This window comes from Camelus bactrianus, chromosome 25, assembly GCF_048773025.1.
Source record: "Camelus bactrianus isolate YW-2024 breed Bactrian camel chromosome 25, ASM4877302v1, whole genome shotgun sequence".
NCBI classification, from domain to species: Eukaryota; Metazoa; Chordata; class Mammalia; order Artiodactyla; family Camelidae; genus Camelus; species Camelus bactrianus.
This window is the reverse complement of record NC_133563.1, coordinates 27,620,592-27,764,770: the sequence shown is the minus strand read 5'-3', so window position 1 is coordinate 27,764,770 and position 144,179 is coordinate 27,620,592. Positions and strand designations below refer to the sequence as shown.

Below are 144,179 nucleotides of genomic sequence, written 5' to 3'. Positions count from 1 at the left end.
AGTTTATGTCTTGCCCCAGTCCCTGCTTGCTCCAATCTCCTCCCAACTGCTCTGCAATGATGAGTAAGTGTTCATACTATCCCCCTTTTCCAGATGGAAAAACTGCAGGCTCAGGAAGCTTAAATAATTTGTCCAAGATCACCCAGCTACAAAGTGGCTAATGTAGGCTTAGAAATCACATCAGTTTGAATTCAGAATTTGAAAACATCACTGTCATGCAAACCAGGCAGAAGTAGCATCTCCCTTTATTGTAGCAAAAAAAAAAAGTTCTAAAATTACTCAGCTATGTCTTCACCTGATGGTAAATGGAGAAACCATTGGCCATCTGTGGAGACCTTGTGTGGCAGCTTCCTCAATGATTCCTCAGGTCCACATGCCCATCCAGACATTTTTGTCTGAATCTCTGTGGGCTGGCTGTCTTTCCAGTTCCTCTGAGAATTGCAACTTCAAGCCAGCTGGTTCACTGGGAAAATTGTGTTCCTGTCCCCATTTTCCACAAGGCTTCTCAGCCTTTGCTCTCCCTCCCTGCAAACATCTCTCTTCAAGTCTGGGGAATAATGCTTACATTTCTCTTGTGACCCAGGCTAAATGTATGCTCTCTTATAAAGCTTTTCTGGCAGACGCCCTTCCTTGGCACAATTAATTATAGAAAACAGAAGAAGAACTTTAGAACCATTATAGAACCATGATCCAACTATCTAACAGAATACTACTCAGCAAGGGAAAGAAATGGACTATTGGTTCATGGAACAAAATGGGTGGATTTCAAAACCATTAGGTTAAGTGAAAGAAACCAGGCCAAAAAAAGTGTATGATTCAATTTACATAAAATTCTAGAAATGCATGTTAATCGATAATGAAAGAAAGCACAGTATCTGTTGCCTGGAGATGGAGTGCAGAGGGCCTTGTGAGGGAGGTATTACCAAGGGTCACGAGGAGACATTGAAGATGACAGGTATGTTTATGCCCTGATTTTTGTGACAGGTGTATACTTCTGTTAAAACTTGTGAAATTGTAAATTTAATCATGTACAGTTAAATGTATGTCTAAAATAATACCATTAAGAGGGAAAGTCAAGATTTTAATCAAGTTTGACTCCAGAGTCCATGCTTTTGGACTACACACACACACACACACACACACACACACACGGCCTCATTTGAACCAGAACTTGAGGTCTAAAAACAGCATGCAGGAAGGAGAATAAAAGAGGAGCAGAAAAAGTGGACGGGGAATTAATAAAACTAAGGTAGGCTGGCAAAGACGTGTGCAGCAAAAGTGTGGAAGGGGGAATGAGTGCCCTGAGGTTTACTGACTGTTGAGCTTCAGACACCTCTCAAAACTTCATTAAGTGGCTGAGGTCTCAGCTCCCATCTTCCTTTCTCAGGGGCACCCTCCCTAAACACCCAATCCCACGTGGCCACACCGCTTATAACTTTCTTGGCACAAGCCCTACTGAAAACCCTGTTTCACTTCTTTTGCAGCCTTTAACCCAATCTGAAAGTATCCCGTGGATTCCCACATTTGCAAAGTCATTTTCTGTCTAGCCCTGCCTAGCTCACTACAGCTTTCCAGCGTGTAGAATACTGCCAGCCCAACAGCAGATGCCTGCTGAAAAAATGTGTGTTGAATGAACAAGTAAGTGAATTCATCCTTTTCTATTTTAGGTTTTGCATTTAGTATGGGGCTTGACAATCTCCCCAAATGCCATTTGCCAAAACCTTTTCCCCTTAATTTCTAATCCCATGTCTGTTAACAAGGAAATTAAATCCAGATGTTCCTGAATCATCTGCCTGGACTCACCAGAATTTGGTGTTGCAAGAGCTGAGTTATGGAGCTATCCCTTTAGTAAACCAATGCCCAGAGAGGAGAACAAACAACCTCCAGAGATAAAGGATTTAAGACAGGAAAAAATGAGCCTGAACTTCTCAAAGCTGTATCTCCAGCTGGAATTTTGACAGGAGTTGGTGGGGAATGGAGGTATTATCTGGTAACCTCTACCCTTAGTTCTCCTTGCCAAGATAGGGCAAACTTTCCTGGACCACTCTAGCAAGAAGTCATATGTTCTCCGATGGGTAGTGAAACCTACTTGAATCTTGTATCTTCAGATGATGCCAAGGCAGGCTGTCACTTCCTACTCTCATGATTATTAACTTTGATACAATACTTTGGGAGCAGAAGTCTGGTGGCGATGTTAAGACACATTTGTCATCTGGTAATAGATCTTTCAAGGCAAGGACTAAAAACACAGTAAGTCAGTTTGGGAAATGCCAACCCAGTTTTTATTGGTGTGTTTGTTTTTTCGTCTTTGTTTTGGGGTGTGCATGTCTGTGTGTGTTTTAGTACAGGTTTCAAGAATGAATATGAGCTTTTCAACAAAACAAATTTGTGTTTCAATTCCTCTTCTGTTCACTGGTAGTGTCCCCGGGGCATTACATAAGTTTTCTGAGCCTCTGTTTCTTTATTTTAAAAAACTGAATTAAAATAGTATAGAGTTGTTATAATGATGAGATGAGATTTTTTTTTTGGTAAAGAGTCTGTCAGAACAGCTAGTACATATTAGTAATATTAGAAGTTAGAAAAAAATTTGCAAAAAAATGAGCAAGGGAAGGAGAGAGAGGAGAGAAGGAAGAAAGGAAGGGAAGAGGGGAGGGATGGAGGAAGGAAGGAAGACAGGTGGTAGTGTGTTGGTAAATGTTTAACAGTTTAGAAACTGATTCTGTGATAGTAAGTAAGTAAATGAATAAATAAATAAATAAAACCTGGAAGTACAGTGTTTGGCAATTTCCATGGTGTAAATATTCCTTCATGGCCAATAACAAGCTTTCAATGTGAGGTCAACTGGCTCTCAACATTTCTGAAAATGTAATAATCAATTCTTGCAAGCAGGTATAGGGGGCAGGACCTGCACACCACTGAAGAACAGCTACAAAAAGCCACAGCTATTGAGAAAATAAACACTGCTCGTACACCTCTACATCCCAACAGAAATTCATAGGTACTGCAGAAGAATGCTTTTAAAATCCAATTTTACTAACTTTTCACTAGACTGGTTTTAGCTTCTCATTAATTTTGACTCTGGGTTGGAAAGAGTGTATTTGTGCCTGTGATATGTGTGCATATCCACATACCACAGACAGCACAACGTGGCTTACAAAGGTATTACAACCCTTTACAGAAAATGAAATGGCAAGCAAAGGGTCTGGGTATAGTTTAAAAATAAATTTTAATAAGATGCCTTAGGGCTTCTCACTTGGAGGGAACTTTAAGTAGACATATCACATCTTCCTTCATTTATTTCTTTTTCTTTAACAGCTATGGAATATATTGATGGCTATGGCCCAGTTTCCACACCTAAGAGTGATATTCAGTGAAAGCTCATTTATTTTATAAATACAACATATAGGTGTCTGGTATTCATACTTTACCTTCTCAGCCTACATCTAAAAGAGTTACCTTGAATATGGTCAGAAGAAAAAGATTTAAAAAAAAAAAAAGGGGGGGAAAGATTCCTGATAAGGAAAGATTGCTATGTCCCAAAGTCTTATTGGCTGGAGATCTCAGCCCCTGTTGGTCACACCTCTCCAGTGTGATAAACGGGAAAAAGCACCAAGACCCACAGTTGTCCTGACTTTTCTTGTACTCATCATACTGCGTCATAACACTGATCTCTGAGTCTTCAATCACGCTGATCTCCTCCGTTCATCTTAATACCCCGATCAAAATGCTGACTGCGTAGCAGGACTTAATAAATCTCTTCCAAATCAATGAATCTTCAAATGCATTAATGAATGAATGAAAGTGCCTTGTCACCACTGTTATTATTGTTTATTTGGCACAACACCTTCTGGATTTGATGGACTTTGATCTCATTCCCTTTCTCACTTTCGTGTATTCATACTAGGTAGGGTTGCCAGATAGAGCCGATACAGAGGGCACCCAGTTAAAATGGAATTTCATATAAACAATTTTTAAAATGCAGTGAATTTGTTGTTTATCTGCATATTTAACTGAGAGTCCTGTGTGTTAATGGGCAACCCTGATATGTGTCAACAGCTCCCATCACTTAAGTCTGTTTTCAGGCATGGTTCTTCCCATCCCCGCCGCATCTCTGACCACCGTGTCTCGTGTACCCCCGGCCCTCACATCGTGGATCGCACTGGGCAGAGCTGGAAAGTCAGCTGGAATGGCTTTTGCTTTAACGAAAGGCGAAGCAGACCTTCTGCCCTGCCTCAAAGTGAACAAGGTCTCCGAGAGCTTCCTAAAGAAAACAGCACTGCCAAGGAGAAGTGAGGCATCCTGACGAACACTCGCCTCTTTTGTCTAAAACAAAGAAAAGAGCTATTCAGAAACCAAATTGATTAAAATTGAGGGAAATTGCCAGACCACTGATAATTGCAGCAAAAGGGCAGTGGTCACTACAACTGATAGTCACTTCAGAGGGAGCTGTGCACCCACAGCCAATCAGGCGCATTAGTGAGAAGCAACCTTTTAGTGACCCACGGTTCCCCCCTCGGGAAGCATTTCACACAAGCCTTTAAAGCCAGGCCAAAGCGTTTTCCGCACCATATTTACCTTGAATTCCCAAACCTAGGGGGACTGAAAATCATTCAGTCTCTAAATGTCTTTCACATGCTTAAGAGATGAATGAGACTGGCCTCCCCGACATGGCTTTCTCCATTCTCCAGCCTTTGAAATACGACAAGTGGACGAGACCTCGTGCCCCCCACGCACCAGTGGGGCTCAGGTTACCCACCGTCCTGCTCCCCCATCAGACAGTTCAGAAATGCTACCTCTGTTCAACACCATGAAAACCGGAGCACTTGTCTGGTGGGTATTTTTCCCTCTTACATCCTCTCAGAGTTGCCCTTTGACAAAGATAAATCTCTCCTTGGTTTTAAAAGGAATCTGTATTTATAAATTGGGTGAAAGAATTTTGACCTGGGACCTGGGAGACTGGGACCTGGCTCAGCCATAGACATGCTGAATTGTTTCTGGCAAGTTGTAGACCTCAACCTTCTCATTGAGAAAATAACCAAGTTGGACGTGGTCCACAGGTCAAAACTGTGCTAATGATTGCAATACCTGGGAACAGCAAAGAAAAAGTTTTATACATATACTTATACATACATAAAATACATATTATAAAATATTAAATTGTAAGTTATAAATATATATATAGTACTTTATATATAATTTTCAAAGAATAGGCTTAAAATAATATATATTAAATATTTTCTTCTTTGAAATGGCCATATATATATACATATATGGCCATCCCAAAGGGGGATAATTATATATATATATATGCATATGTTTGTGTATTTGGGATCAGTAATCCGTATTGTAAATAAGCCCCCTGTGGTATTCTGAAGATCAGACAGGTCTAGAAATCACTAGAGAAAAAGGTCACCGGTCTTGTCCTTGTTAGCATTTCATGGTAGGAATGTTGAGTGTTTTTAATTCCTTCCTTTTCCCAGGAGCCTGGAGGCTGTGCCTGTAGGAGAGTGAGTGAACCAGGGCCTCCAAGGATGTTGAAGAGGTCAAAGGGGTCCACTCTAGGAAGGGAAGAGGAAGTGCCCTCTGTCCCCCAACCAGGAAATCCACCACACTTGCTAGAAGGGCACTTCCTTAATGTTGAAGGAAGGGTGAATATCTCAGTTGCCTCCAGGGACAGGCTAGGTGAGTTCAGTGCTGTCACCAACCCCCCACCCCCCAACCCCGTGCCCTGGCCTGTGGCCCAGGAGGCTTTGTGAGAAGAAGGGCTGCATTATGATTTAATCAGGCCATGAAGATCAGTCCTGCATGTGGATGTGGTATTCAGATTACAAATCTCCCACCACTGAGGAATCCATATCTCCATTCTCTACAAGCACCTACCCTATGAAGAGGGGGCTAGGTTGCTCCGGGCTCGGGATTCTGGCTCCAGAGGAACCGCTAAACTACCTATGTAACGGTCACCCCGCCCCTGCTCCTTTCAGTGCTTCCAATGCCTCGCCTGTAAATTAGGTTGGCTGATACGTGTAAGGTCCTTTCCAGATGTGAAAGGATGCAAAATGAATATTTTTAAAACTTCTGTGACCACTGTTTAGATAATCTAATTTAAAGGTATATAAATATCATTACTTAATAGTTTCCAGTGACTAAAGAAAGACACACACTGAATGCACATAAATAAGGAAATGGCTGCATATTGTGACGTGTCCATGCAAGGAATATTATTCGGCCATTTTCAAAGGTGAATTTGATCTCTATCTATTGCCCATAAGGGATGTCCATGATGAGTTGTAAAAGTAAGAAATTTATAGAGAATTTAAGCAACTCAAAGAAATACGCGCTTGTATGAATTTGATGCTTTTAACAAAAGGCACCAAAAGCGTATGTCTGTATATTTTACATGAATATTGAAAATGGATGCAAAGACACACATCATGCTGTTAATACTGGCTTCCTAGAGGGGCAAGGGATGGGCTGAAGACATCTTGTTAGCTGTTCTTTTCATGTCTTCAAACTGATCCACTGGTTGTAGTGAAGACAATTTTCTTTTGTAAAATTTTTTTTAAGATTAAATAAACAAACAAACCCAAACATCCTTCTCCTGAGGAAGGCACAGGAGGTATGGGTGGGAATTAAAAATCTGGTCCCCTACAAGCTACTGGAAAACATCCCCACAAAATTAAGCTTCTCTTTCTTTTTGGGCACAGTCTCCGTCCTCATTGCCACTGCCCTGGGGGTTCACCATCTCCTGCCAGCACTGCTGCATCCACCTCTGAACTCAGCTCTCTGCTCTCAGTCCCATCCACACATTGTTCACATTGCTGCCAATGAAGTCTTTCTCACATATGGTCCTGTCACTCCCCGTCTTGAAAGCATGCCGCGATCTCCCACTGTGTACAGGATGCAGTCTCCACTCTTTAGGAGAGCCAACAAGGCTCTTCACAATCAAGTTCCAAATGTTTTTTGTTCAATTTTATCTACAGATATTTCTTTTTCATATTCTATGCTCTAGAGACTTTGAACTGTTTACCATTTGCTGCTATTTTAAAAACATCTTTGGCCTTTTAACAGTTTGATGTCGTTTCATATGCTATTTCTCCTCAACCTGATTCAGTTCCCTCTGTGCGTTTCTGGTGAACCCCTACACCTCCTTCAAGACCCAACCTAGATATCCTCACCTGTGAAAAAGTTAATTTGTACTTTGGAACCCACAAAGTGGAAGCCAACCCAGTGACCCAGCCCACATTCCAAATCTAAACCTAAGTCAGTTCGCACTTACAGCAAACCTAACATACGCCAATCACAGTCCTCCAGCTCAGTGTTAGCTAGCTTGCCTTACTCTAGAAAATAAGGCCTGCTACCCTTATAAGGAAATCCCAGCTTCCAGTCAATCATGCCCTGTTTGGGGGTTGCCTCTTCTAACGCTTTGTCAAACTTGCTTTTGCCCCAAATCCCTTGGGAACATTGTTTCACTGCCAGAGAGGAAACTGTACTCCCCCAACCATGGATTGTTTAGAGCAAAGGACATCAAACACGTTACTAAATTTTTTTAGTTTTGTCATTTGACACCTGTATAGGGTCTATCTTTAATGCCACCCTCAAGAGTAAGTCACCCATACCTTTACAACATCCATAGTAAATCTCTATCCAAAAGCTTATTACTATTCTTTGTACTAACTTATATAGTTACCTTTCTCCTCCTAGAATGAAAACTCCATGGTATACGCTCAATGAATTCTGCATACATTTTATTTACCTCTAATCTTTCGGAAATATTTTTTAAATATTGCAGCAAAAAAAACATTGTAGACTGTAAGGGGTGTATGGCTAGTGGTTTAAATTTTGCTTCCAAGTGACCAAACTGCGTACCTGATTACATATTGATAACATCAAAGGAACACTCACCTTGCTAACTGCCACTTGAATGGCTGCTGCAGCTGGCTGTGGCCGCCTCCCAAACTCCAGGAGCCCCTCTCTTCCACCCACACCACAAAACTGCATGAAGTAGATGAAATAACATTCTCTTGGGCACCAAAAGCTTTAAAGTTTTAAGTCCTGATTCTACTCCTTCATACTGTTTGAGATCTGGCACCCTCCTGACGTCTCTGTACCTTACTTTGCTCATCTATTCAATGGGGACAGTGATCGAGTGACTACTTCACAGGGTAACTATGAATTTGAACCAGTAAGAATGTTAAAGAGCCACATGAACCTAGGTTGTTGCGACTTTTTTAAACAGCTGCCCCTCCTCCTACAAGGTTTATTTGTCCCTTCTCTGATCAGTCCCGACGGGAAATCAGAGGAGCACTCGTGGTTGCCCTGCGAAAAAGCGTAATAGTTATTCCTAGCTCATTTAAGTAAACCTGTTGCATCAAAATGAAGATGTCCCACGCCAATTACTATCAGGCAGTTACTTCTCTAACAAAAATATTTTTCACTTTGCAAAATGTATCATTTGGCTCATTTAAGTAGCAAGGTTTTCAGAATATCTTAAATCACAAAAAAATCACACACACACACACACACACACACAGTTTCAATCCATTATATCAAGGCTTTCCCTTCCAATTTCTTCCGTGAACACAATTTTCTTCCACTCCACAGATGCACAGTGGAAGTGAAATTTGCTGATGCTTGGAGATGGGCTAATGGTGGTAGCAAACTGGGCTCCAACACTTACTGTGGGCAAGGTATTTAAGTTCTCTGAGCCTCCACTTCAAAGTTAGTCAAAAGGATTTAACATCTAGCTCACAAGGTTATTATGAAGACAGAATATATAAAGTACCTGGCATATAATATGGGCTAAGAAAAAAACTCAGCTACTATTATTAGTATGTTTCATCATCATTCACTTCAAATACCCCATTCCTCTAAATCAAAAAGCACGTTAGCTTTGCTGGTTAGCTTTGACACAAGCAAGAAGTCAGAGACCTCTGTCACACGCAAACTAGTGAATCTGTAAAATACAAAAACTAAACAAATTATCCTTCTCAATGATATCTCCCAAATATACTCTGAGATGTTATTGTTTAATTATAACTACAACTTAACTGGGTTACAACTCTGTTCCTAGGACAAAGCAGAAAGAACTGTATTAACAATAACTATCGGTATTCACTGGGTAAATGGAATAGCAAACAGGCAGGTATGAACAGCCTTCCAGGAGGGAGAGTTTCATAGGCTGATGGTGTCTATGAACCGTAATGTCTAAAAGTCGTTGACTCTCACTAATCAGAAAGACAGGATAGCAACTGGACTACAGTCTCTGACACCTGGCTGGGTTCAAATCCCAGCTTTGCTACTTCCCACCTATTTGAGTAGAAACTAGTCCTGTCAAAAAGGAACCCAAAAGGGACACCACTGTCAGATGGGGAATCCATACCAGTAGAAACTACGGTCATTGAGAATTTATCACATACCAGACACTCAGTTTTGCTACATACCTTACTGAAGTTCAACAGTCCAATGAGGTAGGTACAGTTATCAGCCCTATTTTTAGGACAAATCTACGATGCAGAGAGGTTATATAAATCCTCCAATGTCACATGGTCCCAAATGGCAACCTCATGCACATAGCTTGTGAACACTGCCACAATCATTCTCTCATTGGTTACTCAAAATAACTCCAGGATATGATGTGTTGCAAACTTTTGTCTTTTAAAATGTTGGATGTTCATGTATGTAAAATAACCAAAATTTTGCAATTGTTGTACCATAAATTTGAACAGAATCTCAGTGATGTGGCACTTACAGGCACTACAACTGGGTCTGTGTCCAAAGAGTACGTTACCTTTGAAATGCATTTCAGCATAATTGTACTATACAGCCAGAGCCTTCTTTTGTCATGAGTGATGTCACAAGTGACTTTCAGCGGTCAGTAAACAGCATTATATATTGACTGTCAAAGAAGGAAAAACAGACCTACAGTTCGGCTGACGTAACTTTTTCATGTCACATCAAAGAAAACTGAGACGCAATATAATTGAATAAAATCCTACCAATATGGAGACATATCTACTTTCATGGTGGAGCTGAAACTTGAATTTTGAACTCCCGACTCACAGCCCAGAAAGTGTTCAACTGCACAAAATCTCAGCAAGAAATCACAATGCCTTTTCAGTTCGTTAGTTAACGTATTTTGCCTAGCAAAACTAGCACAACTCATTTACTTGAGGTCTATATATTTAAGAAAAATAAGCCATTTGCCCTCTCATTTATCGACCTCCTCTCTCCAGCTCGAGAAAGAAGGATCAAGAACTGGGCAATCCTCCCGCCTGTATTGGCTCATGTCTTCCCACAGTCATTCCAGGACAGTTACATATAGGTCTGTCTGAAGCAGGGGAACACAATAACATTTTTTTAACATGTTTTTATTGAGTTATAGTCATCTACAAATTTTGAACTCCCAGTCTGTCCCTTCCCAATAACATTTAAGAATACTCATAAGACTGCAATTTCCTGTTCAATTCCCAGCCATTTTTGCTAGACTTTGGGCCTATGAAGACACCATGATTATTGTATTCAGCATCCCCAGATGCCCAGCAAAGAGTTTTAGTAAACAGAAGATGGTCAGTAGATTTTTGAAGAATGAGTGAAAGGAAAAGATCATATTTAATAATGGTTATGTGTTGGCCAGACTAACAACATGAATTAGATTTCTCCTCCTGAACTGCTCTGAGAGTACTTTATTTACGCCGACCTGGTGGTACTAGCCTCAGTCCGTGTGTATTAAGTAGCTCTCCCACTAGCATATAAACTCCTTGAAGGCTCACACTTTATTTCTTTCTTGTTTGTTTCCCTAAAAAGCACACGTGCCCCCACCAATAATGCCTGTTACATTCTAGGTGCTCATGACATGTTTATTGAATGGAACTGAGTCTATAATCAAAAGGTTAACCACAATGATCTGTCAAGGACACTTCCAATCCTAGTAACCCCTGATTTTGGAGTGCTACAAAGACATCTTCTAAAATGTCCTCATTTGCTTCTGTATCTTTTTAATAAATCACAGACGTATGATTCAGATAGTCCTTGGTGAGGGAAGGGAAGATTCATGTATTTTCATCTACATCATTCTTTGGGATATCAAGCTTGGAAATAAATGCTTCCTTGGCTAATGTGTTCTAAGATGACATGGACTATACACAGATGCCAGCAAAGGTATTTTAAACAATGCTACAACACTGTTTATTTTATATTTATTTTACTTTATTTGTTTTCCTTTATTCCTAGAGGCTTTATTGTAAGACTGGTAAGCACAGTAATTCTTGAATCTAACCAAATCTATCTCAAGTTTTACTAAGTAGGTCCAGGCTATATTCTTACATCAGAGGCCTAAATAAAGGATCCTTACATTCTGCAGAGAGTACCTAACATGAACTGTACTTCCTACAGATTAAGCCAGGATAACAAGAGAACAGAGCTCATGCTCTAAAATCTGCCGCTGTACGGGAAAGCCAGAAAGCACTGGGTCTCTACAGAAAACTGCCAGAAGGAGTCAGGATGCCCAGAAAACGGAATTACCGCCAGAGTCAAACATTCTGTGTTATTTACAAGTGGGAGTTGTCAGGTCAGCTAAATCAGTTATTTACCATTTGTTTCATTTGGCTTTGTATAAATCTTCATTTTCTCACACAGCAAATTCCCAATTTATCGTGAAGCCATACACAGTCAGTAATGAGAATACAACGTCAAACATGAAACTGAGGACAGTTGCAAAATTTACAAGTTCTGCCCCCTTAGCTGGCTGCATTTCTCTGCATCCTTCCCTTGCCCAGCAGCCATCATCTTGTCTGACTTTCAAATGTAAGCCATAAACAGAAGCACTATCCCATCGCCCAATGAGCAAGAGTTGTACACCATCTTAGCTTGTGATACTGAAACCCAGAACCCCAGCACCCCAGCTGATCCCTCTCACTTGGGAAGCTGGTGGGGGCTGTCAAAACCACAAATAACAGCAGTAATAATAGCTCCAACAACAACCATGTCTCTTTCGCCTATTTTGTGGCAGAATCTGGGCAAAGCACCTTCCATACATTATTTTATTTAATCCTGACAACACCCTGTGAAGATGCTATTCATGTCACTTTATGGTCAAAGAAGCTGAGATCTGAGATGTTAAGGAGCAAGTCCAAGGACACAAGGTTAGTATTAGCAGAGCCCGGATTCTCACACCCCAGCGGTATTGTGATAAATGGTGATTTTGATCCTATCCCTTCCCCCTCGTAATTTCTCTTCTTGATCATGGGTTGTCAGGCCATTTTCTTTCTCTGGCCACCTCTGCTGAAAGCTTTAATTTCAGCAACACCTCTACCCCAAACCCCCTTTTGGGGTGACCTTTTTATTAACAACATGATTCTTTTTATAAGAAAATTTCTAAACTCTGCTCTTGGAATCAATACCTTCTTGTCAATCAACTGTAGCAAGTTCTCTGCAGGGAGCTCTGAGGAAGAAAATAAGACCCAAGAGGAAGCACCTGCATAATTTAAAAGGACAAGGCCCCTTGCAGGGCAAAAAGAAGGAGCAAAAGAGACTTGAACGCTGATGGAAAATTCAATCCCAGAGACCCAATCCTGGACCACATGAATTGTTTTGTAGCTCTGAACCTTTAACTGAGTCACTTTAATTGCTGAAATTTGCTGAGAGCTCTGCAGATATACATGTGAGCACAGGGCTGGTCCAAGGAACCTGGGTATCTGACGTCAGGTTGGTGGCTTTGGCCAGGGACAGGCACGGCTCACGGTGCATTGGGACAACAGTGGAGGTCAGTCAGTCCAAAGGATACAGCACTCGTCTCTCATGTTTGCTGTACACAGATGCTTCTCTTCAAAGGAGGCTGCCATGTAGCACTTTTTTTTATAAGTACAGCCTCTAAGAGCCAAATTTCCCAGGTTTGCACTGTGGCCCGTCTGCCGACTAACTTGCGCAGCATCACACAAGTCACACAGCCTCTGTAAGCCTCCGTTTTCTCATCTCTAAAATACTGACAAACTCTCCTAAGTACAAATAAAGCAGTGACTCGGAGTAAAACTCCACCAGTCTGCTCACGGCCAACAGATGGCCAGAATCACCACAGATGTGTTGCTGTATCTTCAGACTTCTGACGAACAACTGTACTTATGAAATGTATTTAGGAATCCAGTCCATCATTAGAGGAGCTTCCACAATGAGGTCTTGGAGAGCCTTGTTCATTGCGTATTGCAGCTGCATATCAAAATCAAATTATCTACTTCAGTGGTTTCCAAACTGGGTCTCACTGGGCACTAGGGTGCCAGGGTGGAGCTTTAAAAATCTCTAGGAGGACTAGGGGAGGTGAGTGACAGTGAGTAGACGAGTTTCTCACCCACCTCCATCCCTTTTTCAGGCAAAGCATTTGTGACATAAGAAATAAATATTTGATCTCTGCCCCATTTTCTGACACAGAGCTCCCCAAATTCTTCTAATGCCCTGAGTGATAGGGGTGATAGGAAAGTCTTACACAGAACACCTCAATCCCTTGAAATTTCCTGGGTTACAGGAGGTTCCTTTGTTCTAATGAGGAGACGCCGGGTGGGCTCCTGGGTAGCTTCAGGATGGGGGCTGGCCACCAGAAAGATCAAGCCATGATTGGAACTTTGGAACTTTCAGCCCCACCTCATCCCAACCTCCGAGGAGGGAAGAGGGGCTGAAGGTTGAGTTAACAATCAGTCACGTTTACATGATGAGGCTTTCAGGAAAATCCCTGAGCTCAGAGTTCAGACAGCTTCTGGGTTGCTGAACGTGTCCACACGTCAGGAGGGTGGTATGACCTAACTCCACTGGGAGAGAGACCCCTGTGCTGGAAACGACTCACCCTATGCTCCTCTTCCTCTAGCTGTGCCCCTGTGTCCTTTGCAATATCCTTTACAATAAACCAGGACATGCAAGGAAAGCGTTTTCCTGAGTTCTCTGAGCTATGTTAGCAAATTACCAAACCTGAAGAGGGGTTGTGGGAACTCTCGGTTTACAGCCAGCTGGTGGAAGTGTGGGTGCCAGCCTAGGCGTGTGACGGACAGCTCAAGTGAGGGCATGCTGGTGGGGCCGTGCTCACTCCGGCAGACAGTGTCGGAGTTGCACGAAACTGTAAGACACCCGGCCGGTGCCCAGAGCCAGGGAACTGGCTGCTGGTGTGAGGGAGACCCCACGCACTTGGCGTCAGCGGTGCTGCGAGGAGAGGAACGGCTTTCCTCCTTCACCTTCACTATTACCTGTGCCACGTGTGGGGGCTCCAAGTAATACTTCATCTGCCTTTGGAGCCCCTTGGCAGAAGAGAGAACAGGAGTGGGAGAGGACGGATTCACTCCCGGACCGAGGCACGCAGCCGGCCACGGTCCTGTGACACGGGCTGCGAGCACAGAGGAGGACCCAGCGCCGCTTCTAACTCGTTTCTAGAGCAGCTTTCAGGACCCGGAAGGGCAGGCGTTCACACAGTTAATGCTCCAATACTCAACGCTGAGATAACGTTACTGCGTGACCCCGGCTCTTCACCTCGGTCTCAGGGTCTGGGACAGCCCACTCCGGGTTCAAGGTCACAGAGGGGTAGTGAGGAAGCATCCTGACTGCTCAGCTCACCGGCTCAGTGGGATGATTGTGAGTTGATGGACTTAGGGGAACAGGGAAGGAAGAAATACAAAAAGCTTTGCATGGCTCCCTCAGCCCCTAGCTTCCTCTGCTGACTCATGTGGAGAACAAAAACACAGGAAAAAAACACAGAATACCTGCGCCTCATTATAATGATAAAGCGGGCTTCCGGGCAGCCTGGGAAGTAGTGCCTGAGCTGTGGGACTTGAGACCAAGTGGAAGACCAGTACTTTCCGTAACACTTCTCCAAACCAGTATTTTAACCCAGACTTTAAAATGTTACGTAAGAAAATTTTAATGAAAGATTGATTGGCAAACAGGAAGGCAGTTCCTCAAAAACTTAAATATAGGATTACCATACGATCCAGAAATTCCACCTCTGGGCATATATTCAAAAAAACTGAACACAGGGTCCTCAAACAGATATTCACACACCCATATTCATAACATCATTAGTCACAATAGCCAAAAGGGGGAAGCAACCTGAGTATCCATCAGTGGATTAATGGATAAATAAAACATGATATGTACCTGCACTAGAATGTTATTCAGCCTTAAAAAAGAATGAAACTCTGACACACGTTGCAGCATGGATAAACCTTGAAGAAGTTATGCAGAGTGAAATAAACCAGACACAAAAGTGTAAATGCGCTCTGACTCCACCTGTGTGAGGTACCCAGAGCAGTCAGATTTGGAGACAGAAAGCAGGATGGTGGTTGCCAGCGGCGAGGAAGAAGGAAAAATAAGTTGTTCTGTTTAATGGGTACAGAGTTTCAGTTTGGGAAGACAAGAAGTTTCCAGAAATGGATGGTGGTGATGATCACACGACATTGTGAATGAACTTGATGTCACTGAACTGTACACTTCAAAAAGGCTCAAATGATAAATTTTATGTTACATATAATTTACCACAATGAAAAAAAAACCAAGTTTAATACTGGACAGTGTTTTGAGAAGTGTATACAGTATACGGAATTTAACAAAGGAGAAAAGTTCAAGGCACCACACACACACTTCGCCCGTTAGCTCCATTCTGACGCCTCCCCATCAGGACACTGTTATCCGGAGCACAGTAAACAGGACGCCCATTGTGGCGGGAACTGGATTTCTGGGGAAGGATCCTGGATTGAGTCTTTTTAGGAAAAAATCACATAACTCTGATTTATTATTAGTATCTTAATGATGTGAGTTCTTTTAAAGAGACAGCGCTTTTCTCGGCGGCCACCTGGAGGGAGGAAGTGGCTCAGGCCTGAGGAATGGCCACTGGTGAGCACACCGGAGACACGGCCCCTTCCTGCCACTCCGCGCACAGCAGCTCTCCCGGCACATTGTTTCGGGGATAGCTTTATCTTTTTATCGAAGGCCTAGAAGAGAATCAGGGGCCCCTTCCGACTGAGGTTGTGGCAAGGGTCAACATGAAGTCAGCGCATGCGAACTTGCTCAGAAAGTACCTCGCACACAGCAGGCACCCAGGGAATATTCCAGAACCCTGGCTGTAATCGTCTACCATATCCCAGATATGTTTCATTCACTCAAAAATAAGAATTGAGCATCCGCCATCTGCCTGGCTCTTTACAAATCACAGATGGTAAAACAATGAATCAACTAAAGTCTCTGCTTTAATTCCAGGAGCGGGACAGAGAATACACAACTAACTACATGCTGCTTCTTACGGGGTAAGAAGAAAGATAAAGAAGCAAAGTAAGAGGAAAAGAAAGTGATGGGACGGTGTCCTTTTATCTGGGGCAACCTGGGAGAACTTTTAAAATCAGATGACACTGGAACAGGGACCCGAAAGGCAGGTCTTTGCACATGGACAGAGGCATGAAGGGCAGTCTGGGCAGGGAGAACAGCAAGAAAAATTCCCTGTGCTGGGGACACGCTGAGAAAGTCCCTGAAATTGCCTGGAGGCGAGCATGGCTAGAACAGAGTAGGAGAGGGTGCGTGTTGGAATATGAGGTCAGAGACGTGTATGTGTGTGGATGGGCTTGCGTCTTGGGTGCATGTGCGGATTATGCGGAGCACGGCTCAGAAAACGCCTTCTGTAAAGGGCCAGCAGCAGGTGTTTCACATTGCAGGCCATGCAGCCTCTGTCACAGGCATTCAGCCCTGCTGTTGTAGTTTGGAAGCCCATAGACAAAAGGCAAACAAATGCGTGATAAAAACAAAACAAAACAGGGAGAGTCTTTGTCTTTCTCTGTTCGATTTATTTCACTTAGCATAATGCCCTCCAAGTCCGTCCGTGTTGCTACAGATGGAAAAAGTTCATTCTTTTTATGGCTGTGTAGTATTCTATTATAATATATATATATATATATAACTCAGAGGTAAAGTACTCAAGTACACACGCTCTCGTCTGCAGCTCAGGGGAGTTGTTTTGATCTCAGACAGGGTATAATCTCCGTAATCCTCAGCTAACTCATTTATAAAATGACTTGACTTGCATTTTATCTATCCCCTCATATGCCCGGGTTCCAAGGAGGACAACAATTGCTTCAGATTTTCTATTACATTGGTAATTTATAATTTGGGGAAAGTACTTACTTTAATCAAAGTCCTATAGCAGGCATTTATAATTTTCCTCATCATCCAAATGGGTTAAAAGTGTTTGTGATGCTATTTAGCCATTTTATCTATCTGTATTTATAATCTGTCTTTGTTCAACTATAATGGAATGATAGCCTCCTGGAGGCTGGCTGGTTTCTTCCAGTGCTATGCCTGTAATTCAGGTAAACACCACTAGGTGGAGAAGTCTCAGATCATGTAAAGTACCTCGGAAAGCGTCTCACTAGTTCTTTATGTTGGAATCTACTTTAACATGAACAGTAAATCTTTTAAAAACTAACAATGTGTATTTATTAGGGTAGGTTGGTCCTAGTCTCTACCAACAAGTTCTATATTCTGGGCTCCCAGAAGGATAAGTCAGTTTTATTCACTTTATTCTGACTCACCAGAACAGTGTCAGTACTTGGAAAACAGCACCTTTAGGGAAGAGGCATCTCCACGCCCCTAAATTATGAAAATCAACTGATTTAGTCACCCTACATATTCCCATGGACTGTGTCTCAAAAGTCAGCCCAGGATAACCAGAAGTACTTGAAGAGAGCGGACCTGATGATACTACTAACGTCAAGTGTCAGAAAGTACTTAGGAGAAAGCATACACTCAATAAATCCAGCACATACTCAGTCAGCTGTTCCCACTTACCTAATTCCTGTATCTTACAGCTTAATTCTGTAAGCGCTACTATTGAGTTTCCACCATGTATCAGGCAATGTGCACACTGGAGTTAAAAACAACACCAACCACGGCCTCAAGCTGTCGTTCGATGCAGGGATGCATACAGGCACAGCGCAGAGGCATTGTGGGTTCAGCCCCCGACCGCCACAATAAAACAAATCATCACAGTCAAGCAGGTCAACACAAATTTTTTGATTTCCTAGTGCAAATGAAAGTTACGCTTACACTATACTGCAGTCTCTTGAGTGTGCAACAGCATTATGTCTAAAAAAGTACATATTAATTTACAAATATTTTATCACTAAAAAATGCTACCTATCATCTGAGCCTTCAGTGAGTCTTAATCTTTTTGCAACAATAACATCAAAGACCACTGATCACAGATCACCATAACAAATATAATCACAATGAAACGTTTGAAATATTGTGAGAATTACCTAAATGTGACACAGAGACATGAAGTGAGCAAATGCTGTTGGAAAAATGGTGCCAATAGACTTGCTCGATGCAGGGTTGCCACAAACCGTCCATTTATAAAAATGCGATATTGCAAAGCGCAACAAAGTGAAGAACAATGAGGACCATCTGTACAGAAAATGGTTAAATAATAAATTATTATTAGTGAAATCATTGCTAGGAAAGAGAAAAAATGGCAAGACATAAAATAACACGGAAGGAAGTATTTCAGGATGAGTGACAGAAAAGGTGCTTCTGAGGAGGGGACAACTAAGCTATTTCAATAATAGGAGGCGGCAAACACACATGTTCTCCAGGAGGAGAACCTTCCAGGAAGAAACAAGAACATATACAAGATCCATGAGGCCAGAAAAAGCATGGAGTGGTTTAGAGACATTAATAGTATCTGTATGGCTGAAGTTCAAGACACAAGCCATAGAAGAGTGCAACACATGCTTGCAGAAGTAAACAGGGGCCAGATCACAAAGGGACTTAATGTGATAATAAGGAGGTTATTGCTAACACAATAGGAAGCTTCTGTATGCTTTTCAGCAGAAGACGGAAATGACACATATTTTAAAATAATTGCTCAATGCTGCTGCCGAAAGACTGTATAAGGTTGGTTTCAGTAGGTGTAGGGGATTTCATTTTTCTTGTTTGTTTTGGGCTGACATCATTCAGGCTCCAGTAGGAAACAGCACTTTCAAACAGGGATAATTTGGGAGTTTAATACAGGGTCGAGGTGGAGGTTGGGTACAGGGAAGCCAGAAGAGGGAAGTGCAGTTTCTTGGGGACAAGGACGATCAGAGAGCCATCACTATACCAGACATAAAGGCACAAATGGAGTGAGGGGTAACCAGAACAGAAGAACAGAAGGCTGCTTCCGGACAGGAAAGGAGACTTTCCATTGACAATCCCCGCAAGTCTGTGGCACTCCTAAAAAGGAGGGAGCCCATGCAATACATACCCCGACCAACCTCCTCCCTCCCCCCAATTTCCTGCTCTTATTCTCCATTAACTGAATCCAACCAGAAGCCCAAGAAGGGCCAGGGAGGTAGCTTACACACATCAGCCCACCGAGGAACAGAGCAAAATGAACGTATCTGGAAGGGAAAACAGAAAATATGCCATCCACAAGGTGACAGTGAAGATAAAGGCAAATGTAAGAATTCAGAATATCCTTGGATGTAGAACTCCCATGAGGCACAGATACATTTTTATGAAGAGTGGAGGAGACGGAGGCATTAACTATAAACCTCAGGCTTCCACGTGGAGTCATGAGGTTGATTATGGTGCTGTTTATGAAGATGTGGTAGACTTGGGGTCGAATGGATTCTTAAGGAGAAACTCAAGATTCACTGGCATGTTAAGTGTAAGGCATTTGAGAGGTGTGCAGGTGGAGATGTGAAAGGGGTGGGTGGAGGGACAAGAATGTACCTCAAAAGACACACCTAGACTGGACAGAGAAACTTGAAAGTCATCAGCACACACACGGTATTTAATGAGATGATAATGGCTATTATCTAGAGAGAGCCTGTAAAAAGAAGAGAGGACCTATTTTCAAGTTCTGAAATCAGACAGAAGAGGAGAAGCCAGCACAGAAGACTGAGCAGTTGTAACCAGAGTGGTGGAAAGAAAACCAGGAATGCATGAGGTCACAGAAATTATGAATACATTTCAGGGAGGAGGATGGGACAACGGTGATACATACACCATTGAAATGACAGCACTTTGAGACTAGCTTCAGTTAGTGGAGCAGGCAGAAGCCAGATTAGAGTAGATTGTTCATGATAAGCCTGTGATATAGGTTTCATTATGCTTCAAAAAAAAATTTAACATGTGAAAAAATAATGCTGAGATGAGTTAAGCAGCTCTTTTATTTAGTTACTAAAGTTTGAATGCAGGTCTTTGGACTCAAAACCTGTGCTCATTCCATTCTGCTGAGTAATGAATGCTCCAACTCTGTGATTCATGCTATGCTGGGAGAAGTTTGGAAGGAATTGTCAAGTTAGCATCTCATCCTAGGGTTCTGCCAGATCTGACCTTCTCTCAGCTCTGGCTCTTGAAGGCAGAAGATGAGGAAAGGCTTCCCCTCCAAAGGGGAAAAAAATAACATAAAATAAATGGCAAGATATTAATCTCGAGACCATTTACAGAGAGCTGTTAAGTGCCCCCATTGGCATTAACAGCGATGAGCTTCGAATATCACTTGTACAGCAAGCAGCTTAGCTCTGCAGATAACAAGTCACAGCAGGCCTTCTTCGGCTGCAAATGTCGTCACTTTGTTTGCCAATTAACTCTTTCCCACACTGCTTTTTATATAACCAGCTGGGAGGCTCTGCTGAGACAGCATGATCTGCCAGAAAACAGCACTGGCCTGGGAGCTGGGAGAGAGGATGGGAAGAGGCGGCAGAGGTCGCAGAGACAGACAGCAGTGGTAACAGTAGCAGAACAGTCATTACTAAGCCAGAGCCCTCGGAGACTACTTTCTGAAATAAATTTCCATGTTTTCTGAGCTTAATATCAGTCAGTGTCTTAGGCAAGACACTGTTCTCTCATCTCAAGAAATTTCACTTTGTCTACATCGTCCTGAACATGCTAGCTAAACCACTCTGTGGTCTTTCCAAGTACACTGCCAACAGTCCTTACATCCGTATTTGTGATGCCACAGACTAGATTCCTCCAGGAGCAGGTGGTTTTGTGTCCTAGAGAGCGTTGCTTTCTCATGCATTGGAACCATGACTTCCAGCAGGTGAAATACAGGGAAATCATGGATGTTCTTTGCTTGCTTGGCCCTCCAGCAACATTTGACATGCTTGACAATCTCATCTTCACAAAGCATGTTTTCTTTTGTTTTCCTGATACCACAATTTCCAGGTGTTCCTCCTTCCTCATGGACTATTCTTCCTCAGTCTCTTTTCCTCAACTTACAAATGTTGAAACATCCTGGGGTCTTTCCTAAGCTCCCTTTATTTCTCCATCTATTTTCTCTCCATGGAAGGCACTGATATAATTCATCATCCAGAATAAGGCCACCTTGAGAGACTAAGGTGCTAGACCAGGCAATGAGTATTACAGGACCACAGGTGTGTTTCTAGGTGACCACGTCTCTACACAGCAAAGGTTCTTAAATCTGTGTCTGTAGACTCTGGACTCACATACTCAGTGACCAACTTGACATTTCTACCTAGATTGAAAGAGGCATCTCAACCACAACATAGGAAAAACATAATTCTTGAGTTTGTTCTTGCCATACTGTTCTTTCTTAGTCATTTCCACCCTAGTGAATGGCCTCACCATTCATCCACCATTCACAAAGCCAGCCATTATCTTTGATGTTTCTTCCCTTTGTCCACCATATTCAATTCATCAACAAGTCCTGTTGACCCTACTACCTTCTTGGATGAAGCTACCACCATTTCTTGGCTAGATACTACAATAGCATCTTAACTGGGCTTTCTTCTTTGATTATTGGCTTTCTAGAAACTCTTCCCACACTTTGAATAAAATATATGCTCCAAACTTTGATGCTCAAGATTCTCCATGTCTTGGCCTTTTCCCACCTCCTCAGTACCACTTCCTTTCCCCTCCCCTCTCACCTACTCTCCTCCATCCCACTGGCCTTCTCAGGGCCTTCCAGTAGCCCTTCTCCTTATCTTAGAGGCTCTGATCCTCAATAGTTAGCTGCTTCTTAAAATACAGAACTTTGCTTAAATGATGCCTCCTCAGAGAGACTTTCTCAACTGTGGTTCCTCATCTGAGCCGCAAAACATAGCAAATGATTTCAGTAACACCCTCTTCCCCAATTTTCTCAAGGACTGTATAATACCACTACCATACTAGATGCATAGACAAGAAGCTAGTCAGTTATACCGAATGTATGCCTTAGGGCGGCTGGACTTTATCTTCGAGGGGAACCCTTGTTGAAAAAGGCAAAATATGCTTTCTTATGTAATTCTTCTTCTAAACGTAGTTATTACCATCTGGTATTTTTCCTCACTTGGTTACTTTTTTATATTCCCTATCTCTTCTGCTGAGATTGCGAACTCCATCAGAGACTATGTCCATGCTCTTTGCTGGTACATAGCATGCATTCAGTAAGTATTTGTGGGAGGTAAATGACGGAGGCACAATGAACCAAGATGGGGAACCTAGGAGGATGAGGGCTTCTCGCAAACCCTTTCTAAGGTTGGCCTTTACTGCTGACCCCTCCAATTATTTTTTTTTTGTAGTATACCATGCTGTGTATTTCTTTAATAGTCCTCACCACAGCTTTGATTATTTCTTTCCTCTGTGTTCATTGTCTCTCTCCTCTCCCTAGAACATGAGCTCCATGTAATGAGTGACCTTATATGACTTGCTGTCCTGTTATCCTCAATATCTCACCCAATGTCTGGTACATAGCAGTTTTATTATCTAAATAAATGAAAACAAGGGCAAGTCTCTGCTGCAAGAGACTCTGATCCAGGCTGAACTTAGATCACCTTGCCATACCCCTTTGTGCTTGTTACTAAGCCTGTCTCTGTGTCAGATTTTCCCATCAGTAAAATGAAGACTCATTAAGACCCACCTGATACAACATAAGGAATAAATCATCCTATATATAACTGTTGTGTGCTACCTTCGTTTGAGTTCCCCAGAAGCAATCTCTAAAACAAGGGTTCCAGTCCAGCTAATTTATTGGACAATGAAGGAAACACTGGCAAAGGAGTGGGCGGAAAGAAGAGAGCCACCAGTGTGGGCAGCTGAGCTTATTAATCCCACTGAACAAACTGGGAGACAATGTGGTGCATGTGCTACAGACTGATCCCACCAAAGGCGAAGGGAGCTGGGGTATAAATACACCTATCAGACTTTGATGGAGTGTTGTTCCCAGCAGGCATTCATTCCTGGGCCTGTCAGGGTGATCTGTCCAGCTCTAAGAAAAAGCCCTTATGCTGAGAAATGCAGAGCTGCAGCTGGCCACTGGGCTGGCATACACTGTAGTGGTGGGACCAATGGGATGGGGGGAGGGGGTTGCAGAGGGGATTTCCAGAAGCATCTGCTACAAGTGTCTGCTGTATCCCAGTAACAGCCCAGTGTCTGGCATAGTAACCTACATTTAAAATACTTTTGTTCATGAGCCCTCTGAAATGTTATACAAACTAGATAATTGTACATTTTTCAGGGAAAAGATGCCAAGCCATCATCAGATATTCAAAAGGGTCTGCGACCCCAAAAACTTAAGAGTCACTGGTATAGAAATCCATATGACGTGAGACTTGCCCCTTTTCTAGCCACTCATTCAAAAATATTGTTAGTGCACCACCGAGAAAGCACGAAGGCTGTACGCACTGACGACTTCACAGCAACCCCAGGGGAAGGTAAGGATGCTCCCGACCAGTGAGAGTGAAGACTGAAGCCGAGGTTACTGGCTCTCTGAGAGGAAGTGGCACCACCCCAGCATACATTCTCAGTACACGCACAGTGGAGGTAATAAACTCTCTCTTATAATCCCTATCTTACAAGGCTGTTGGAGGAGTTAAATGGTATAATGTATATAATATACTTAATTACCTAACCCAGGCCTTGGCAACACAGTCCCTAGAGAGCAAATGCAGAGACCACACTCGTGTTCTCCACTGCGGTGCCCAGGGTCCTTGGACACAAATACATGCTGGACTGAAATGTACGTAGAGGGCAGAGGAGTGACAGGGAGGGAGGGCATCTGGGCCGCAGTGTTTTTTGGCCTACTGGATATTTCCAGAGAGGCCCATTTAAAGCCAGTGACACACAGAGAGGGCATTTATTTCATTTTAGCAGGCTGGTGTCATTGGCATTGGACTCTGAGTGCCTACACCACCCTGTGATAATGGAGACAGCTGGAAGGTCAGAAACACAGAGATGCTTCAGATGCATTTCCAAATATTTCTCTGATGCAGGAGGGAGAGTCTGAGAGAAACTGGTCCCCTGACATTTGTCTACCGGATGCCAAGTCAACATGCTGAACTGAACACATTTCAATCTTAGGTACATTATTTAAAAAAAAAAAAAGTGGTTGGCGGGTACATTTTTGCACTGCCTGCATGCTGGGCAGAGAGCCACCTAGAGAAGGTAAATAAAATCCTAGTCACAGAGAGCTCTGGGCCGGAAGTGTTTTCAAACACTCGCTTAGAAGCATTGCTGTAGCCTGGAAAAGCAGCTGAGCCTTAGTTACCAGAGGCCTGGGAGCAAGTTCTGGCCTTCTACTTACTACACGTAAAGAATTAAATCAAATTGCCCTAAACCTCACTGTTCTTACCTAGAGACTAAATCCAGGTGGTGAGGATTAGCAACGTGCACACACGCACATGTACGTTCACATGTGTGTTGACAGAGCCACTGTTCTGAGCACCTAGCCCCACCCTTGCTTGGAGATTTCAGAGAGAATCGAGTGAGGATAGGAGGATTTCAGCTGATTGTCTCAGTCACGCTTGTAAGTAAGCAAAATAGAGCAGAGGTCAGCAAACTGCTCCCCACGGGCCAGATCCGCGGGGCCTGCCGTCTTTGTAAAGCACGTTTCACTGGCTGACAGCCACGCCCATTTGTGTCTGTAGCGTCAGCGGCTGCCTGTTTGCCACAGCAACGGAGCTGAGTAGTTGTGACAAAGACCAGATGGGCCACAGGCCTAAAATATTTACTATCTGACCCTTTATGGAAAGTATCTGTCATCCTCTGAAACAGAAGATGAGAGAAACTCGCGTTAAGACCGTGTCCTTGCACTCATGTTTATCGCCTGCATCTTCCAAGGCTGAGAACTTTCTTTTCCAATGTGGTGGGAAACATTAACAGAACTGACCTTGAAGGAAACTCTTCCTCCCCACATTCTTCCCTCTCCTCCATCCACACTCATCCCCTCCTGGTGACCCCTAATTCTCTCTTGTCCGTTCAGCAGGGTGCGACACAGATTAGGACTGAGATGCTCAAACCACAGGGTTGTGAGCGTCCTGCAACCACAGTGTGATGTGAACAACCCCAGCCTGTACTCCTGGGACGCCAATTTTATAGAAAAATAGGTAAAATCTCATCTTTCAGAAAAACAAACTAGGAGATTTTAGATGAAGCACAGGACTGCAAAAAAAAAAAAAAGAAAATTCCCAGTCTGCTCTGGTCCGTGTAATATCCTCTCCCGGAGGAAAAAGCTTGCCCTCTTCTGTGTGGGATTATAGACGAGAAACGTGACAAGGACTCTCCGTGTGGGAGCCCAACATCTCAGGGTCGGACAGAGCTGTGTTTGACTCTTTGCTCAATTGCTAACTGGTCATGTGTCTGAACTGTTGCAAGACGCTCACTGCTTCTCATTCTGCAAAGCAAGGAATGAGTATCTTCCTAGGAAGGCTGGAGTGAGAGTGAACAATGACAATCTGTACTGACGGTTCTCCAACCTGCCTGCACATGGAAACCACCTGGACACCTCCTGGATGCCCACGCCTCACCATCACCCCAGCGAAAACAGAAGAGGGGATCAGCACTGCTTAAAAATCGCTCCAGATCATTCCATTGTGAACCCTGGGTTAAGAAAAGCCTGATGCGCGGGGAAGAATTAGCATGACTCAGCATGTGGTACTCACCTCGGGCTGCCCGTCATGCAAGCTCCGACTTACCCCACGGTGGCAAATAGCCCGAAGTCAACGTGTCACCCCACCCTTATCATGTATTTGCATTGCAGAGACTAATGGTTCCCCTAAATCACATTGTGGAGACAGCTCCAGCCTCCACCTGATGCGAGCCCCAGGTCATCTGGGGCGGAACACCAATCCCCATCAATGCACAGGAATCCACATCCTTAAAGGACAGGACAAAGCACAGTCTCTGTCCTTTGGGGGCCACCAACAACTCGGGAGTGTCTCCAGAGCTCATCGAAGTCACCTGTGCTCTACCTGCTTGCTACAGATGGCGAGCAAAGAGTGTGTGTGTGTGTGTGTGTCTGTGTGTGTCTGTGTGTGTTTGACTGACTGAAGGACTCCTGACCCTGGAGTCAGAGACCCGGCTTCTCTCCCACCATGTCCGGCCTGGGTTCGCACTTGAAAAGCCTGAGTTAAGAGTTCCTAAGGAGGTACTTTATTCTGGAAGTGATCCCAAGGACCACAAGTGAAGCACCAGTGGGTAAAACAGGAAGGAAGAAACACAAATGTAAAAATACGGCATCAATTCAGCCATGACTGGGAGTGACTGTGGCTCAGTCTCTCCCCCACGTGAAATACGTCTCAGAACCATTCACCTGGGAGAATGAAAAGGGGATGCATTTATTCAACAGTTCCAGCTCCCCTCGGGTCAGGAGTGGCCCCTCCAACATTAATCTCTCAGACGGTCTATCCTTAGAACCCTTCCAAAGTTTCACAGTGAGCTGGAGAATCCCTGAGCAGAAAGATTCCCCTGCCTCCTCCCCCCCGGCCCCCAAAAGCTGTTGAAACTGCATGGAACTGTTTGCACAGAATGTGGGGCTGGGAGGGTGGGAAAGAGTGTAGAAGTTGTTGGGTACCCAGTCTTCCCACTTACCCCTGCCACAGCAGAGGCTCCAGGCATGATCTCATCTGGTCCTCCCCCAACCCCAAGGGGGCTAGCACCTTCCACTTCATTTTACAGTTGGGGAACCTGGACCTCTGAGATGCCAGGAAACCTACAGTGGCTGAATGGGGACTCAAACCCAGACTACCCACCTCAGACCCTTCCGCTTCTCACTCCTGAGCTGGTAAGTGGAGATTCCAGACACATCATTGCATCTTTCTGATTTTTGATGCCCTTGTTTGTAAGACCATGTCGGTAACCTCTGCCTCCTTTCTGGGCTATAATGAAGACAAAATGAGAAATGTGCGCAAACTATGAAGGCAAGTACACATACAAGGACTTAATTTTTTTTTTTTTAAGAAGGCAAAAAACAAAACAGCACATTTCTGGTAGCAGGGGAAGGGGTGAACAGCTTTGAAAGGCACATCCATGACTTGGGTGGTTCTGCCTGAAAAGACAGGCTGCCACAGGGAGCCCGGAGCTGGGGCAGATTCTTCCTGGTTAGAGGACAGCCTTTCTCTGGGGTTCAAAGATACATCTAAGTAACCCGGCGCAGAAGGACAGTTGCTGGGTGTGCCTCTGGGTGCCCTACTAGAGAAACAAAAGCTAAGAACTACAGTTTCTCTCATAGATGTGAAGCAGCTTTGCAATTGAAAGACAGAGAGCAAGCCGCCCGGAGCAATTATGTTTTCATTATGATTCCCAAGCTGCTGTGTCACAAATCACATTTTCCCTCCCGGGGCGTGTTGGTGCAGAGCTGCTGACTGCGGTTCCCATCACTCCTCCAGCTGACTGCTCCAGCCGGGCCTGGGAGCGGCCAGCCGGCGGCTCTTTAACTGCGGCACCTGCACACGCACTGCGGAGCCCACGGAGCAGATGCTCTGTAGTGAGGGCAACCTCCCCACTTGCAAACGACTACAGAGTCCTTTTTACTATCAAATTCCTGTTGAGATTTTTTTCAAGAAAGACAGACCAGAAAACCCTTGAAGATTTTCGCGTCGACCTGCATTGCAGCTCAGCTGAGGGTGCTGAGGTTGGGCGTAACCTTGACTCGAAGGCACAAACACAAACACACCCAGGCGCCCTGGCTCTATTTAAAGCGGCAGAGATGAGCGCGCTGGAGCGCTGCCGTGATCATGCCGCCATCATGTGGCTGAAGGAGGAACTACACCATTGGAGAGGAATCTGCCAAATTCGATATGGTCTGGGGTGTCTTTCCCTCCTTCCTCCCTCCCTCGCTCCCTCCCTTCCTTTTTCCTCTCCTCCTTTCTCCCTCTTCTTACTTCCTTCTTCTCTTCTTTCCTTCCTCCTTTCTTACACTGCGACAAATGCTCAGATACAAAAATGCATCTGACACACCTGCTTTTCAGGAGCCCAGTGAAAGGGAGGAGGAAAAGTGGAAGCAAAATAATTTAGTTCCACTGTTACCAGCCCCTTCTCCTGGGTTCCTGAGAATCAGCACAGTTAACTCTCACAAAACCCTCTGTGGGAGGGCATGTTATCGACAACTAGTTGTCAAATGAATCTGAGTGATCATGCAAACACATCCTTGATTACACTGTTGTTAAAACAGATTAGGTGATTTCAATGTCAAAATTGTGAGCTTCTATTTAAGAAGAGATGATTCTCACAAAACTTCATTAACTTTACACCTAGAGGGGGCCCAGAACAAGTGATGCTTTTGCTTACCTATTGCTTTGAATAAAAATCAGTATTTCACCCAAAAAAAGGCATTGAGACTATGCCCTTATCTATTTTTCTATTAGGTTATTTGTCTTCTAATTCTCAATTTGTAGAAGCTTGTGTTATATCCTGAAGAGATTATCCTTTTTTGTGTTATATGAGTTGTAAATGCTTTCTCATCATCAGTCATTTGCTTTCTTTCTTTATGGAGTTTCTTAACAGAATATTTAGAATTATTGTTTTTAATATAACCAAAGCTGCTAATTTTGTTTTCTCTTCACAGTTTCTGAGTTTCCTGTCTTGCTCAGGAAGGCCTCCTTCACCTCAAAAGTATGATAGTCCTTAATACTATTTTTAAACAGAGTTTATAATTTTATTTTTATGTTTATATTTAGTCCATGTGAATTTATTTTTATACACTGTTTAAGGTAAGCTAACTTCACTTTCATCCAAATATGAAATCAGTTGTCTCTACAGCACTTGAAAAATCTTTCTCCATTGAACTGAAGTGGCACATTTATTGTAGACTATGTGCCCATTTATAGCTGGATCTTACCTGTTTCACCAACTTATCTATACTTCTCCACTACTATGCTATTTTCATTTGGTAGGACAGACCCCTCCCTTACTAATTTTCTTTTACAAAATATGTTAACCTCTACATCATATATGTATACATTGTCTGAATTTTTAGAGTAAACCGGCATTACTTTTATTAATAGAAACAATCTTTGCTTCTCTATCTTCTGCAGGGCTTACGTTGTATTTCTGGATGCCAGGGAATGCCTGGGCCTGTCTCTGAACCTGCTGGAGGGAACGTGATTGGCCCAGATTGAGTCAGTCTATTTCTCTGTTGCCAGAGGAGGGGTCTCATGGCCGTCAGGAGCCACCCCTAATAGCGAGCAGTGGTTGTTCTCCATAAATGGGGTGGTTGTGAGATGGGCAGAGACCCCAGTGGTGTTTCCAAAGACCCCTAATCCCAATTCATTCAAAAATCATGTATTGATTGCTGTTTCTCTGCCAGGGCTTGGGACTGGGGAATCACAATTAAATCAGATACAGTCTTTGCATTCAAGAAGCTCAGGGTCTAGAAGAGATAGACATATGTGAAGACAAAATTAGGCCCTACCAGGCAAAGAAGTGTAATGAACACATATGCGTCGTGCTGGGGTGGCTTTACGGGGGCCGGGGGAGTGACATCCTTCCAGGTGAGTTAAGAATGTGATCCAGAAGTAGTGGATGCTGGGTGAGGGCCGCGTAGCACAGGGTTCCTCCCTCCATGGGGGACCCGTCCCCCCACAGCTCAGGGGTAGGAAGGTGTGTGATGATCCTTGTGTGTGCATGTGTGCAGGTGGGCGCGGTCCCCCCGCACAGGCACCTGGCCAGAAGCCACGGGGTTTGAAGAGAGAGATGGAAGGATTTAGGATGGAAGCATTGGGTTCTTCCCTGTCCCCAAGAGACAGCACAGCCAAGCACTGCAGGCAGGGTATTCGGAAAGACACAGTTCTCACTGTCCCAGGAAACGGGAGCTTATACCCCGAATAAAGACTCTGCCTCATCCTGTACCACCTTCTGCGTCTTTCTCCTGACACACAAGTGCTGTTTGTTTGAAAGTTTATCTCAACTGGGGGTTTTAAGGAAGGGCCCCTGGACACCGCCATGGATCCTGTGTTATGCTTCAGCTGCTTTTTGATGTTTGTCTGTTCACACAGATGAAGTCATGAAGATCACAGTCTAGGGCAAGATCATATTTTCTGTGGTAATTATTGTTCTTGGAAATAGGAGAGCAGGGGGAAGGACAGGATCCAGGCAGCCATCCAGCGCACCGCTAGGTTAACCCCTGAGGGAACAGAGACCTGGAGAGGTGACGTGACTTGGCCAAGTTCACACAGCTAGCTCATTCCACGCAGATGTATCTAAAGCCAGCTCATCACTATGCAATAAAATGGAGGCCTCCTTTTGATAGAATGTATCACTTCCTTTCTTCCAAACATCAAGGTCAGCATTATCTTTATTTTTTGTATGTGACAGTTTGCAATATAAAAATAGAAAATATAAAAGTTAATTTTTAAATAATTTAAATATAAATTAAACAAATTTAAATATAAAATTTGGAGAGCGAAATGCATCCAAAGGACAAACCAAAAGGAGAATACAGGCTCTCCCACCCCCACCACCAAAAGCAGGCTTCCAGCAAGAAAAGGCTGATTAGGTGGGGAATGCCTACCCTCCACAAAGCCTCCCTGAAGAAGCCTTCCCTGCACACTCCTGTCGCTCTGCGCATTCCTCCCCACGGAGAGCCCCAAACCTCCTCACTGGAGAGTTTGGGACAGAGCATGCGGCATCCATGGCTCATCTTTCTGCTTCCCTTTGTTGGTCCAAAAGTGCTGGCCGGGAGCAGCTGGGTCCTCTGACATGAAGAACAAAGTCCTGACCCCAAGGAGAAAGCTATCTTTTTTCCAGCACTGTCAGGAGCTGCGTGGAAAAGCCAGTCCAGCTCTCGAGAACAGTCCTAGAAATCCATTGTCTCCTCGATCTCCAGCTTTCTCTTTGTCTGTAGTCAAGGTGTCATTCTCTTCTCCTCGGTCCACCTCCTTGTGTCTCGGTTGATTCAGAGCTCTGACAAGGGGAGGGGGTGTGCTGGGTTCACCCCTTCCATCAAAGAATGTCAGGATGCATCCGTGGTAGCTAATTTAAAGACTGGGAGTAGCTTCCTCATGATTTCTACAAAGGGTGCCAAGTCGGTCCGCAATTTCATGTGCAATATAAATGCCTTTCATAGTTGAAAGATGTTTCAAAACTCAACACTTTTTTTTTCTATACTTCGCTTTTTGGACAAAAGCAGAACAGAATATATGACCAATGAGAACCCGACCTGCGAAACCAGCCACTCAGAAGACAATGGTCCAGGAGCCAGCACAACCTGGAGGTCAAGGGAATCTCACTGGCTTCTCTCAAATACCCCTAGATTATCTCCTCTGCTTGCTTGAGTCTCAGAATCTCAGCGGCCAGAGGGTTCTCAAAGGTCACCTAATATAGCAATTTGGAGGAACTGGAAGTCCTGCCACATTTCCCCAGCAGCTTCTGTCCAGTCAGCTTCCTCACCGCCAGAGAACTGGAGTTTAACGAAACCCAAGGTAGCAGAGGTCATCTTTGAACACATTGATTTTTGAGGAATTTTTGTTGTTGTCTGGTTTTTCAAAGCATGCTCAAAGTAGCCACCCCGAACTGCATCTAAAACCTACTCTTCGTGGGGCAATACTGCAGTTCATCAATTCCAAGACACATGTTTGTTTATGACGTTTTCTCTCTGAGCATGGAGCTCCTCTGAATGTCTGATGACTTAACATCTTACGGCGGTGCTTGACCGGGCAGCTGATGGGACACAGTTGTTGTCTGCGAGTGTGTGAGCTTAGCTCTTCCTGGTGGTGGAGTGAAAATGGCAACTTCTCAACATTTCAGTCAGCAAACCACTTAGATACCTTGGGAATAAGGAGCCTAAGTTCCCTTGGTGACCTATAAAAACTTAACAGTTGAAATTTTCTGGAAACTGAGAAAGCACCAGCATCAAAATGTTCAAAGGCATCTGGGATAAAAACCAACAACACTCCTGGAGATACTAGTGGAGCACCCTCAAACAGTGCTGTATCATAAAGCTGTTACAAAGAGAATAAAACTGATGACAGAATACAGCAAAACTGTTCAACGCATGTGCCTAATACACGGGGCGCAGTAACCATTTTGGAAATGAAACACTTGTTGGTTTATGACGTGCCAGGAACTCCGCTAAACCTTTGCCATGTTTTATTCCACGCAAAAACCTAATGAGGTAGTTAGTACAAGACCACTACCCCTTACACAAAACTTCTGGGGCAAGGTGAATTTTGAAAATCCGTAACTCTTTTCATTATTTTAGAAAAGCAATGTAGTGCACGTATTGTGTTTTACCTGACACTATCAGCCTGGGATAATGTGCTTTAATCAAACACATTAATATTTGGCAGCAAAATCCATGCATATTATCAAAGAGTTGTGTAAAGAAAGACCTCAACAAGCCTCATGCCAGTTCAGGTCGGGTTTAGCTGCCAAAGAAGTTTGCCATGGGCTTATGAAAATATTTCCTGTCTTCAGATATTTGGGGATATTAGAAAGGCAAATGAGGCATTTTGAACTTGTATTACTATCTCCATTTTGCAAATAAAGTGAAGCTTTGTAAGGAGCTTCACTGATGCAGCTTCCTAAAGTGTGGAGTTGGGCGTGAGACCTGTATCATTCTCACTCCACAGCACACCATGCACCAAGGTCTTAACCATGATGCTCTGCGGCCTCAGGGAGACATCTGTCAGGGGGTTGAGGGCCACTCGCATGGGCCCTGAGTCTTCTACTCTGCAGACTAACCACCAGCAGACAATCACTGTCTCAAATCTCGCTGCCATGATGGCTGCTCACCTTTCAACACACAGCCATTACCCTCAATCCCCTCTTAACCATTAGAGCACAGTCTCATACCACCCAGAGGGAGACACCTGCTCATACAAGACCAGAGAGGTGCGGTGAGGAATTTACTCTCTAGCAGCACCAAACACTTGCTCAATGAATTTTTAAAAAATCAAAAAAAATTCACAAGCAGATGATGTGGTCTCTGCTTTTATGATGCTCATAATTTTAGAAGGAAAAGATCTAAGAAAAAGCCAGCATTGGATCCAAACTCAGGTTTGAGAAACTTCCATCCCAGTTCTATTGAAATCACAATTCCTCGTATAAATTCCCATGGAGAAGTCACAAATATCATAAGAATTTCAATAATAACAGCGTATAAGTGCTGTAGCCAGCTCATCTGATTTGAAACCTATTCCTATCTGGGTGACCTTATGCAAATTACTTAACCTCTCTTTGCCTCAGTTTTTCCATCTAACAGATGGGAAAATAATTTCTCTCATGTGAGCTCTCAAACTAGTATCTGGCCATAGTAAGGACTCACTATGAACATGAGCTTCTCATCATTATCATCATGGATCTATCTGACACGTGAACCACGGTCTCCCAGAAAGGAGAGGTGGCAGAAGCAAATTTAGGAGCCAGATCTGTCTGCCTCTGAAGCTCAGGATCTTAAGCATTAGGCTGTCTTGTTTCACATGCCTAGGACCTGTGACACCTAGAAACCAATCTACCTCTGAAATCCTAGGACCCTTCCACAACCACATCAAGGAGTAACACCATGACTTTCCCTGTCTCAGAATTAGTGACTTGACGCAAAGCAAAACAAATATGGCCATCTCCATGGAACCTCCCTGGTGGAAAGTGGATTAATCTGCTCTGACACCATCATTATTAAAGGCTTTACTATGGGTGAGAATTCATGTGGTGCTCTCTAAAGAAACAAAGGGGGTGTAAACAGTCTTAGTCTTCAAAGAGCTCTCACCCTAGCAGCAGTTACAATATATATATAAATGCATTAGAATATAGCGAGATATACACACATGTACACGCATATAATAGACACTTGACACTTTGCACGTAATACTTACTTGCTGCATCTGAGTCTAAATTTACTCATTCAGAGATAATGATTCTTATTCTCTCCTATAAATTCTTAGATCTTTAAAAGAAGCCACGTTTTGCTCATTTCTTTATCCATACTGCCTATAAAATGAATACTCGAGAAAGAAGGAAGGAATGAATGAATGGAGGAATGACTGGTGTGGCCTGCAGTCTCTAACCGGATTCTCCCACAATGACTGGTGCTCCCTCCAGCAGTCTCTGGAGCACAGGGGAGCACACCCCCCATCAGTACTTCCGTCAGTCCTCCCCACACCCAAGCACAAACTCATCTGGCCACAGCAGCAAATGTTCCCTCAGGGGTGGAAGGGAAGGGGACAATACAGACCTAAAGAAAGCGAGGCTGACTTCTCTTAGTCACCTTGCCAAAATGGGAAAGGGAAGTCAGACTAAAAGGAGAATGGTTCATAAATGCAAGTTCTCCTAATAGCACTGGTGAACCCTGGGGGTAAACGTTCCGGTAGCTGACGTGTAAAGAAGTTCCGATCTCCCCTACAGTCTTGGGGGGTTTTAAGGGGATTCCCACTGAGCAACCGCTCCCACGTGTGTTCACCTTCACCTTCAGGAAGCACTTCGTGGCTACTGCACACCTTACTGTGACTGCACCTCCTCTGAACACCTAAACTGGCACTGAAGCCTAGCGGTTGTGTTTGGGAAAAGGAATCCAACCTAGATTCAAATCCTTCCACTTCGTATACCAGCTGTGTGGCCTTCTGCAATATAATCGTCCTCTTTAAGCCTATACTTCCTTATTTCAACTTGCACATATGGATAGCACCTGCCTCCCAAGCTGTTTTACAAATCAAAAGAGATAATCTGCATGGGAAGTACTCAGTGCATTGTTTGACAAAGTTATCTTAAAAAATGTCTAAAACTATTATTATTCATTCCTGCATTGATAACTTACGTTACATTTAATAATAGATGTTCCTTGGGTTGTACTAAGTATTTGATGCATGCTTATTTTGTCTTTTTGATGGCAAGAGCTTACGTACTGAGTCTCTGTTGTAGTCTCATTCATGTTTTTCAGCAAGATACGATGGTTCTTAGCAAAACTGTGATGTAGGTGAGAGCAAGCTGTGTAGTCGAGGGGCAAGAATGCATCGGAGGCCTCTTTTATCTTCCCTGACCAACTGTCTCCACAAGCCACCGCCTGCCCCTCTTTGAGTAGAATCTTCTCCCAAGACCAGGAAACAAATTGCAAGTTGGGTCCTGTGAGTAGGTTATACTACATGGCAAGGGGAATAAAGTTTCTGATAAACTGTATTTATGACAGGGAGATTATCCTGGAATATCCAGGTGGCCCGATATAATCACAGGGTCGTTTCATGGGGAAAAGGGAGGCAGAAGGCTCAGAACCAGAGAGATGACATCATGAGAAAATCTCACCGGGCTGTTGCCAGTTTTGGAAGTGGAGGAAGGGAGCCACGGGCCAAGAAAGGCGAGGAGTCTCTAGCAGTTGGAAAAGGCAAGGAAGCAGAATCTCCCCTAGAAGTTAAAAAGTCATGCGGACAACTTGAGTTTGGCCCAGTGAAGTTCATTTTGGATTTCTGATCTCCAGACTGTAGGATAATCAATTTGCGGCTTAAGGCACTGAGTCTGTGCTAACTTGTTCCAGCAGCAAGAAAAAATGAATGCACTGGCCCATGAGGTGATACAATGGGGGAGCCCCCAGGGGCAGTGATGACTTACAGAGCTTATTCAGGTGACCTGGAACAGCGGAGCCAGAAGGACAATGCGACCTGACAAGTCAAGGGGAAAAAGCTGAGCAGAACCCAGACCGCCATTCTGAGCACTAAGATGGAGTGACAGGGCTACGCAGCACGGAGAGCAAAGGGCAAGGTAAGGCGTTAGGGAGACCCAGGGCAGGGGGCTGGTTCCAGACTGGCACTGGGAGCAGCAGGAGGGATGGGAGGAGAAATGCTTGACTGCATCGTGACAAGGCAAATATATGCCTGATACTTTATAGTCTGGCGGCTCTCCCACTGGAGACATCACGACAATTCACTGCGCTAGGAGCCTGGGCTCCACATACAACGTCTGTCTGTACCTCTTGGGACACCTTCCACGGCCCCGACACCAACTCAGCTCTGACTGTAAGCTGACCAACGGTCTGTCCAAAGAAGTCCATGATGGTGGTCAGTGGGATGATCTCCCCCGTGAGACATGGACTCTACTTGTGGAAGCCCGTCTTTCTTTTCATAATAGTCCTAGTATCTCACTTCATGGGAAGAAAGCCACGCCAATAACACCCTATGATAAAGCATGTGGTCATAAAGTTTTTATTCCCCACATTCGATAGGAGAAGGAAGGCAGCTTTCAAGTTCAGTGTCTTCAATTACTTCCAACAATACTTAATAGGTATTAGGAATTTTATTTTTAAATTAGGAATGCAAAATAAACAAATAAAATAAGAACACCAAGAGCAACTGGAAAACACAGCCAGTGTTCCTCAGGCTAGAGTGCTATTGTATTTTACGACAGTTGCCTAAGGATATCCAGGGCATATAGTCAAAACCTGCCCCTTGCACTGGTTTACACCGCGGGGAAGTGTGGGGCTGGCAGTGAGCCGACAGGAGCTCCGGGCCCAGACTTCTCTCCAGCTGACTGTGTGTCCTTGGCTTAGTCTCCTCCGCTGGGATAAGGCCTTTCTTTGGCTCTGCATCATTCGAGCTTCACTCCGGCTCTGAAGGCCCATGACTGTATTGCTCCACCCAAAGGTCACTGTCATTTTTCCAAGGTTGCCTTCACGGTCAGGGAGTTTTGGGACCGATACCGGTGTATCATGGTGACGAAGTGTCCTTGGCTACCCTGCGAGCGGTCACTGCCCACAGAGGAGCAGAGGGAGGTGAGGAAGTCGTACTGCCGACAGGGGTCTCCGGGGGCACTGAATACCGCTTAGGAGTCTCTCACAAGACCCCAAGTCCCTCCGCACTTCCTTTAGGAAAAAAAAAGAATTTTAACTTCAGTCCTGGCATAAGAATGAGCCAGGCAGTCATACAATCTGAACTGAAAGGGGCCTTACAGGTAAGTGGCTGCAAACCACTGCTCCCTCCCAATACTCAGCACGCCCACTTATAGGTGGGGACGCCCACATCTCAAGAGAGCAAAGCTGGCCCACAGGTCCACTCCCACTAAGCAGCAGAGTGAGACCTGAACGCCAGTGGCTCCCCCAGCAGACCCCTGCCCTTTCTGTGACTGCAAAGGCCATCCTTTATGAGATTCTCTGTGTTTGTCTAAAATACAGTCCTAGGAAGTTCTACAAACCCTTGCTTTGCAAAGGGTGACCCATGACCCAGCAGCACTGGCATCAGCTGGAAACCTGTTAGAAATGCAGAATCTCAGGCCCCTCCTCAGACCTACTCAATCTGAACCTGCTATTGTGATAAGGCCTCCCAGGGAACACAAGTGCACCTTAAAGTTTGAGAAGCACCAACATCTCAAATACAAACAGTCAGAGTCCGCAGAAGTCTCCTAGCTTAGTCGTCCAACACTGGGAATTACTGCAGCTCCGAGTGGCCCCAGAGGACCACGATGGTTACTTATTGATCCGCATTAGCAGGTGGCTCTTTAGTTCTCCAGGCAGAAACCTGTGACCTTCATGGGAGAAGCCTGAATGATTCTCAGTCGCTACTTAGGAATCTACATCCATTTTTGGTATCTAGGAAACAAGGAAGAGGTTTTTTTGGTTTGTTTTTTGTTTTCTTTAAATATCAGATGACTGTGACTCTTTTGTTAACTTCTGCTTACTTTGCTTTGGCTTTGGTTTCATGAAACCAGAACCTCCTATTTACACAGGGTTTACATAAGGTTCATTGTTCTTTCTGTGGCACAAAGAGGCAGCCTAGGGAAGAGAAAAAAGCAAGAGCAGTGGGCCCAGAGTCCCCCAGAGCTGAGTTCCAATACTGCCTCAAATATTTAACAGCTGTGTGTCCTGAAGCAGGGCAGTTTACCTCTCTGAACTTCACTCTCCTCATCAGTAAAATCGTTATGCCGATAAGAACTAACTTAAGGCGAGTCACAAGAGATTATATACATGAAAGTTCCCAGGCAAGTGTTTAGTAGGATGCAGAGCTGTGTAATTTAGAAAGGTAGTAAATAGAGCATGCAATAAATACTTCCTGAGCAGCTACACTGTGAGCAGACACAGGGCATATGCTACTAAGTGAGACATACAGTGACGCCTCCATTAGAACTACTGCCCATTGAGAAAGTAAGGGAAAAAATGACTGAGTGCTTGCTATGTATGTGCAAGGCACTGTTCTAAGGACTTTACTTGGATGGACTGATTTAATCATCACTGCTATCCAGTGGTTCTAGGTACTATCCTTAACTCACTTTACAGATGAGGAAACTGAGGTGCATAGGAGTTAAGTAACCTGGTTAAAGGCTGTACAGCTAGTAAGTAGACACACCTAGGTCATTATCCCAACAGGTCGGTTCTGGAGCCCAGTTTCTTAAGCTCTCTGCTACCGTGCCTCACTATACGCAGCAACTAAATATATATAAATATATGCTCCAAGAGGAGATGGCCAGGGAGCTGGAAGAGTGTATCACAGAGCCCCAACCCCATCTGAGGGGCTAGATCAGGCTCTCTGTGAAGGTGACGAGAAGGAGGATGAGAAGGAGGTGATGAGAACTCAGGCAAAGAAGGGGAAGAATCACCCCAGCCAGGAAAGAACAGGGGTGAAGACCTGGGATTAACTGAGAGCTCAGGTAATTTAATATTAAGTGACAGAAGAGCTCTTGATTCCTGAGGACTGCAGCTCAAAACTCAACCAACCAACCCAAACGTTCATGAAGACAATCTCTTGAATGTTACTTCTGTCATGTATACATTCCCAACTTTTACCCGGGGCCACTATCAATACCTGTCCTGGTCAGAGAGAGACAGGTGAGCTGGCAATGAGAAGGACAGAGACCAAGGGCTTTGGCATCGAGTCTGGCCATGGATCCACGGATTCCTCCTTTCTGTATGACCTTGAGAAGATGATTTTAAATTGTCTCCTATAACTTAGTTTCCTTATCTGGAAAACAGGAATAATAATACTACTTTTTGTAACTGTGGTAAAGATGAAGTAAGCCATGCGTGTATGGCGCTGGCCTATAGCAGGGGCTCAGGGAATGTCTTCCCCCTCCCCTTCTCAGTGGTCAAAGCTGGAAGATGGCAGTTGTTCAGGGAAACCAGACACTATCTCCAAACATCCAGGTCCCCTCACCCACCCTCCATCTTTGAAGGTATCTGGTTTACCTGATGTCTTAAGCAATGATTGGTTGTCAAGTTCTATCATAGTGTACCCATGAGACTTGTCAAAAAAGTCTTTGTTTGTTTAAGATCCTTCAGAGGAAGCAAAACTCCAAATTGGACGAAGATACCCAAGTGCCCTATTGAGAGTCTCTCTTATAAACAAGTAAACAAAATGTGAAACTAGACAATCAAATTACAATATAAGAAAACGGCTAATAAAACGAATGGGGTTTTTCTGTTCCTAGCAGTGCACACTAAAGGAATATGTATGCCTTCAATCTCCACCAATGCCAGAGAGACAATTTTGGAGTCAACAAAGACAGTCTTTTTCAGGGATACCTGAACTTCAGAATTGAAATCATCTTAAAGAACACTGGGCTAAGCCCCCTGTTTGCCAACATTTATGAGTGATTTTTAAAGCTGAAGCAAAAATCACATGGGGTTATTGGCAGAGTTAGGACTTGAACTTGGGACTCCTGGGGCCATCAAGGGGCAGTATGTGCCCTGATCAGCTAAGGAGATTTGCTGCTCAACACAAAGAATTCAAGTCTCAATGTTTAAGCAGAAAGCTGTGGATAAGTGGCTAAATTCCCTTCTTTGAAGAGCGAAAATAGAGTTAAAACTGCTATAAAGCAACAAAGCCTCAATTCAACATATCTAAGGACATATTCTCTTTTCCTAATAGATGTAATAATCCTCATGCTTGTCATTTCTCATTGACCCCTTTGTGGGAAGTTAGTAAAGTTTGCTTAGATTTGCATGTGATTTCCATACTGGTCACCCAATCCCAAACTCACGTCAGTGGGTAATCACAGGCCAGTTCCTGTTCTGGTTCTTGGTCATTAAGCAAGAATGCTGAGTGCTTTAGCCTCTGCCAGGCAAAGCCATCACCCAAGGAAAGGAAGGCTATTCTCCATCATGGCATCCTTCCAGCTGGGGATCAAGGCAGCCTTCCTAATCCTGATGCCCTTCAAATGCCTTTCAAAAAGGCCACAAAGGACTCCCCAGTGCAGTGATGCAGTGTGTGGTCCGAACAAGTCAGCTATGAAAGAAACGTCTGGGGCAACTGAGGACATTTGAATTTGGAATGGGCATGACATGGCACTAGGAAATGACTGTTAATTTTGAGCGGTATGATAATTGTATGATCATTATGTAAGATAATAGCCTCATTTTTAGAGACGCATTATGGAATATTTGGAGTGAAATGTCAAGATGTCTGTAATTTGCTTTAAAACATAAACTACTCTAAAATACTAAGCAAATTTTCAAGGATAAATCAAATGCAGCAAAATGTTAGTAAGTATAAAATCAAGGTTTAAGTATCTATTACAATATGCTGTCTACTTTTCTGTGTGTAAAAATTTTAAAAGGAAATAAAGTTATTCTTTTAGAATTTAAAAAGAGCTATGAAACATCACCTCTTGTTATTCTGTTTGTCCAGCCAAAAGTCCATTTCCAAAGATAGATGCTATGATAAAGAAAATAAGAATTTTCTTTTTTATGTAAAAAGAACACACAGTTAACTAATACATGAATATTTACTCATTGCAAAAACTCCCAAACATCAAGAAGTATAAAAAGTAACAAATGAAAGTCCTTCTCTGTGGACTGTCCTCTCCCCGTCAAATTCCTCCAATAGCTCCTGCCCACCCCCTGCCCACCCTTCTCCGCACCATTAACAGTTTAGTGGAAGTGACTAGGAAAATGGATTTGTGTTCCTGGGCCAACTTAATGCTGAAATCATCCATGAAAAAAAGTGATAAAAGCAGAGTAGAGGGGTGGAGGGGGGACAGGGGCAGGAGAGGAAACAAGCTTTCTGAAGCGCTGAAGAGCTGGACGCAGGTATATTATTTTTGGAGAGACGCCTAGGTGCTCATTCTGTTTTCTCCCCAAGAGGAGAATATGGCCCTCCTAATACTGAGTTCAGTTCATCATCCAGGAAAGCCAGAACTTTGCAGATATTCCTTCCCTTAAACCGAAATGCCAAGGTCAGTAAAGGAAAATCCTTCTCCCAAGGTTGTATGGTCATAAAGTGAACATTCTCAATGCTGCTTTCTGAACATGGCAGGGTCCAGTCTGGGAAGAGAGTGTCACCTCCAGTGTTTGGCCCTGACAAGGACCCAAGGCTCCAGAGTGGAAACCATGACAAGATGGTTCCCTTACACAGTGAACCCTTGGTTAAGAAATGGGAGCTCATGTTAAATGTGTAAGTGTCATCTGTTTTCATCAAGTAGCCAAATAGGCACTGTGTAGCACCAAACACATTGGTGTTTTCATGAAAACAAACAGTTTGGTATGATTTATATTCTTACGGTCCCTGAAACTTGATAGAAGCAAATTTTGTACTAACAGCCGCACACATGTACAACAGCTTATACCTGAAATGACAAAGGAATCATCAACCTTTAGAAAACATGACTCCGGTCCTCTCAGAGTACTCTGATGCGCTAGGTTTGACTCTGGCGGTCTGGTGGAAGACACTGAGCAAACTGTTGGGAATGCCTCACATTGTGTTGAAACAATGGACTGGCTCTCTTGTTTTGGGTGGTATGGTTGTGTTTTCCAGAAACTGGATGAATCATTTGTCTCAAGCAGGCAGTGGCCATGCCAGCTTGGCTGTGCTCCAGGTAGCCTTTCCTAAAATCTGCAGAAGAAATGTGTGCTATTAGAAATGTTTGAGACATATTTCCTGGAAGAAAAGTCCTAGGTGATCAAGATCTCCTTCTCATCTATCTCTACGAAAAAAAGGGCTCCTTCTGGGTCTTTCTTCTCTTAGATCTGTGAGTATAATTATCTGAAAAGGATCAACCAGGCCATGATTTTACAGAGGGAAAGGAAGTAGTATTCCTCAGTGCTTTAGCAATGTATATCAGTTAAGAATGCTTTGGTTGCAAATAAGAGAAACAGGGTCTAACAGAGGCTTAAGCAAATATGAGATTTTTCTCCATCATATATCAAGAAATTTATAGAGAAATTAATCCTAAAGTAATATGGCAGCTCAAGGATACCTATCAAGAATACCCATTCCTTTTGTCTTTCAACTTCACTATCCTTAATAAATCGGTCTTTCATTCTCATTGCTATTGTCTAATTGTTACAAAATGGATTCCATAGCTCCAAGGAACACAACTTTAATAAAGGCTGAAAGAAGAAGAAAGAAGTTATCTATCTGTCCCTTTTATTTGGAAAGAAAACATCTCAGCCTTCCAGCCAAGTTCCCCTCAACTCTCATTGGCCTGAACTGGATTTCATCATCTCCCTTAGCTGAAGGGAAGCAAGAAAATTGCCTTTTACAAAAGGAAAAGGTGTTCATGACTGAATTCAAGCAATTATGATTTGCCACCTGGGACTCTACACATTGCAGAGGTTGCTGTTATCAAGAAGGAAGATGGAAGTGGATATTAAGCAGATAACTAACACTCCTGTACCATCCAATGACCATACTCCACCTTCAGTGCCTTGTACTCCGAAACTTCTTTCCCTCTTCTGCCTTTAACACAAGCAGAACATACAGCATTCTCATTTTTTAAGGCTTGGTTTAAGCCTTCCTGAATGGTCTCCTCCAGGACGTTATCTCTGAGGACTTTATCCCACAGAAATCATAGCTACCATTGATTGAATGTTTACTGTAAGCCAAACATTAGACTAAATTTGAAGTATTTTTAACAATTCTCAAAGAATCTCGCCAAATAGATGGCATCCCTCATCATACAGTAACTTTTCCACAGTCAGCACAATGAGTATGGAGTGAGGGCTGATTTGAACTCAACTCTATCTGAAGCCAAAGACCTTCTCTCTTTTCCCTCTAACACATGTGCCCTTTTTCTCTGCTGAATTCCTGTGGAACTCAGAGCACTGCCAAAGCCTCTGTTTTCTTCTGCATTACTCTATGAATTATTTATTTGTGTAAATTATACAGAAAGAGTTCTACTTCCTAGGGTCAGGGAGGTCTTCAAGTTGTCCTCGTCATTTATCTTCAACCATGTCTAACTAGCCAAGTAAGCTTTCTTTACAGGGTTGTTGCTTTTTTTTTTTTTAAACCCAGGGCCTAAGGAAAGCTTTCCCAGTGAAGACCTGACCTTAGTGTTCTTGTCTTATCAAGAATGAGGTGTTTGTTAAAATTATGGTATAGTGGTTCTCAATCTTGGCTGGTTTAGCTGGTCTCAGGTGGGACCCGGGTGGAGCCCAGACATTAGTATTTCTAAAAACCTCCTTAAGTTTTCATGTGCAGCCCAGATTACAGTTCTAAAATGAGACTGAGTCTCTGTATGTTTACCCAGCAGTTTCAGTCTGTTCTAATGATCAGGTTAGTCTGTGCAAGACCAGCCACTAATGACCTTTTTGAGGGAAGAGTAGAAACTCTTTCTTGGCTCTAGTCATGATGGACAATTTATTCTAGTCCTAGGCTTGAGTGTGTCAGAAGGGTGTTAGGGATTTTTGTAAAACATAACAGAGCCAACATCTACAGAACCTCTACTGCAATGCTAGTCACTACACTAAGAACTTTCAGTGGCTGATTATTTTCTCCCTTATATTACTCTTTGAGCCAGCTTTGTATTACCCCATTTTATAGTCAGGGAAAATTACTTAAGGATACATGGTTAGTAAATGGTGGAACCACGGGTCCAATCCAGGAAGCCTGACCTTGGTCTCTGGTTTTCTCGGTATGGTACTTCCTGCTCTGAAACACACTGGAGTCTTTCAATGGCATTATGAAGTAAAGTATTATCCTGTCTACTGAGTCAGAAAAGAGGATGGGAAGTTAGAGCCCAGGACTGGTCTGCACCTTTATCTTAGAGCAAAGGAATCTGACATTGAAAGAGAAATAAAGGCAGCCATTAGCTGTCAAGGGACTTATGCTTCTATAAAGCCAAGCTAAAGAATCTTCTACCATGTGTAAGACCTCACACTACACGCAGGGACTTGATCTTTTTAAGACATAACAACAGTTATTTCTAGGCAGTATGATACTGTGAATTAACTTTGGAATCCAGACTCTAGCAGAGTTTTACATGTTGGCCCCAAACTTGTAAGTAGGGTCCCACAAGCTAATCCCTAACTTTCTGAGCCTCCATAGCCTCACTTGTAAAAAAATAAAATAAAATAAAATGTTATGCTTCAAGTGGCTCTGAGAATAAAAGGAGATAATAAACATAATAGCTTATAAATAACTATAAATATTGCCTAATTCTATTCCCTAAGAAAAACCCGTTCAGTTCAGCCATCAGAGGGTTAAGAAAGCCAGCTTGAGTGCAATCACGAGGTTGAGATATTTGATTTCTGAACAAAGGTTCTATAATTTCAGCTTAGCTGTGCCTATACCCAGCTCCGTGCCCAATCCCTGCAGCAGCCTGTGGGACTTGTAAGCAGACCCAGAGCTCTGCAGTAATGCTCTTTGAAAAAGTACCGTGCTTTAATAAGTCACTTTTCTCTCCTCCGGCTAAGTTCACATGAATTAGATTGCAAGGCACTTTATGCAAAACGTCTGACCTTCACTGCCTCTGATTTGCATTGTCATCGTTCCTTTATTCTTCTAAAGTGCCTTCATTTTGCATAATGTTATAATGTTATTCAGGCTCTGCAGTTAGCACTATTTCATTTCTCCAATTATAACCATTTTAGGCAAAGCTATAGATAACCTTCAGATACCCATGCCTGTGTGATATTTCATTCACAAGGAGGAAGCAATGAAACTCGACTAAAAAAAAAAGAAAAAAAATTTTAAAAGCTCATTTTGGGTGGACTTTTAAAACTTCAAGACTAGATTTTCTTTCCCTTTTGGGGATTAAGAGAGAGTGTTGTCTCCATCCCCCATGAAAATCTCTGCATTACTGTTTAGTTATCACAGGCAAAGCTTCCTATTGAAGCAGGGCATCCACCCAAGCTGAATAACCCACTGCTATAACTTGAAGGGTTTCTTAACCTCAGATCTCTCTTCTAACCGTTCCCATAGATCCCACCCCGCTGCAGGAATGCCACCCCAAGGCCAAGGATGGAAATCAGTTAATGAACCAGTACCTGTAAGAAACAGGACATACTACATTGTTATCTGCCATTTGTTTGTCTAAATGGGATTGTGATCCTTTCTTTAAAGTTAGTTGGAGAGGACTGATAAATATATTCTGAGAGAAGGGGATGGAGAGGGAGGGAGGAAATTACCCCAAACCAAATGTCAACCCTTTCACACTTTTCCAAAGACCCTTGATTACAATTTGGACATGCTAAACAGTAGAAGGAAACATTTGTTTCTCATAGCATTTACCAAATACCTACTATTCTTCAGACAAATCAAGCCGCATACAATACAAAAATGCACCCACCTTCAACAGGGCTTACCATCCTAGTCACAAGACAGCGGTGAGCTAGGCAAACAGGACACGAATCATGACAAATTAGAGAGACTGAGTATCTGTACCAGAATTAAACTCTGACATACAACGAACAAGTGGCTCTTCTATTTCTGTTATTTCACTTTTCTTCACGTGAACCACAATTTGATAAATACTTCAGGAAATGACATGTAAAAATTTAGTCCATGCAAATTGAGAAATGAATTTTATCAACAGTCAAATCACACAGTCGTATTTAAGGCCATCTCTTTGAAATAATTGCTGTTTTTCTCGGTTCTCTCCTCACCCCTGCTCATCTCTGACTGTGCGGGAGGGTGGCTGACTTGACCCCGTGGGGCTGGGTGAAGGTCACTCCTAAGGCTGTCTGAGTGTGTGCTGGGCAGCATCTCACCTACCATCCTTGATTTTGCTTCATCCCTGGGTGTTCACTGATGCCGACATCCGTGAATAATGAACTCCTCTACAAACTTCTTCTCAGTCCATTTGAGTCTGATCCCTCTACCCCATAAGCCCCCACCAAGAACCTCCTTACTTCCTACTGACACTACAGACCTCTCTGAGTCTAGGCTAGTCCTTTTCACTAGCCTTGGACAGGATGCTACCTCTTGGCTTCTGTTGCAGTGTCTCCTCAACCCCACCTTAGTTGGCCCCACTGCAGACTTAAGGGCTCTAAACCCAGCGTCTCTTCTGTTTCACCAGGAATCTCAGGGCTGCCGACAAAACCCTCTCTACACCAGATCATCCTCAGAAACCATGCGGGGGCTCCTCTTCTTGGCTTGTGGCTGCTCTGCATTACAGTGTCCTCCCAGAGTCCTTAGCAGGGAGGCGGGCCAGAGCCCTCTCTGCCCTGCGTAGTTCCCCAGTTTAGCCAACGTATCTCCTTCCTTCTCCAGAGTGGAAGGTGAGGTTACATCCCTGAGTCCCTTTCTTTCCCATCTCTGACGTCTTTCTCAGTCCTCTAGGTTCAGAGAGAGCGAGCCTTTCCCTGTGCTATACTGACAGGATGTTGAGAAGCAGAAATATTAAAGTAAAATCAACTAATATATATGCAAAAATAACACTTTTTTTATCCTTAAATATCCAGATTCTCGGTCACCAAATGCTAGAGCAGCAATTTTTTGCTTCCCATTTTATAGATAATGAAGAAAGTCATAAATCAAATCAGTGCACGTCAATCCCACTATATTAACACCTCATGTTAAATATCCATCTCTTTATTGACACTACACTTTGGAAATTTTCCAACATAAATGTATCTTGTTTTCCTTTGAGGGATGCCCTTCTTGCTCCTGACCCTTAAAAGAGAGGCGTTTTCCCAGTTATTTACTTGGTTTCCATACTTTTTTTCTCTTCACTACTTTTTAATATGTGTGTGATTTCATCTACTCTAAGAATTTAGCCAGAATCTTTAAATCCAGACTCAACATTTTATTCTTGCCTTGCCCATTTTCCCAATTGTTGTTGGGAAAAGGATGGTTCTTCAAACTGGACATTCAAAGAACGGAATGGTCCCCATGGCATTGACTTTCTAATTTCTATTCGTATCACCCTTTCCTCAAACATCTTACTGTCATATGTGGGTCTTCATTCACCAACCCCCTGACCATGCTGGTTCCCACAGATTCTACCTTCTTGGTCCCCATGATCTTACCCTCATTTACTGCTCCCTGCCTTACTCCATACAGGACCTCATTACTTCTCAATGGGGCATGAAGTCAGGAAAGTATGATGGAGTAGAAAGAAAAGGAACTCACATTCCATCTTAGTATCCTGGCATCCTACATGCTCCAATACTTGGCCCCAAATACAGTTTGTGTCTTAATCTTGAATAAATGAATGAATGACATATACTTGTACACTCTCCATAATGAGCTCTGATTCCTTATCACAAGTTGCCTACCCACTGCACCTCACAATTTTGCTGCACGTCTACAGTTGAAGAACATTCACAGCTCTCCCTCACTGCTTTGAATTTCCAATGCTGAACACTTCAGTTTGTCCAGGGAGCTTCAGAATTGCTCAGCCCTATCACCCAGAGCCCAATCATCCACTAAGCCTGGCATCATGGCTGGGTGACAGCATCCCTCCCACTCATGATCTTCTCTTTATGCCTTTCTGCTCTCCCTTTAGAAACCAATTCTGCCTCTTGCTGCACTTTAAGCCATACTAGTCTCTCACTCAGCCTCTTTCATCATGAACAGGCTGACACAGGAACTCAGGAAGCCCATGATGTCTACAGAAAAGGAAAACCAATTTTTTTCTTTTTTGGCTAACATTTTTTTTCCTCCAAACTGTTGTCCTTTTTCCCAGAAATTTAGCTGTGTTATTTTTAACCTGAATTAGGTGTGTCTCTTTCCAGGAGACTTCCTTTCTATAAGCAGTGAGAAAAGCTTCAGAATGCATCTTCAGTTTTAACATATTAGTAATCATATTATTTATTAATTAGCCATCTCTGCAGCCTCAGTATTTTAACAAAGGACATAGGTGCTATTTTGAGCATTATTTTCATCTTGGGGCTTCTACACCACCATGATTTGTATAAAGAAGGAAAACATCTGATGACCCCGGAACAGTTCACAGTTCCCTTCATGAACTAATCATTTACTAGGACTGAGTGAATAGTCTACACTTGCCCTACCAGTTACTTATCGCTGTTTAACAAATCACTCCGTAATTTATTAGCTTTAAATGACAGCCAGGCATTATTTCTCTTGGACTTACAGATGATTGGGAAGTTCTGCTGAGCCGCGCTGAGCTTGCTTGACCTTGACCAGGCTCACTCATGCATTTGTGGTCAGCTGAGTTAGGCAGGCAGCTCAGCTAATCCCGGCTGAGCTTCTGTGTCACATGTTTGAAGGTGGACTGGTCCAAGATGATGTTGGCTGTGACAGTTCAGCTCTGTCTGATCGCTCACCCTACAGCAGGCTAATCCAGACGTGGTCCCACGGAGTTAGTAGGATTCCATATTCAAGAAAACTCAATCAAGCAAAAGAAGGGGAGACACTCAAGGGCTTTTTAAGCTTCTACTTGTGGCATGTTTGCTAGCATCCTAATAGTCAAAGTAATGTACAGCCTTAGCTCAAAATCATAGAGGGAAGGGCTTCTAGTTACAGGATAAAAAGCACGAATAATGAGAAGCCATTAAGTAAGCCCATCAATGCAATTGATTTACCACTTTCCAAAGTCTCCTTCTGACTGGCATACCTCATGAGAGTGTAACTATAACGCCCTACCTAATCTAACCCTGCTGGGAATGACACCATCATCACCGCCAACAACAAAAACAAGGTTCCATGGACCACCAACTGCAGTGCTTAGACTACAATATAAATGTTCTTATTCAATCTATACTCCAAAGTTCCATTTAATCCATAATCCAATCTATAAACTAGATGCTATTATTTCAAGTCAGGAGCTCTAATCCCAAACCCCATGAGCTTCAGCGTGAAGCTAGTCTTCCTACAATAACAAGTTTGCAATTATGTCTCCTATAGGAACACACATCATGATGATGGCCTTTTACTATATTTTGTTCTTGTCTCTCAGTAAAAACTCTTTGGTGAAGAGTTTATACATCAACTCTCTTATAGTAAAAATCATTTGCCAAAAGATGTGTGGATATACAGGAATTTATGAAACTGAGAGGTACAGTGAAAAATATTACTCAGGGATCATCTCTCAGTAATGGCTCACAAATCATTTTATACCACATCCTCAGGAACTTAGAATCTCTCTTACTCCTCTAAAATCATTGCTGAGCAACAAAAACAAAAAATGAAAATGGGAAAGAAACTGCTTTTGCGAGTATCCCTCAGCTCTGGGTTCATCCCTGCTAGACCTGCTTTTCACAAACATTCTGGATCCAGGAAGGAAATGACATACCCATGCAAACATGAAGCCAACTAACCATATTTAGTAGTGGTGAAGAATGAGGGAAATTATGGGGAGAGGAGATGCCTAGTACTTAATAAAGAAACCATCATCTTATCAGGCCTAATTTAAGATATTCTTTGACACAATAGACTCTTTAACAAATTCCACAAAGCAAAAAAAATCACTATGAAAATTTCATCGCCTACCAAATAAGCTTCTGAAATGACCAAGACTGTTTGGCAAGATAGTCTTTAAGTTGGGATTTCATCCTCCATGAAGGCTACACTATGAGGTGGAGAGGGACACTGCGGAGTATACCACAGTGCTTGTTGCAGGTTCTTTGTTGAGAGTGCTCAGGTTTAATTTGCATTACATGTTCCATGGCCCCTGGGAGTGCCCCAAGTACCCGTCTAAGTCAAGGGTCAATAAAGTTTTTCTCTAAAAGGCCAGATGATAAATCTGTTAGACTTTTCAGGCCATACAATTCTGCCATTTTGCACAAAAACAGCCCTAGACAATATGTAAATGAACGTCCATGGCTGTTTTCCTATAAAATTTTATTCAGGCTGTAATTTTCTGACAACTGGCCTAAACAATCAGGAAGTCTTGAGGGAGTCAAGCTCTGTTGCTTTGGAGAGTAAGTCTGGCTTCTGAGTAGGAGGAGGCATAGGCCTATTTAAGAGAAGCTAACTTCCCCTTCTTCTGGTCATACCTGGCAAATGGAATATGGACAGTTTCAGGTAAGAATGATGGGGTAACCCAGCGCACCTGACAGCCAAGAAGGGGATTCTGTTGGGGAAACTGAGTCTCACAGGGAGAACAAGACCGTGGCCACAGAAGAGCCTTGTTTCCCTCTGACACAAATTCAGGGTTTTTCTCTGGCAAAAGCTTAATTCTGAAGTGCTGAGAGATGTAAGGCAGGATGGACCAAAGGACTCAAGTCAAACATTTAAAAACCACTGGACTAGAAGCAAGGAGATCTGAGATCTGGTCCTAGCTTTGCCCACTAACCGCACGTGTCAATTACTTGATTATTGAGATCAAGTTTTCTCCAAAAATTAAAGAAGAGATTCTAGTGTTTTTCCTCTGTGTGCCCATCTGTATCAGAATTACTTAGGCTGCTCATTTAAAAGGCAAATTTCTGGACACTGTCCTAGACCCACTGAGTTATCATCTCTGTGGGTTGGAGCCTGGTGATACGTATGCACAGCATGAGTTCCAGGGGTTCTAAAACTCCAGGAAAGCTTCAGAAGCCCTGGACAAGAAAGAAATTCTCCAATAAGCCTTCCAGCCCTGATGTTCGGCACCTCTAAAATGTGGCATTAAATCCATCACCCTCTGCACTGCCGACTTCTCAGGGAGAAGTGCCTGTTAACTGTGACACATATGGCATTCATTAGAGTTGTGTGGAATTTTGGAAAGAATAACCAGCCTCACCTCTACCTCTGCATGGAGAAATGGTCTCTTGGCCTGGGCAGATGTGTTATTTGACAATCAGAAGGGAGAAAAAGAAATAACTAACTCCACACCCTTTTCCTCAGGCCCAAATGCAAATTTGGAACTCACTCTGCATACCTTTCCAGGGAGGCAGCCCCAGCTGATGAGGGACTTCGTGCTTGTAGCAACAGGCCCTGGAAGTTGAATCATACCCTTGAAACTGACATAGATCCCTTCAGTTCAACAGAGCAGCTGAGGGAGGAGGAAAGGTGTGTGTATGTGTGACTTTGGTGTCTGTGATGTGTGGGCTGTTCATGCGTGATAGTGTGTGTGGTGTGCATGGTGTTTCTGAGTGTGGTGTGTGTGTGTGCTGGGGGAGGGCAGGGTTAGGGGGATGGTTAGCCAAGAGAGCCAGAGTCCACAGATTCAACAGTCCCCACTCTGTGCCAACCCCCAGCCAGGCGCTAAGAGTACAGAGATGACTTAGAACAAGTCACTGGCGGGAAAAATCCTGAGTCCAGAGTGTAGCCTTTCCTGAGTGTCATGAGCCAGGCACTTTCCCTGCATCACCCTCTTTGAGACAGAGATTGTGGTTATTCCCATCTCACAGCTGAGGAAGAATGAGGCTCTGAGAGGTTAATAGCAGAACGCTGTGACAAACCTGAAAAACTTGAACCTAGGCAGCTCAGGCTCCAGGGCCCGTTCCATTAACAACCACCGTCATAGTAGCTGATCTTTACTGAGGGTTTTGCACACGTCATGATCTCAGGATGCACGCAACCAACCCCCTGAGGTAAATGCAACTATTCTCATTGTCCCAGTGAGTGAACTGTCCAAGGCCATAGAGTCTTGTAGAGTGGTTGACCCAGGATTTGAACCCAGCAACCCTGCAGCTCCAGGGTGTGTGCTCCCAGCATTCTGTTACTTTGCCTCTTAAAGGCAGACAAACGCGGAAATAAATGACAACACGAAAGATGCATGTATACGGTTAGAGGGAGAAAAGGTAACTTTCTGGGGGAGGCCACAGAAGACTTCCCTAGGAAGCGCTGTTCTCTTGCATTTTCAAACCTGACTTTTGGAGAACTAGCAGAGTCCATACTCCTCTGGCCATGAGTTTAAAGACAACAGAGAGAGTGTGATGGTTGTAATTTCATCCCTGCTTGATTTGCCTTCAGTTGGTGGGGAGCAGGGAGTCGTGTTCTATTTCTTTTTCCTTTCTTTGAACATAAACTCCTTGATGAAATGTGAAATGCCTCTTTTGGTCACGTCAATAGCCTTAGAGTCCCCCCTCCCTGAGGAGTCAAAGAGCAGTCAAGGGCAGGCAAGTCTGCACATGAGCAGAGAAGAGGGAAAATGAAAAGCCCATATATGCAGAACAGTGCTGCCCAGAGAGCAAGGGGCTGGGGAATTGGAGAAAAAAGTCTTATTGTATATTTCATTCCCAGCTCCACCACAGTTTTTAGTCTTCTTTCCAAAATAACTGGAAATGGTTTATTAATAAGCTCATGATCACCATGTATTTCAGGAAGATAGGTCTGACTGGCTACATTCCCAAAAGATTATGGGAGCTTACCCTCCACAAGTCTGGGTTTAGCCATGCAGGACATTAATGACCGCAGCCTGAGCCTAAAGGTTGTTGCAACTATAGTGTGTTTGTTTTATAAAGGAAAAATTGAAAATAAAACAATATATGCAAGAGAAGGATCTAATTTAATTAAGTGAATGAGTACAGAAGCCACACTGAAGACACCTTAGTAAGCCACTCAGTGCGCTCGCATGCACGTGTGTGTGTGTGTGTGTGTGTGTTCACACATCACTTCTGGTCACCCAGCACTTGCATATTTCTAGGAATGGGAGGCCACCCCTTGCCTAGGCAGGTCACCTCACTGCTTTGTAATTCAGATGGTAGATGGGCTCCTTATAATGGTCACCATTTGTCCCAGTTCTGACTTCTGAAGTTACTCAGAGTCGATTTTAAAGACTTTTTAGTGACTTCAAAACCTTTTTGGAAGAAAGACATGAAAAGCAAACATACATAAGTAAAATAAAGAAACACATGAATCCTTCTCCACATAAAAAGCCTATTGATTATTTGAAGATGACTAATAAATCCCTCTAATCCTCTCTTCTCCATCCAGCTTGAACACCACTTCTGCTCAGCTCCACTCCCCACGTCCAGAGTCACATGACTCTCCCCAGACATGCACATGTGCTCACACGCGCACACACACTACCAGCTGGTGGGCTCTACTTTCTTTTAAAACTCTGTGACTGATGTTGTCCTTAAGTGAAGTGTGATGTGCCCAGGAGACTTCCTTTATAGTTAAGTTTGCTGCTGCTCCAACTCAGCACTTATGTCTGCAACATTATAATCGCACCCCCTGCCCTGTATTCAGTTTCCCAGTTTGTAGCTCAGCTCATCATTGGGTCTTCCTGCCAATTCCTGAGTGTGTCCCCATCTTACAACCACTCTTCTTTAACGACTAGGTCCTGTCTCATCACAGTTGTTTCTTCTTGGACTGAAGTCTTGATTGCAGGTCCCTAACCAGCAGTATCTCCTGACATCATGGCATCAGACACTTTAACCAACTCAGTCTTTATTTCAAACAATCAATTAAATGTTTACAGGGAAGGCTAAAGACAAACAGATATGAAGTTAGCTAAAGATCATTCCATTCTTCAACCAGTGTGGAGCCACGGCGTTTACTATCACTCAGACTTCATTCCTCAAGTATTTCTTCCAAGGCATCCTGAAGGAAACTTCCATGTCCCTTGCTGAAATTGGCACACATGGCATCAGAGTACCCAGTGCTTTGATAGTCTAGCAACCCTATCAGAAAAGAAGAGAGGTGAATTTGTCATCATCTCTCTTTTTCTTACGTAAGCCATACCAGTTCCTGGTGTCACTGCCACCTTCCCTAAGTGCTGAGAAAAAAAATGTTTCTGCATCTTGACCTCTGTGCTTCCATAGTACTTCCTCATGTATCCTCCTCTCCATGTTCTACCAATTCCAGCTGGAAGATCGCTGTCCTTGACAAAGACTACATATTTTATAAAACTTACACAGCATTGTTTCCCACTCTTCTCTGTTGACATTTTGTTTTCTGCCCTGGGCAATGAGCCTCTTCCTTCCTTCCTTCCTGACTCCTTATTGTGAAAATAGCTTCTAAATAGTCCCACTCCAACTCTCTATACCCTTTCAATTCTGAGTACTTTTCACAAGTCTCAGTTTATTCAACAATTATTAATTGAAGACTCACTATGTCCAGCATGTACTCAGTGTCGAGGATACGCTGATGGACAGACTGACGGGGCCCCTGCCTCACTCATCTCATAGGGAGCATCCGTTTCCTGTAGGTGAGGCTGGGATTAACCCGTGCCTGAGTCTTAGGGAGAGTGTGCCGCATGATGGAGCTAGGAATCTAATCCAAGTGCCCTAGCTGCCATGTGATACTAGCACCAAGGAAATATTACGGAGTACACTGTTAGGAGGTCCCATGAGCCTCCTTCTGACATCATCTGCTTCCATTCAACTCATTATCAACTAATCCTTATTAAATGGTTACCGGATAGGGTAGTTAAGGTATAACTGATAACAGCTAAGGCGTGAGCCTCTCTCACCGAGACTGGAGCAAGTGGCTTTATTCATATCTCCACACTCTGAGATGGGGTGGGAAATGGTTTAAGCGGCTGTCCTCTCCCCCATCATATACCAGTGAGCCCTAATTCAGTCTTCCCATAGCTCTCAAACATTAGGCTCTAAAGACAGTGAACAGAAGATTGTTATACTCCGTGATAACACATCCTTTGCCTTACGAACCCACCCACTTCTTCACTCATTCCCCAAGTGGTGAGGTGTAAAAAGGGCTTCAGTAGCAGTGGGCAGTGGATCTGGGCTTTTGTCTCACTCCCGTCACTGGCTCAGTGCGGGACCACAGGAAGTCATTATACCTCTCTGGGACTCCTTTTCTTCAAGTGTGAAATCAAGGACTTAGATCTGAAGATTCTTGAAAGAAGACCATGCCCTAAAGTTCTAAGGGGTCAACTGCCCAGTTCCAGAGACATATGGCTGTGCACAGATGTGAGCAATCACCAGCCTGTCCCAAGAGCACTTAGCTCCGTGGAAACGAGGACACAGCCCTTCGGGGGCTCCTGTCTGTGACCTGAGAATTCACGTTCTTTCCTAAGAGCTCATCTGCTCATTCAGACAGTCTTCACGGGGCTTAGACCATGAACAGCACTGGCTCCGTGGCAGCAGGCTGGCAGCCTGGCTGTGCTACTTCCAATGTGTGGACTTGAGGAAGCCACGTTACCTCTGTGAGCCTCTTTACTTCTCTGTAAATCTGGCATAATGGTACACAGTCCAAGGCAGTGATGGGTCTGGAAATTTTATGACCATATTACTCATCTGCTTGAAAGATGAGGGCCTCTGAGGGCCTCACCTTGAAACTGTGATTGTGAAGTCAGCAGGAGTACATGGTTTTGCTTAGACTGTTTGTTTATTTGAGGTGTCTAGAGTGTGAACGTGGTGTAGGTTATGCGAGTGGTGGGGCTCAAGCCTCCTGAGGTTACCCCAAAAGCACAGACGTTATTAACGGTGCTGTTAGGACAATTTAGTATGATTTCGTATGCCTGAGTGCCTGGCATGTGTGCAAAAAAAAAAAAAAAAAAAAAACCAACATGCTGGTTTTGAACATGAGTCTGCTTTGTGCCAAGCCCTAGGTGAAATACACACAGCAATGACGTCCTTTGTCCTGCAGTAAGGTCCACTCCATGAGAGCAAGAAAGCATTTTTGGAGGGGCTGCATGTAAGGAAACAAAATGATCCTCTCCTGGGAAATAACTATCTTATTCTTAAGACTGGAAATAAATCATTGAGGTTTTGGAACGTATCAGACAGTAGCTGCATGGTCGTGTCAGTCCTCAGCTAAAGCACTGGGCTTGCAGAGCTGAGGAGTCAGGATTTGTTTATCCTAGCCATGACAACATTTAGAAATTGAATTTGTGCCTGACGCCTAGCAGGCCTTCAAAAAGTGTTCAATGAATGAACAGATGAATTAACGAACTACTGTATAAATAAACAGAACAATAGAATACTTTTTAAGGCCAGCACTGTGAATTTTCAATTTCATACATACTTTCCCACTCCCCAAGTTTAGTCTATCTGAAGGCAATAGTCTAGAATATTTTATCCCCATAACATGCATAACCACAGGAGAGTGCTCAAAATATTCTGTAAATTGAAAAATTTTTCTTCTAGCCCTGGCAAATTCTACTCTGAGCTTTTAAATAGTAGGTAGGTAGGTAGGTAGGTAAGTAGGTAGGTAGATAGATAGATAGATAGACAGACAGACCATCCTCTGAAATCCAAGAGTTTGTAAGAGTTGTCTCCAATATCCATTCCCCACTTCCCCATCATTAACAGGCACCTGCTTTTTCAGTTGGGCACACAGCTGCCCAGGATAAACACTACATTTTCCTGCCTCCCTTGGAACTAACTAGGTATGGTCATCTGGTAAGTTCCACCCAATGGAATGTAAGAGAAGTGGTGAGGGTGACTTCCTGGAAATGTTCTTAATTAGAGAAGGCTGTTCTTGCCTTTATTCTTTCCTCTTAAATGCTGGCTGAAAAAAACAACCATCTTGAAGCTTGAGATGAACTTGGGAATGGAAGATACATGTAAAAAACATGGAGGAAAAAACAGGAAGATGGACCCTCCTATGGGTCACTTCAGACCTTATCTAAAAGAGAAATAAACTTTAATTTGGAAAACAGAGCAAAACAAAACAAAACCGCTATCTTGGTGTTTTCTTTCCCACATAGTCAAAGCAAATCCTGACTTCATACAGAGCTGATGTTCAGAAACCTTTGGAAATACTATTCGTACAATGTGTTGCACACACACACACACACAAAAAGTGAGCATTGGACTAGGAAATGGTCACTGGACAGAGTGAAGTGTAACTGATAACAACTAAGGTGAGTTCTCATCCAGCTTCTATCACTAGTGAGCTGACTGACACTCAATAAATCACTTCCTTTTTAAAGCCTCAGTTTGCCCCTTGGCAGAATATGGGCATTAAATAAATATCTCTTCTACAAATTTACTATCCTGTGATAATTTTTAGAAAAATACAGCATGAGCTCCTGTGCAAAATATCCTGTCAAGTTTAAGGATATTAAGAAAAAAAGAATCTGGTTGTAAACACACTCTGTCAATATTTGCTGGGCACCTGACTCATGCCAGGTACTGTGCAAGGTACTGGGAATATAAGAGGTGACCTCAACAGACACATTAACAAATATTGATAAATAATTGTAAACAGAAAAAGATTTGCATAGAGGAGAAGTACCTGTCACGGAACCATGTGTCAGAGGACACTACCTGGTTGTGGGAATAGATCAGGAAGAAATACATGAGAAAGTGATACTTTAAACTGAAATATGAAGATGAATGGCAGTTGACTAGGTGGAGAGTAGGAAGAAAACACACAAAAACATGTATCTTAAGTGAACTTGAAGGGTTCCTTAAGGACAAGTTAATCAAGAGTTTTGAGCCACAATAAGAGACTCAGGCCCCTCAGACTTACTCTCTCCCAGACCTGGCTCTATTATAAACTGGTGCCTCCCAGCAAAATCTCCACCCAATCCTGAATATTCATGACTTCAGCTCTGGAAGAAATTTTTTCATAAAGTGGCAACAACTGAGCATTTTTAGACTAGCTACCCTTCCTTTCATGTGTACAGCAGTTTTCAACTTACTGTATACAAAGCAAACTCACATGTACAATTTCACATAATATACAAGGTAGGTGGTATTAGTCTCAATTATAGGGCAGAAATGGAAACCTGGCGAAGTCAAGGGGCATACTTATGCCTATGTGGTGGGAACTGAATTTTTCCTCTGATCTTCCATTTCCTGGTCCAGTGTCTGTCCACCCCTCTCTTTCTAGTGCAGACATTTTCACACAAAGTGTGACTATAAGGGAAAGAAATTCATTTATCCCTTTTAAAGGAAAACTGGCCAATTAATCCAACAAAGCGAATGAGAGAGATTAAAGTCAAATAATTTCTTCACTCCATTTAGGACCTGCTTCCAAGTCACACAAGAAAATAAATGAAGACTTCAAATCCACCCTTTGGGTTTTGACCCTAAACATTATTACACAGCTTGATCAGAGCCTTTATTCAGCAGAATTGGCTCTAAACGACACTTGTCTGTTCCCAGAGAATCGACTCCACCCTCCAAGGATAAAGATTCAGCACCATAGGGAAGATTCAAAAGAATGTGCTGTAAGCCCTGAAGGCAGTTCTCAGGAATGTCCAAACATGTTTTGAGCAGTGGCAATGCCCTCTGAATAAGAGTTCACCTGGATGAGAGCTTTAATGGTAATCAGCAGTTCTTTAAATAATTTGGTTCTGATATACAAAAATACATTGAATTACACACGTTTAACTGGGTGAATTGTATGATGTGGGAATTATATCTCAATAATGTGATTTGTAAACTGTAATCTCATTGGTTTATCCTGTACATAGGGTTCCAACTGGGATAGTTGCTGCAAAGCTCATAGAGATAGCTTCACACCCATAGGTTGCAGTTAATTTGGAGACACATAAACCTACCATCAGCCTTGTTCCTTCCTGCTCATGAGACAGCTGGTGACCTCTCTCCACCTCCTTGTGTTCCATGAGCTCATCACCTCTATTACTTCATAGGAGCCCAGGGGCCTAGATGGAGTCTTCCTGTCTTTCTTCAACAGAGATCTTCACAATGAGAGTCTTTAAAAGAGAAGAATCTCCAGGTCTTGGGTCAGCTGCCTTGGGGCCTGCCAAGAGTTCACAGAAACTCACAAATCTCCCAAGGCTCCTCATGAAAACCATTTCCTCAAGAAAATTCAAGAAGATTCCCTACAGCAGAGTTCAAGGAAGCTTCAGAAATCTCCAACTTGTGGGGGCAGCAAATGAGAACACAAACGTTGGAGAGGTTAAAGCTCATTACTCTGAGGACTGCATTTGGTCAATGGCCTGGGGCCTTTTAAAACTAGCCCCAGAGTTAACTCTGAGTTGCGAGATTAATTGGGTGAAAGGCATTCACACCTTGACATTCAAGAGAACACCCTCATTAGCAAAACACACTAATACTTGAGAAAACTGAGTGAGGAACTGGAGAGTCTAGTTTACAATGAGTTTTACCTAAAACTGACCTAAATACACACACAAACACAAACACACACACTTTATATATCATTTTGACATTTATGCATAAAATTCTCTCTTCATCTTTTATATCCTCTTTCTCTCTCTCCCCTTTTTGCTTTCTTTTCCTACACTCTTTTTTTTAACTCATTCATCAAAGGGTATACCCAGTGCCAAGCACTGATGGGACAACACTGCCACAGTTCCTTCTCTCTCATAATTTATGGTTGTTGGGATACTTCCAGATAAAGAGTCTAGAACATTGCAAAATTGCTTCTCATGCTCATTTTTGCAGGCTGCTCGGTCTAGAGCCATGTGTGTAAAATGCAGTTCATGTGAAGATGTGTCATGCCTGGAAAATGCCTTCTTTGGTCAAGATTAGATTGCGTTTGGTCACCAACCAGTCCTGAGGTTTCCAGAGGCACCACTGAAGCTTGGCGGAATCACAAAAGCCCAGGGACCCAGGGGAATCCCAACTGTTACTATCCCTGGAACAGCATGGGAGGGCCCAAATCACAGCAATCTTGGTTTTCAATATCCAGCTGCCCGAAAGAAAGCTGGTTTTAATTCCTCAGAAGTGGGGCCAAACATCACAATGCATGATTTAGGAGCAGGGAATTGTCAACGTGCCAGTGTTACCAGGATCCCAAGGTTACTGATACCTATAGAAACGTTGGTGGGACCATAAGTACCTTGGTATTGACTCACACACCAGGGGTTCAAGTGGCACTGGAATGGTATTTCCAGGATAGAAGATCATACTTATCGAGTTCATTAGGATTAAGTTTGGCTGTGAGTAAGGGACCTAGAAAATGACCGCTTAAGTAAAAAAAAAAAGTTCATTTCTCTCTCACATTTAACAAGTCTTGAGGTAGCTCCCCAATGTCAGCACTCAGGATCCTTCTGTATTTGGGCCTTCATTTCCCAAAATATCCTCATGATCCAAATTTCTTTCTGAAATTAATTATTGCATATTTCAGGAACTAAACAGAAATGAGTTGAGGACAAGACTCCTTTCTTTTAAAGAAAACTCCTGGAAGAGCTCAGCGACACTGTGGCTTATATAACATTTGCCAAAATTTAGTCACATGACCATACCTTTTGTCAGGAAAGGTGGGAAATTTGATAGGGCAACGATATGCCCAAATAAATATTATGGTCTGTAACTAAATGGAAAGGGAGCATGGATTATGAGCTCACTTAGAGATAATCTCTGTCACGGTCATCAATGGATTAGCTAAAAAGAAAATTTTTTTAAAGTTTCATAAACTACTCATAGTATTAACTACCTAAGGTTCTTGGGAAGGAAAATTTCTGCCTTTCTGAGCCTCGATTTCTTCAACCATAAAATGAAGACATGTGATCACTTTGGTAGCACCTCTCATTTTCCTTAAAGCCTATTTGATTTGGGTAGATTACGTAGAGGAATTTTTTTTTCAATTCCTGGGCTCTAAGAGTCTTCACAACTATCTGCAAAACCTGGGTATCTTTCCGTAGTAGGTGTCTGACCAGGATATGTCACATTAGTAAGAAAACAAACCTATCAGAGTGTGGTTGAGCTAATGACGAGAAAGAACAAGGTCCATTAAACTCCAGGTTAATTGCCAATAAGTGGTTAACTCCCAATGAAGCAGTTGACTTAAAAACCAGTTAGAATTACATCAGTCCTTATTTTTTCAAAAACATTGTGAGGATAAATGACTCTTTTTGTGCTATGGAAGTGCAACTGATCCTCTCTGGGGAACCCAATGAGGACCCAGAAGGGAAGGAAAACGAACCTCACGGCACCTTGTTCAATCTTCACAAACACAGATGCTAACTCAGCTTCTGGGATTTAAATCAATCTGTGTGTGCACATACACATGATTACAAGAGGAGAGGAGCGTGTCTAAGAGAAGTCCCCATGCCTAGGTTTTTCTGGCAGCTGACCAGTGAAGTTTTCATATTCCTATTGCTGACCCAAAATCTAGACATAGTCTTAAACTTTCACCTTCACTGTCCCTCAACCACCTAACACACAAGACTAGCAATTACATTATCACCGTCACCAAAAATGAATCCAATTCGCATATCTCAGATTCTGAAATGTATTTACTCATACAACCTGAGATGCTATCACAATGTTGAGGCTAAGAATTCAGATTCAGGAACTGGATGCCTGGAGACGCTAGTTCCTGTTCTGAAATTTATAGGCCGTGTGACATTTTAAACTTTTATACACCTCAGTTTCCTCATCTGCAATACTGGGAGTGAGAAAGACATTTATCTCTTTATGGGAGTATGAAGTACAAGAAATCCTGGAATATAAGCAATTGAGAAATGTTACTTTAACAAGAAGCAAGCAAACTTTTATTCCTCTACATTCCACTTTATTTCCACTAAAATTTCTCTTGGGCCTTATTTCCAGCTCTTCCTAAATCCCTCCCACTTCCCCAGATCCATGGTTCTCCCTAGCTCTCCTTTACTGCTAGCTGGGGCCCAGGGCAGCTGTTTCACCTGCAGTGGTGCAAGCCCCTCCTGTCTTCCTGACCTTCCATGTCATCGGCCTTTCCAATTCCCACCCTCCAATTCCAGGCCTTTGAGCACTGGTAGGAGAAGAACACTTACAGCGGTAATTAGCAACACCATACAGTCACACCCAGCCTCAGCTGGGTTCGGAATGCTAAGAGGCACCTCTATTAGTCATATCTGGTTCCCACTTTCCACAGTGAGGTTCCCACTTTCCACACACGAAGCTGTTATGCCAACCCTGCCCTCTCAGCGTGAATGAATTCTTTTCTTCATACATGTTCTAACTCACTCAGTCAATAAATATTAACTCAATCTCTTTCATGAGCTGGATTAGCAGTTTCCAAGTAGACTACTTCCACTAAGGGAAGTCTGAGACTCATTTGTTCATTCATTCATTCATTCATTCATTCAAAATGATTTTACTACTTCAGAGAGAACACCCAGACCAGATTGGAGGGATTGCCTCTTCTTATGTGTGCTTACAGCCCCTGATTTATCTCTACCGTAGGACTGTGAAATGTATTTTAATTGAGTATTTCCATTTCTCTCCACTACGGAGAGGCTGGGAGGGTAGGCACCATGTCTTATTTATGTTTGTATTCATAACACATAACACATAGCACGAAGACTGGCTTTGTCAAAACTTAATAACGTTGAGTGAATGAATGGTGCACCAACTTTAATTGCAGAGTCAGCTTCTTCTCAAAGAGGCACTTCTGGCTCTCCGCCACCCCGGACAAGGTAAGTCATCCTGTTTTACCCCCATAGCAGCCAACACTTCCATAGTTCACAGTCCTATCTACCCAGACAGTATCCCACTCCCCTACTAGACTGTAAGCTCCTTGAGAGAAGCCACTGCATCTGTAGGACACAGCCCAGTGTCGATTTGCTAAAAGAATGTCTGAACAGGGCTGAGATTAGCAACTGAACTGCTGAAAGCACTGACATGGGCCTTGGGTGGGTGGCCAGGCCCTGCTCACACTTCCTTCAGAGCCCCATGCCTGCATCGTGGAAAGACCCAACTCTCTGTGTGGCAAAGCTTTGGAATCCAGCTGCTAAAATCCAAAGGAGGGAAAGCAGGGCTGCCAGGGAGTCATGTGAAATGACTGTCCTGAGACCCCGTTTCATCATGTGTATGCACTTAGTGACACATCAGGAACCTTTTTTCCAGCAGCAAGTTTTTTTCCCTCCACTTGTGGACATGTTGAAAGATCACACATATGCTGTCAATGAAGTCACCGACAATCACAGGGAGCCAGCAGCAACAGCTGGTGGGTCCGAGTCACCCCAAGGAGATGTGAGAATCTCTTGGCCTCACATTGGGAAAGCAGTTTGAGGAAGGTAAAGACTCCGTGAAGAAAGAAAGAGAACAAAAACAACAAGGAGGAACTGTGTGCCTTGAGGCAGCTGCTGCTGTTACTAAAAACTAGGAAAGGAGGCCAGAGGGGCTCTCACCCGTGGATGACAGGGAAGCCTGTTATCAGCAGCCAGGGTGGCCAGCACTAGTACTCCCGGGGGAGCATCACCGCCTTTGTGGAATGAGATAGGAGACGTCCAGCTCCCAGCAGACCAGCTTTCTGATCTGAAATGCCTGGATTCAAACAATGTCAGTGTTGCTCACAAGAGGTAACAGGAGACTGACAGTTAACAGGCCAGGGAACCCTGGAAACAGTCGTTAAAGTCTTGAAAGACGTCGGCAGCGGTGTGGTACAGCACAGGTTCCGGGGCAGAATGCCATTCCAGCGAGGCTCGCAGTTCCCATCCTGCCTGCCTGCCTGCATCACAGGCACCGTATCACACAGCAGAACCTCTGCCCAAAAGCAGAGCAAAGAGATAAGGAGACAGCGGGGAGCCTTGATGCTCACACACTTCCTGCTGAATTTACAGGTCTATATATATATATTCAACTAGGACTTCATGGTCATGTTTTTCCACATCAGTCAATTAAAAGAAACCATTCTTCAAAAGGAAAGCTTAGTTCCCTCCGAAACTGGGATACTTGTTCATCAAATGGAATAGCTGGCCAGGAGACATGACCACCTCCACTTCGACAATTAATGAGACTAAAACTCTCTTCCATCATGTACTGCTCAGCTCCAAAAGCTCTGTTATACTACATCCACAAAGACAACTGAGGTATGTACAGTCACTAACCTTGAGGAATTCAACAGTAACAAGGTGGGGAGAACCGCATAAGCAGGTAATGACAACACAGTGGAGTATGTGTTACAGTGGAGGTTTGGGCCTCCTGTGATCCTGAGACTGAAGAGAGGATGGGTGAGACTGGGGCTGACTGTGCGGAATAAAGAAGAATGGAGGATGGAGAGCAGGAGTAACAAGAAGAGAGGTTTAAGGCTGCCAGGGTGCAAAGTAGTCTTCTCGACACATTTTTTTTACACTTGTTCTTGTGTGGTCCTTCACGGCTTCTCATACACATATTCACTGGCACTCTGTTCCCTTTCTGAATTTTTTCCAGCCTCTTCTTATTTTTCCTCTCAACAACCATTCCATTCCTGTTTTATTCCTTCTTGCTATATGATTCTGCACCGATTTGCATCTGTACCTACTTCATTCCTGACGTGCAGGATGCCCTCTCCAGTGCTTTCTGTATATTAACCCACACATAGATTTGCAAAGTAACAAGTGGGGAGAACATCTGAGTCGTATGAAGCACAGAGATGTCGAGGGGTGGGAGGCTTGAGCATGTATCAGCAATCTGCAAAGACCTTCAGAATTATTTCTCCCTTCTATGCAGCAGAAAGTAAGAGACACGAAGCTAGTGTCCCAGGTTACAAGTCCCCCCAGCCCCACATCCCCACCAAACTGCCCCAGGGATCACAGCAGCAGAACTACGTTCTGTGCAGCAGGACCGCTGGCTCTCTGTACCTAAAGGGCAATTTTAATTTTATCAGGCCAGCTGGAGCTTGTTTTTGAGTCTGTGGAAAGATAGGAAGCTTTCAAACAGGAAGTTGGGGTAGGGTTACACTGACAAATCTGTAATTCTGTCCATGACTTTACAGCACAGGAACGTTCTGCTGCAAAACTGCACTGCTACAGCCAAGTTTAAAATTTATATATATATATATAAATTCAAAACATGAAATAAATATATATATATGTTTAAGCCAATTTGGCTACTTGGAGCTGGGTTCTGATTCTTAAAAGTTTGAGGGTTATCTTTGTTTTGTCCTAAGAAAAACCCCTTCCCTTATATAGTGAAGCTGTCTCCTTCCCTGGGACAGTCTTCAGATTCTCCTTTCAAGGTTTCAAGCTCAAAACTCTTTTAACTAGATCCAAACACCCTAAGTTTTTCACAAATCTCTAACCCTCCCTCTGCCTCCTCACATATTCCAGTCACCAAATCCTGGCATTTTTGTTTTGGAAATGATCTATTCCCCATTAGAACTTGCATGACCCCAGTTCAGATCCTCACCACCTCTTATCTGGACCAAGACATCCGTTTCCTGAATCATCTTCTTGACTCATTCTCCACTTTCTCCACCTTGCTGCCGGCATGAAATTTCCAGGACGTAAATCTGATCAAGTCCCTTCCCCGCTAACATCATTTCTGGTGGTTCCTGGTCCTCAACTGTGCCATTGAAAATGTGGTCCACAATCAGGAGCCAGACTTTGTTCCTGCTCACGATAAGGTGAGAACAGAAATGGAGAGCAAGCCTTTGGAAGCGTTATAGACATTTGATATTGCCATATTACCCAAGCGTGTGATGAGTGGACTTGTGTCACTGAACAGGGACAAAACAGGGTGCTACTGAATCCACATGGTGCATTGTCTGTGTCACAAACTCCATCCTCCCTTTGGTCTCTGAAAGACTGGGGAATAAAAGCCAACAACTGATTCTTCACTGCAGATAGTTTAAGGAACCCATTGCTACAGGATAAAGTTCAAGGACTTCACCCCAAACCCTTCATTATCTGGCCTGTGTCTGTGATTCTTCCAATATCTTATGGGACTCCTACACCTTACCCCTCTTCTGTGAGGCTCCTTGACAGTTCTCCAAGTACATGTATGTATTGATCCTTCTTTCTGTCCCTGCCTTGGCTATCTGGAGACTTTCTCTTATACTTAACTGTTCTGATAAAACAGCCTATGCAAAGCCATTTCTGATGCCATCTTTAAATCTACCTTCCTGGTGTCCGTCTTACCCAGCACATTCATTCAAGAAGTATTTTTTTCAATGCTAAATCCAGAATGAATACAAGAAGACAAAATCCCTGCCCTCAAATGACGCCTAGTCTCATGAATTTTCTGTGTATTGTCTCCTTGAAGACGTGGCCATGTCTGAAACATCTTTGTGTCTCCAAAGCTTCTGTGCTGTGAACATACTGGGGACTGAGACAATGATATATTTGGAATTAACGTTGATAATAATGGAGGAAACTTCTTTTACCCTCTTGGTTTACCTGTCTGGGCTTTCATTTCCCCTTTCATCACATGCAGGATTTGAACTGCAGGACACCCTCATTTTCTTTTAAGCTCAAATACTGTACTCTGAAGGCAGGGAATTCACATTAGCAGATCCTGCTTCCTCCAGATTCCCCTAGAAGATGGCCCTTATCCTCCCCGCCTCCACACCACGCCAATCCCTCAGGGTCTAAACACAAAGGCTGGCAATCACAGGAATGCATGCAGCTCTACTTCCCTGAGACTTTTCATCAGGTCTGTGTCCATATCGCATTCCTTTGTGACAGTGGCCTTTCAGCTGCTTGTAGACAGCTCTTCAGTCAGGTAATTAAAATAGAAATAAAACAGGAATTTCAAATTTTGGATTATATTCTACTGGCATCTTCTCTAGTGTTTTGGGGAAGTTGAGGTGACAAGAAAAAGGCATGTTTCAACACAAACTTCCGCTAGGCTTGGGGAAGAGCATCCAACCATCATTCATATATAAAACAACAGATCTGGAACATCTCAAGTTAAATGTATTACCCTGGAAATGAGCTGCCATTGTGGGCAATTCAGTCAAGGTGGCCTCCATTAAACCTACTGAGTTGAGGTCAGTGTTCTTTCTCTTCACCCCACTCTACGTTTATCAGATTTTACAGAAATGTAGGTTGAAATACATACTGTCCTTTGGGTTTTCAGACCAGATCCAAGTCTCTTGTCCCCGTAAGATTTCAGCGTAATAGAAAATTCTTTTTAGACCTGATCTAATATCCAATTCTTGATTTGGATAAACAAATTCTGATGAAATTCTTCCATTGCTCATATTCAGTATTGTCAATGAACTGTTAATTCCTCTTCTAAGTCACAGTAGTATCATGGACAGTGATCATTTCCCATTGCACTGCTTTCTGGAAAAGTGGGTAACATCCTTTAAGAGCGTGGTCTCCCTTTTGAGCTTTCCTCTTACCTGAAACACACATCCCAAACCCCTTCATGCCTGACTGGATCTGACTCATCCTTCAAGTTTCAAATCAAATACCACTTCCCTGGGTCCCCTTCATGTCCCCCAAGCTGGGGACAGATGACATTCTTTTTTGTTCCTTTAGCATCCTTGAAAACCAGCCTTTGAAAGAAAAGGGATAGTAATGCAAATGTCAAATTATACCTAACTTGGTGGTGAGCAGCACAAACAGAATGCATTCATTTTGAGGTCTTCTCCCTCAATTCAGTCTAATATTTCAAAAATTAAATTAGCAAAGTTTGAAGAGCCTGATATTTTTATTTCTTCAAACAATTCTTCTCAGTAATACTCAGTTGAGTCAGAAATATCTAATAAGATGGTCAAAGATGCTGCAAGTATAATTTCTCTAAAAGGGGGTAATTTATATCCCTGGAAATGTCACAGTTGGGTAAAATCCCTAAATAATGCTGCAGCTGATGTTTTCTAAGGAATCAGACATGAATTCATCCTACGTATCACCTCCTTTTTATAGTGCCTCACCTCACCTCCTCCTCTTCCCCCTAAAAAACCCTCCATGAAGTTGGCATATGAATCTGGGGCAGCAATTCTTCAGTCCAAGACCACGTGAGAAAATGACTCTGCTGTTGGTCTCTGGGGCATGCCCTGCAGAGATTTCTGTCCCTGCAAAAAGCCACTGCAACAGTCCACACCTTTCAGATTCCTTTCACTTTAACTGACAGGCCAGCTTCCCTCCTCCCCTTTCCCTCATGCCATACCCATGGGCCTGCTACACACATTAGTGTTTTTCAAAGCAGTGTTCCCAGCAGGAGTTCCCAGAGCAGGCTACACACCCAGAAGGAAGGAGATAAAGGTCTGAAAACTCAGTTTTAATTGCATTTGGATTTGGGAAGCCTGTTTTGATTAACAAGTAATGCTGTAACGGCATTACAATTTAATGAAAAGGGTTTTTTTTCTCTCTTTAAGAAAGTGAAAGATGGAATCATAACGCCACGACTACCCCTCCTCAATCCCCAAGCTATATTTTGATACAGGCAGGCTAATTTGAATGCCTAGACTGACCGACCCAAAAAAAAACTTTCAAAGGGCTCTGGCGCCCTCTGCTGGCAACTAGTGCTGAGACCAGCAACACAGGAAAGGTCACTGGATGTTAAGTTTTGATCCAGTCCTCTCCATTCATTTAAAGATGAAGATGGTGAAGATGAAGAGCCTCACTCACTGAAGTCATTTAGCTTGTTAACAGGAACTGTAAGTGGTCCGAGGACAGCCTACCAGGTACGCTGTTAGGAAACCTCCTTTCTGAATATTGTGTATTGCCTTACTGCGTATGTCTTTGAGCCAGTTACCCATCCCCTCCAAGTCCCAGTTTCCCAGCTCTACAAGACAGGAACGAAGCTCAAATGGCTTTGAAGGGGTTGAAAAAGTACCATTCTTTAAAACATATTATTTACCGGTAGTTTCCTGCTTTGGCATCATCTCCATTCTACTGCTCACTAACGTTGTTTGGATAATCAAGCGGTCAGGGCTGAGGGTGTTACTCACTGTTCTATGAGCTTGGCTAACGAGAATGTGGACAGTTCTTTGGTTAAAGTTATGCAAGTAACTGTGCTCCTGCACACATCTGATCTGTGCCCGTATTTACAGCAAATTATAATCCACATAACACAGGACTAACATGTAGATGTGGTGTCAGTTACCAACCCTCTGACCGACTGACTAGGACATCACCTTCCCCTTGGAAAACAGTGACTGAATGCCCCTCCTTCTCTTTCTTTTTCTTTGCCTAATTTGGCTTCAGCTCTGCCACTTCCTTACCTCAGAGCTAACGTGCTGATGACAGGAAGTTCTTGGAATCTCTGTGTAATTGTGCACTTTTGTCTTTACTTTGCATTAATCTGGCAATGCAAAATCTGGATGAATTCAAAAACTTTAAAAGGCATGGAGGCCTCCCACTGTGGACCTGCTCTGATAAACTCCTCCTGCTTGTGAAAGCCACTGTAAACATGTTGGTTCTGGGGAAAAGCATTTTACAGATCTTCCTGTAGGCAAGGAAAGTGTAATAGTTGGATTGGGTATTGCATATTGCTTGAAAAACTCTTTCTCTGTTGTACAGAATTCTTTTCCTCAGTTTATTAAATGTCAGCTATATGTGGGCATAAAATATTCTTAATATAGGATACACAGCTATTGTCAGTCAGAAAGGATGGTTGTCGATCACGTACCATTTGACTATTCCTTTCTTGCCACGAGAAACCATTCTTCTGATTGCAGCAGCTGTACATAGAAGATCGCTGTAAGCCGTTTCCCTGTAATTCTGCTATTAAATAATTTTGGATATGCACACACAGATTTTTTAATGAGTTTGAATATACACACAAAAGCAAGTAGTAAATATTAGAGAGTTGTCCCACATTGTAACATACTATGACCCAGATACTACGTTAATGCCCCAGATATTTTAACTCCCAGCTCCTAATCCTTTAACCACTTCGGTAGCCTTCAAGTTTTGGTGTTCAAAACATTTGCCAGAGGGGAGAATCAAACAATGAGCATTCTTTTGCCTTGGTCCCTGCATTTCTGATTCTGTAGTTGTGAAATAAATTCCAAGGTTCTGAGGTGTGTGGCCCACAGATAGAAGTCTAAGAAGCACTGTGCAGCAGCATGCAGCTTGCTTTTCTATCTATTCAGTAGTACTTTTTAAACTATTATTTGGCTGCACAATTACTGGATATCTTCTGTATGCCAGGCACCCTGTAGGCACTTCCCCGTGGTGGTTCAGAATAGTGGTTAAGAGTAAAGAAGGCAGACCCTCAGGGTTCAAACCCCAGCTCACTTAACCTCTCAGTAGCCACCATCTCATCTACAACAGGAAGATAATAATAGTATTTTCATCATACAGTCATAGTGATGGTAAGAATGGTCGGTGTATTTACAGCGTTCAGAACAGCACTTAGAATATGAAGGCAGATGTTACGCACACAAAATCAGAGCTAGAAACGGCCAAGTGGTTTGGTCAAGTACGCACAGCCAGTAAACAGTACTGCTAGGATCAAATGCCACATAAAGCTGAAGACTGTAGTGAAACATATGTCATCCACGCTCTCTTTACCCCCAGCAAGCTTTCAGACAAAGTGAGGCATGACTCCTGAGAGCAATGGTGAGAGCACTTCGCGGTGTGTGCCAAGCAGGTGGCGGAGAGCAAGAAGCCTTGCGTGAGTTTAGAAGAAAAATCTCCACATGGACCTTGAAAGATTTGTCCACCGCCTGGTGAATGGACAGATGTCTGGGTTATGGAGAACTGGAAACCCAAGTTTCCAGACACCCTGGATTCAATGAGAGCAAAATGGGAAGTTCTAGCTTCTAACAAGCTAGAGAACAAACTGATCTCTGGACCTGCCCAGGTTTATGTTTGAGGAGGGAAGCAAGTCCATTCTGCAGTGTATCCTCACCCCAGAGTGCAATCAGCTTTGTCTGGTCCAAAAGTTCCTTCCTACAGGTAAGAGGAAAATCCCCTTCGTGGGAAACTGAAATCATTTATCTTCTCCTTTATCACCGTTGGAAATGAAACTGTCGGGTAAATCACACTTGACTAAAAAACATGCACGCAGTTCTCAACAACTGTCAATTCAATAGCCATTCAATCATGTGAATAATAAAGCCCAGAGTCCTTGCTTTTATTTCTGAATATTCCCTATGCTCTGCCTTTCGACAAGTGCTAATTGGACAGATAACGGTTTAGATACGGTTAACATTTTCTTACATTTCTGTATCACTCAACACACACACACAAATAATGCTTCTCATATTAATGGCCTTTTATTTGAAAAATGAATCTGTAAATTTGACTCTCCAAAGACGGGACATTGAGATCATAAGGCTTAGCATTTGAATCTGTCCGATGATGGCATATTGAAGATTCTTTCTACATTTGAATATTTGAACTTGTTCTTTCAAACAATGAAGTTTTACAAAACAGTAAATATCAAGTCTCCCAACAATAGTTTCTATCTAAAGGAAAGGACAAATATGCATTGTCCGTTTCCATTCCTATTCAAATTAATTATCATTTCCTCTAATACATTCTGCTGCTTTCTCATCTGATAGCTGTCTTCTAGATTACTTAATTCTCTTTCCTCTCCTACACCCTTTATAGTTTCCAGATGCCACAATCATGATTTATTTAACAGTTAGCAATTATAACAGCCATGACTAAATTTAACCAGTAATTGTACAAAGGTATGATATCCTTGTGTAACCCAAAAGTTATCTAGCTTTACAGACAAAAATGCAAGAAATAAGATACCCTGAACAGCAAACATGAGGAAACAATGGAATTCTTTGGTTTTTTTTTTTTTTTAAATAAAGTGATAGTCAGGGGACTTCAGCTAAGTGAGGGAGGAGGACAAGAAAGGAGGGGGTCTTATCCCAGTTGGTTAGAAGGAGTTCTCTGAGATTTAGTTGACAAGTATGGAATGTGCTGTCTGGGCAACAAGATACAGAGAAGGAATTTCTGAAAAAAGAAAAAATGTCATAGTTCTGCCCACCAAATTCAATACCAATACACTACCGTGCAGTTAAAGAGAGAGCGCAAGAACAGAGAGACTGATCCTTAAATGCTTGGATTTGAGAGACGGGGTGTGTGTGTGTGTACACAGAGTATACACGTGTGCATGTGCATTTATGTGTATACTACATGTGTGTGCCTATACACACACGGTTGTAGATGCAAGACTAAATAATTAAATGAGACGTGGAGTATGTAATGGCTACGTGCTCTGACAACATAGACACAGCGTAACTACCAGAAAGGGAGAGCAAAGGGGAGATGAAGCTTGCGGATGGCCTTCTATGGTATTTGAGGTAAAAGAGCATCACTTCAATCCAGATGCTCAGGAAAATAAGAGGGTACCAGCGAACTTAAATCGTGTTGCAGGATAACATCAACAAATAATGGCTGAGAAAAAGAAGACTAAGGGCATTATATAAAAATATGACTATGAAAGTCATCATTACCATAAATAAATACACCTTCCTAAATAACAAAAGCTTTACCGAAAGAGCAAATTAAATAGATAAAACATTGACTCTTTTACATATAATTATACATAATTATATATTCTACATATTCAAATAACTAAAATACATATTTTATAATATATTTTATGTAACATATCCAAATATATATCATTCATTATATATGTAACATTATGTATTTAAATATATATAGATACTTACATCATATATAATATATAGGGAATATATTATATATATGTCAGAACTGAGAACAACCATTTCATCTTACCACTGTATCAGTAAATAATATGGACTTACATCACATATTAAAAGGAAAAGATTTTCACAGTGACTAAGAAAGAAAAATACACTATTATGTTGTGTATAAGAGCATATTTGTATATAAAGATATTCAGAAAGATTAAAAATTAAAGAATAGTACATCTGGCAAAGATGAAAATGAATTTGAAAAGAAATATGCACCCCAGTGTTCATAGCAGCACTATTTACAATACCCAAGACACAGGAGCAATCTAAATGTTCACTGACAGATGAATGGATAAACACACACACAATGGAATATTACTCAGCCATAAAAAGAATGAAATAATGCCATCTGCAGCAACAAGGATGGACCTAGAGATTGTCATACTAAGTAAGTCAGACAAAGACAAACATCATGTGATATTACTTATATGTGGAATCTAAAAAAATGATATAGATGAACTTATATACAAAACAGAAATAGACTCACAGACATAGAAAACAAACTTATGATTATCAAAGGGGGAAGGGAAAAATTAGGAGCTTGGGATTAACAGATACATACTATTATATACAAAATAAACAACAAGGTCCTACTGTACAGCATAGGGAACTATATTCAATACCTTGTAATAACCTATAATGGAAAAGAATCTGAGAAAGAATATATTTGTATGTATAACTGACTCATGTTGCTGTACACGTGAAACTAACACAACATTGTTAATCAACTATACTTCAATAAAAAACACAATTAAGAAAAAAGAATCCTACATCCAGACAATGGAATATTATTCAGTGCCAAAAGGGAATGAGCTATTAGGCCGTGACAAGACATGGAGGAAACTTAAATATGTATTACTAAGTAAAAAATGCCAACCTGAAAAGGCCACATACTATGTGATTTTAACTGTATGACATTTGGGGAAAAGCAAAGCTGTGGAGACGGTAAAATGATCGGCGGCTGCCAGGGGTTGGGGAGAGGCAGAGATCAATCAGCAGAGCACAGAGGCCTCTGGGGACAGTGAAACTGTTCTGCATGACAGGGTGATGGTGGATACAGGTCATTATAAATTTGTCAAAACCCACAGAACGCAGACACCAAGAATAAGCCCTAATGTAAACTACGGACTTGGGATGCTTATGATGCTTGGGGCAGGTGCACTGACTAGAGAACAAGCGTGCCACTGTGGTGTGGGATGCTGATAATGAGGGAGGCAGTGGGGTGGAGGGTGCAGGGGGTGCGTGGGAAACCTCTGTGCTCGCCACTCAGTTTTGCTGTGGACCAAAAACTACTCTAAAAATAGCCCACCAAAGTATAAATAAATAAACAAAAGGATAATTAAAGGTACTACTAAGCTTTTTTTAAAAAAAAAAGGAAAGAAAGCAAGGGTCACAACCTTTATGGTTAATAATACCAGTTTAGATCCCAAAGTATTAAAAGGCAACAGCTTACAACAAAGCAATTATAAATATTAATATTTGTTCATCTAATGACATAGCAATGTTTTTCATAAATTACTGTCTAAACGAGACAAAAGAGAAAATACACGGACAGAATAACTGGAGACTTTAGCAAATATCTCAATTCAATGAAACTGACAAAAACTATTATGTTTTAGACTTAACTGCATCCTGTCCCGCTAGTGTCCCAGTACAAAGCTCTGGGCCTCACCTCTGATTTCTGCCACATGGTAGACAGTTCCAGGTGGGGTCTGACTCAACTGCTACTGGCAGGGCGTTGCTTTAGGCACATATCTCCCCCCATCTTTCACTTTCTGCTGCAAAAATTCTACATCTAGACACTGGCAAGACCCCACTTGGTAAACACATATGTATAGACCCAAAGCACAGGGAAACAAGAGCCTCGAAGGATAGCCCTCAATTATTTGAGATAATTGCTTAATTACTCAACCCAGAATGGACAACAGTGAGCGCAGGCATCACAAATGCTCAGAGAGGGTGGGTGAGCATCGGGCCCCAGTTTCACCAAGCAGTGCCCTCAGGAACACAGTCTTGCACTCACTGTTCCTCCTCCCCTCACTCTTTCTAGTTCTTCACTCCTGCTTCCAGGGATGATTTTGTAAAAAGGCTACTAGTCCATGTCTTAGAGCCTGCCCTGGGACAAAGACAACCATACAATCAATGAAGTAGAATGTAAGTGTGTATGTGTGTATATGTATAAGATGGATAGCATACACATATATTCTAAAGTGCACTATGTATGTATATAAACTTGTACTTGTAAAGGAGGTATATGCTATAACAGATCAGATGGAATATATATACATACATATTCTTCTCTTCTTTATTTTTAAACTGTAATCTGTTAGAACATATGCTTTATTGATGGGTACACATGGAAAATTCACAAAAATTAAATACAGCTTATGTCCCTAAGAAAACCTCTATAAATCCTAAAGAAATGAAATAGTAATAAGAACATTCTCTGACAATAATGCAATAAATTATAAATTTGCAGCAATAGCAAAAAAATGACTCTTTTACCTAGAATTTTTTTAAATATGCTATTAAATTTAAAGGGGAAGATAAAACTTCAAAATTTCTCAAAAATAGTGATAATGACCACATAGCATATCTATCTCTCTGAGATACAGTTATCAGAAAATATGGTATAGTATTAAATAACTACATCAATACAAGGCAAAAAAAAAAACAATACAAATGTTCAATTCCAAAAGTTAGAAAACTAACAAAACCACAAAAAAGGAAATATTTAGTAAAGATTAAACTGAACTATAGTTAGAAAAAGAGAAAAATAGTAAAACATAAATAAATATAAAAGATGATTCTTTTAAAAAAATGAAAAAGTAGGTAACTAATTAATCTAACTAAACCAGGAAAAAAAATCCAGAGAAAGTATAAATACACAAAATTAGAAATGATCCAAAATAGAGACATTTTTAAAAAATCATACGAGATTATATAATCTAACTGTAATCAATAATTTTAAAGAACACAACTAACTAAAATTGACCTCAATAAAGACAGACTCTAAAAATATTAATATTCATTGGTAATAGATAAAAATAGCTTAAAAGTTTCTCCACAGAAAACACCAGGCCTGGATAGTTTCACAGGGGAATTTTTACAAATCTCTAAGTTCAGATAAACTCAATGCTATTTAAAAGAACAAACCAAGACAAACAAACAAAGAAAATCCAAATTACTTTAATGAAGTAAAATAATGTTGATCTATCAATTAGATAAATATTATACCCAAAAAAAAGGAATCTAGAGAAAAACCTCAATTTTAGATGATGCAAACATGTTAAATAAAATATTACAAACAGTATCCAACAGCACATTAACAAATGCACATCATGACCAAAGATGATTTATTCCAGTGATTCAATGACAGTTTAATATTAAAGAAATCCTTTAATATTAAAGAAATCCAGGTAAGAATATAGCCCAGCCAACACCTTCATGCTGAGACCATGGCAGATGATTCAGCTAAGCTGTGTCCCAATTCCTGACTTTCAGAAACTATGAGAAAATAAATGAGTACTGTTTTACGTTGCTAAGTTCGTTGTAATTTTATATAATAATAATAATAGATAAATAATGCAAACACACAGTAAGCTCTGAACAAAATAAGTATTGTAAGTATTGGTTAGGCTAGCCTGCTAGATATTTAAACATAATATAAGGTCTCTATAATTAAAAGTTCGTTACTATATCTAAATAGACATATGAATGGAGAGAAACAGGAATTCCAGAAACAGAGCCAATTATGTGTGACTTTTGATACAATAAGAGGGAGTACCTCAATTAGTAGTAATAGGGTGTGGTTGCTGAAGGTTGGGGTGGCTGTGGCAGTTTCTTAAGATAAGAAAAAATGAAGTCTGCTGCATCAATTGACTTCCTTTCACTAACGATTTCTCTGTAGCGTGCAATGTTCTTTGACAGCATTTTACCCACAGCAGAAGTAAAATGATGTTTCAAAACTGGAGTCAATCCTCTCAAACCCTACTGCTGCTTTATCAACTAAATTCATGTAATATTCTAAATCCCTTGTCATTTTAACAATCTTCACAGCATCTTCACCAGGAGTAGATTCCATCTCAAGAAACCCCTCTCTTTGTTCATCCATGAGGAGCAACTCCTCATCTCTTAAAATCTTATCACGAGATTGCAGCAATACAGTCACACCTTCAGGCTCCTCTTCTAATTTTAGTTCTCTTGCTGTTGCCATCACACCTGCATTTACTTCCTCTGCTCAAGTCTTGAACCCCTCAAAGTCATCCATGAGGGTTGAAATCAATTTCTTCCAAACTCCTGTGAATGTTGGTATTTTGACCTCTTCCCAGGATCATGAATGTTTTTAATGTTATCTAGAATGGTGAATCCTCTCCAGAGGTTTTCAATTTACTTTGCCCAGATGCATCAGAGGAATCACTGTCTACAGCAGCTATAGTCTTATGATACGTATTTCTTAAATAATAAGACTTGAAAGTCAGAATTACTTTGCATGAAAATAACATGCATCTCATTATATCTTCATCAGACCTCTGGGGTGACCAGGTGGATTATTACTGAACAGTAATTCTTTCAAAGGAATCATTTTTTGTTTGTTTGTTTGTTTGTTTTCTGAGCAGTGTCAACAGTGAACTTAAAATATTCAGTAAACCATGTTGTAAACAGTTGTGTTGTCATCCAGACTTCCTTGTTCCATTTACATATAAAGCACAGGCAGAGGAGATTTAGCATAATTCTAAATTGCACATGCACACCTTTCAGATGGTCTCAGCAACATCCTACACCCTCAAGGCTGCATCACTGAAAACAGCTCCCACTGTGGGAACAGTGGGTGAAGAGAGAATACTAAGGACAGGGGAGGGGTGAGGAGTCTCTAGTTGCCTGGTGCAGCTCTCAAGTCAACTGGCAGACACGTCCTCCCAATTACCTCCTCTAACAGATAGAGTGTTCACAGAAGAAAAAGAAATATAAATGGCCTTTAAATTCAATAAAAGATCTTTAACTTTGCTTACTTAAAAAGAGAAATAAAAGTTAAAACTATATGGCTAGACAAAACAGGCTATGGGAAAACAATCTCATACAGTGCTTGTAGGAATTTTTAAAAATGTTTAAATTACTATGAAGGAGAATTTGGTAATATTTAGAAAAGTTACATGTGCACTTAATCTGTGTCTCATCTATCCCACTTCTGGGAATATATTTCAAAGATACATTGACAAAATTTTACCCAGGGCTGTGGTGGATTGTGTGCTTCTCTCCAAACCCAGCCCTCCTTGGATCCCCAGCTTCGTCATGGCCTCATCATGGGTGAAGCAATTCTCCACCTTTGACACTGGGCTCGACAGGAGGCTTACTTTGAATGACACATGTCAGTGAAAGGGACAGTGTACCAGACCCAAAGCTGGGCTTTAAGAAATGTAAACAATAAATGATTACTTCCACACTCAACTAAGGCTTGGTGGTTGGTTGCTACACTGCGTTCTGTAGCAAAAGCTGATACAAAGTAAGCATTATTTGCAATAGTAAGTAATTGGAAACAACCCAAATATCCATCAATAAAGGACTGACTGAATAAACCATGGACAAACTACCCCACGGATAATTATGCTTTATACTTAAATGTTTAATAGCAAGAGCAATTGCCATTTAACTAGATCAATTTAAGATATTCACAAACAGTTATTTCTTCTGAGAATCTTCAAATATTTAAGAATACAGAACATTTAACTTTTCACAACAGCATTGGCATTAATCAAGGGACCATCCCTAAATCACTGCTTTAACCAGATCATTGCTTTCAGCCCTAGTAAATCAGGAAGTAAGTATAAGTATCAAATTTGGATTGCTCTTCAGAGGAGAATCACGAGTTACTCTGGGCCAGGGCTCTCGGAGTTCTTTTCTCATCAAAAGTGATCCCATTTTCCTAACAGCCACCATGCATGAATGAATGGTGAGGAACTGTTGCGGGTATAAGTTGCTGACCATGCAAGGTTGTTGACTTCAGTTCCTTCTTCTTTGATTGCTGCGGGAAACTATATGTCATGGTAGATAAGATGACAGGTTGGGAGTCAGACATACCTGAGCACCTGAGCTCTAATCCCTGACATTGTGAAGTATGACCAACTTAGATACTGTAAAACCCAAATTCCTCCTCCATCCGTCAGGGGTGCTAATACCTGCCATGGAGAATTTTGGTGAGGATGAAAAGAAGGAGCAAATATACAGATTCTACACAATGCTTGTGAGGTCACAGACACTGAAATATATTTGTATGGTTGTTTCCTGCCTCCATCCCTTCTCATCAACATTGTCAAAATGTGAATGTAAATGTGGGCTCTGAAACCTCCTAATAATAGTTAAATTAAAGATTCTCCCCAATATTTTCAAATAAGCTTATACAAAATGATTATAATACTCACTGGAATATATACACAAGTGAAAACAAAGAATTCTTCTTGAGAACTCATTATTAATATGAGAAATTCTGCAATCCCACAGAAAGGCTCAGAGTTAGTATTGCATTAAAAGACCATCTTATTTAGTTGAGGCATGTATGCTAGATTTGATTTATAATTACGCACTCTTTCTTCCAGTGAAATGATTCTAGATCCCTGCCTGTCGACATGCAGTGACATGACTTGAAGTGTTTCCTTGTTGGGGAGCTTCTATCTCCATCCCACTGTTAAATGTGGACATGTGATTTGCTCTGGTTAATGGCAGGCCAATGGATGTGACATATAATAGATCCAAGCAGAAGTTCTAACCAGAGTGGAAAATCTCCTAATAGACAGGACATCAGTTAGAATGCTAAGAAGGTCCTTGTCTCAAGCTCTGGGTAAAAATCAACCCTTCTATAAAGGGCTTGGTAGGAAATACAGGCTTTGCAGACCACATTTAGTCTCTGTTGCATATTCTTTTTTTTTTTCTTTTACAATTAAAAATGTAAAAGCCATTATTGGCTTGTAGGTGGTACAAAAAAGAAGCCTCTGCCCTAAACTAAACCCTGTTTTTGTGTCACCTAAGCTTAACAGCAAAATTTAAAAGGGCCATGATGTTTCTAAATAACTGAGTCCTAGCACAAAGCTCAAGAATACTTATAGGAATAGAAAAATATCAGAACACTACAAAGAAAAATTGACAATGTTTTATATCCAATCAAAAATGATCAGGCATGTGAAAGTAGCATAATAAAAACTACAATGAGGATATAAATCAATAAATCAAAACTGACCCAGAAATGACAGATGATAGAACTTGTTTCTATAATCTGAGAGATTCTGACTTGAGCTGCTGATCACAACTTTGGCTTTGAGATCTCTTTGTTTCTAACAGTTGGAAATTTTATTTCTCTTGAATTCAAGATCAATAACATTTCCAATAACTTTCTTGTTAATTCTACTTAAGATTTTCCATATGTTTAGAGCAGTAAAACAAATCTTTTAAGGCATCTCCATCCACAATAGTGGCTGAAATCCTTGATTAATTTCTCTGTTTTATCAATACATCTCCGTCCTTAAGAATCTTGAAGGACAAAAATGTATCCTGAACCTTCAGCAAACGAGTCTCCATTGTGTCAGGTATATTAGTGATAACCAACCAAGAAAGCAAAGATTCACAAAGATGTGTCCAAAAAGCCACTAGATGGCGCGATATCTTCACATTTCTTTAACACTAAAACCCAGAAGGGAATTTAGTCCTTTACAAGGGACACATCAGATAGCTATCCTAATTTGTCATTCCAGCTGCCTGCCTTACGTGTTGATGATCTTGTGAGAAGGAACTGAGTCTAATACATCTTTGCTTTGCTTTAACTTGAAAGGGAGCTTTCTACTTTTTTTATGTTGATGCTGTGGTGAGAGTTTGAGTATTTTCAAATGCAAACCGTGAGATGAATTCTGATTCTCCCATCCCTACATCTAAACAGAGGCTGCCTGCCTTATGCCTTACTCATCAACCTTGCCCCAGATTCCAGCATTCTTCAAGGTCTACAGTGGTTTCCTCTCCTGTAATAAACCATCACTGATCTTTCCAGTCCACTAGTATCTCTTTTTCCTAAATTCTTTTAAGACTTTTGCTTTGCTCCTTCCTGGATGGGACAGTGTAATATTGGGGAAGTTACTTTATCTATGTGAGGCTCGGTTTACTCCTCTATATAATGGAAAACACCAGAGTACACCAGTAATGTCTATACAATAAGTTCTCATAGACATATTTACGAGCCTTTGGTATAATATTGGGTACGATTTCCCTCTGTCCTGTGTTTAATCATATGTTCAGCAATTATTTCTTGGGCACAGACAACTTGCCATGCATTTGCTTACTGCTATGGATGGAGTAGTAAATAAAATGTATACAAGCCGTGCCCTTATAAGCCCTGCAGTAGAGAAAGGGAGAGGCAGATAATCATTCCAGTACGATCTACAATATAGGCAGTACAGCGGAGTGTGCAGGGTAAGCAACTCGTCTTGTCAGGTAGAATTAGGGAAGTCCCCCTCAAGGAAGTATCATCTAAAATTAAAGTGATAATAAAAACAGCAGTGAATAGCCAAGTAAAGGGGACAAGTAGGTGAGGTTTTAATCCAGCCCCGTAGAAGCCCAAGGTCTTGGCAAATTCATGGCTTCCAAATGTTTTTGACCACACCTTACAATAAGAAATATATTTTACATCACAACATATACACAGACTCAAACACATGTAAGTGAAACAAGACTTACCAAAATATTGTTCACTTTATTGCAAAAATGCATTCTGATATTTTCTATTCTATTCTCTTTTATTTAAAAATTATTAATCTCACCTGAAAACAGAGCACCAAACTACCTGGAGCAAAACCAAACCGGAATGAAGGGAGAAATTAAAAATTCAAATAATAACATGTGGAGACTACAATACCCCACCGTGAATACTGTACAGAACAACTGGCAGAAGGCCAATCAGGAAAGAGAAGACAGAATACCCCACCGTGAATACTGTACAGAACAACTGGCAGAAGGCCAATCAGGAAAGAGAAGACAGCACGACACAGGAAGTCAGCTCGCCTGGGAACACGTCACCCAACAATATCAGAATATGCCTCCTTCTCAAAGGCCCACGGAACATCCTCCAGGAAAGACCATATCCTAGGTCATAAAATAGATCACAGTAGGTTTAAAAGGACTACCTTTACATTTCATTTGGAAAACAACAGAATGAAATTAGAAATCAGTACTACAGAGAATTATGGTAAAGTCACAAACACGTGGAAGTTAAAACAAAACATTCCTATTAACCAATGGATCAAAGTAGAAATCACAAGACAAATGAGAAAATACTTTGAAATGGAAATTAAGACACACTATACCAAAATGCCAATCGAGGGGAAGCTCAAAGACCCTATGTGAGAGAATGGGTTAAAAAAAAAGGATGTTTTCAGGATTTGTGTATTAAGCTGCATTAGATTTTAATAATCTTACTTCACTCTCTGTTCAGCAAGAATTTACTGAGCACCTAGTATGTAGCAGACTGGTTACCGGGAGCATGAAGAGGAGTAAGATACAATATGGGCTTTCTACGAGCTCAGCCCTTCAGGAGAAACTGATAGGTAAAAGTCTGTGGATAAAAGTTTCCAATAAGAACACTGAAAACGAAAACATAATTTCAACTAAGTTTGAGAAATTATGCAATAAGATTGCTGCTTCCTAAACACATGGGCTCCAGAACATTAGTTTGGCAAATACTACAACTAGGAGGCAGAAAGATCTTTCTTTATCCCAGAAAAACATCATGCAGCTATAAGTAAAGGACCTACCTCAACCACAGTCTAGAAGAAAATGCTAATTGCATTTTGGGCTCAAGAGGGAAGGTGTCAATCTTACACCTAATATTTTTCTAGATGTCATCATATGTCAACTCTCTTGATCTTCACAAAAGCAGAATGAGGTGACTATTACCATAGGCATTTTACAGGTGAGAAAATTGAGACTCAGAGAAATTACCTAATATATGAAGTATATCTTTTGGGCTCCTTGCACCCTCTTTTTACAGACTGTTTCCCTTTATATTTAACTTTCTGTTTTCTCTTGTTTTTTTACCTACTTTAGCTAAGCCTGTGTTCCAAATCTCAAAAAAATAATCTTTGGGGAAAAAAGAATTAAAATTTTGCAGTTACACACCCAGACAATAGGATACTATTCAGCACTAAAAAGGAATGAACCACCAAGCCATGAAAAAACATAGTGTTCCCTTTGGATACGTGCCCAAGAGTGGGACTGCTGGATCATATGGTAAGTCTAATTTTTAGTTTTTTGAGGAATCTCCATCTTATAGTAACCTATAATGAAAAAGAATATGAAAACGAATGTATGTACGTATATGTATGACTGAAACATCATGCGGTACACCAGAAATTGACACAACATTGTAAACTGACTATATTTCAATTAAAAAAAAAAAAAGACACAGAGAAATCTTAAATGTATATGACTAAGTGAAAGAAGCCAGTCTGCAAAGGTTAGATAAAGTATAGTTCTAACATGTGACCCTCTGGGAAATAGTGACTCTATTATGTATGATACAACAATGGTGGATACATGTCATTATACACTTGCCCAAACCCATAGAATGTATAACACCTGGAGCGAACCCTAATGTAAACTGTGGAATTGGGGTGATAATGATGTGTTAATCTAAGTTCACTGAGTGTAACAAACACACTCTGGTGGGGGACATGATGAAGGGGGCAGCTGTGCAGGTATGGGTGCAGGAGGTATACAGCAACTTCCTGTACATTCTGCTCAATTTTACTCCAAATCTAAAACTGATCAAAAAAAAAAAAAGTCTGTTAAAAATAAAATTAAATTAAAAGGCTACTTGAGCAATTATGTTTTTAAAGATGTTGTGATTCCCCTTTGGTGTCCACCTCAGGCTATTGATCCTTTGCATTTGTCTGCTTTTGCTGATGAAGCCTCAGCCCCCCTGCTTTGTGAAGGGAAGCCTTCCAGCCCATAGAAGCCCAAAGCATCCATCTCTCTCTGAAAACATACAGTTAAGAGTCAGCGTGGTGGGACACGGGCAAACTGCGGATCTGGAACTCTCCTGGTTGATTGGTGGAGGGCTTTGTGCAAGTTACTTTAATGGACTCGGCCTCAGGCTCCTCATCTTTAAAATGGGTTGATAGTGATCATTATATCTGATTATTCATTTACCATCCAACTATTGTGCTAGAGAGCAAGGTCCACCAAGACAAGAAGAATATCTATTTTCTCCAGCATCACTTCAGTGCCGGCACAGAGCAGGCACGAATAACGATGAACGGACGGACGAATACACAAAGGAGTGACAGTGCCTGGCCTGCAGGGTGGTTGTGAAGTCTGAGTAGCCCGTGTGGAGGATATGCTCGGTGTCTCCTTTCCCCGGCCCTGTGAATCTGTCTTTTCCCCTGAAGCAATCCTCTCCCTGGCTGCCATCAGGAGAACCATTCCTGGCAATTAAGAACAACAGACACCGAGACAAAGACAGGCTTCAGGAATATGACTGATTTAGAGAAATAAGAGAAAGGAGACACCTGCTCCACTTTCCCTTAACAAAATTTACAAAAGTAGGTCTTTGTCTTTCCTAATTGCCCGATGGGGAAAAGCAGTATCAGTTTAAATGTAACACATTCCAACCAAGGGATAGGCTATTTCTAGCCCAGGTCTAACATAATGATTCCCAAGAAGCCTCAAGCCTACTGATTCAATTATTCGAAGAAAATTTCTGAAGTTGAGATAGGCTTTATTTTAGACCTCGTTATCATTTTCCTTGATTCTAAAGAAGGCAGGAGTGAGAAACAGAATGAGCAGCACTTCGCCAGAGGAAAAGAGCTGTGTCTTGTTCTGGCTCCGTCCACAAGTCATGTGTACTTTGAGCAAATCGTGTCTCCCCTCCTGGCCTCATTTACCACATTTACAGAACCCAGAAATTAGATAAATCAGTGATTCTCCAGAGCACATTTCGAGAAAACACTGGATTAAAATTCTGATGCAATCTTACACTTGAAAAAATTAAAAGATAGGAAACTCTATATTGACTGGTGGAGGAATATGGCAAATAGAGTGACTATAAATGGAGCTTGTTCTTAGCCCTCATTCCCTCTCAACTCCAAAGGAAATATATCAGCATTCTGAGAGCTCTGTGTGTGTGTGTGTGTATGATGTATGCATGAGTGTGAGTGATTTTTATTGTTCATCACAATATAGAAGAGACTAAATAATGAAGTACTGATTATGTGATTCTTTTATCATTTCCAGATCATTATTAGAATTTTAAATATTGAGTTCTTTCTCATGGGTAAGGTGTTTGTGCTCACTCTTCAATGGCCACTAGATAAACTGTCAGAGACTATCTCAATTATATTCTGCAACATTTCTCTCCTGGATTTACAGAGTGATGAATGCTATTAGTCATTAAATGCACAAGCCAATCTGCAATTAATAAGACACTGCTTTTCACCATAAAGGCCCAGTTAATGGACCAATAACGGGATAATTTCAGTTTAAAGTTATCATCAGGGATCTGGGCATTTATAATTCAAGGTACTCTGTACAAACTTTCTTATATGTGGGAAGGAAAATTGGTATTTATTAACTTCCAAAAATGTGACATTTTTCTTCTGATTTACTGCTTTAAGTAGCTCACATTACTGACACATAGTAGGTGCTCAGTAAATGCTTACTGAGTTAATCAATGAATTAATCAGTCGATTATGATCAGCATTTTACGGATGAGGCAGTCGTGGCTCCTGGAGCAGTGCACACTGGGACTAAGATTCAAGTGCATCTAGCGTCAATGTCCCGTTCTTTCCCTTGACCTTTCTACCTCTTGGTTTCTGAAATCTGCCCTTGATTTCTCAGCAGCATGGTAGACAGCACATAGTGTCCATGTGGCTCAAGATATTTTTAGCTAAAATCATCTTCCAAATTTGGGTTGTCTATAAAGCAAAACAGTATTATCTACAAAGATACCTGCATAGAAGAAGCAAGAGGAAAAGAAGAAAAAGAAGTAGATTACTGTTGAGCACCTCAGCTGGAGCCCTAAGAGGGGCCTGTCACCCCCCTCACTTCCCCACCACCCCTGGGTTCTAATCAAGGTGTTGGCAGGGCAGCATTCATTACGGAAGTGCTGGGTGTAGCCAGTTTCCCAGCTCCCAGAGGCTGTCTGCATTCTTCAGTTCATGCCCCCTCCCTCCATCTTCCAAGCCAGAAATGACGGGTTGAGTTATTCTCATATCATACTGCTCTGACTTCTTCTTTTGCCTTCCTCTTCCACTTTAAAGATGCTTCGTGATTACATTGGATCAACCTGGATAATCCAGAATAATATTCTTATTTAAGGTCAGCTAATTGGCAATCTTAATTCTACCTACTACTTTAATTCCTCTTTTCCGAGTAAGGTAACATGTTCACAGGTCCCAGGGATTAGAATGTGGACATTTGTAAGGGACTATGAAGATGTGGACTTACAGTTTTCAATATGTATAAACAGAGAAGCAAATATAGTTGTTAATGTGTCTGTGTGTATTTATACATATATGTGTGTATATATATATATACTTTCTCATTTCATACACACACACACATTATTCCCTAGTTCTGTCACTGGGAGACTCTGGGATCAATGACACCTCAACAGCAATGAGCACACATAACCATAGATCTCGACTCTTAGTTAACATTCTCCACCACAAAGAACTAGGACTCCTTGTAAATATGACTGATCCAGAGCTGGTGTACAAAAAAGTACGAGATGAGCATAAAACATATTTTTTATGCCAGAAAGAAAGAAAGAATTCAAAGAATGATGGGCGGTGCCAAAAGGGCACAGAAGCCAGCTTGAAGGGCCTCCCACCAGCCAAACTGGAGACAACTAGAGTGTTAAAATAAATAATGATAGTAGAATACTGTAACATACTGAATAAAATAGGAAATCAGAAATCACACAGATATTATCTAGCAAGTGAATAAATTGAAAGCTTAATTAGGGATGGAATATGTATGTAGTTTTAAACTATTCCCCACAAAACATGTATTAATTGTATAGGACAGACAGTAACTCTAGAGTGGAGAAGCAGATGACACCATGTTAATCAACTGATCAAAGTTAAGATCGAAGAGTAAAAGGACAAACAGGAATTGGGCATCATTTGACAGAATTGAAGATGAAGAACAGAGCATTATTTTTTTGATATTCCTACCCAAGATGTAGAACCTGAATCCAATATAAGAAAACATCAGGAAAATGCAAATGGAGAGATATGCCTGCAACTCTGAAAGTGTCAAGGTCATGAAAATCAAGAAGAAAAAAAATTGTCCCAGACTAAAAGAAAGTAAAGAGATGTAACAACTAAATTCAATAAGTAATCCTGGACAGGATCTTTTTTCCTATAAAGAACATTATTGGGACAACTGATAAAACTTAATGAAATCTAATCTTTCAATCTAAGGATTAAATGGTAGTAACTGATCAATGTTAATGTCTTGATTCAACTGGTTATATCATGGTTATGTAGGAGAATGTTTTTGTTGGAAAAACAAACTAAAATATTAGGTGGAGGAAATAGGGAACAACTTAATCTCAAAGGTCTGGGATAGAAAGTTCTTTATGTTACTTGTAGCCTCACTGTGAATATGTTATTCTTTCAAATTTGTTTTTAAATATTAAAAAATAAAATATGAGAGATTAAGAAACATAGAGAAGAATGCCAAGGGATGGGGATACATATATATATATATATATTCCTTTAACAAATAATGATTGGGAGAATTAAATCAACACTGTTCAGATGTCAATTTTTTCCATATTGATCTACAGATCTAATGCAATTCTAATGAAAATTCTAATTGTATTTTTGAGAAAATCAGTAAGTCTATTTTAAAATTTATACTAAAAGGCAGAGGATCTAGACCAGCCAGAATAATTTGGGAAAAGTCTGGGGGGACTCATAATACCTGATTTCAAAGCAATATAAAGCTATAGTAGTCGGTACAGAGAGATATTGGAATAAAAACAGACCCACAAATCAATGGAAAAAATGGAGTCCAGAAATAGATCACACATTTATGGTCAATCGATTTTCAGCAAAGGTGTCAAATCATTTCAAAGTATTTCAAAAGCTAACGTTTTCAAAAAGTAGTGATGAAACCACTCTATACATGTTTGGAAAATAAATAAATCTTGACGATTTATACCACACATAAAATTAATTTGAGATGGAACAGAGACCTCAATGTAAGAGCTAAAACTATGAAACTTATAGAAGAAAACAGAGGGGGAAATTTTTGGTATGAGAAATTTTGGCATAGGAAAATATTTCCTAAACAGGTCCAAAAAGAATAAATAAATAAATATATATATATATATGACCTATTACTATAAAGAAAAAAAGTGGTACAACCATTTTATAAAACAATATGCCCTTATGTTAGAAAGTCAAATCTGCACTTACATATACCCTACTAATTCCACTCCTAGGTATTTTCATAGAGGAAATGAAAACCAAAACATATGTTCACACAAACTCCTGAATTGAACGTTCATAGTAGCATTTCTTACAATAGCTCAAAACTGGATATGACCCATCTCAAGTGATACCAAATAATGAAAGACCTGGTAAAGAATTAATAAATTTGGCATATCCAATAAAATAAACTTTAAAAAATGATAAATCGAATCCTTATATCATAGCACCCACAAAACTAAAATATTCCAGATGATATATATACAAACATAATAGAAAAACTTTTAAACTTTTACCATGAAGTACAGAAATACATTTTTCTGATCTAAAAAAGGAAGCATTTTTTAACACACAAACACACACACACACACACACACACACACACACACACACAAACAAAGCTCTAGCCATTATTGCAAAGATTAGCAAATTCAGTTTTGTTTAAGTTAAGAATTTATAGTCATTGAGAAAAAGGGTGAGGAGCTTTCCCTGATGCCTGGGGCTTTCCAGGTTTTAAGCACTTTAAAATATTGTATCCCAAGAAACCCCTCAGTCCCTAACAAGCCAAGACAGTGGTAACTGTCCAGAGGTAGCTAAGCTACTCCAAGGTATTACTGCCTTAGCCTGCACTCTGTTTGGCAAGTGAAGGGCAAGGGCCTCAAACTGACACCAGAGCTCTCAGGCCAGAGAAAACCCTAGGTTACAGCTCTCAGAGGCACAAGCAAATGTAAGTTCCTGATATGACTCCCCAAGGACCCTTGTGAAAAACAGTCTCCCCTGCCTCTTAGGGCCTTCCATCTGTGCACACCTTAGGTAAGACACTCTGGAGCTTACCAAAACCCAGCACTTTCTGGTTTGAAATGGACGAATTCATCCTTAGCCTAGGAACCCCAAAGCACTCCATCCATGGGCCCTGAGTAAGGCATGCGCCCCAAGTGCTGCCTCTCCCTCTGCCTGCACCCTGCCTGGACCCCCCATGTAGGTCAGGTGTGTTGTGTACTTCCTCCAGGACCTGCGAGTAGCAAACTTCTCTCCGTTTCTCTTGTGGTCTTTTGCTGAACCACAGCTCAACACCCAGCACCCGGGTCGGGGTGGGGGCAGGGGGGACAGTGTTGTTCAAATCAACAAATGTTAATGTACCAAATCATAACAGTACCCCTAAGGAAGAGTCATTAAAGGAAATGAAGACAAGCCCCAACTGTTAACCAACATTTTTCACAAGTGTCAAGGACAAAGAATTCTCTGGACTGTTATTAGGTAAAAGACGGCAAATATCTTATTACATAAATGAACAGAAGCCTTGAATAGATATTTCCAGGAAGAAGAAATATAAAAGGTTAATACACATAAAAGAATGATCTGTTTAATCTTACTTTTAATCTGGGAAATGAACATTAAAGTGAAATGCCAGTAATAGATCATTAGAAACCAACAAGTTTGTCAAAAATTTTTAAAACCTGACAGCACCAAGTACAAACAAGAATTTGGAGATATGAGAACCCATATAAAACTCTGACCTAATACATAAGTTCATAATAATTTATTAGACAATTTTTGGCAAATAAAATTATGAAGGAGAAGTTGTGAATACCCTACCGCTTGGTAATCTCACTCCTGGGTATGAAACTGTATGGAAGTTTGGACATGTATACAGATAATATAAATTGATACTTGGAGGAATCTTTATGGCAGTCTTGATACTAACAGAAATAAGTAGAATGAAAAATAGGAACAGCCCAAGTGTCCATTGAAAGGAGAATGGATAAATTAAATATATTCACATAATAGAATACTATTCAGCTGTGGAAAAAAAGAATTGTACTCTATTTTTAACATAATGAATTTTAAAAACATTAAGTGGAATAAAAAAGCAAGCTGCTTTTAAATATATCATGATACAATTTTGTCTAGTTCAAAAACAGAGAAAACAAAAATACATTTTATAGATAAGTAAGTATGTGGCAATATTATTAAAGAAGATAAGGAAATATACCATTAAAGTAAAAATAATCATAGTATCAAGAATCTCTACATGAAGATGTAGAGAAATGGTCGTATTTCCTAGGTGGAAATGTTACTGCGACAGTATTGTTGAAAAGTAATACAGCAATATTTAGTTAAAAAATAAATATATACCCTTTGATTCAGGAATTTTACTTATTAGAATTGATCATGCACAAAAGCTGCCTCTAAATAAATAGATCTGTGCAAAGGTGATCATTGTGTTAGCAAAAAATGGAAGCAAGTATCTCTCAATAGGGAAATGTCTGAATAAACTATGGTATAATCTGTTCTTTGCAAAAATTACCCAGCTGTTCAAAAGGCTGAATTAGACTTTGAGAGACAGTTATATTTAGTTAGTTAAAAAATAAAAATGGAAGAATAATGTGTAAATATGATCTTGCTTTTGTAAATAACTGATTTATAAAATAATAGCATTAGCCCTAAGCATTTGTGCATATGAATGTATATACTTGTTTTGCAGGAAAAGAAATGGATTAAGGCACATCAATTTGCTAATATTTGTTACCTGGGGAGACAGAAATGAAAATGAGATGGGATGAGATTATTAATTTTTAAATACAAGTTTGCATTGTTCTATTGGTTCAAAAGAGGGTATGTTACTTTGTTAATATAAAAAAGAAAAATTAAAAGAAGAAAATGTGTAAATACTTCATGTCCACCAGGGACATTTTGGAACATTTAATTTCCAAAGTGTGTTCCAGGGAATTATATTTGACAGTAAGTTTAAAGAATTCTCCTTCCAAATAAGTTTGCAAATCTGGGGTAAAAATGTTAAAGGTATTTTTTAAACTAAATTATTTATCATATCACTTAGTAATTTTACTTGTGATGTGAATTTCCAAGATGAGGGTTTCACTTACAGAATTTCTTAAAAATTTTGACAAGCTGGAATATCTCAGGGAACTACTGCTTCATAAAACCAGTTTTCTGAAATAATGTGCTAATCCATTTCCCCAGACATCATCCTTCTCAATACAAGGTCCGATTCTATCTGATCTTTTTGCTAGCAATTTTATATAGTATAGGTCATATGGTACACATAATTTTTACTTCCTTTTCCTTTGTAATGCCACACTGTTTTAGTACTGGAAAGATTTTTATGGACATCAGTTATTTATAGTTTAGTTGGAATTCCAAGATAAGTGTTTGTGCAAAATGTAATCCTAAATATGATTAATCTATAAATAACACACTTGTGGGGTTCACACTAAAAGTTTTTAAGGGACTGACCAGAGACGATGGGTATCTGGAGACAGGAGGAAAGCCCTCATGCAGAAGAGGAATTTGAAGATAGAGGATCAAGGCAGCCCTGGCCAGGACTAAAGCATGTACATGTATCCTGATGAGAAATGAGCATGCTCAGGACAGGGACTCTACTTCTTTAAAGAGAGTAATCCGACTGGTTAACATAGGCGATCACACAGACTTAAGGATGAGATGCAGTTCTACAGAATTCTGTAGGAAGGAAGCAGTATTTGTTATTATGTAGCCAGATCTGGATTGTGGTAACTGAGACCTTTAATAAAAAGATTTCTGTTTCCAAATACAGTGAGCTGTCTTCACTGTTCCACAGCAAACCCCTTATTCATGGAAATGGTTATCCCCTGAAAAGACACCTGAAAGCCAGTCGTAGTCCGTTCAGGCTGCAATAGCAGGACACCGTACACTGGGTGGCCTACACAACACACATGCTTCTCTCACAGTTCTGCAGGCCAGGAAGTCCAAGACCAAGAGGCCTGCAGATCTGGTGTCTGGGGAGAGCCTGCTTTGGAGTGCGGAGGGCGGTCATCTTGCTGTATCCTCACATGGCAGAGACAGAGAGCAAGAGCAAGCACTCCTGTCTCTCCACAGCAGGACACTAACTCCACTGATGAGGGCTCCACCCTCACAAACAAAGTACCTCCCACAGGCTCTGCCTCCTGCTATGATCACAGGGAGGGTGGGATTTCAACATACGGATGTCGGGGGCACACAAACACTCCGTCACAAGCTACGCTAACTCAGCTGGAAGCTGCACACACCTGTGAGTAATAATAAGCACTAACATTTTCAGAGTTATTTATTAATCCCACTTACATGCATTATCTAATTTCATCTGCTTTCTCAACCTGGGAGAGTTAGGTATCATTATCTGAATATTATAAACAAAGAAATTAAGTCTCAAACAGCTTGAGTGATTTGCCCAGTCACAAAGTTAATTAGTGAATGAGCTGGGGTCTACACCCAGATGTTTTATCGTATGTTCTTTCTGCTGCACCATATATTCCTTCTCCAATAGTAGGCGCTCTGATGATAAAAACAAAAGATAGCAATATGTGTAATTTGTTGCTTATCTATTCTTGATTCTTTTAATGGATTTATTTTGGAGTCAGTTGGAGGATCTCTTCAGATAATTTTTTTTCAAGAAAAATACATCTTTGTGTTGTTGTGTATCTGAGAATATGTTTCCATTGTCACATACATGAAAGGTAACTGGGATGGGTGTAAACATTTGGGGTCAAAACCTTCTGCCATTAAAATCCATCAGTTGTCACTCCTTCCATTCTGACTTCTGATGTAGTGGAGACTAATCCAGACTGATCTGTGTTTTACTGGTAACCTGTTTTTTGTTTTCTTTTTAAATTTTATCCTTACCTGAGTGCTTGTCAAAGTTTCCTTTATTCTGATGCATCATAAATTTTGCCAGGATATGTTTTGTCAGTTCTTTTCCACTGATTCCATCAGAGAAGCAAGAACTCTTTTGTCTTTACTTTCTAAGTCAATTTCTTATCAGGATTTTTTTTTAAATATAGTATTCATGCCTACATTGCAGTCACTCTGATTTTTCCCTTGTGAATACTTGTTATTTGGGGGTAGAATTCCTTTCTCTGTCCTCCATATCTGTCATTTCTGTTGTTCTATTTCTTACTTTTTATTTTTTTCTTAGAATTCCAGAAGAACTCCTCGGTTTACTTCTTTAGTAGACAGACATTTATCAAGTGTTACTCTGTGCCACTCCTTCTCCTAAGTGTTCAGGATACAAGAGTGAACAAGAGAAACAAAAATGCCTGCCTTTGAGGAGACTTCAAAAGAAAACAGAGTATTTTAGATGGTGATAAATAACTCGGAGATAAATAAAGCAGGTAGGAGAATGCGAAAGGTGGGAAGTATTTCACTTTCAGATAGGATAGGAAAGCAAGATCTTACCAAGAAAGAGACATTTGAGTAAAAAACATTTGAATAGGTAAGAGAGTGAGCCAAAAGTGTATCTAAAAGAACATACCAGCCAGAACAAGAGCAAGTGCGATGACCCTGACTACTTGTCAGTTCAAGGAAAGGAGCAAAGACCAGTGGGCCTGGTCCAGAGTGAACAAGAGGAGGAGAAGGAGATGAGGCCAGTGACGTAATCCAAAGCCAGATCATGTGAGGCCATGTGGGTAATAGTAAGAACCTCAACATCTGCTCTAAAAAAGAAATCCAGTGAAGAGTTTGAGCAAAGGAGTAGCATGAGCTGACTTGTTTTTAACAGAATGATTCTGCCTGCTGAGAACAGAGCCTAGGGCAGAAGGAGAGACATCAGTGAGAAGGCTATTGCCATAGTCCTGATGAGAGATGATGGTGACTTGAACCAGAATATCAGGGAGGAAGTAGTGATATGGTTGGACACAATGTATCTCAAAGGTTAAACCAATAAGACTTTCTGACACATTGGATGTGAGAACATAGATTCTTGTACTGGGCAACTGGAAAGACACAGTTAACTTTTAATACAGAGAAAATTCTAGAAGTAGGGAAAGGAGATCAGAAACACAGTTTAAAGTATGTTATTTATGTAATTTTTTTGTTTGGATTCTTTTTGCTCAAGATTTTGTTTGTAATATTCACACATGTTAACAAATGCAGTTGTAGTTCATCTATGCTCACTGACTTATAGCAGGGATTGGCAAACTTTTTCTGTAAAGGCAAAATATTTTAAAAATTTGGCTTTGCAGACCAGATGATCTTTACTGCAACAACTCAACTCTGTCATGGCATGAAAGAAACTGTTGCCAATATATAAAAGAAAGAGCTTGACTGTGGCTGCAATTTGCTGAGCCCCCTAATCTACAGTATCCTATTGAGTGACAGTATCACAATTCATTCATCCATTCTGGTTGTTGTGTATTTGAGTTGTTTCAGCTTAGGGTTTTTACAAATGATGCTCCTAAGAACCTTCCTGAGAATGTCTTTTGGTGACCACACACTCATATTTCTATTTGTTATAAATATAATGGAATTGCTGTGCCATAAGGCATATTAATCTTCAATTTTGATTAATGTTATACTTTTTTCCAAATAACTTAATGATTTAACTTCCAACAGCTGCATATGAGAGTTCCTGTTGTTTCATAATTTTACTACCAATTCGCTTGTTAGAGAATTGTCAGTCTTTTAATTTCAGTACTCTGGTGAGCGTTTAGTGGTACTTCGGTTTGATTTCAGTTTTCACCAGTAATTACTGATGAGGACGACCACTGTCACATGGTTTTTGGCCACAGAAGTCTTCTTTCATACGGGACTGGATAAAGGATTATGTACATATTTCTATTGGGTTGTCTTTTTTCTCACTGTTTTATAGAGTTTGCTACAAATCCTCAGTGTATGTTGCAATTACCTTTACCCACGTTTACTCTTTTCTGATGCTCTTTATTCATTCTTACATTTCTCAGCTTCAGTGTGATAAATATTTCATCAGTATTGAATAATGTGTTTAGTTTCTACTAGAGCAGTTCTGCTGGCGATAAATTCCCCTACTTTTTCTTTGTTTGAAAATATCTTAAACTCACACTAATTCTTGAAGGGATTGTTTTCAAGTACAGTATTTTAAGCTGTCTATCATTTCCTTACAGCACTTTAAAGATACCATTCCTTTGTCTTCTGTTTTCTATGGTTTCTATTGATAAATCAGCTATTTATCTTATTGTTGCTCCTCAGAAGATAATATGCCTTCCCCACATCCCCTTTGTTCTTAAGATTTTTATCCACGATTTTGGTTTTATCAGCTTTTTAGTGATGTTCCTAGGTGTGGTTTTCTTTATACTCCTCTTGCATGGGGTTTTTAGGGCTTCTGGAATCAGTGGCTCAATTTCTTTTACTATTTGGGGGAAATTCGTATTGCTTTTTGCCCTTTCCCCCTTCTCTTTACTTTCTGGGTCTCCAATTGTATGAATGTAAGACTTTCTTATTGGATTTTCCATGTATGTTATACATTTTTCTGTATTTTTATTCTTTTGCCTTTATATGCTTTATTCCAAATATTTTCTTTCAGTTTATCTTCCACTTAACTAATTCTACTTTTGGCTCAGTCTAATCTGCTATTTAACAGAATATATTATTACCATTCTTAGTTATTACATATGTTTTTATTTCTACATTTTCAATTTGACTCCTTTTATAGTTTCCAAGGTTCTGTCAAATTTTCAATTCTTTTTTTATTGACTTGAACTAATTTAGCACAGTTGTTTGCTTGTTTTAATATGTGCTTTCTCTCTTTATTAAGTGGATTATCACTAGATTTTTTAATTTGTTGGTATTCTTGATTTTATATTATCTTATATGTGTAAAAATGTGTTTTTAAAGTTTGTAAATATTTCGTCCATTTTTTCCTAGGTTCTCTCAGCAGGAAGTCAGTCTGAACTACACAGTTGTCATTCAGGAAGAAGAATTTCTGACTCTTCATTTTTTTCTTTTCTTTTTGGTGTTTCTAAACATTATTTTAATCGTGCTATTACAAGTTTTTTGTTTTGTTGTTGTTGTTAGTTTCCTTATCATCTTTTACAGCACTTATCTGTATTTTCAGCTTAAGCCACTATCTTTTATCTCAGCCTGCCTTCCCTTATTATAGTGGTCTGCTTATGCTTCAGAGTGTCAATGTTTCCTTACACTCTCATACCAAACTGGTTTCTAAAATTGTCATAAGTTTGTCATTCTTCTGAGTCTTCAGGACAAAGTTCCCTTTTCTTTATCCTACAATTTTTCCATAAAGTTATTAAAATTGGCCTTCCTGTTTATTATTTAAGGAGAAAGTCTTTCCAGACTTGTTGACAAAGTCAACAGTAAATCACTATTATTCTGCTTTCTGCTAGCTGAAGGTCTGGTCAAGTCTTAGACTGAGACCTCTAACAGATGGCAGCTTGATGTGCACAACTTTCAGTGAATTCTTTGTAGGCTTTCTTTAAGTAGATTTTATAGACTAAAAGGTAATTTCTTTGAACACATAAAAATGCAGAATAAGAAACATTATAAGTCCCAGTATATGTACTCTTTCATGTTCTTCCTGTTGTTACCTTTCCCTTCCTATTTGTTACAGCCCTTAGATAGATAATACCTCCAGTACGCAGCACCTAAAGCCTCTTTAAGAGTTTGTGTTTAAGATGGTCCAGCCTTGACTATTTTATCAACATTCCTAAATGTCATATTCCTTATTTGTAAAATTGGGATAAAAATAGAATTGTGTAAGACTGTTACTTGAAATGATGCATGTAAATTTAATAGCACAATTGCTGGCACTAAGAATTAAATAAAGGTTACCTATTGTTAGAAGTACATAGTAGTATCAATATTATGGTTATTAATTTGCTGCCCCCTGCTTCCCTCTCTGACCTTAACCTGCTGCATTTAGATAGCAGTGACTTGATGAGATTGTTGGTGCCTGGGGAGTGGACAATTTATTCGCTCTTTGAAAAGCACTACCCATGCAATAAAGAGACTGATACCCAGTTTTCTGGTAGGTGTAGTTTCATATCTTTGTTAATGGACAATGGAGGAAGCAGAAAGCAGTCTTAAGTGATCGTACATGTCAAACATGTAGTAGAAATGAGTGCAGTTGGCCAAACGTAATTAAAAGGGATAGTAGGGACTGTGACAAATCAGAGAGTGTGTGCCTACTATTCTGTAGGCAGCCATACTTCCAGTTAATTGATACTACCTGGAAATGTGTGTTCAGTGATTTCCCCAGACAGCAGTCATTGGGATTTGTAAGTGAAACCATACTTAATACTTACGTGAATTTAATTTTAAAAAGACCCATGATATCAAACAATCTGTATGGGCTATATAGGGTGTATATGGCTCATGGTATGCTGTTTTGTGATTTCTAACTTGTAAGATAAAGCCCACCACCTTGTCAATAGCATCTCATAACCTGGCTCCAGGAATCCTCTTCAAAGTTATATTCCACCTCTTCTTCATTTTAAATTTATACTCTGGTAATACCAAAATGCTTCCCCAAATCCTCTGACTGCCTTTTAAGCTCTATGCTTGCCTAAGTGGCCCTATTATAGTTTTAATACCATCTGGACATATAGCCATCATAGGCCTTGTGGCACAATTTTAAAACATCTGTTTCCATCATTCCCAAATACCTAGAAGCTGAAGTCCATGCTGTATCCACCCCCCCAACCGGCACCTAGCACAGTGCAGGAACACATAACAGGCCCTCAGATAACATTTGTTTAGCTGAACTGAATTTTCTGAAAGAAACATGGTTAGCACTATGAGCAATCTTTGCAGAAGTTGAAATGAGGCATAGAGGGCATGAGTGCAGAACACTTAGGATTCACCATTTTCTTTACTCATCATTTTTTGGATCTGAAGGACCAAATACCTGTAAGATCTCTAAGGCAAAATATGCTTGAAGAACTTCTAATAGGCCAATTTCCCTATATTACAACATTCAAAGAGCAAAGGCAAAATTAGTATGAGTAATACTAACCATAGCTACTATTTATTTAAAAGGTTACGAAACCAAGTTCTTTGCTAAGTAGTTTACAGGAAATGTTTTTTCAATCTTCATGTCATCCATTAAAGGCAGATATTCTTATTGTTCCCATTTACCAGATGAAGACATTGAGGCTCAGGGAGAATGTCCTTGATAATACAGCTAAGAATTGGTAGATCAGGTATCCATATCCAGGCCTAATTCCACTTCACTTGTCAGTGCTGCCTCATCAGTGTCAAGTGACATCAGTGATCTGTGGATAATGTTTTGTCCCAACAAACCTGAAATTCAGAAAGAATCCACACTCCTTTGTGACTTTCTCGTGACAGGTTTGAAAAGGGAGAGAACCCAAACAGAGTCACAGGCACCCAGGACAAAAATGACTACATTTCATTGCTTTGATTGTGCCGGTGAGCATTTTTCTTTGGTAGACACATCCTTAAAAACAAACAAACAAACAAACAAACAAATAAATAAATGAGGTACTCTAACTGGTAGGGAGGTTTTTGAGAAATCACCTGTCCCTGCCTATTAGTAGAGGATAAAGAAAGGATCCTGGAGTCATGTGTTCTTGAGTTCAAATCTCCACTCTGTTCTTTTATGAACTGATTATATTCTTTCAGGCTTATTCTCCTTATATACCTTACATATAAAATAAAATTCATGAAGCCCTGCTGGACTCAGGTTTGTTATGAAAATCAAGTGACAAAATGCAAGAGAAAGAGTTTTTGAAACTGTAGAGCAACAGGCACCTAGGAAGGATGGTTACTATTTTGCTGAAATGATATCCTCCAAGCCATTTTACGTGAAATGTGGAAACTTGAGGCAAGGGATAGGTAGACACTGTGTCTAGTGGTCCTGCTTTGATAAGTGGTTTTAAGTAACCAGCAAACCAATGGAAATTAGGCTATTAACACTGAACACATGCAGTATATATTTGTATGGACCTTTACTTTGCCAGGGACCTATAACTATACCTTATAATAAGCAATACATATTCTGCAGCATTTTAATAAAATACACATCAATGAGCAATGAAAAGCAAAAAGGAAATAACAAAAAGAGATACTGGAGGGAAAAGCCTATGTTTATGGGGCTAGAGGGAAGAAATTCAGTGTGCTTTTTATTAATTCTTCCATAGCACTTACTCAAACTCATCTTTATAATGACCTCAAGCTAGGTAGACATGATTTCCATGATGTCCATAAGATAGAGAGGAAATTTCCACTCAACCAACAACTGATGCTAAGAAAATGAAGTAGGGAGTTCTCTTTCCATCTGTAGGCACTATGTGTACCAAACCCAGACCTTCTGATTTAAAGCTATCCTTTGTATGAAAATCTGTACTACAAAACAAAACCAACCCCTCTCATTACCCCTCAACTATCTTTTACCAGGAAATAAACAACTCATTTGTTATCAGTTTATCATAAATTCACACTGACAGAGTGCCCTGGGACTGCGGGACTCTGTGCTACAGAATTAGCAGATGTGATTTCGATAGCATTTAATAGTGCAAAAGAGCCTGTCTCGCCAAGAGTCCCCTCATTGACTATTAGTTAATCACTAGTAGGGGCTTCTGTGCCATAAAGAAGCCAGTAGGTGAGAGAGACACACCAGCAGATGAAAGCATATGCTCATTAAGGAGAAAGACAATTTGAAACATTTAAAATGAGAATAATAATGCTAATAACAATCATATTTATTGAGCAGTTACTCTATATCAGGCACCATACTAAGCACTTACATAGATCATTTAACTCTCACGATAACCTGTAAGGTTAGCAGTATAATTATCTCCATTTTATAGATGAGGAAGCTGAGGCAGAGAGAAGTTACGTAAAAGCTTCACAGCTGCAGAGGCAAAAAAACCTACGAAGTCTAATTTGAAGGGAATCAGTCATTCTTCAAATAGTCCCTTGGTGCTGCTGGCCTTTGCTTGGCATGAAGACAGAAAAATAAAGAAAACAACATCCTTGGCTTCCGAGAGCTACTTTCTACCTAATTCACTTCTCCTTTACTTGCCTGCCTTATTCTACTCCCTGGGTCACAAGCTAACCTTTCCACTCACTGGTCACCTTCTCCTCTCTGGGCTGTGAGTTCACCTTTGTTTTATCGACCTAGTTCTATTTCCTGCATCAAAAGCTCACCCTTTCACCCACTGACCTCGTCTGACTTCCTGGGTCATTAGTTCCCGTCTCTTAACTGACCTTGATTTGCTTTTTGGTTCTCCTTACCAGAAGGTAGATATGTTTGGACCTGGGAAACAAAGAAGCAAAAACACGAACTATTACCTTCATAGTCCTTGATTTATAAGCAGTATCAAGAGTGAAAGAGACCTCTATCTGTTTGAAATCTCTTTATGCTAAAAGTGGCACACACGAGAGAACTCAGCATTTAGGCTGAGGCTACAGAGGGTCTGTAGAGACTCATTCTCTGAAGATAAGAAAGAGGTGTTTCTGATATGAATTCAGACCCTGCGGCTGTCACAGTGCAGGTAATTCAGCCTAGAAACAGTGAATCCAGAACACCACTCTGGACTGCTGAAACATGGAGGCTTCTATGCATGAGTCCTCTTTCTTTATAAATAAGTAAATAAGTTAATTAATTAATTAATCATGGGAATCAGGTCAGCATAAAAAAAAAAAAGAAAAAAGCTGATAAAGAACACTCTCAACCACCCACTACTGGGTAGGTGACTGAGGCTTGAGATCAGAAAACCCTAGGTCAGGCTCCGTTACATCTAGCTCAGATCTTGGAATCTTAGATTCCCCATTCGTAAATAAGAAAAAAAGTGCAAATCTCTCAGCATCTCTCCAGGTAAAACAAATAAGAATAGCTGACCTTTACTGAGGGCTTGCTAGGTGCTGGGCACTGTGCCATGCTTTTAACATACGTCATCTGAGGCCTCACTTCAGCAGTCCATGATATTTTGTGTGTGTATTTGCATGTTGTTTACTTACAGATGTTTTAATGTTTTTAAATAAGGTGTCTTTATTTAAAACTGAGGAAATTTCACCATTTTCCCCATGTCTGATTTTTCTTTTAAAAAATGGCAGAGTTGAACAGCAGATGCCAAATTTAGGTTATACTTCCACTTTGCGGTTGGCTTCAGGCCCCACCCTGCCCTGCTGCCTGGCACTCAGCCGTGTGTGCGGGTACGGGGTGTCCTGGGCCTTCTGCGGACTTTGGAATCTACCACACCTGCACTGCATCTTAATCCTTGAAGAAGCTCTGCAAAGTAAGTATTACTTTTTCATGATAACAATTCTACTTGTGTAAAATTGATTTTAAAAAATAGGTTGTTCAATACATACTAGTTAACTTTCTTCTTCACTTTTTATCCGCAAAACTTGGTTGAGTTCCAACGTAGAGGGGAAGGCCTATTCTTAAAATTTTAATTAAATACAGCTAAAAATAGAGGTTCTTTGGTGAAGCTTTTATTCAAAGAACCACAAAGTGCTATTCAAAGGGAATTCAGATACAAAAATAAATCCACCAGTGTCCACTCCTGTTATTGAAGGGAGAGGAGCCATATCATCACCTCATTCCTACCAAAGACCCTATTAAGGTGAAAATGTTTTTTAGAATCAGATTATATATTTGAACTCGAACTTGAATATGGCCTAAACTGTTGAATGTTTGAAGCGAGAAAGGTTGAGGGAACAAATTCAGGAGGTGGGTTGTAAATTATGGGCCTTTTGAAAAAGGTCAGCATTTTTCATTAAATTCCCATGGCTTTCTGAGGAATGCAATACTGCTACCCTAAATGCTTCTTCCTTAAGATGCCTGTTCTTTATGGACATCCCCGTCTCCATGGTAATAGGTTAGTGCTCATCTCCCACCCCCACCCTGACCTCCACCACCTACAGCAAACCTTAGCAGGAGGAAGAGCCCTCTGGGGGGCCATGCACTGCAGTTCCAGGACATAAACAACTCCATGGGTGGTTGCCATGGCAGTTCTTCATCCGCAATATAATTACCCCAAGGGGCACTGGCGATGCACTTAATGTGCATTGAAACAGGAACAGCTACATTTCAATAAATCACTCTAGCCAGGTGGTCGCCAAGCTAGTATTCTGGGAAGCTCCGGTTACAAGGCAACCACGGCCATAATTCATCATTAGAAACAATGGCAGGCTTGGAGTCCATCTCGGGCATGGAGTCCTCTCCAGTTTTATACAAGAAAGCACATGTTTCCATAAAAAGAATACCAGGCAACTTCAGATTTTCATCCAGGCGAACCTGGGGATGCCTGCTTCCTTTACTTAGTTGTGAGGACTTGTTCATATCACTTTGCCTATTTGTAAAATGCAAGTAATAATATATACCTCATGAAACTGTTGTGAATTTATATGTGAATAATGAACACCATACAATGGCAATCATTAATATTATTTTTATAATGGGAGGGAGTCTGGTAAGTTCTGGAATAGAAGATAATCATCAAATAATTAAAAGACAAGATCTTCCAAATTAAAAGGCCCATTCATCTCTCTTCTCCACACAAACAAGTGCACATACGGATGTGGCTAGTAGCCACTTACACTCAAAGATGTGAGGATAAGCAATACTGCAGATGGAGAGTTTAGGCACACACTACATGTGTTGTTCATTGTTTAATTCCTCCACCAGATGCTCCACTGAGGTCTAGTATGTATTTCTTCCTAGCGAATGTCTCACCACCACCGCCCCATACATGGTTCATAGTAAGAGCAGTGTATCTAATCAAGTTTCAAAATTGTGTTTCATAAGGAAATGAAACTCAGCTTGGATTAATCCTCCTACTAACCAAACACATGTCACCTCCAGCATTGAGCTTGTCTTTGTCTCCCTGTCAATCCCTCACCACCAACTGTTCTCCATTTTCCTGTCCCTAGGATTTAAGCAAGCATTCTCTCAGTCAACAAAATTCAGAAGTGAGTGAGCATTCTCAATTCCATTTTGAAATGTGAAAACTGATGATCATAGAAGTTATGTGACAGGTCCAAGGCCACAGAGTCAGTTAATGGCAGGGCTGGATAAAACACCAATTGTCTGACCTCTGTCCAGTACTCATTACATGGCACAAGGATGCCTTTCCCAATATCTGTTTTAAAAAGAATTATTATGATGTTGAAAACATGTTATTGATATCATCAAAATTAGTCTCATTCTCAAAAGTCTCAGATATTTCAGGCAAAATTACTAAGAAATTGCACTTGTAATGGAAGTGGTTGAATTCTCTGAACAGTAAGTCATCAGTCATCAAGCCTGACATATATGTTGTTATTTCTCAATTTCAGTCTTTAATTCCTGACACAGAAATGACCTATTTAGGCATTGAGATATCTGCTTCATTTTTTAGTTAGCTTCTCTGGTAATATTCATGCATGTGTTTAATTCCATTTTTTATCCAAACTGCCCCAATTATACTTTTTGTAGCAGATTCTCTTAGGGGGATACAGTATCTTTTTACAGGTTTATCTGGCTTGCCTGCAAGTTTCAACATTTTTCATTTCATCAACTTTTCCCTGGTTTTGAGGGATTCAGAATTGGAGGAACTCATAGCTATATTTCAGTATTTTACAAGATGTTTCTTTTATAAGCAGTCATCTCATCTTTGTCAGAAGTTTCACAACTTTCTCTATCCTTCAGGATGGAAATTTTTAGAAAGTGATTTCCTTCATATTTTAAGGGATGATGTGGTTAAAGAGAAAACTAAGGGCTGAATGTACAAGTGTTTCTATATCTGGTTTCTAACTTAGACTTTCCAGATTCCCTTCGGAAATGGAATGTCTTTGTGTAAATAACCTGGGAAATACATGCTTTTCTTTAACATGAAAACTATCTTCCTGGTAGTGAGTAACTTTATAAGCCTTCGTTTATTTTGATTTTTATTTTAAAAAATTAGATAATTGTTTTAGGGCAGTGTAACTACCCAGGATGATACTATAATGGTGGATACATCTCATTATACATTTTTTAAAACCCAAAGAATATACAACACAGTGAACCCTAAAGTAAACGATGGACTTTGGATGGTGATGACGTAGGATTGTAAACTCATCAGTTGTAACAAACGTATCTCTCTCGTGGTGAATGTTGGTGATGGGGAGGCTATATGTGTGTGGAGGTGGGAGATACATGGGACATCTCTATACTTTCTGCTCATTAGCTGTGAACCTAAAACTGCTCTAAAAAATAAAGTCTATTTAAAAATAAATTAGGATAATTTATATAAAAATTCTTTCCTTGCCAGTAAATAATTTATACCTCAAATAAAATATCTGCTTTTGAAGCCTGTGCTATCTTACAGCCTTTTTTTTCTTTACTTATAACCCTGTTCCTAGCTTCTGCACAAAGATCTGGCTGTTGTGTGTGTGTGTGTGTGTGTTTTAAATGTATTTCAGTATAAGAATTATGTGAGTATGATACTGTTATCAAATAATTTGTTAATTTGGATGTTTCCGACTGGAATTTGTACTATTTGATGCACAGGTTACAATTCTTAGTTGAGATTATAAAGGTGTGAGAAGGGAGTCTTAAGGTTATTATAAATAACTTTTTAAATATCTTTTATTCATCACTCCTCATTTCATTCATCATTCCTTTTAACATAAACACGTATCAATTACAAATGATTCATATCAATTCACAAAAGCCATTTAAGAATCTCTTTACGAGCATCACTCTGTTAGTTGCCACATTTAATTATTATATGTTATGTCAAATAATAAACTTGGCTGCTCTTATATAAATCACATGGTAAGGAATGGCTTTCCTTCAAGTTCTTCTGATATAGTGAAGTTCAAACCAGTATGAGTTTGATACATGATACAAGATACAAACCAGTATACATGATTTTTCCTAGTATCTTTGAAATTTTGATTCAAAAAGAATTTAACAATAGAGATTTTGTCCTCTTTTTCATGTGTTTATACAAAATCCAAAAATCACATGCAACACAGATGCATAGCACATACTTATAAACTGTTTGATAAATTATATGTAAATTTTATAATCTCTTTTGATAGCCTTATCTAAAGCAGGGTTTCTCATTCTCGGTACTGCTGACATTTAAGGTCAGATGATTCTTTGTTGTGGGAGCTGTTCTGTGCATTGCAGAGTATTTAGCAGCAACCCTGACCTACCTCTACACACTAGATGCCAGTTGCACCCCCCCAACTGTGACAACCAAAAATGTCTCCAGCCATAAACAATGTCCCCACGGGGAAATCTCCCCCAGTTAAGAACCACCGGGCTAACCAATAACTGAAATCACAAAGCTTTCTTTAAAAATATAATTTTTAATTGTGCTTGGTCTAACTTGAGTTAGCTCAGCTCTTTAGAACATCATACTGAGTTCAAGGTCAGAAGATTGATCATGAGGTTTAATGCATTCACTCAACAAGCATCTAATGATCGGCCCACAATTACACTGCACTGTACAATGTGCCAAGAGGGACATCACAAAAACACAAAAAGCAACCAGTGCCCTCCAGGAGTTTATGATCCCGCACCGTGAGCAAGAAAAAGCCAAAATGGGTGGTGGATACAGTAAGATGATGATTCAGGGTAACACTGGGGGTAAGAAAAGCTATGCCTGAACCTAGTACTAAAGAACGTTAAAGAATGAGGTTAGACAGGGAGGAAAAGGGTTGTTTCCTCCTATAAAAGGGGAAGAGCAGAGACAGTTACTTATCATAAAAAGCTACCATGTACTAGGCACCATGCTAAGTACTGATTACATCATATCTTCTGTATGTGATATACAAGTATATGACAGATGTTAAGCTCTGGCTCTAAAATCACCAGACTTTCCTTTAAATTCCTACTTCTCCTAGTTCACTGGATAACTTAGGGTAATACTTATCATATTTACATGCAAATTTTTAACATATAAATTGGGAATAATTAGATGGTACGGTTGTTTTGAAGCCTGAAAGAAGTGATACCCAAAAACTATTTAATATAGTACCCACACTAATAATAAGTGAATATTTTCATTCTCCTTATTTTTATTATTAAGGTATTTAAATCCAGGCCTATCTGCGTTCAGTGCTGTGCACTCTACAACTCACCATGTTCTCAGAACACAGGACTTGTGCAGAGAGCAACAAAAGCTCCCTGCCTTGCCTGGTGGAAGACAGTGTATTACATAACAAAGGGTTTGGTCTATTCACAAACAACTGGAGATAATAATGACTGTGAGTCCTGCTCATACAAAACCCCAAGAAAAAGCCAGTGTAGCTGCAGTAATAAATAGATAGATAGATAGATAGATAGATAGATAGATAGATAGATAGATAGATAGATAGAAGCAGGGGGAAATGTGGGATTAGATGGAAGAGAAATGGTGGGAAAAGTGTGAGCAGAGGCCAAATCATGTGAACCCTTCTAGACGATGATAAAGAGTTTGAATTATATCCTGAAACCAACAGAAAGTCACTGAAGGGTTTTAAGCAGAGTGGTATCAGGAACAAATGTGTCCTCTGAAAAGATCACCCTGGCTATTTGGAGGATGGAGAATGGATTGGGGTAGGACAAAACTGGGAAGGAGCCCAATAAGGACACTAAGTGATAAATAATGGGATCCTGGGCTTGCCTAGTGACAGAAAGACGAGAGAAGCAGAAGGATTTAAAGATGTTTTTGGTGATAGAATTGATAGGATATCCTTCAGCTAGTAAGTGGCAAAGCCCAGACATTTGGTTCCAAATATAATACCTTCTATCATACATTACAGCTACATTCTCCTCTAACATAGACACCTATAAGCCACTAGACACTGAGAGAGCAAGAGTAAATCTATGCATAAATCTGCATTATCTCCCAAGAAATGGAAAAAGAAACCTTCAAATTTTATAGTCTTTACATATTTTTGCTGAAAATAGTAAATGTCTGTGGAAAGAATAAAATGAGTGATACTGGGTCAGATGTCATCTCTGTACATGACAGAAGACATGACTTGACGGGAGTTGGGTATTTACTTCAATGCAGCCCATTAGCATCTAGCATTTGCCAGATTATCCGTCTCTTCCAGGACAAATTTGAATAGGTGCATATTTTTAAACTACAATGAGATGCTATTGGTTTGACATCTAGTACTCCATCATCCTAGATAAAATGGCATCTATGAATGCTTTTCTGTAAGCACATCTTTGGTTAACTTTCATGGATTTCCTGATTGATTCAACAAATGTGTGTTGAGCTAGTACCTGGCCATGTGCTGTGCTTGATGCTAGTAATAAAATGAAGATAAGATAGATGATCTCCACTCTTAACCAGTTTATAGTTGAGAGAAAGATAAGACATGTAAGCAAGCAATCTCAACAAAGTCAACAACTGGCTGGATGGAGTAAGTATAGGAGTAACCTAGACCTTTCCTGGAGGAACTGATACTGACATGGAAACCTGTGGGTAACTAGGACTAGCCTGGAAAAGGTGAAATCAGAGGGAGAGTGTTTTGGGGCGAGGTCAGAGTATATGCAAAGGCCTAGAAATGAAAATGAAAATGACATGTTCGTGGAAAACAAATATTTTACAATGGCAGGAGAGAAGTCTATGAGTGGTGAACCGCTGGGGACAAAATCATGAAAGAACTAATAGTGCATGTTAAATAGCCTGAATTCTTCCAAATGGCAAGATAGAACTATGAGAGGATTTTCAGCAGGGAAGTGACATGATCAGAAAGACCTTCTAATTACAGGATGGAGAATGCATGAGTGTGGGTGAAGAGAAAGAGATCAAGCTAAAATACAGGCAAGTCAATTGGAAGTCTCATGTATTATTATGGACTAGAAATTATGCATTCTAAGAAAACTGAGTGGATAGGGAGAGAAGTAGGTAAATTTTAAAGAGGCTATTTAGTTGATAGGATGGGCAGGTCTTGGTGATTGACTGGATGTGTTGGGAGGTATCAGAGACGATATCCAGGTTTCTGACAAAAGTTAGGAAATACGGGATAAATGGTTAGGACATGATAGTAAGTTGGACGTTAGACATGTTAAGTTTCATCTGTCTGTAGGTCATTTAAATGGAGATGGCCACCAGGTAGTTGAATACTCTATATTCACAGAACTCTGTGTTAGACTCAGAGATCTTGTTGGCATCAGTGTGTACTACAGGAAGAATTTTGATTGAATATGGTCCATGAACAGAAGAGTCAGAGAAATGTGACAGCACTGTGTGAATTAGCCCTTCACATCTATCCTGGGGCTGTTATAATCCCTCTCTGTAATCAATAATACACAAAGCAAACAGTTTCCTAAGGGTCACTCCAATGACCTTATTACATTAATCTATTACTAGGCTTCCACTGATTCCTGTTTACCATGATACCAATCTGAAGCCAATATGCCAATCAATATCTATATATTGAGTGCCCCATGTATGTTCAGCACAATGACTATCTGAATTCTCTTTATAGAGTTTTAGATATGGTGGGCCAGAATTAAGGTGCAGGACCCTAGACAAGGTGAAGAGGCGTAGGAGGAACTTGCAGAGAAAACTGTAGTTTTAGGCATAGAAAACAGCAAGTATCAATCTGTAAAAATAAAGATTGGTTTGCAAATGCAAAAAGCAAGAGTGTTGCAGAAACCAGGAGGCAATGTCAAGGGTCAAGAGACAGAACAGGTGCAAAGCCAGGAAGAGAGCATGGAAGACCCAAGGCAACTAAGGTGCTTAAGCATCCATATATTGTTTATCAAGAACATGGTTCGTGGGTGGGTCACATCTGCTTACAAGTACTGGGTTGTGATAGACAGCAAATAACTCATACTGGTTTGATTCCTCCATGATTCTAGAATTTTATTCTAAACATTTTTTATTAAGTCAGTATTTTTACTTATAATAATCCACCACTGTCTAAACCCTTTAGACAGGGATTTCTGAAATAATTATAAGAGATACCACTTAATAAACACTGTGTGTCCCTGAATGGGCATTTTGCATACTCTGTCCCATTTAATCTTCATAACAGTTAAGTGAGGAAATTCAAGTTCCTGTTGTCACTGGGAAGCAAACCAAAATTCTGAAGATCTGCTGCAGGGTGTTTATTCAGGCTTTGCCTTCCTCTCCTTTTTCCTCTGGAAACTTGCTCCAACTCACACCCTTGTTCCAGCCACTCTGGCCTTCTTCCAGTTTACCAAAGCCACAATTCTGGAGACCCCAGGATATTTGCACATGCTGTTTCCTCAGTCCAGACTTCTAGTCTCTCTTTCCTTTTGTTATCTCTTTTAGATCTCAGCTCAAGGATCATACTTTAGGCAAGCTTTTCCTGCCTTCCCAGTACCAGTCAGTACCCTTGGTCATGCTTTAAGAACCATATCCTTTTCCTGCTGAGCCCTGAACTCAGAATGTAGTCACACTTTTACTAGCAGGATTAGTTGTTTAAGGTCTTTCACCCTAAGCTTATTATGTCTTTTTTCATTACTGTATTCCTGATGCCAAGCAAAGTCCTGGCACATGGTAAGGATTCAATTTAAAAATTGTCAAAAAATTTAAAAAATGAAAAATGTAATTTCTTCAAGGTTACATGACTGGTAAGTCTATATAAATTATTTTATCAAACCCTACAATAACAGAGTTTTATTTTGAAATTAAGGGCTAGAAAATTGGTCACTTATCTAAGATCAAACAATTCATTAATTAGGATCAAAATTACAGCTCAGAGCTCCTATCCCCTCTCCATTTTCTTTTAAAAATATTAACTATACTTTGCTCACTTTTGGCCTGCCCTTCACCATCTCCATTTTGATCGTTTGTATAGATGCCCAAAGGAAATACAGACAATAAGTCTATGTCCTAACAATACAAGCTTAATGAACTAACCCAGAAAAGTAACCCACCACAAAAAATTCAAATGAACACACTAAAACCGTAACTAAAAACATTGCTTCGATCTGGGACCTGCACTTCTCATTTCTATAGAGAGAAGGATTTCTGCATACCGCATATTTCACTTCAAAAAAAAATTGAGAATTGCTAATGAGTTGTGCCAGAAAGAGTCGTACCTGTGTTAAACATTCTACAAATATTCATGTATCATCTTAGCATTTCTTTTAGATATATCCTTTAAAGAAGCAATTGCCTCTATGCTGTAAGCTCATGGAAAGCAACTGCAGTTTCTCTTTAAAGCCATTTGGGCCTCCAGAGCAGAACAACAATTCAAATCATGGCTGTACACAACCACTTACGTGTATGGCTTCCCTGTGGCAAAGTTCTTAGTTAAGCCCATGGATCATATTATTCCAAGTCAGTTGATACCTCTTTGAATGCTATTGCCTGTGCTTCTACAACTAAATTTAAAGAGCAGGCTTTGCAATAGTACTATGCCGACTCTTTCATACCTTCTTGATTATTTCTGTTCTCTATTTTTGCCTACACTGTCAGGTACAGACTATGAGGAGAAAGCCTCAAAGCTAATAAATGAGAAATCCATTCCACTGACTCAAAGTGTGATAACGTGCCAGTGTTTTCTAAAAGGTTCTTCCCTCATTAAGCCAGCTTGATCTGTCACTAATAACCCACTGAAGAGGGGAGCTGAATATGGGACACACCGAATTTTCTTTCAAATGGTCACTTCTAAAATCAGAATACCAGACACCCAGGACTCTGAGCGAAAGACAATATCTTTATTAGCACTTAACCAAATGACCTCAGAAGCACCTGCCCTTTGGCAAATAAATAAATAAATAAAAAGGAAGATAAGAGGAGGATTTGAAATAATAATAATGAAGACACTTCAGGTTTGGACTCAGAAGAAAACTGATGAACAAGGACACAAAACATAAGGAGAAACAGTCAAGGACGTTCTGGTGAACATCAGGGAACAGGGACAGCAGTATAATAAGAGGTGAGAAATACAGCCTTGAGTCAGACACACCTCCGTTCACTAGTGCATTCATTTATTAATTCATCCATTTGGTAATGGTAGCATGGCATAGTGGTCAAAAGCACAGATGCTGCAGCCAGAGTAACTAGGACCAAAATGAGTTCCATCATGGACAAGCTGTGAGGCCTCTGGAAAATTACTTAAGCTCCTGCGCTTCAGTTTACTTCCCTGTAAAATGGGTATGATAATGTGTTTATTTCATAAAGTTGCTACGAGGACTTAATGAGTTAACACAGGTAAGATGTTTAAAACTGTGTTTGGCACATTGTGAAAACTATATAAGTTTTGCTTTTACTGTTATTTTTCCCCGTGCACCTGCTATATTCCAAATCCCACAGAAGGTGCTGAGTATGAGAAGGGGAATTAAATAGGCCCTGCTCCTCAGTTTTGTAGATCACGATAAACATCATGATGGAATGGGGTAGAGAGCTGCGAGAGAAAATAATGAGGCTGCGAGGTGGCTTGGTTTACTGAAAGATGAGGAAACATTTCTCTGGAACAGGTATCATTGGCTACTTAGGAGGAACGGATGTCAGAGACACAGTGAGGGTGGTGAGGCGGTGGGAAATGAGCCTGGAGCCATGGAGGGGTGGGGGGTGACCACCAGGGCCTCTCCCACACCATGTTTTATTCTCAGAACTGTGGGAGACTATTAAAGGATGTTATGCAGAGAAGTAATATAATCAGGCTTTTTAAGTGAATAGACTAGTTCTTAGTGCAGTTTTAGGTTTACAGAAAAACTGCACAGAAGGTAAACACATTCCCATATATCCCTTGTTCCTCCTGCCCCAAAGTTTCCCCTCCTTCTAACATCCTGCACTCGTGCAATAAATTGTTTACTATCTATAAACTACTATTGATATATTGTTATCACGAAGGTCCAGAGTTTACCTTTGGATCCACTCTTTGTGTTATACAGTTTTATGGGTCTTAAGAAGTGCCCAACCTCATATTTCATACATGATAATATCACATAGAATCATACAGAATAACTTCACCACTCCATAATATTTTTATTTTAAAAATGGACTAACTTGAAAGAATGAGGAAACTGTGGTTGGAGCGGTGATGATAAACTACTTAAGTGGCTACTAGACAAGAAATGATGGTGACTTGGACTAGGATGGAGGAAAGGAATTCAAGAGAATGAATACATTTAAGATATATGGGAATGGGTTTGATGGGGGTATATTAATCATGGTAGGATAACTGCTCTCCATATGAACCTCAAAATCTCCACAGCTTCTCATAACAATAGAATCATTATTTCTTACACCTTGGCAAAGTGGCTTTTCCTCAAGCTGTCATCCAGGAAACCATGTCATCTTGCAGCAAGGTCCCGCCCCCACCCCCTTCTGCCTCCTCAGAGCCCTCTCCACTCAGATGGGGATGGAGCAGGAGTGGGAGGACCACAGGGGAAGTGCACAGCATATTCTCTTGGCCAGCATTCAGTTGCATAGTCCTTAACTGCTATCGGTTTAGGGAAAGGTAGTCCAGTTGTAGGCCCAGAAGGAAGAGTAAGCGGGGTTTGGTGAAGACAGAGTAATCCTTACACAGGATAAAGGAGAAGGTTCATTCAAGCAACTGATTATTTTCTGAGAACTTGGGCCTGACTGTAGGTTAGTCACTGAATTATGTCATTGGGAAAGAACAGCTAATGATGGGAAATGGATGTTTTGACAGACAACTACTGTCCTCCTTAAACACAGTGAACTTGAAATCAAAACGGAGTTTTCCCCTTTTACCATAGACACTTCCTAGATGTTTTTGTCTTCTTACAACTTCTGTAAAGGTGCCACTTCTCTTTTAAATCATTTCAAACTCCACACTGCTTTGTTAACAGAAATGAGATCTGCCTTCGAATTTCGGGGGACTCTGAGTATCAACTAAGCTGCTAGAGTAAGATGAGAAAGGAAAAGGAAGAAAAGAAGAAATTTGGGAGAGAGAATGAGAATTATACACCAGGTCGAACTGGAGATGTGACGGCCACTTCTACATTAAAGGTCATACAATTCAGAATTAGACAGTCCTAGGATTTAGCTCAATGTTAAACTCTATAGGCCTTAGATGAAAGGCTGACTGATGAACTTCACTAAAATAAAACAGGTAAGCTTCACTTTAATAAAACAGAAGTTAAGTAAATATATATGCAAATATTATATAAGTATTACAAAGTAGTAAATATTATATAATTAATTATAAGTATATACTAAAATGAAGTCATTTTCATATAATATAAATTTATATAATGTTGGTTTAATGTTAATTTACTGGTATAAATGTGAACTATTGCTGGCTCATAATAAGTGCTCCATATACACCTGTTGAATAAATGAGTGACTAGATAAAGAAATTAAAATTACAGTGTAGTAGAAAAATTTCCATAATATGTTTGTTTCTTCTCATCCTATGTATACATTTAAGCCCCTGTGAACCCTGAAAGACGGGGAGTAGCATATCAACATTTGGTTGGGGATGCTGCCTGGTTAGTCATTACCTGCTGGGAAAGAAATATGCATGATTGGTTCCCCTACCTAGGTCTCTAAGTGATTGTCTCTTGTGTTGCCCTACAAAGATGCTGACCTGGATTGTCTGAGTGCAGCTTCAAAATCTAGTCTAGGTGGTCTGGTGTGTTTGCTATTCTATAAAAGGAAAAATAATCAGGAGGCATATGTACATGACTGTACAGCTCTACAGTAGACAGCTAATCTTAGGGGATCCATGACTACAGGCATCCAGAACGATGGGAAGGTCATTACAGGTTAGATGCTGCCCCTATAGTCAGAACTCTGCACCCAGACTTCGCTGAGCCCTTGTTATCCTCCTACACCTCTCCTCCTCACCTTCAACCAGACTCCTAGATGCCTTTTTAAAATGATTTTATACCTAGAATGGTAGGGACTCTATCTTGCTTCCCATCCCCTCATAACCACTATCAGAAGGGCTGTGTTGGGACCAGCCTGTATCCCACAACTTTGATTTCCTCTTCATTTTAGTCTATGACTCCCCAGAGCACCTCTGAAGTTCCCTGGAGTAATAGCAATTTAAAATCTACTGGCCTAGGGCAACTGTTGTAAGCATGTAACAAAGGGAACTTACTTAATGAAAGGTCTAAAAGATATATATATCATTTAACAAGGCAATTAAACACGTTATCCAAAACTGTGCCACCTGGGTTCCTGCGGCCTACACCAGCAAACCTAATAACACCATTTCAATTACACACCCACAGTCAGCCCCAGATGTGGGTTAGTAAACAAATGCTAATACAAAAAGGACAGCATGTACGAGGAGGGAATTGTAACGACAGAGTAACATATGCAGGCCAACAAACTGTACATTCTGCAGATGAATAAAACTAACAATAGCTTTTTGTTAGAGCTGTCTTCACAGCATTGAATTATTTTAAGAACCCATAAGGTAGGTAAACAAATAAGAAAACAAAAGTGGACCAAAAATAGGGGGAGGGAGTGTGAGCTGGATTCTAGCTTTAGCTCCACTGCTAATAGTGATGTTAAATGAAAATATTCTCACTGAAAAGAAATAAAATATAAAAACTGTTTTCTCATATGACTAGCTCTTCCACCAGATCCTGGACAAATCAACCTCTCTTTTCTAGGCTGCTATCTCATTTTAAAGATTAGAGAAAGAGCAAAAGGGAGAGGCTTGGGAAATAAGATGAATGCTCATTTCTAAAAGCCAATGTTAATACCATCATTTATTAAAGTAAATGTAGAAACAAACAGAAAATCAAAACAAAGCCAAGCAAGCAGTTGGCAAATGGGGTAGGTTTCCCATAAACTGTTAATCAACAAACACGATGAAGTTTCTGTTATTTGGGCCCAGAACTAAACTAGCTACTAAGGGGATACAAAAGAGTGCTTACTAAATTAATTGAGCACTTACTCTCAACCAATCCTCACAAAAAACCTACAAGGCAGATGCTTAGAGATGAACGAGCTTAGTTTTCAGGACATTTAACCATCCACTAAAGTGCTTTGGCTGCAAGTAACAGAAATCTCTATTCAAATCTGATCGACAAGGAAACGCATCACTGCCTACAGCTGCGAGTGCGGTGGCTGGCAGTCTTCCAGATGGTATACAAGGACCTAAGTTTCCTCCATATTCAGTGTCAGGTCCATCCTGTATCTGTACAACCTGATGTTCACACAAAATGGGGCACAGTGATAATCTGAGCTACATGTTTATTTGTTTCTGTCCAGTATGAGCGAGAACCTTTCTCCTCCCTGGTGTGGACTTTCTATTCCTCCCCTCAAGCTGATGGGGACAATTTAGGTCCCGTGATAACTTCTGAATCAATAACTGTTGTGAAGGGATGTCATGTCTGGAATGCTAACACTAATAAGGACAATTCCTAGAGCTGGGAATGGGGCCACTTTCTTCTGAATCATCAATGTGAGAGGTGTATATGTGAGCAAAAACAGGGTGCTTACAAGAAGGAAGAAGAGAGAATAGACGAGTGGGTCTACGCCATTTGCTCAAAGTCAAATGCTTGGCAAGTGGCAGAGCCAGCACTGAACTAGTTAGAAAACCTACAGAACCTCAGACCAATTTCTGAAATTTAGACAACCACATTATTAGGCAATCCTTCTTATTACAGCCCAACAAATCAGTTTGACAACTACACCCCCAGAGATGCATGATAACCATGTTTACCCAACAAAACAGACAGGTCATTTGGTCTAAAGAACAGTGAACTTATTAAGACAACTGAAAACAACATGTGAAATCCAGAAAGTCACGGAATATCCAAGGCATGTGAATGCTATGCCAACAGAGGCAATTTGCTTTGGATGAGAGTCAACTGTGTTATAAATATATAATAACAGTATCAGCACAATAGTAAATATTCATGTGCCATTTAGCCCATCTTATTATTATTGGTATTTATTCATGGTAAAGCAACACTGTTGTATCTAAAAACTGCAAAAGGTACAGAAAGCCTTTAGGCAATTACAATTTTTTTTAATGATTGTCGTAAATAAAACACCTCTGCCTGATAAGCCTTCTCTAATTTCTTCTGGCTGCTACTGATAATGGTCTGTAAATAATGCCGCCCCAGTGTCTGGTGTCTCTGAAATATTTAACACTGGGACAGAGATGAGCCGACTAGGTGCTGGCCTCTTTTTAGCTGAGACCTAGATTCAGAAATATTCCCTCCTCATCTAGGATTATACCAGTTCCGTGGAAATAAATATCCTTTTTTCACAAAGCGTTTTTGGCCCGTGAGGAGAAAAGCTAGATAGTTGCAGCCCAGGACAGCAAGTCTGCTTAGAAGACTAGTTCATTTGCTATGCAGAGGGAAATAAACCAGGTAATTCAACTTTGGACCATCTCCCAATCTCTCCCCCTGCTTGGCACCATTGCCAAATACCTGGTACTGCTAGCTGGGCCAGTAAACTCACCAGGGTCCTCTCCACTCCTAGGTAAGCAGAGTTCCTTCCTGCTGCCCTCCTCCAAGGAGATGCTCAGTCATTTTTTTGGTGAGTGAAAGATCTTAATATTGGCTTTTTTAATTGAATTAAAATGCCAAAATGAGACATTCAGAAATAAGGAGTGACTGGGCTTACAGCTGCCTTTAATGTTTTCCTAACATTCCCCTTCCTTTTTATTCCTCCTGCCCCACTCCTGGCCAGCTCTTATCACCTTCATCTGAATTGTCATGGCCTCTTATCCTTCCTCACTCAAATTCCACTGCAAAATTAATTTTGTAAACCTCTCTCTGCTCATTACCTCCCTAACTCAAAAACCCTCCTTGAATCCCCACTGCCTACAGAAGACATGCTCCACCAGAAGTTGGCAAATTTTGTCCATAAAGGGTCAGATACTAAATATTCTGAACTTTTGGGGCCAGATGGTCTCTGCTACAACTATTCAAATGTGCCCTCTGCCACTGCAGTGCAGGAGCAGTCTTAGACGATGCGTGAATAAGTAAGCTTAATTCTGCTTTTTAAAAAATTTATTTACAAATGCTGAAAATTGAAGTTTATATAATGTTCATAATATTCTTCTTTGAATTTTTTCCCCAACCATTTAAAATGGTAAAAACCATTCTTAGGTCATGGGCTGTACTAAAACAGGTGACAGACTAAATCTGACCTGTGGCTTGTAATTTCCCAACTCCCTAGTCTAAAGCCCTTTAGTCCCACATCCAAATTAACTCCCACTTACAATCCAGCCCATCTCTTCAGCATTAGCACTCACTATTTCCAATTCGCCACACACATACTATTACACCTGCTAAACTGAGTGACATTTTGTTCTCTGAATGTGCCATATGCCTGCCCTTCCAACTCAGCTCTTTTGATATCATTCCTTCCATCCAGCTTCTAAGACTCGGATAAGTCTTCTCTCATAAAACTCTTCCTAATGATCTTGGCTTGAAATAACCTCTTTATCTTTTATAATACCAATGTCTGCCTGGTTCTGCATAAGCAATTTACATACCTCATGCTCTTTAACCCTTAGACAATGAGATAGCTTCTGCTGGACCATTCTACAAATAGGTAATTGAGAGTCAGCGTAATTATGTACCCAATGCCATAATAAATGGCCAGGGCAGGAGTCTAACCCAGATATTTTACACCCCAAAGCCCATACACTGCTTTTTAAACTCCAAGTACATCACAGACATTAGCATTTATTTGTACTCCTTTTATGATGCAGATTTCATTTCTACCCACTATTAGAGCTATCTGTGTGAATTTTTTCATCTCCTTTTCTAAAGTCTGGAATTCCTGAAGGCACAGTCTGTGTCTTATTCACATTTGTATCCTCAGATGGATTTGCACAGAATAGGTACTTAATACATCTTTGTTGAAAGAATAAGCACCATTCAATACATACTTGTAGCAATGAATTGCTACTATTAACTTTTGGATTTGATTTCCTGTAATCACTAACCTTGATGACAGAAAATGAACCTGCCTTTTTTTTCTTCCAGGAAGCAAACCCAGAGATAAACAGAAAATCAAAACTGGTTTCCATCAGTATGTGTGGAAAGATTTCATCTGTACTCAAGCAAAAACTAGACAGATACAAATACAAAATGCATTTGGCCATTTATTTTGATATTTAGCACTCTCTTTCAGAAAAAGAGGAAAAAAAGCCCAGAACTTTTGGTGTGTTAATGAGTCCCATTAGCATGTGAGCACTGGGGTTGGCAGGACATTCTATGGGTTTTATAGAGCCTTCGACATCAGCAACCATTGGCACCGCTGGTCACAGGCACAGAACCTACTCCCTGCCTCGTTTATGACAGGGTCATCCTCTGTTTCAATTGGACACTGGGGTCATTTACAATGGAGCTTCAGTCTGGCTGTGGTATTTGGCAACAAGGACAAAGAACAGTCAATGACTGCCACCCCGCTCGCTATTCAACTTGCCAAATTTAAAAAGTGACTGATTTTTGTGTCTTCAGAGGTTACGTTTGACAGATCTTTTCCTCCTTTGGATGTTATGCCTGTCAGGTGATTACGTTAAGAACGGAATGCAGTGAGGAGCAGTGTGGCATAATGGCCCAAAGCCTGACTTTTGGATTCAAGAACTGCCATTCACCCATTTGTGGCATTGTTCATTTTTCACGTGATGTATTGTTTTTAAACCAGAGCAAAATAATATCCTCTTTAGAGAATTTCAGATGAAGGAGTCAGCATTTACACCATCCCTAGTACAGTGACAGTCACCTAGTAGGTGCTTAATTATTCTAGTCGCTGTTACTTCCTTCTTTCCATCTTAAGACATTATTTTTGGAAACAAGGACTAACGTGAGTTCATAAATTAGTTGTGTGATAACAGAGTTTTGTTGCTTTGTTTTGTTTTGCATTGCTTACTGGCTGTCTCAGGAACATAACTGAAATTTGACTGTATTTAACCATGAATTATGTCACAAGTAGAACCTATTTTAAATGAGTAGTGAGCCTAAAAGTTAAGACCTCAGATTTAAACTGGATGTTCTGAAAGCAGAGAATAAGTTATGCTGTAAGATATACTGAGTCTCTGACTTACAAACCCAAGCAACAGAAACGGAGATTCAAGGAGACAGGACCACTGAATGCACAGCCACTCCACGGATCAATGACCCAGATGCCACTGCTATAAAGCAGACTTGTTTTTAGCTAACCATGCCCTAGCGATGAATATGGAAATCTATTCCCTCGCAAGATTTTCTTCTGCCACAACCTCCTCTCTCCTTTCTCCTCCAAGATAAATCGACCCCACCATACTGTTCCCTTTTCCCTCTTCACCTTTCTCCTCTGGTCACAGCTAAGTTAATATCCTAGGTCATTTTTTTAAAATTCCAAACTATACACATACTCCTTAGCTAGTTTTATCTTCTCTCTCTGTAATGTATTCAATTTCAAGAACCTCTATTTCCCTTCTGATGTTATAACTTCTCTGAACATCCACGCAATCCTAACTTCCTGGGGTTTCTGTAAGAATGGGTCTAGTAGGTCTATTAATAGAGAGAAAAATCTCTAAGGTGTAGAGTGAAAGAAGTATAATTTTTAACTGTCTCCAATATCTGAAAACCGTAAATATGCCTAGGACTCCCCTTCAGAAATCCCACCCTCCCCATTTTTTTCAAGTTCATTATTCACATAACTGAATTCAAGTGTTGAAATAAACAAAACACTGTTTCTTCATCAAGACCTACATATGTGTGGATTACTTGGTGGCTAGAATAATTTACTGACTTCTAAAGGCTGCTTGTTTTGAAACTAGTATTTCTGTTATGTTATGTTTAGGCAGGTTTATGGCCTAAATAGGATACTTAACCATCATTCACAATAATATTTATATAAGTATTGAAGATACACTTCAAATAACCCACTCATAATTATACTTTTGGAGACATAATTCATTTGTATGATAATTTCTACTTGGATATAAGCTATTAGTTGATTTTAGAAAATGTATAGCTCATTTGATATACTATAAATCATATGATGTGTTGTGTTACTTATTTCTTGGAAAATATTTGTGATTTTTATTATACACTTACTCTTTTAGGATTTTTAACTTCTTGAAATTCTCAGTGATCAAGAAGGACATACCTTCATTGGCATTAGCCAATGTGCTTGTTGATAATTAACAGGTTTTTTGGTTAGATGTGCATAGCTTTCATGGTTGGAGTTTGATGAGTGTGATGGGTCTCCTTTCTACCAACTGGAACGTTCCTGTAACTAAGCAGGACCCTATGGGGCCTTCCCGTGACAGACCCCGCCCCCTATGTCCTCTGCCTTTGTAGAAAAGCTTATTTGTAGAAAAGCTGGAGTCTCCTAGGCCTTTCCTGAATCACAAAAGTCTGGATCAAGAATTAATGATTGAAAAAGTATGAACATGTAGTGAGAAGAGTAGCAGCTGGAAAGTGGTAACAATTTAAACAGCAAAGCAGCCATATGGCAGTTATAGAATCTTTAGTTCCTCCCTAAAGTACCTAGATAACAGTATTTAATGCATATTTCCTGATGCTCAAACCCCCCACCAAATGGAAAACAGTAACTATTTGATGACCATGGGTATGTAGCTCCCAGACCTGCTGGAGCCTGAGGATTGATAATGTTAACCTGAATGATACCACCCTATCACCTCACTATCTACCAATCAGAGAGTTGTGCATGAGCTGATCACACACCCTGCAACTCCCCTCCCTCACCTTGCCTTTAAAAATACTTCCCTGAAACCCACTGGGGAGGTGGGGACTTTTGAGCATGGGCTGCCTCATTCCTGTTGCATGGCCCGCCTCATTCCTGTTGCATGGCCCTTGTAATAACTTTTCTGCATTCCAAACTCTGACATTCAGTTTGTTTGGCCTCACTGTGTGTCAGGCACATGAGTGTGATTCTACAAAAGCCAGTCTGAGCAAATTTGGTCAGGTATTCAGATGTTTACTAGCAAAGCAGTAACAAAACATTAATTTAACAAATTGTGCAAGCTTGATAATACCTCTGCTCTCTGATCTTTCCTATAGTCTGACATGTGTATCTGATGAAAGGCTTTCTTGAGGCAGGTTCACAATAGTCTAGCAGCAGAATTCAGCTAAGCCTCCAGCAGGGAGGAAGTGACGGAATCCTGCATCAGGAGATACACACAGACCTGGATGGAATCCCAGGGCCATGGCTTTATCCTGAAGTGGAGTAATTTTACCAATAGATTTTAATAGCAAGCTCATTTTAATAGCAAGGGTGAAGGCCTCATAACCCATCTGGCCAATCTATGTATCTTGCACCCAGCCATTTCACCAATTTAAAAATCAGGTCTAACACCCGTTGTACTAATTAGCAAACTCTGGTGTTGATCACTGATAAAGCTGAATCCTCCTAACAGAACTGCTAATCCGTGGGCTTCTGATTAGCCTTTCAAAGGCTAACTAACTTAGAGTTTGTATTGACAATTAAGGTGTTTCAAACGTTAAACTAATTAGAAAGAGATTAAAACATTCTGGCACTCGTGTCTCGTGCTCATATGTACACACACCACCCCCAACAATAAATTACACATAACGTAAAATTCTTGAATATCTCAAGACCTAAAACATTACAATTCTGTAGATTTTTGTTTTTGCACACAAGAAGTCTTCCGCAGATTCACAGGTGAGAGACGGGAGTGAGGTGGCTACTGGTAACACGGTATGTGAGCCAAGCCCTAAGAAACTAACAATAGACTTTGTCATCATGTGGTCGTATGGACATGCTGAAGGTTTTAAATTGGAGGTAACTCAAAATGCTTAAGACTCAGCATCTCTGGAAGGGTGTAAAAGAAGGGGTCAGGGATTTGAGGCCATAACAAGCATAGGAAAATGAGACTTAATTTAAGAGTCCTGAAACTAAGAAAAAATACATGATTAAATGACCTATCTTCCTGCCATGTGATATACTTTTAAAAATGAGTATGGCTTGTCCATTAAGAAAATCAAGTATGTTAAAGAATGATTATACAGAACATACACTCCAGATTGACATATTTGTTATTATTTTGCCAGTAATTTGTATCTATGTTAGGATCACATAACCCTAAAGACTGGGTTTAGGATGGTATGATTTATCTGAAGTAAGCCAGTGTGGTTTAATTTTTTAATTATTAAAAAGTATTTGATTAGTAAAATTATTTAATCATTAAACATAACTTAATAATTAACATGCATTAAAATACATTATAAATATTTAATCATTGCTAATTATTTTTAAATCCAACCAATAAAGCAATTAAGTACCTTTCTGTTAGCAGCACAATCTGAGATCCAGATAGGAAGAGACTTGCTCTTTTAAAATATGATGCTAGTTACCCTCCATCTAATTAGAAACTAGACACTGTTAGTGCTTCAAAAGAACAAAACACATTTAATTACCACCCAATTCTCAATACCCTCTACAATATCACTGCCAAGATTTGTCCAGCCTAAGCTCGAGCCCCTCCAATGACAGTGTTCTCATTTTAGCCCAAGGCTTCCAATTCAACCTTTCAAAAGCTCTGGCTGTTACAGCATCCATCCTCATGTACTTTCAACTAACAAATATGAACTGAGGGTCTCTTACTGTCAGGTACTGTCACGGGCTCTAGGACTAGCATTAAATTACACAAATGTCTTTCCCCTCATGGAACTATATTCAAGCTGGGGAATATAGATAATAAAGAGAGGTATGGGAAATATCTAGTCTAGGCTGGAAGAGATGTGATCTACAGAGAGAAAACAAAGGAGGGCAACACTAAGACCTATGGTGCTGAGCAAGTTCCAAAAGAGGTAAGTCAGTCAGCAGGTAATGGAGATAGGGCAGTAACAGCAAACACAAAGACCTTAAGGAAGAAATGGTCCTGGAGTACTTAAGGAACAACAGGATGCCCGTATGGCCAGGGTTAAGTGCAGAGAGGACACCAGGAAGGCCAGAGAGGCAAGGGAGTGGGATGTGCACAAAGCCTGGGGGGAGGGTCACAGTAAGATCAGTCTCCCAGAAACTGCTGCATGGGAGGAGTGGAAGTGGGACCCAAACCAAGGAACCTTCAGGTGACAGACTTTCGGATAATGAACATCTGCCCTCGCGTGTCCAGAATCTCATCTGTCTCAGGTTCAACAAATCTCCTTAATTCTTCCTCTGCTCTTCACGTCACCTAGCTCTGCACCACTTCACGCTCCTGCTGACTCTCCTTTGAATGTGATTCAGGATGCCTGGTCCCTCTTTCCACATGAGGCCTGTAACTGGAAAGAACAACTAGCGAACAAAGAGCAGCCTTTGCAGTTGAGTCGAGACAGCTCCCACCCTGCCCTGAATTCCCCCATGGGAGCACTTATTCTCGATTACAATGGCTGTCTAAGTGCTTGTGCATCTCCCCAGTAGAAGGGAAACTTCCTAAAAGCAAAGACTTGGTCCCACCACAGTTATGATCCATAGCCTCACATACAGTTGACTCACATATACTTGAAGAGCTTCACACATAGTCGGTGCTGTTTGAATATTTATAGATGATAAACCTAAAGCACAGAAAGGGTAAGCAACTTGCCCCAGGTCACAAAGCTAGAAAACAGAAGAGACAGGATATGATTCAAAGTAAGCAGTCTATCTAAACAGCCTGCCTGTCCACCTGACTCTACTATAGTACATCCCGCTGTAATTCAGTTTGATTCTCTTTGTCTGTCTTCCCCACTAGACTCTGAACTTCCTCAGGCCAGCAGCTACGCAGTATTCATCACTGCCCGCCTCATATCTAGCATAGCGTCTGGCAAATTGAGTGCTCAGTTGTTGGACAGGTAGGAGTTTGAGAAAGTTTGGTTTGGATTTTGCTCTTGCTGGATTCATCTAGCTAAGGCCATAACAGATGTCATTTAAGGAAAGACTGGATTTCATGTCTGTTGATCAGCATTACAGCAGATGTGAGACATTCAGTATGTCACTCAGGTGGAACAGAATTATCCCCCACTGTGTGTATAAATACGAACACACAGGCCAGCACCCGTGGCTTTTCTGGGTCTGAGACCCAGGAAGGGTGCAGGCTCTGTCCTCTTATGGGCTGGTTTGCTCCAAGGTCATCAGTTCAAATAGGGCAGATAAGCCAGTTAAACTCAGCCGCTAGACTGGGTATTTATCTAAAAGGACACGTTTAATGAATATAAACAGAGAAGGTCCATAGGGCAGTAAAGTCATTTTTATTTTTAGAGGAGAGAACTATAGATTTTTGGTTGATCCCATCACTCTACATTAAGCACCAAAGTCAATGTGGCAAAGTGCAAAAAGCTCACATCTTGGAGGCAGAGAACCTAAGTGCAATATCTGGTTCATATACTCATTGCCATGCGAGCTTGGGATGCCTTTTCACCTCTTAACTACACTGGTTACCTTGTTTGTAAAACCTCTTCTGTCTCTACTGGTCACTAGGAAAATTCAGTGGAACAATATATACAGCATTAACATATGGAACAAATCTGTCTTATAGGAACTAACCAGAATGTCATTTTATTTCTGTTTTCTACTATTTCATTAGTCTTATTACATAGAATTGGCTTTTCTATCAGCATGAAAACTTGATCTCATGACATTTCTGTTCACTTTAAGCCAAAAATATAGTGTCAATTCAATCACTCAAAGTGTCTAGTCTATCTAATAATCAGAGTTTTGAGCCTCATTCAAAAGTAAAATTTCCCTCTATCTTCATACCCAGGACCTTGTGTCAGGAGGTCCCCAAGACCTCCTCTGGTTCAATGATTTCCTAGGCACAATCACAAGACCAGCATATAGTCATATTCATGGCTGTGATTTATTATGCCAAAAGGATACACAGCAAAATCAGCAAAGGGGAAAAGCACGTGGAGCAAAATCTGGAGGAAATGAGACGCAAGCTTCCACAGTCCTCTCCTAGTGGAGTCACACAGCACGAAATTAATTCCCCTAGCAATGAGTCGTGATGACACATGTGAAAGGTTGCCAACCAAGGAAGCTCATCAGAGACACAACGTCCAGTTTTATTGGGGGCTGATCTCATAGGCACCCTTGCCTAGCATGTAGAAAATTCAGGACTCCCAGAATGAAAGCAAGAGTTCAGCATAAAGCATATTGTTTGCATAAACAGATGAGGCCCAGTGAGCTACTCTAGTAAGTTGGAGGCATGGAAACCCTCCTAAAATCCACGTTTCCAGACACCAGCCAAGACACTTAAAGGACCAGCCTTATAAACAGGCCTCTCAAAGGATAGCAGTCAGGCTCGCTTTATTAACTCCGAAGGCTAGTAAAAAACAGTGTGTCCTCTTTATTTCTTCCCTTAACTCCTTCCCAACTATCTACCTGACACTGAGCATGGAGCACTGGGAAGTGGGCAGAGAGGTAAGGGGAACAGGACAGTTCTTACTTAACTGGTACCATTTTAACTTTGCCTCACACATCTGGCACCGGCTGGTGTTCAAAGGTTGCCACTATCTTGTTGGCATTCCTTTGGGGTCTTCTGAGGCCACCCCTGGGAAGATTCAGCTGGGTTTCCTGTGATGCAATGACACATTTTCCTTGGCCAGAGGTGCCTCCTCAGCCCCTGGTTCTCCAGTAGACCATGCCACACATGAACTCTCTAGGAGCTACGCCATGCCGCTACATAGTCCTTCCAGGCAGAATTTAAGAGAGCTGCATGTGGTGTCTCCCTGGCTCGTGGGAAACACTGGGACATTTTTATCCCTAATAAATTCTGCGAGTATAGATGGCTCAATGCAGTCACTTCTCCTTGGCTACGGTTGTCTGAACAGCTAGATGTCTGACTCTCTCTTTTAGGTTCCAGCTAAGGGTCAGATAACAGTCCTGCTGTTCTATCAGCTGCAGGAGTAAACATCAAGCTTTCTGAGTGGTCCTCTTTTCATCTGATGTAAAAAGCAGAACATCCTTTTCCCTCACCTTGGTGACTGGGAGGAATGGGGTTGGCAGGGGATGGGGAGGGACTCCTGGCACACCAACAGCTCTCTCTCTTTCATATATACTCCAGTGATTTCTATCTTTCAACTCACTTTGATATGTAAAATCCAGGTGCAAATCCAGGTTTTAAGGGGCCTGAAATTTATGTAATTTAAGGGGAGATGTGCCTTATTCACCAAAAAAAAAATGCAAAATTATGAATATAAAACTAGGTACAAAATAACTATTTTGAATGAGACAATAAATCACAACAAAATAAAAATTTTAAAAGCTGACAAATACTACAAACACGAAACTCATAAAAATAATATTGTTATAACTACCTGACCCTCATCTATAATACTTTTTTCTAAATTTTTAGCTGTATTTTATTCTGTAGACTCTTTGATCCCCTCTATATAAGACAATTTTGTACCACTATCGATATTGTGAAAAAGAAAGATAATGTAGTCTTTCCTCTAGTATGGTTGTTTGGAATTTATTTGTATTATTGATAGGTTAGATAATTTTCTTTCAAACTCATAATACACCAATGTCACCATATGTCTCATATATTTTTAGGATTTGCTGTTGTAATTGGGAAATCTCCATTGTTTCTTTCACACATGAGTTGTAAGATTTGGAAGAAATTTCTACAGACTGGCCTCTAACTCCATTATTTCCGGTTTTACTTTCTACTCCATCCTATGTCCCATGTACTTCCATGCTGGGATTTGTCATCCTGGTCCTGCACCTCTGTGTCATGAGGCTGTATGAGTTGGCACTAAGGGCAGTCTGAGTACCTGTGGAAGCCATGCACACAACAAAACTGTTAGCAGTATTGTAAACCTTGACACAAAAGTGACCTTGGGCCACATGACTATATACCAACCCCAGCTAGATGTATCCACAGATCAACGTCCTGTTAGTTCAGTGGTTCTCAACAATGAAGGTTCAACCTTCCTTCCCCAGGGGACTTTGTCACAACTGTGGGGGTGAGTAGGGCAGGTGTTTGTGAGTTGCTACCGGCATCCAGTGGGTAGAGACCAGGGATGCTGCAAACACCCTTCAGTGTTCAGGACAGCCCCGCTAGCAAAGAATTACCCAGCCCAAAATATCAAGGGTGCCAAGACTGAGAAGCCTTGATAGTCGGATCTTGCTAGCTGGATTTCTAAAACATGCCCCAGTCAATATACCACCACCAGATGCCGGGGGAGAAGTGAAAAAGAGAAAACTCAGAATGGATGCAGACCATTGTCCTAAAGCATTTCAGCTAGAATATCTTACTTTTGCAAATTCTGCACAAACATATAATCACAGAATCTCATTGCCAAGGCTCTCCCAGGGCAATGGAGGGGTCCTGGAGCTTCAGCCTCATCAGCTTCAGGATAAATCTTGTCTTCCCTCCCTACCAACACAGATGGATTAGCATCCTGTTTATGTGTTGAAAAGGAACAAACTTCTTTGGAGTGTTTCCTTATCACAGACTAGCATGTTATCTCAATTTTGTAAAGTGTAAGACAGAGGGAGACCACAAGCTGGCCACTGGCAGGCTGGGACCTGGTGCACAGACATGATGTGTGGGTTCTCTCGGGATTGCCACGTTCTGTTTGAATGAACTGCCAGGCCTTAAAAATTACACTTTACATAGAATCCCAGATTTCAGGCTTTGATTGAAAACTCCAGCAGCACTGGGCTCCCACTCCCACCTGGCGACAAGGGAATTTGGTTTAGCTTAGTGGCTGCTTTTACAGTGTGCCGAAGACCTCCGCTCAGCCAGCTGTTTATGCTCCCTGCCTAGCCCTCCGGTATCTGACTCTGCAAACCGCCCAGTGTCATCCATTCACTACGAAGGGCTGTGCAAATATCCAATAGACCACTGATGTTTACGCTTTAACTTTCCCTTCGAGCCTCTTCTGAGTTCTGGACAAAACACTCCCTTATTTATCAGGGATCATTTTTCTTTTCTGGGAGAGTCACAAGGTCCATATTTTAATAGAAGCCACACAGCTTCGGCAATTTGTCACACACTGGATTTCCTATGAAAATGCAAAGTGCTGAGGAAAAAAGAAAGTGTCCTCACTTTGAAGGTGGCTGGCCCCAAGGGGGTGATCGGTAGTCAACTACTCCAGGAAAACTATTTCTTGAAGAGGCCAGGGTACAGAACACCAAACTGATTTCAAAGCCCAAGAGGCCAATTAAATCATGTGAAAATTAATGAACAAAATAAAAGGCAGGGAATAGTAATAGCAATGCAAACATTGCAATGTGTTTAAAATTACAATCAGGATTTTTTTTATCATTTGATATACAAAGATGACACCCACTGACTTTTAGCAAAAAGTGTGAGTGGGCTCCTTTCAAAGCCAGGCTTTCTGGCCCCTCCTTGAATCATTAGTGATTCCTGGCCAGACACCAGGTAGTGTGTTAGATATCACACATCAAAAGAGGTAGAAGTGTTTGAATATCCTTTGTCCCTAAATCCTGGAATATGTCTGGTTAGTCTTGTTCCTGAACAGAGAATTCATTATTTTAGTTGGAAAACATCAAATCTCATCACTTTCTTATTTTTCAGTGAAAGAATTGAGACCCCAGATTACTTGGGGACTGTCTGCGATGGTTAATGTTATGTGTCAGCTTGGCTGAGCCATGGTGCCCACATATGTGGCCAAATATTATCCTGGATGTTTCTGTGAAGTGCTTTTGGATGAGATTAACATTTAAATCTGTAGACTTTGAGAAAGCAGACTGACTTCTGCTTTCTCAACGTGGGTGGGTCTCATCCAATTAGCTGAAGGTCTGATCAAACCACAGGCTGACCTCTCAAGCAAGAGAGAATTCTGCAGCAGACAGCCTTTGGACTTGAAAGGCATTAGCTCCTCCCTAGTTTCCAGCCTGATGGCCTACTTTGCAGATTTTGGACTTCCCAGCCTCCGCAACTGCATGAGCCAAGTTCGTAAGAGAAATATCTTTCTGTATTATCTATACATCCTATTGGTTCCGTTTCTCTGGAGAATTCTGACAATACACTGCCCAAGGAGAAGACTTTAGTCTAGGATTCAAATCCTGGGTCTTCTTATCCAGTGTCCTTTCAACAGCTAATGGCCTGACTGCAAATGCCAGTAAAGGTAGTTGCTGAGTAAACAAATGTCACCCTCTGGGTGGGGTGGGGAGTGGTTTTGACTCGTGTGCAGTGTTCAGCTCCAGCAGCATGAATATTTTCCAGATCTCGAACCTCGAGGGGAAAGGCAGGGGACAGGCAGGGGACAATGAGATTTAGACAAGAGCCAAAATGCAGGAGCAGATACTAGTTCCAGGAAATTAGGGAGCTGAGGCAGGGAGTGCTCTCCCGAGATGGAAGACACCCAAGACCGCACAGACAGATGGATTAAACCACAGGCGAGAGAACCAAGGTATAAACTAACAAGAAAGAAACCAAGAGGAGAGTCAAGTCCCAGAGAGACAGGGAGGGGTGTTAAGGTACAGAGCCAAGGATTCAAACCAAACCAAAGTAGGTACAGATATAGATGCTAAGCGGGAGATTCAGTTATTCACCCAGCAAATATTTACCAAACATCTGCCATGTGTCAGGCATTGTTCTAAATACCGAGGATGAAATGGGGAGCAAAGGCAGCATGTTTCCCAGCCTTCGAGGAGTCGGGAGCGTGCCTTCAGCAATTACCTGGAATAGTGATTCTCAACGAGTAGAGGAGAGGGCATACCTTGCCACGAACTTGTTTTATGTCTCCAGGGGAACAGGGAAGAGATCTGTAGTTGAATGGTTTTTAAAAAGGATATTCCAAATGATTCTATACATTCTTCCTGGAAAACCATTTACAAAATCTATTGTTTTCAGAACATAAATTACATAACTAAAGCATGAGGTATTCTTCATGCAAAAAGTGCAGTTTGAAGAACATTTGCCAAGAATATTAGTGAACATTTGAAGCTTGCTTTTGTAAACTGGCTGGGTTGGGGTGAAGAAACTTGCTGACTTAAATTTAAGGTCCAGAACGGAACAGATACAGCCTCTTACATCCCTTACATTTACTCCGCCTCCCATGTCCCCACCTCCCACCCCTTGTACATACACACTCTTTGACATACACATACACACACACATGCTATAGAGAAGACTAAAACCTTCTCCTCGGGCAGGGTCTTTTATCTATTGCTTTATTCAGCAAGGCATGCTGACCACGTGGCAGACTCAGGCTATGTACTAGGAGTGTGGCCCTGGTCCACATGGAGCGAACTGTCTACCAGAAAAGAAAAGCAATAAGCAAATGTCTGCACTGATAAGTGTCCATCGCAAACTGGACACACAGTTAGGAAGAAAAGGTACACAGCACTGTGAGAGCACAATCAGAGACCAGCCTGGCCCTGGGCGTCAGGAGAAAGATACAATCAAATGACTTGACATTTTTATGTAAGAGACACGTTCCTCTTTTCAGAACCATGGAAACATCTTATTCTTCTTCTCCATCCTGTATTTTATCTACACATCAGACAGGAAGGTAGCAAGAAGAGGGTGGAGGCCATTAAACTCGGTGTCAGAGTGATTGATAGAAGTGCCATCATCTTCTGAAAATGTTACCTGAGTATCACTCACACGATGAGCGTGCCTCTCCCACAGTCCTTTAAGATTTTCATAAATCCTACTTGTAAGAAGGAGTGCTTCTAACACTCCCAACAGAGGTTATTTTCAGCCCTTTGATTTTCACCAGATGATGTGCAGTCATTACTAATTCAGTCAAATAGCTCAGCTTCAATAAGTCATTGGCCCCAGGAGTTGGAAAAAACCAGAAAACAAAAAAACAAAAATATACATCCTGGGCCTTGTCCATGAACCCAAAGCCAAATTCTTGACATTCACTGATGCTCCTTTATGAGATTTCCTTAGGGATCCAATATGTTTGTTATTTTTTTAACCTGCTTCTTTTTAGACAAATCAGAAGACAATTAGGTTCGCCCTGTAGCTCAGAAACGTTTATCAATGAGCATGTTTGACTACCTACTATGAACCAGGCTCTCAAGTGGTTTACAGGCTTGCAAGGAGGCAGAGACACAAATAAATAAAAACAATAAACCAGGGGAAGTGTGAAAACGGAGGCAGAGACTAATCGCCTGAGAGAGGAGAGGGTGAGGGATTGTTCCACAGGGAAGGTGCTACTTCAGCTGCGATGAAAGGTGGATAGGAGTCTGCTAGGCAGGAAGGGGAGAGGAGAATGGGAGGGAAGAGGAGTGGCTCAGGCAAAGAAAACAGCATGTTCAAAGGCACAGAGGTGAGGAACAGCCTAGCCTGTTCACGAGCAGGAGGCTGTTCAGTATGTCCTGCAAACACAAGGCATGAGGAGGGGGCGGGCGAGGCGAGCAGCAAGAACGGTGATGGGGCCTCGAAGCTTTGTCTGCCCTGTTAAGAGGTTTGGGCTTTTCCTGAAGGCAAAAGCAAGAAGAATTTTAAGCAGAAATGTTGCAATAGGATTTGTGTTTAGCAACATCACCCTGGTAACTGTACGAAGGATAACGAAGGATAAACTGGGATGGAAAGAGCCAAAGCAACGTGATACAGCAGGAGGCCACAGCCGCGTGGGCTTGGGCTGAGAAAGGCTGTTTTCTCTGGGTTTTATTACTTCCACAGCCTTTTCCTCCACCTCAGTCCCTGCTCCAGGAGCACACTTTTAGCCTAAAATTGTTGTGTATATTTCAAACTTCTCTCTCAGGATCCAGTATAAAATGGGTGAGGTCTGGAAGGAAGGCTTGCAAAGCTTGAAAAAGCAAATATTCCAAATTCCTTTTTGTGCCTCCTCCACACCTCCAGCCCTGGAGAGTGTCAGGCCTGACCACTGGTCATCCCTAGCTTAGATCGTGAACCTCTGTTACTAGCCCTTAAATACTCTCATTTAACACCATGGAAGCTTGTCCGTGAGAGAGGTGGCGTCTAATCCACACACTTCATCTCACAGAGGAAACAAGGGTCCAGTCCAGGTAAGAGAAGTGACTTGGCTCAGGTTATTGTGTGTAGTTAGTGGCAGGGTCTAAACCATTCGTGCCACAATGCATGTCGTTATATGTGTGTCCAAACCCACAGAATGTACAGCACCAAGAGTGAACCCTAATGTGATGTGGACTTTGGCTGATAGCCATGTGTCCATGCAGGTTCATCAGTTATAACAATGCACCATCTGGTGGGGGTATTGATAATGGAGGAGGCCATGCATGAGTGGGAATGGGGGTATGCGGGAAATCTCTGTACCTTATGCTCAATTTTGCTATGGAACTAGAACTGTCTATTTTAAAAAATAATAAACCATTATTGCCAAAGCATAATGGCTTATCATGATCAGTTGTGGGATTGTTAAAAAGCAGTGTGTTACCAATTTTAGCGATTATCCTGTGTTCTAAAATGTGTTCTTGAGTTGGTGAGAAATGAAAGATATTGGGAAAAGAGATCAGGCACAGCCTGTCCTTGCTGGTCACCAGCATAGTTAACATCTACTTTATCAGAATACTTGGTGATAAGACAGAAACCCAACTTTAGGTAGGTTTACCTTAAACACAAAGGGCAACAGATTGGAAACTTCACTTAAATGCATAAAGGGCTGAGTGGTAGCTGCTCTCAGGAGTAACTGGAAGGCGGGTCACCCTCCATTTCTCATTCCTGCTTCTCTCTCCCAGAACAGTCATCTTTAGTTTCTCAAACTAGCTTTATCTTTTTGGCAGAGGTAAAATATGGGATGGTGGCTGGAGACTCTCAGACCTCACCTTTTATAACTTTGCCCAGAAAGAACAACTCTTTCTCCCCTGAAAAGTCAAAATACTCTCAGAGAAAAAATTTGGTTGGCTTGGCTTACAATACATTCCCCAACCCCATTAACCAACTGAGGTACTGTCTCGAGAGGCCACCACTATAACCACCTAGCTGTGGTGGGATCCAAGAAAAACGGTCAAGCAGATGGTTCTACTACAACTGCTTTCAAGGATGCAGTAAATGCAAACAACTGCTGAGCTTGATTTTCTTGCCAATATTCATTGAAGTTTTATCACTGCCAGGATGGCAATGCTTTCTTTGTGCAAATACCATCTATCATACACTTCTCTTTAATGCTGGTATTGATTTCTATTTAATACATAACAAAGACTTTTCCCCCAAATGAAAGATGAGTAAAGGAGATGGTACCTTTGAGGAATGTTTCTCTTACTTCCCCACATGGTCTAGCATTCATTCATTGCATGTGGCGTGCATTTTGGGCTATGCTAATTTCAGCCTTAGGCGTGGTGGTACTGAGTAGGCTAAGACAAGGAAGCTTACTGAGGAGAGGGGAGGGCACACTGACTAGGGGTGAAATCTCACCAATGCGAACCAATCCATAGTCCATCAGTCAGATTTCTTCTCTGGAGAAATGCAAGAACAGGAGTGGGGACTAATTTACAATGAAGAGCAAGTGAAAGGGCCTGGGCCTTGCAGAAAATTGAAGTGTAGAGTAATGCTATAATAGAAACGAGGAAGGAATGAGTTGCCCAGCATGGGGTTGCTGCAGAAAGCTTTGCAATACTGACATGTGAACAGACTCTTCAAGGGTGAATGTGGGTTTTCCAGGTAATAAAGGAGAACAGGTAGAAACGTAGCAGGGAACCGCCATATTCAAAGAGATGGCACATGGAAACATGACACGTGTGCTTGGAAGGGCTATTATAATCGTAAGGAAGATAAACCTAATTAACCTACTCAAAAGTAAGAGGAAGGAGGGGAAGGAGGGAGGGAGAAGAAAAGAAAGGGACGAAAGAGAAGAAGAGGGAAGGGCAGTAGGGGGAGGGGCGGGGAGGAAAAAGACAGTTTGAAAGTGTAGAGCTTGACTCCTGGACACCAGGGGCTACACGTGCATGAGCAGGATGGCCATTTCTCTGTCTCTAATATACAAGTGGCAGCTCTGCCCTCACTTCTTTTATGTTATCTCTGCCCTTCTACATGTGTCTGCTCTGTTCTCGTTATGCTTAAAATATTGTTCCATTCACTCATCAGCTGCACATGGTTTAAAATGACGGCCCACCCCCAGCCCTAGACCTTTTACTCCAAACATCCTTTGTATTCTCAAAACTTTCTAGGGAAAACAAACAGTTTGTTTCATTCTGCAAATCTCAAAAAAGAAAACCAATTTATTATTGGTCACCCCATGGTTTGTTTCCCTTAGATTGAAATGCAGCCTTTGTTTGGTGGAGTCCCTGAGAGAGGTTTCCCCTGGTGTCCTTTAAAGTGGAAGGGATAGTAACTTGGTGGATGAATTAAAGACAACTTGCTTGGTAAATGGTGAGAAGTACGGGCAGCTTGAGCAGAGAGCACTAGTACAGCCAGAACAAAGAAGAATCAAAACACAACCGAGAAGCATCGGCAGCAGCATCTATGACAGCAGTGACACCAGTTACCCATCCAAGCAGCAGTGTTGCTATGGACGGTTAAGGACAACATGAGAGAATAAAAGAAGATGCCAGGATCCAAGCAGGGGCGATGCCAAAGCTGGAGGAGTAAGTACCACTGAATTCAGCCAGGTTAGCAATTGACAATGTGACTACCAGGCACTTATCCTGGATGATGTCTTTCTCATCTGAGGTCACACTGAATGGCATGTAGCACATAAGTCAGTTAATGCTCCACAGTGTTTTCCAGATCCCAGGTAGAAATTTATTATCATAGCCCAAGTGCCATCACGGATCATCCCAGCACTTTGTGACACTCTTCGAATTGACTGTGGTCACGCTCAAATCTCATCTCACGATCCAAGATAGTGCCCTCCCTTCCTGTGTTGTGAGCTGATAGTTTATGGAGAAATAGCCAAGAGGGTAAATCTTCTTTTAAAATGTGTAGAGGCAGAAACAGGAATTTTATGTAAGAAAAAGAAATTGATCTTAAGAATATGCTCTCTTAGGAAACAGAAAGCCCATAGGAATCAGCTTGCCTGAAAGCTGCAAAACTCAGCCTCCTCCCTGTCTCACATTTCCCAGCACTGTTCAAAGCTGGCAGAGAGAGTAAAAGAAGAAAGTCAGATAATAAGCATCCTTAACTCTGGAACCTACAGAATGTTCTTCTCACCTTTGCTGGGAGCTGGATTTAAAGTAAGGCTTTACTTTGATTTTATTCATTAATTTTGGGGGCTGGAGATTTGTTTATTTTTTAAAGCAGAGGTGAGAAGAGAACTGGGAAAGAGAAGAAAAACAAGTCTCTCTTCAGTAGTCTTTCTGATGGAGGAGCTAGACAGCAGCTCTGTTAGCAAGGAAGCTGTTAGCAGCACATTAACATTTAACAAGTTTAAATGCAGTCAATTTATTTCCATTCAAGAGTTAGAACCGCCTCTTTCTAGCTAACTGTTTTAACTTGGGTTCATTTTTTAGTTATTCTGGCCATATTTAGTAGTGGCCAATTCTTAGATTAGAGAAAATGGTCTTGCATCATTTTATCTAAGGGTGGGAAGAAGTAACAAGGGAAAGAGACACATCATCATTAAAATTATCATCGTTGTCATCACTGTTACCATCATCACTGCTCCTGAGCTCCTGCTACATGCCAGGCCCTCATGCAAGCTTCTCACGAGCACTGCCTTATAAGAGATGTAACTACTCCATAAGGTAGTACTATAACTGTCCCTCTTTTGCAGATAAGTAAATTAAGGCTCTTAGAGGAGTGTAAATTGCCTAAAGTCACTGAGATGTCAGACAGGGGAGCTTGGACTGAAATCCAGGTCTTTCTGTTTCCAAGCTGTGTGTTCTCAACTAGGATGCTGCACATGTTCTAAGGGATCTGAATCCTGGGGCTGTTAACTTCTGAACAGAAAATCAGATCACAGAGCACTGGACTAAAAGGCCTTGGTCTGTGTTACAGTCCAGCTTACCAATAAATGATCGTTTGGACTTGGCAAGGTTACTTACCACCTGGGTCTGTTTCCCTAGCCGCATCATGAGGAAGTTGAACAGGTTTATCACAGTCCTGACATTCTGGGATGTGGCCATTCTAGGAACTACCCACCAACACTAGATTTCTTCCAAGGAAGAGAGTAAGTGGCCGAGCTTCCTCATCAGGGCCAGGACTGAAATACTAGGTCTCTACCATAGGAGGTCAAAATTCTGTCTGATGAGTTTTATAAAAATTACACTACTAGGGTTAATGATCAAACCTGGGTTAATCTTCTCCCAAGTCCAGCAAGAACTGCTACTCCCACACCTCCTCAACCAGAAGCAGGTACGCCCACCCCGCAGAGGCTCTGCAAGCTCTAAGAGCCTGAGGCTGCAGAAAGATAAGCAATGCTTACTTTCATAATCACATTCTTTGCCTCACGAAAAGATCTACTAAATAGATCCTTTAAATAGGAATCTCTTTTAGAACACTTGAAAGTAATTCAATTTACTCCTTCAGAAATACATTTACCATACCAAGCAAGGCCCACCTTTATTTCCAACCAGAGTTTTGAATACTTACCAGTCTAACGGAAGCAGGGACATTTTATGCTTACAAGGGAAAAGATATGCATTCACTGATACACATGTACTGAAAGTATATTCATTGCCAACCTATTTACTAAGCACTGAATGTTGGGCTAGATTCTGGGAAAATAAGTGTGTATAAGATTGGTGTGGCAACTTTCCACACAGAATTTTTAAGTCCAGTGTGTTGGTAGATGATTTTTAAAGTAATAGCTTAAAACAGAGTAAGTGCTATGATAAGAGAAATGCAGGTTTTATGGACACTCCAAGTGTAAGCCTGTCATGGGAGATTTCCTAGGAAAAGTGACATTTGCACTCAGACCTGAAGAATCAAAAGGAAGCAAACAAAAGCAAGTGAGTGGCGGAGGGGGAGTGTGGAGTGGAGACTATTTCAGGGAGAGGAAAAGGCAAGTATGAAGACCAAGACAAAACAGAGACCATGGCATACTGAAGTAGCTCATAGAGGTACAAGACAGAATATCCAGAAAATGAGGTTGTGTAGGTAGGTAGGGACCATCTCAGGAAGGGACAAGAGCGTTCTTGAACATCACAGTCTGAGCATCCCTGGGCAAGTTACTTAATGTCTCTGATCCACAGGAGGAGTATGGAATAGACTGTATCTAAGGTCCCTTCAACTATGGATTTCAATGCCACAGCTAAAGGCAAGAGCTAAGACTGAGGAAATAACTTACTTCAGTGGAGGTGTAGAGAGACCAGGTTGGGGGACACTCATTTGTTTATTCAATAGCTATTTAATACTTGCTACATTCCAGTTACAAAATTAGGGATCTATGTTGGAGGCTGTAGAGGTAGTCATTAAATAAATAATTATAAAGATAAATATACAGTCAAATTATAGGAAGGAAAATAAGGTACTGATGAAGAATATCTACTACAAGCCTACAGAAAGCACCATACTACATGGTAAAACATAAGAAATGTGTAGAAATAAGGCAAATCCAAATTCTATCATTTCCATTCAACACTGTAATGGAGATCCCAGCCAGTGCAATAAAACAGGGGGGAAAGTATAAAGATCAGAAACGAAGAAATAAAACTGCCACTTTTAGCAGACAATATGATAATTTAAGTAGGAAATTTCAGAATATTTCAAACCTTTGGAATTAATAAGAAAGCTCATCAAACTCAAAGGAAAAGACTTAGGTAAAAATATCAATGTGATGTCATACAGTGGTTATATCAGAACTGAAAGTTTAAAATATACTCAAAGTAATGTTTCTAGTATAAGCTCTTCAAAATCTTTAAAGAAAAATTTACAAAACTTTGTAAGCATACTTAAAAAGATCTAAATAAGTTATCACCATATTTATTGGAGGAACCCAATATTATAGCATGTCAATTTTCCCCAAATTGATCTATAGATCAAACACAATTCCAATCAAAGCCACAGAGCTATTCACAAAACATGGTAAGCTGCTTCTAACACTTATTTGTAAAAAGAAAGTGTCAAGAATATATAAGACAAATATGATTTATAAGATATCAAAATTTATTATAAATCTGTAACAATTAGAACAGCATGGCAGTTGCCTAGTAATAGAGAAAAAATGACCAGAAGAACAAAATAGAGAGTTGAGAAACTGACCTATGATTATTTTGATACTTGAATATGATAGATCAGTGGGGAAAGAATAGGCTATACAACACATAGTTTTGGGGAAATGAGTTCTCTATTTAAAAATGAATTTAGATCTCTATATCACATCTTACTCCAAACAATTAAACGTGAAATAAAAACTTAAATACAAAGTATCAAATTAACATGTTGTACATCTAAACTTATACAATTTTATACATTAATTATGCCAATGTTATATGTCAACACCTAAATGTAAAGAAGTAATATTTATGTATACAAAAATATATAATAATTATGACCTAGACTCTGATATTGCACACCATCATTCCTTTTCATGCCAAGAAGTATATAATTTCTTGAACTGGACACAAAATGTCTAAACTATAAAAGATTTTACAACTGCCTACATTAACATTTTTAATTTCCACTTATGGAATACACCATAATTTTAAAAAAAAACAAGTTTCAGTCAAGATATATATTTAAGAAAATGTCAGTATACAAAATATGTAAATAATTCTTATCAATCAAAAGATACAAATGACCAAAGACAAAATTAGCAAAATATATAAACAGTCACGGATGAAGAAATGTGAATGGCCAAGGAACACAAAATGACTGATTAAACAAAACCTATAACTTACATCAGATTCAAAGGAAAGGGGAAAGGAGAAAAGAAAGAGAAAAAAAAAGAAAGAAAGCCTCATAATATAAAAGGCTGGTGAGGAGGTAGAGAAAGAGGACTTCCCAGTCACATTAGATGGAAGCATAAATTAGTACAGCCATTTTGGAAAATATTTTGATGACTCCTGCACCCCAATGTTCATAGCAGTACTATTTACAATAGCCAAAACATGGAAACAGCCTAAATGTCCATCAACAGGTGACTGGATAAAGAAGATGTGGTATATTTATACAATGGAATACTACTCAGCCATAAAAACCGACAACATAATGCCATTTGCAGCAACATGGATGCTCCTGGAGAATGTCATTCTAAGTGAAGTAAGCCAGAAAGAGAAAGAAAAACACCATATGAGATCACTCATATGTGGAATCTAAAAAACAAACAAACAAACAAAAACAAAGCGTAAATACAGGACAGAAATAGACTCATAGACAGAGAATACAGACTTGTGGTTGCCAGGGGGGTGGAGGGTGGGAAGGGATAGACTGGGATTTCAAAATTGTAGAACAGATAAACAAAATTACACTGTATAGCACAGGGAAATATACACAAAATGTTATGATAATTCACAGAGAAAAAAATGTGACAATGAGTGTGTATATGTCCATGAATGACTGAAAAGTTGTGCTGAACACTGGAATTCGACACAACATTGTAAAATGATTATAAATCAATAAAAAATGTTAAAAGAAAGTTAAAGATGAATATGTACCCTAGAGAAATCTTATATATGGAATTAACGATTCATCTTAATTCATTCAACAACACAGTGATGCTGATAAGAGTGAAAAACTGAAAACCACTTAAATACTCCCAAAGGAGAAATGATAAATAAACTATGGTATAGTCATAGAATGAATACTAGACAACAGTATAAACGTTCTAGCTACATGTGTCAACACAGATACATCTAAATAAACATCACAACGCTGCACTCACAAGAAAGTTGTAGGAGGATATCATGACTACCTCTGGGGAGGTAAGAAGAATGGGATTAATGAAAACTTAAGATTTTATATCAGAAATATTTCATAATATTTTTTAAAAGAGAAGGAAAACGTATTTAACTTCTGTGTTGAGTGCTGCTGTGAGTCCAAGTAAAGTGAAGACTAAAAAGTATCCATAGGGTTCAGCAACGTGGATGTCATTGGCTAAGAAGTACTTTCTTCCCTAGAGCAAGTATACATATGTTTTGGATATTGTCAACCTATTGTTATGCAGCAAATTGCCCCAATACTTAGTGGCTTAAAATCACAAGTACTTATCATCTCAACAGTTTCTGAGGGTCTAGGATCCAGGAATGACATAGCTGAGTGGTCTGGCTTAGAACTGTTCTTGGGATTTCAGTCAAGATATCAGCTAAGACATCATCATCTGAAAGCTACAGTGGGGCTGGAAGAATTGCTTCCAAAGTGGCCCACTCACGTGGCTGGAAAGTTAGTCCTGATGGTTGGTGGGAGCCCTCAGTTTCTAACCATGTGGGCCTCTCCAAAGCCTGCTTGAGTGTCCTCATGATATAACAGCTGCTTCTTCCCTGAAGGAGAGACTCAAAAGAGAATAAGCAATAAACCACAGTTTTTTATCTCCTATTCCCTGATTTTGCACACCATCACTTCTGCTTTATTCTGATTAATAGAAGCAAAGTGCAGCCCACATGGAAGGGTAAGGGCTATTAGGCTCCACCTCTCGAAGGAAGGAGGGTCCAAGAATTTATTGACTTAGTTTAAAACCACCACAATATGTTACAAGTACTTTATGCTGTGAGGCATATAAATGTAATGTTAGATGTGACTTCTGCTCTCCAAAGTGGAATCTTGTAAAGCAATTAAGTCACACGTAAGGCAGTTCACATGCAAGACCTAAAAGAATAGGGGCAAACGGATGGGCTGATCAGAAACAGTTTCAGTGAATGGAGATGGAAATAGCCTTACCCAAGTGGCAGCATGGCAGAAGGTTTTGTGGAGGGACCAGGACCACAGGAGGATCCTGGCATAGAAGCAGGATGCTGAAGAGATTCCAGGCAGGGAACAGCATCAATGAATGCTTTGAGATCATAGAAGTTATGCATTCAAAGCATATTTTATTTGCCTTATTACAGAAGACACCAGAAGAACAGTTGCTTATGAAGATCTTCCCCAGACAGATTGAAATTCACATACAATCCATAGAGCCTCTGTGTTCTCTCAGGACCAGGACTGTATTTTTCATTTCTGTGTCCTCGGGAGCTAATACTATACTTGTCACAGGGTAAGTTGTCCACAATCTATTTTACTGAATAAAGTATGTGTTTAAAAGTAGAATGAACAAGTGAGTAAATGAACGGCTGACTGAATAAATGAACCCTCTGAGCTACCAAACTTGTAGCTCAGAGTGCTTGTCTGGGTGGAAGGAAACAAGGTGGGAATGAAACACGCAGGGCATTGATATTTCTTGGTTTACACAAAGACACAGTGCAGCTAGAATGAATGCCAGCCTCTACTATCTCAGCTTTCAACTGGATAGGAATTCACACACATGCGTGTGAGCACACACACACACACACACACACACACACACACTGATGTCACCATGTTAGACAGGCCTTCAGAAAAATATCAACACCCTTCTCTTTCAGTTCACAAGAAGCAACTGAATATCAAGTGAATCTGGGTTGATAAGCAGCTCTGAAATGGCAGGTGGTAATCAGCTGGCTAATTATCATCTAGCCACCTCTAGCTAGTCATCATATCTGGCTACCTGGTGGATAGCTTCTGTCTCACCTGGGAAATCCCCCAGTGTCTCGTCCCCAGATGACGACTGCCAAGAGCGTAGACTGAAAAATCTCTCCAAATGACCTTCGGGTGTCTAGGCTAATAAAGGAATTCAATGTGAAATATTAATATCTCTCACTGAATGTGAAGTTCTGACTGTGTCAAAGCCTTCACCAGCCTGTTCCACATGGTCCCTGCTTTCTCTATTTTATTGTTATTGTTACTGATATTATTCAGCCAGAATTTAGACTGCCGTCCAAAAACACCGTTACTTCCCCTAGAAAGTCATTTATGTGCATCTTAAGGCCTTGAAGATGATTAAAGGATGGTTTCTATTCCTCTTTGGTCATTTGTCATTTTGCTTTGGGTCATAAAAGTCTAGGGTAAGTTTCCAGCGAGATTTAATCAAGATTAAATCCACTGATTAGAGTGGAATTTTCCAAGATAGCTCTCCAAAGATAAGGGGGTGGAAAAAAGATGAGACTGAGTTATACAGATTGGAGTTCCCACCATTCCCTGGGTATGTCATTCCAACCAAGCCCCTTTACCTCTGCACCTTGGTCACCTCATCTGTTGCATGTTACAGTTAATGAGCTGATACTCAAAAACACACACAGCAGGGGCTCCATAGGTGAGAGTTTCCTTTCCTCTTCGTTTCTAAAGAAGGGCTCGGAGTACTGTCACTGCAGGAGTGACTGTGTTCCAGGTGGAGAACCTGCAGAAGCACAGCCAGCCACACTAGGAAGGCCCTGGGGAGGACCACAAAGGCAGATGACAGCAGATGTTTCCAAACCTCTTGGGGATGGAGGTCACTGTACATTGCATGGGAGTTTGTATCCAGATGGCATACAGTGTCCTCTCCTGTCTCTTGGAATCGTTCATTCCCTCAATCTCCAAACCCTGAAGCCATTGCAATATAAGAACGGCCAACCTAGATCAAACCCTGGCCAGCCTCACTTTGGCCCATTGTTCTGAAAACAATGAGAGGCATAGAGACCATCTCTGGAAGGAAAAAGACATCCTTGTTGGTTATAATGGTACAATCTAGAAGGAAATTTATACCATGAGGAGATGTTACTTGGGAGGGACTGAGGAATGGCAAGATGAATGAGACACATCCTTTTATGAACACAGACTCTCTGTCACGACGTGAGGGGGGCTGCCCCAGGACTGACGCATCGTGCTATGAATGTGGTACAGAGAGAGAGATTCCTTCTAAAGGAGTGCAGGGTACAGGAGGCCTGTGAACAAGGTGATTTGGGGTTAGGCTTTGAGGGATGTACAAGAGTTTACTAAAGAGGCTGCCTACACTGAGGGGAGAGGATGAGCAAGAACCCAGAGGAACAAGGTGCAGGCGGGGGAGGGGTAAGTCTGGAAAGATGAGTTGGGCCCCACCTGCAATGCCAATTACCTCAAGCAGAGCATGACACTGTGAGATCAGTTTGTTTATCCCAAAGGCCCACTTTTCCTATTTCTGAGTTTGATTAACAAGTTTACTCTCTTTAGAAAACTTCCATGATATATTTATAATATTTATAATATTCTTCAGAATTTATAAAGTATTTCCCATACATTATTAAATGTATTATTTAATGAATAATAATGTAATATGTATTATATATGTAATCATGTAATTTAATGTTGTGTTATTTAATGAGTAATAATCTAATACAATGATGTATCAGTTATTACCCTTTGAAAGGAAACAAAAGAAACCTATTTTGCTGAGAACTGAAAAGATGTTCAAAGAATCAATTACCAAAAGGGCAGGGAATGGGCAGCCCCAGGGACTCCAGGGCACATAAAGGAATGCACTGTCTCTAGAGGATCCCAACATGGGGGTGAGTCACCCTCAACCATTTTATTTTTATTTCTTTTTTTCAATATTTTAAAGTATTTAAGACACAAAGAAATAACATAAACAGCTGTGTTCTTACCACTCAGCATTACCAAGTATTACATGTTATCATGCTTGTTTTAATAAAATATTAAAGATACAGTTAAGGATGCTATGCAATCCCTCCTCAATCTTATTCTTCTACATGCCTCTATCCCAAAGGTCATGACTCTTTTTATTCTTTACATGTACATTTTCATTATTTTTTTATGTATTTTGATATATGAAAAATACATCGTGTTGTTTTGTGATTTGCCTTTTTTGCCCTGCATTTCGATTTTGAGTTTGAGCCACATTGATTTGTGTGGGTTTGGTTCATTCATTTTTCACTATAGTGTAATAGTCCATTACTAAATATGCTCCTTTCTTGTTCTCTTTCTCTATCTTTCTCATTCTCTCTCTCTCTCTCTCTCTACCTCCATCTCTCACTCTCTCTCTACCTCCCTCTCTCACTCTCTCCCTGTCTCTCTCTATCTCTGTCTCTGTCTCTAAGTTGGTTTTTTACATTGAGTTCTCTGGAATCAAGATTCTGAAGTGGGGCACTGTAAGGCTTATTAGGAAGTATTCTTGGGAGATACACTTAAGAAACAGGAAGGAAAGACTGGGCAGAGGGAAACACTGAACTGAGACATGGCCTGTCCCACAGGAAGCTCTGGAACTGAGAAGGCCTTCACTGTTGTCCCAAATTGAGACCAGGTGGCCAGCCTTTTGCATCACCAGATTACCCAGTCACTAGCGTTGATGCCCTTGGAAGGGAGCACAATCTTGAGTGAGTCAATTCTCAGCGTGCAAGGACAGGTCCCATGAGGCACCCAGATGTGGGCCTGCAGCACCTGGAAGTTCCGTCACTGCGGAATGGGTGTACCATCTTGAAGAAAGGTTCTGGGCAGAGCAACCCAGCAGCTATTACACACTGACATGACACTCAGCACTTACTCTATCCTGCCTCTAGTGTGACTTGTGGTACCTAAGAGCCCAGAAAGGACACAGTTTAATTTACTTGGCCTCCCCTAGAGGCAGTGGTGTGTGTGGCTTAGGATTAGCCAGTCAGATACACTTGTATGAGGTTTGAAAGGAAGGAGTGAGACAGAGCTGGGCTTCTGCTCCTTCTGCTTTCTGCGGCTAACAGAGGCTGCCCCAGTGACAGCACAGTTCCTAGTGTCTAGGCACTGGCTTTGTGGGTGCTGAGGAGCAGCCTGGGGCAGATCATGGTGCTGGAATCAGCTGCTGCAGCTCTGATTCTGGCAGCTTCCTGACTGGCTCTGGAGCCCGAGGTATCCTGATCTGAGAGGAGGCAGCAGTGCTCTGGGGGCCTGGTTCTGGGCTGTGACTCTGGAGGCCACCTCTAGCCTATTTCTTCATTGCTTCCCCCAACGATTCTCTCAGCCGCTTCAAAACTTTAAATGTTCCTCTTCCTGCTTAAATCACCCA

The 144,179-nt window shown here is 41.0% G+C and overlaps 1 long non-coding RNA gene across 1 annotated transcript; it reads right to left on the bottom strand.

The window, feature by feature from the left end:
• Positions 1-36,377: 36,377 nt before the first annotated feature.
• On the bottom strand, positions 36,378-135,398 carry LOC123613548 (uncharacterized). The gene is made up of 3 exons (XR_012502274.1): positions 135,262-135,398; positions 37,474-37,720; positions 36,378-36,997 (listed from the first exon to the last, which is right to left on the bottom strand). It is a non-coding gene; the product is annotated as an uncharacterized LOC123613548 (long non-coding RNA).
• Positions 135,399-144,179: the final 8,781 nt, after the last annotated feature.